This window comes from Haliotis cracherodii, unplaced genomic scaffold (assembly GCF_022045235.1).
Source record: "Haliotis cracherodii isolate W230 unplaced genomic scaffold, xgHalCrac1.p SCAF_7, whole genome shotgun sequence".
NCBI lineage: Eukaryota > Metazoa > Mollusca > Gastropoda > Lepetellida > Haliotidae > Haliotis > Haliotis cracherodii.
Window position 1 is genome coordinate 49,010,015 of NW_027266330.1, and position 127,575 is coordinate 49,137,589.

Below are 127,575 nucleotides of genomic sequence, written 5' to 3' on the forward strand. Positions count from 1 at the left end.
TTCTGTGATATTAAAAAATAATCTAAGCGGGCCTGTTTAGTTGGATTTGGCTGACGCCATGTATAACGCTTTTCATTTGGATTAAATTCCCTCCATGGATCTTTCAGATCCAACAGATCCATTATTTCTAAAACAACCTTTCTGGATTTAGGATTATGTATGTGTTTATAATTAAATGTATCCAAATCTATATCTTGTATTTAATTCCAATCTCCACATAAAATTACTCTGTCCCCTTCTAATTCAGTTATAATTTATTTTATTTTTTCAAAACATTCTGGTTTATCCAAATTTGGCCCATAAATATTAATTAGTGTGTATACATATTTTTGTATTTCTATATTTAAGGCAACATAATTTCCTTCATCCTTGTCTAATAATACTTTGGTAACTTTGAACTCAAAATTTTTATTAAATAAAATTGCTGTCCCTCTTGCATTACTTTTAAAAGGGGCAATATAACATTCTTTATAACCCCATTGCTGCTTTATTAGTTGTTCTTGATGTGCTGTAAAATGAACATCTTGTAGACAATAAATTTGTGCTTTTCTACTTCTTAAAAATTTAAATATTTGTTTTCTCTTAAATGTACCTCCGAGGCCTCTACAGTTTCATGACATCACAGTTAATATAGCTTTCCTCATAATTAAACTTACTCATATCTATATATTGTACTGAATATACTTTATTAAATATTGTAAAGACTATCATCACATCAAGTTCGCACATGTAGACCCTAAACTGAAAAGGGTTGGATTTTTTATACAGAAAACAAAATTCACATAACTGTATCAAAATTATACTTAAAACGACTTCCGTTTGGAATCATTGTTCGCTACAACCCAGCTTTATGAAATAATGTTCATATATATGCCTCTTTGTACAATATTATTATGAGTACCTGGCTGTATATAATTTTCATATAAAGAAAAAGAAGAGAAAACAAGTAAAATAAAAATAAGAATAAGTTTTGTATATAACCGCTTCACAACAAAAAAATGTCCCAATTCTGCTATAGATGACTAAGGTCAATCCAGACCTCACTTCCTATTATCATGGCTATAACAACATATGTAATTGTTTATATTATTTGTACATTATTTTGTATACCCGATCATATTACACTTAATCTCATGGTCATTAAATACTATAGATCAGGTCAAAGTCTTTTTTACATCCTTGTACAATTACAATACGATTCCCTAAGTATCAGGAGTTTCCTTATCAAGGGATCCTAATCATTACTCACACAACCATGATCACACATAAGCCTATGTTCATAGCTACAGCACTCCTCTTTGCTCCATTAAAATGAAATTCAAAATAGACCTTTGTGATCCCTACAATCTATATTGATGTAATTTGTAAATAGTCTGTACAACAGTACTGTAGCCATGTATACACAGTGTAATTAAAAGCAAATAGACAACCTTCAAGTGATCAATACCTTGACTGAAACTTCAATTGTTTTTCTTTCAAAATAACATCACCTGAGTATTACAAACATCGTAAATTATATCTTCTCAATATAAAATCAAATCATGTGTTTAATAATTTTAAGGGTCATATTTCAAAACTATAAAAAAATTCTATCATGTCTTATAGATCTAACAAATAGATCTACATATTGTCTCTGAGCACACATCTTCAGACTTTCGTTCACAGTTCTGTTAATTAAGAATAGAGGTATTAACGGAAAGATACCTCTCTCAAAAAATAAGGCTTGGATGTTTGGGGGCTCCAAATGCCCCCAATATATGCATCAGTCAGTTTCTATTTACACAGTTCAGCATGAGCAGATGAGGTAGGACCTAGCGAGTAGATTTGAGATCTAGGGCCGACAAAACATTCAGTCCCGGATTTGTATATCAATCAGAAAATTCACAGTTTTGCTCATACTGAGTGTTCAGTTAAGGCTTGAGTAGTTTGGGGCCCCAAATGCCCCCAGTTATGAATCAATCAGTCATTTTTTATAGTTCATATCGCTACGATAGACCATCTTGGTGCAGATCTATATATAGACCGGAAGTTCGTCGTGATTGCCTATTGTCCAAAGTATAAACAAAAACACGTGGTTTCTTAATCCACTGTAAACAAACTTTTTCATCAATTTTTCACTTGATCCATTGACTGTTTTTAATTAATAATTGTAAAATATAACTTAGACAAAAGCATCTTTTTGTTGATTCACAATAATCAAAGTAATTACTGTAAATTTCTCTTTCTAGAGAATAAATCACTAGATATTTTGAAAAATACACCACAAATATTTCAAATTAAAACTTACTTCAATGCTTCAATGAAAAATCGAAAAAGTCGATAGATGATATTGACGTTGAAGGTTTAGATTGTTTTAAAGACATAACCTCTCCAACTTTAAATAACAATCTTTCAGAAGAACTAGATGAAGGAATAAAATTTAACGAGATAGCAGCTGCTAATAAGTCAATGAAAAATAATAAGTGCCTGGGACTTGTTGGTTTTCCTATCGAATTTTTCAAATATTTATTGAAAGACATCAACATTTGGATTTATCGCTATATCAAGGACACTATCAAAAACAACTCTTTGAGTTTAACAATGAATAGAGGAGTTATAACATGCATTCCAAAACCAAATAAAGATAGACGTTTATTAAAAACATTGGAGGCCCATTTCTCTTTTAAATGCTTTAAATAAGATTATTAGCACTTGTATAACAAATAGGATAAAAAAGACACTGGATCTCCTTATCAACGAAAACCAGAAACCAGACAGGATAAGTCCAAGGTAGGTGTATTAGCGAAAACATTAGACTCTAATATGACATCATCTTCGAAACAAAAAGATGATAGAAATGCCTATTGATATTAATTGATTTTGAAAAAGCCTTTGAGACAGTTTCTAAACGATTCATTATGAAGGTTTTAGATCAATTTGGTTTTGGAAGTTATATACAAACATGGATAAAAATCCTGATACCAAACTCTACTTCTTGTGTCATACAAAACGGTCACTTGTCATCACATTTCAGCAACGAGAGAGGATGTAGACAAAGTGATCCGATTTCCCCATACGTGTTTCGTTTCGTCGCAGAAATACTAGGGATAATGATAAGAAGAAATACAAATATGAAAGGTATAGTCCTTGGAGAAAGTGAGTGTGTAATTGGTCAATATGCCGATGACACCGAACCATTTTTAGATGGCTCAGCAACGTCTCTAAATAAAGCAATAAATACACTAAGTAATTTCTATAGAATGTCTGGCTTACAAATAAATATAGACAAAAATAAAGCTGTATGGATAGGCTCAATGGCAAGGAGTTCACTCATATTATGTCCTGATTTGACATTGGACTGGCACAACACAGATTTCGATGTAATGGAATTAAACTAAACGCTTATTTGATGAACCTTTGGTTTATCAACACTAGATAAAGACTGGAAACAATTAAAATAATTATTTCAAACTGGCGGAAACGCAACGTGATATTAATAGGGAAAATAACCGTAATAAAAACCTTCCTTTTGTCAACTATAGTTCATACATTAACTGCTTTACCAAATCCCCCAAAAGAATTTATAAAAGAATTAAAAAGCATTTTTTTCAATTTCATATGGAATGGAAAGAAACCCAAACAAACAAGAGTAAACCTAGTTTCTGGTAGAAAATATGAAGATGCTGGTCTTAGTATGGTTGATATTACAATGTTTATTTACTTACTTAAGGTATCGTGTATCAAACGATATATTTCCAAACAAAACAGGTACCCTTTTTCAGGCTTTCCCTCACAAGATATTTTCCGTTTGGGCGCTAATATTACTTGCTTCAATGCTTGGTTAAATACCTTACTCACAATGCGAAAACACTATCCAATAAATAGAGTTTAATATCTCCACTTCCACTTGAAATAGAAATAATTCTGTCTCTTAATTCTGACAGATCTGTACGTTCTCACGCCGCATTTTCTTCAAGTCCGATGTTATGCCACTTATCCTCTTTGTTTTTTCTGTATTGGAGGTAAACATCTGCACCTCTTTCTTGTATCCTTGTCTGATATCGCTGATTTTTCCGGATCTCGTAAGCTTTGTTGGCCAGTTTTGTCCTGTATTTCTTCAAAACAACTTGGAGATCTGTGTAGATAGATATTTTCTTCTCGCGGAGTAATGCCCTGTGTTTGTAACTGGCTTCTAGAACCACTTGTCTGTCCATCATTGTAAAAAACTTGACAATGATTGTTTTGGGTTTATTTGCTGTAGCGGGCGTAGTACTGAAACGAGGTAAACGATGAATGTTCATAAATTGCATTTCCTCGGCCATTGTAATTCCCAGTTTCCCGAGTATCTCCCTACATGCTTTGTTTAGGTCCTCACTATCCGGAATTCAATAGAAAAGCTAGTTCGCCTTTCGGAAAAAGACTTCTTGTAACAGCAACTTTTTCTCGATATCAGTGCAGAGATCTTTCAAATCTGTTCGTAGATTGTCAATTTTCTCCTTATTATCGTTAATGCCAGTCGCATTGAATTCCACCGCCTCAAGTAACCCCTCAATCTTCGTTTCCAGAGACGCAATTTCGTGCTTAAAATTCGCATTATTTTTTTCCATTTGTGTTTTTAACAGCGTAGTAAAAAGTTGTTTCACTCCTTCATCGGGTGTAATGGCGACCGTCGTGTCGCGGTACCCCACATCTCCTACATCTTCTGCGTTCATTTCTTCCGTATTGGTATGAAAATGATCCAAATTTGTGGTTTGTTGTTTAGATTGAACTTTTCGCTTGCTGTTTGATCGGTTTCCTTTTCTTGTAGAGGACATTATTTGTCAAGATTACTTGGATTTTCGCGAGGGATCGTTTTACCCGCCTTACTCCATGCGCAGCGCCACCGGAAGTCCTTTAATAAACACTCCTATTACTCAACAATCCTAATGCAAGAAAATCAGTCTTAGATAAAATTGAATCATCAAACCTGATAGATGCATGGAGAGAAATTTAATATAAAAATCCCTGACGAAACTTTAAATCTTACAATTACAGATTCGCCATTATTAGAGACATTTTTGATGAAAGTAAGAGGAAAACCTATCTCATATTCTACACACTTGAAAAAAGTGAAAGAGAAAAAATGTATAGAAATAGACAATGATATATTGGAATTAGAAACACGAGTAAGAAACGACTTTCGAAAGGTTAGCAGAACATTGTTATCCAAAGTGTCAGAACGGAATTCAGAGCTCGAAACAATTAAAGAAGGAGAAATGAGAGGAATTCAAATCCGTAATGGAATACAGTGGTATAACGAAGGAGAGAAACCAACTTATTACTTTTGCCACTTAGAAAACAGGAACTATACGAACAAATTTGTCAATGCTATTATTACTGATAAAGGTGAGGAAATAACAGATGGTTCAGAAAAACTGTTATGAAAAATTGAAAAAGTCGATAGACGATATTGACGTTGAAGGTTTAGATTGTTTTAAAGACATAACCTCTCCAACTTTAAATAACAATCTTTCAGAAGAACTAGATGAAGGAATAAAATTTAACGAGATAGCTGCTGCTAATAAGTCAATGAAAAATAATAAGTGCCTGGGACTTGTTGGTTTTCCTATCGAATTTTTCAAATATTTATTGAAAGACATCAACATTTGGATTTATCGCTATATCAAGGACACTATCAAAAACAACTCTTTGAGTTTAACAATGAAATAGAGGAGTTATAACATGCATTCCAAAACCAAATAAAGATAGACGTTTATTAAAAACATTGGAGGCCCATTTCTCTTTTAAATGCTTTAAATAAGATTATTAGCACTTGTATAACAAATAGGATAAAAAAGACACTGGATCTCCTTATCAACGAAAACCAGAAACCAGACAGGATAAGTCCCAGGTAGGTGTATTAGCGAAAACATTAGACTCTAATATGACATCATCTTCGAAACAAAAAGATGATAGAAATGCCTATTGATATTAATTGATTTTGAAAAAGCCTTTGAGACAGTTTCTAAACGATTCATTATGAAGGTTTTAGATCAATTTGGTTTTGGAAGTTATATACAAACATGGGTAAATATCCTGATACCAAACTCTACTTCTTGTGTCATACAAAACGGTCACTTGTCATCACATTTCAGCAACGAGAGAGGATGTAGACAAAGTGATCCGATTTCCCCATACATGTTTCGTTTCGTCGCAGAAATACTAGGGATAATGATAAGAAGAAATACAAATATGAAAGGTATAGTCCTTGGAGAAAGTGAGTGTGTAATAGGTCAATATGCCGATGACACCGAACCATTTTTAGATGGCTCAGCAACGTCTCTAAATAAAGCAATAAATACACTAAGTAATTTCTATAGAATGTCTGGCTTACAAATAAATATAGACAAAAATAAAGCTGTATGGATAGGCTCAATGGCAAGGAGTTCACTCATATTATGTCCTGATTTGACATTGGACTGGCACAACACAGCTTTCGATGTAATGGAATTAAACTAAACGCTTATTTGATGAACCTTTGGTTTATCAACACTAGATAAAGACTGGAAACAATTAAAAAAATTCTTTCAAACTGGCGGAAACGCAACGTGATATTTATAGGGAAAATAACCGTAATAAAAACCTTGCTTTTGTCAACTATAGTTCATACATTAACTGCTTTACCAAATCCCCCAAAAGAATTTATAAAAGAATTAAAAAGCATTTTTTTCAATTTCATATGGAATGGAAAGAAACCCAAACAAACAAGAGTAAACCTAGTTTCTGGTAGAAAATATGAAGATGCTGGTCTTAGTATGGTTGATATTACAATGTTTATTTACTTACTTAAGGTATCGTGTATCAAACGATATATTTCCAAACAAAACAGGTACCCTTTTTCAGGCTTTCCCTCACAAGATATTTTCCGTTTGGGCGCTAATATTAAAAAACACTTTTGGAAAGATACATTAGACGCTTGGAACAAATATATTAAAATAAACGAAAACGATGTTAATGAAATTTTAATGCAAGCATTGTGATACAATCATAAATGTATATTTCTGAATTTCACCATTAGAAATTGGTATAAAAGGAGTATTTGCCACCTTCACAGACTCACCGTTCGAGGTGAGGTGGAATGAGGTTTAACGTCGCTTCCAAGATTATTGCACTTATATAGTTTGTGTGTGAGTGTGTGAGTGTGTGAGTGTGTGTGTGTGTGTGTGTGTGTGTGTGTGTGTGTGTGTGTGATCTTCCCGAGGTGAGAGAGTTAACTGACTTTAAAGTCCAAAAGTCCAGTTTCCACCCTTGCCGAACTTTGCTGGAATTCCAAAACGGCGGCGCCCAGTCAAGACGATCTGATCGAGAATCAAGATCTATATATTGTAATAAAACGAGTCTTACATCGCGAAGTGCATCAAATCACTGGAACACCTTGATTAAAAACATGAACAGATTTAGGAAATATCTGTTGATGCCGAGTTAGCGGTGCACCTGCTTTGCAAATCATACAATCGACCGAAATCTGCCTGACAGTTTATGAACCGGATTTCGATTTCGGAACGCGATTTTGATTGGACTATGCATAGACTCGTTAGTCCAGCCAAAAAGTAACTCTATAATACCAACCTAGTTCGGCAAGGATGGAAACTGGACTTTTATAGTCAGTTAACTCACGTGACCCGGGAAGGTGGTGTGTAGCTGCTTGTACTAGTCCGGACTGAGACCGATTTATTGTACCAGCCTACTGAGATACCATGTCACAGTTTATCACAACAATATCCCACTCAGTCACAGTGTGCTGACTCCGAGCCGACCAGTCCTTGCTTTAGTCCCTTATCGCAAAGCGCCAGACAGGGTAACAACAAGTGCCATCTTTCAACGTCTTTTGGTATGACGCTGCCGGGGATCAAACCCCAGACCTTTCGCTCTCTAGGCGGATGCTCTACTACTAGACCGCGGAGACGGCTAGCAGCCGTTGGAAAGAAAGTAAATAGAAACGCAAATAAAAATACCAACCTTGGTGTAGAATACGGCCGATAAGGTGTCTGTTACATTACAGATGTGTGCAAACATGTTTGACGATATGACCCTTAACCTCAAGTGCAAAGTGACGAAGCCATAAGAAGAGTTACGTCCCTTCATTCCCTGAGCTGAAAGTGATGTATGGCATAAAAGGTACTTTATTAGGCTATAACCGTTTGATCTTAAACATCCCTAAGCCATGGAAAGATCTTGTGCATAATTCAAATAATCTAAACATGATGCAACTAAACATTTCTTCTCCATGCCTTGATTTACTTAAGACAAGCAAAGGTTCTAGGATATTTTATGACAAATTCATTTCATCATCTAACTTTCCAGACATTTGTGAGAAGTGGGAACAAGAATTTAACAATCAAATTCATTGGAAATATGTATTTTTGCAATATAGAATATCTACAATAGAAACAAAACTATAAGAATTCCTACACAACATTATATACACTAAAAAGGAATTGTTAACGATGAACTTGGTTGATAACAACCTATGTTCATTTTGCTATTCAGACAGTGCAAACATTACTCATGTATATTTAGAATGTTCTTGTGTTAAAGAATTCTTGGACGAATTTAATGTTTTCATAAATGTTATTTTCGGACATGTTATTACAAAACAAGATATCTATTTTGGAGATACAAACAACATCTTATTAAATCACTTATTGATATTAGCAAAAAGACGCATTTACGTCACACATATTAAAGGAATAAAATCATAATTTAAGTCATATAGAAATATACTGAAAGATATTTACCACGTCGAGTTTTTCCTTGCAAAAAAAAATGGAACAATAATTTCTTTCACTAAAAATGAAGTTTAATGGGGAAAACCATAATGCAGACGGATTAGCTTACTTAATCTATAACTCTTACAATTATTACAATGTATAAAAGGTGAACTTACTGCCATATCACATCCTGTACATTTTTTTCATGATATTTACCACGTAATTGGATGCCTCTTATGATACGAAAACTATGTACCCTTTGGAATGAATAAAAACAATTTAAAAAACAAAACAAAAAAACAACAACACTCGTATGACCAGGTGATTCTTTTGTATGATTTATCGAAATCTTTCCTATTCTGAATATGTTAACCACTGTATAATTCACTGTTAGTACATTTTTTTGTAACCAGCAGCAGCAAGTACCAAATTGTGCAGTAACCATGGTATTCAGTGTATTGCAAACGCTATAGGGGCACACACCTGTCGTCCATGACACCACAATGAGTACATAGTGTGCACACGTGTATTTTAATCAAATTGGATCAATTTGGAGAATGATATTTAGTTGCTATATCTTTTCTATTTGTCACAATAAAATGTCAGATATATGTGTCATTGTATTTCATACTTTTGGAAGCTTGTTTGTTGTTGAATCTTTTGTCATTACATTTACTCGCAAGCCAGACACGATGAAGCCAGTATGATGGTCAAATCATTCGAAACTGATACAAAGTGATCAAAGTTCTGATGAATAGATTATTAGTTGTATTTTCGACTGTGTTTCTTTTATTGTAAGTATTCCAAATGAGGAAAAATAATATGTAAATACTCTTGTTATTCTTGAAATATGACTTTAATGATAATGGAACGTGCAACATAATGGATTCATTGTTATGCATTTATTGTACACAGCCAAAAAAACCAATCCAATGAAAGCATTTAAGGCTACTGCAACTCAAAGATCAGCAATGCACATTCAGTACAAAGATTCTATATTTGGACTTTGCAGACGTTCACTGGGTGCTTGAGTGAGTTGGTTTTGAATCCGCCTTGAACAGTGATTCAGTTATATCATGACAGAAGAAATCCCGAAGTTGTTCAGGTGTCATCAATGCTCGGTCCTTTTACTGCTTGCGATATCATTACTAAGCCGGGATAGATTTCACATATAATGCGCTGTCTGCCTCCACAATGAAGTATTTCGTAAACGCATAGCTTGTGCGGTGTAATCTAGGTCAGTTCGTCTTCTGCACACAATCGGTATGTGTGTTGGGATGACAATGGCGGCCATGCAGGTCGATTGCTATGACATGGATGTAACATTCAGTTACACAAAAGATGTTTATTGACAATATAGTGACTGAATTGTCTTCTTCGTGGGATTATATACTTTTGTGTGCGTTTAGCGAGGATTCTTGGAGAAATGTAAGTTGACGATTGTTATGTATGTCTGTCTTATTTTAATGACATGACACCCACTGGGCCTTTTCAATTGATCAAAATCTGTCCTGTTCTGAATATGTTAGCCAAGGTACAATTCACTGTTAGTACATTGTACTCTACCACAACGAACTGTGCAGTGACCGTGACAGTCAGTGTCTTGAGTTGTTGTGGGCAATGCATGGAAAAGAGGTGTATCCACAAAAACGAGAGACTAGTGAGCAAATTGTTTCGCTGTGACAAGTCTTGAGGAACGTGCATTAACAAACACTCGTATGACGAGGTGATTCTTTTTTATGATTTATCGAAATCTTTCCTATTCTGAATATGTTAACCACGGTTTAATTTACTGTTAGTACATTTTTTTGGCAACCAGCAGCAGCAAGTACCGAATTGTGCAGAGACCGTGATATTCAGTGTATTGCAAACGCTATGGAGGCACGCACCTGTCGTCCATGACACCACGATGAGTACAGTGTACACGCAGTTGGTAAACTCGTAGAATGATTTAGTTGCTAGACATTGCTAGATTACCTGATTATTTAGAATAATAAAATGTTGGATATATATGTCACTACATGTTGAAACCATGCATGTCATCATATCCCAATTACGTGGATCGATGCTCATGATGTCAATTCCTTGATTGTCCGGTCCAGACTCGATTATTTACAGGCCGCCGTCATATAGCTGGAATATTGCTGAGTGCGGAGTTAAACAACAAATAAACAAAACAAAACAGTGCCAAACCAAGTACATGTGTACATGACAATATGCCATACAGGTCATACTGAACAATATCTACCCAGTTAAGCTTAACTTCTATTGACTGAATGTGTGCAGTAAGCCGTTTCAGTCACCGTGCCATACCAAAAAGACGTAACAGGGAATATAACAAGGTCTAGCGACTCGGACTCAGTCTAAAGAGTTTGCCAGCATTATGCGCATACGTTCTACGACGATGTTTTACCCTGCCTTTGGGTCGGCAGAAAGGACATACAAAAGAACTTGTCCTCTGGAAGTCAGGATTATATGTTTGAGAGAATGGAATCCATGTTAAACGTCGGCCTGATATCTCAGTGTACTATCACTATAAAACAAGCAGCAGCCCGGAGCAGTTCAAGTAGCCTTACAAACACGTGCATGCACCTTTTTATGTAAGGGAAATGATCTTGAACGCGACGTTAAATTCCATTTCACCTGAAATTAAATAACTGATGACTACCAAACTGGGGGTTAATTCTAATAATAAATACATTCCATAAAACAGTAACAAAAGTACTTGGCGGAATATTCTACTGCACACGCACGCACGCACGCACGCACGCACGCACGCACGCACGCACGCACGCACGCACGCACGCACAATCGTCTGCGTCTGCCCAGAGAGCTGGAAGGCGGGGATTTGATCCCCGGCAGCGTCATACCTAGAGACGTTGAAAAAAGGTATTTGTTGTTACTCTGCCTGGCTCTCCGCATAACGGGGCTAAAACAAGATCTGGTAGGCACGGAGTCATTATACTGTGTGTGAGTGTTATCTGCACATTTACCTGCGTTACAGAAAATATCAATACATTCTCCCCCACTGTTATTCTACCCCATGGGAAATTCACCTAGTTAATAGGTGGAAAAATAGAGTTTTCCGGCTCGGTGACCTGGTTGAATGCGTGCCATACTACCCTGACGGCGTAAGTCGTTGCTAATAGTATCAGCGACTGGACTGTCTATTCTAGACTCCATGATTTACATTTTAAGCACGGCAATGCAGCTGGAATACTAATTAAAAGTAGACTGTGTACCACGGTACAGTTTAAATGAGACCAACAGTCGCCCTTAGTACACAGAGCAGCGAATCAATTCATTGTGCACAGGCATCATGCAAGCAACTATTCATATTGTTTCATGAGATTCTAAATTTGCGACGGCAAACGTCACAATTCTTATTCACCATCTCGGTCATTTAATATTTGACAGCCTATAGCAGATGAAGATTATTTACGAATAATTATATCAGTTATTCTTTCATGTACACAACTGTTCAATCTGTTGCTCAGAACGCATGCTCTGACCTATATCAAAACCAATCCTATATTACCAAACATGTTGTTTTGGTGAAAACTCCCCGTTACAAATAATCATTAATTAACACTACACATTGCATTTATGAACTCATGATGATAATTATTATTGTTGCTACAATATTAATTGGTGATCAGTATTTTGCACTTTTTTTAAAAGTTTGTTAATACAACAATTTCTTGACAGTTCAAGATGAACTGCAGTTCGACTTTACACAGAGCAGCTTGTTTCAGGATTCAGTGCAGCACAGTAATGACAGTTCACCAAGCCTTGGAAGGAGATGTTTGGGCTAATCGTAGTTCCTGGATCATGTTTTTAATTTTTCTATTAACATCGGTAATGGTATATCACGTTCGTTTCAGAGCTACAACAACTACAATAACACATGGACACCTTCACCGTATCCGAAAACCAAATCCACCAATTGTCGGTTTTTTTTTTGTTTACCGCCGCACTCAGCACTTGAGTGGATGCCAAATTCAGGTTTGGTTAATTCTGAATGTGTGTGTGTGTGTGCGTGTGTGTGTGTGTGTGTGTGTGTGTGCGTGTGCGTGTGCGTGTGTGTGTGTGTGTGTGTGTGTGTGTGTGTGTGTGTGTGTGTGTGCAAGCGTTCGTGCAGTCAGATACGAAGAAAGCATAAGAACACAATCAATAAATACCACAGCATATAGTATGAGACAATGTAATTATGATCCAAACATTACCATTTGTTTTAACTACGGATCGCTATCTGTATTTCTGTAGACCCCAAGATTTCGATTAACATTGATTTTCTCGACACACACATTTGTACCTGTTAACAATAATTTAAAATCATAAGTCGAATTCAATTTGGTTGAAAGGCACAACCTACATGTAGCACACGTTAGAATTTGTATAATTTTAATAGCATACATAGATATGTATACATGTAGATATGATAAATATGGTACGTTTGATGTATGTTGCCTTAAGGCTACGTCAGATGGTAATAAGATCGAATCCCAGATAAAATCGAAAAAAATTATCTTTTACCTTGTCTCTTACCTTTTTCGACTGAAAATCCCAATATTCGTGTCATTATAACTGTGAATAACATTAACTTATTTGTGACTGGATTCTTGCAACAAAGAGTGAGTGAGTGAATACGGTTTTACGCCACTTTTAGCAATATTCCAGCAATATCACGGCGGGGGACACCAGAAATGGGCTTCACACATTGTACCCATGTGGGGAATCGAACCCAGGTCTTCGGCGTGACGAGCGAACGCTTTAACCACAAGGCTACCCGACCGCCCCCTTGTAACAATCAGCTAGTTTAGGTATTCACGTCATTACTTTACATACGCAGAATGAACTTCCCTACATTAAAATCTGTGAGGAGCATAACTGCTGATGCAGTACTTAAAGCACGATCGATATACAGTAAACTACGGTTATAACGAACACGCTTATAACGAACTGACCGATATTACGAACTTATTTTTTTAGTCCCGTCCATTTGATGTATATATGCTGTATATATGCTTATTACGAACTACGGTTATAGCGAACTAAAATTAGTGGTCCCTATGAGTTCGTTATAACCATAGTTTACTGTACTTGTGTTGATACGGTAATGAAGAAAACAAGAAAAGGTATTCAAAATCAACAACAGCAACAACCACAAGACGTTTTGACAGGTCAGTAGTCAAAGAGTATTTAAGTTAGCTTTACACACTAAGTCGGTTGACAACCAGGAGATTTTTATGTAGGAGGATAGCCGAATGTGCTGTAGGTTTAGGAACTGACATTTTCATAGTTGTTCAAGAAAATGTTTAAAAAATGCTGACTGTTTGTGGGTTTGGATAAATCAACCTGACTGAAAGGAAACCCCCTGCTAACCCTGAAACGTTTGTTTTCGCTGACTATAGTATGTTTGAAAAGTGATCCCTATATGAACGACGTTCTGACTGCCAGCTGCATTGTATCGTCTACTAAATCATTAAGATTGGTCACAGGCAGGGTTGGGTGGCGTGACCCGCTGCACATAATGTGCCGACACCTTTCTGAACATGAGTTTGTTTGTCAGTCGCAGCAAACATATCGAAGATCTACGCCTACCTCCACTATCGGAATTGAAGGAAATTACTGAAAACAGACCTGAACTGTTAGAAAACAAATAGAAATCATACTATGTATGTACAATTTGCACATTGAAAGCAGGGTAAACTGTTATGTATATGTCGCCGTATATTCCTACTTTTATCCATCGTAAGGCCGCTCCTCCACTGTCTGCATGTAATGAGTTGTACGTGCTACCCGTACCTGGCTTAAAGCCTAATTCAAGGTTTTCTACCTGTGACGTCACGGCAATTTGAACGCACAATGTGTGGGAGGTGGACACGGGTGGCCCACTCGTCTAAGGCGCCGCTGTGCAGAGTTGCGTCCCTTGGGCACACCAGAAACCTATGATTGTTGGTTCGAATCCCGGTTCGCCTCGATTATGTTTCTAGGTTTGTCAGCACCCTACCCGTGCTCGTGGGTTTCACCGACGTGGTAAACGTCTGACAGCTGCATCACTTCGGGCTTTCCTCCCACATTAAGCTGCGTTAAACCCAGCTCACTCACGACATTGTTACGTCGACCACTGATGCATCGATCATGATACGGCATACAATCTAGCAACAAGTGACCGATTCACGATTACTGTGAGTGACTGTGTGATACCTGTGATATAGACATCAACCATGTGTTTATATGTGATACTTTCACCTGTGATATATTCTGTGATTAACTTTTAACAAGTGATCATCTACAGACATATAGACTTATACATCATCGTCTACTTTATAAACACTTCTTCATCTGTGCCACAGTGACTTGCATATCATAACTTTATTTTTCTGTGAATACACGCATTTATGATATATTTACAACCATTGTGCAATATATACTTGGTACATAAACTTGTGTTCTCTCTTAAAACCTATAGGTGCATTATACAGCTATCGTTTTAAGCTAGAATAATTATGTACTACTGCAGCTTCTACTCTTAGTTCCTGTGTTTATAGTATTTAGTTTAACATTTGGTTCTAGTTTAGTTCAAATTCAGTTCCATTGCCATGTCTTAATTTCATCGTCTGTAAAACGATCTTCAGTGTTGTCAATTATCTTTGGGGTTTGTTGTTTTTCATTGTTTACACTACATGATTGCATGTGTGAGCGCGTCCGTCACGCACACTTGCACTAATAACAGCTGCACTCGCGTTATACCTTTCCGCGTTGTTTGGCCGCGTTCGCGTTAAAGTAAATGTAACTTAGTTTTCATCAATCATTTGACTTAGTTTATATCAATAAAGTGTTAGTATATACCTACACCCCCATGTCACCTCAGCATTTGTCTCTCTATCCTATAAGCCTATCCTCATACTTTACCTGTCGGCGATTGTCTCCCTTGGTATGCTCTTCGTCTGGGTACGTCATTGTCGAGGTAGTTATCTATTCCGGTTCAGTATAGCGGGTATATTTTACTGGTGCTTTCCTGCACTGCTGTGTTCATAGTCCACACTGTAAAGGCTTGGTGCTTTTTGTGCACATTTTCTGCGATTATTACGTGTATTTATTTGTTTCCTTTAAACACATATCTGGTGATCAGCGTCACTTGGTGCATTTAAGTAATTCTAAAAAACAAACAAACTTCTATTGTGTTTTCTTTATCATATACAAAGCATTGCTTCCCCCATTTTATATACACACAACAGTGCTTCACCATTGGCATAATCATGTTATTCAGTGACATACATTGTCATTTTTTTAACATTGATGTGTGCACAGCCGGGTTGTGTTGACATAGTCATGTAATACAGTGACACACATTGTTATTGTTTACATTTTTGTGTGTGCATCCGTGTTGTGTTGACATGGTCATGTAATTAATTCAGTGACACACATTGTCATTGTCTATATTTATATTGCGCATCCGGGTTGTGTTGACATGGTCATGTAATTAATTCAGTGACACACATTGTCATTGTCTATATTTATATTGTACAACCGGGTTGTGTTGACATGGTCATGTTATTAATTTAGTGACACACATTGTCATTGTTTATATTTATATTATACAACCGGGTAAATATAACATTCATCAAGTTACAACCCAACCAATAAAGAAACATCTGTTCACACCCAACCCAAGCCAGGGACACATGTTCACACCAATCAAACTAGGTTATTCTCCTTTCACTCCCGGTCCAGCAGTAAGTGCGAACCCTTGATTTTATCCACAACCTTTCTCGACTTCTCCTTGGCCTGTATATCAGCAACCACTTAGGATATCTACCTTTTCAGGTGAAGATCCAGGTAGTAAGGGAGATACATCCTTTGAGATGTGGAAGTTCGAAATCCGATGCTCATTAGAGACAACACTTATGCTACAGCCACGCTGACTCAGGCAGTTAGGAAGTCACTTAAAGGTGATGCTGCCGGTATTCTCCTATCCTTGGATGAAGACGCTTCAGTAACTGATATTATTAGCAGGCTTGAGGGTCCGTATGGTACAGTTGTTACTGCTGAAAATCTATTTGAAGAATTCCAACAAGTTATGCAAGGAGATACAGTAGGAGTCAGTAGCGTCTTGGGCTATTCGTCTTGAGGATTTACTTCAGCGAGCACTGGATAGAGGAACGTACACAGAAAAACCAGCTAGCAGTGCTATGCTAAAGAACCGCTTCTGGACTGGATTTAGGAGTACACATCTGAAGGATGCTACAAGACATGCCTTTTATTCCAAAATGGGCTTCAGTACACTTATGAAGACTGTTAGAATTATTGAGCAGTTCACTTCCAATTCTCAAGTCAAGCCCAAGTCCACTCGTACACAACACCAGCCACAGAACCTGGATTCATCAACCACCTCTTCAAGCAAGGTGTCTGAGCAGTTATCGGAAGTTCTTAGTAGACTGGAGAAAGTAGACACAGCTCAGAGGAAACCAACGACCGATAATAAGGTACTCCAGCAGATCTTTGACAAATTAACGGGCGTTGGAATCTCGCAAGGAACACCCACCTCCAGAGTATAACCCGGGACCCACCAGGTCTAGAGGTAGAGGCCGAGGTGGAGGAAGAGGCAGGGGGGATAATCATGGCCAATCGTTTAACTAATTCAGCCTACTGAAGCAAGTGGAGGCTGAACACAGTACTAGCCCCTCATTGGACTTACATCGGAGAATGGTCGGCAAGGTGAATATAGGCCCTATCAACATTGATGGTTCCGACTGTCAAGCACTATTAGATGCAGGATCCATGATTGCCACAGTTTCAGAAGGATATTTTCAGACTTCGAAACTGGCAGGTGAATATGTGCTTCCATATTCAGGGTACATCGAGGCTAGGATCTACATCCCCTTTGTCCATACAGACTGTCTGGTACCTATACTCATTACCACCGACACCGAGATCAACAAGGATGTACCACTTGTACTTGGAACCAACGTAAAAGACTTTGTTGAGATGCAAATGAAATCACCAGACACCAACATCCCAGCACCATGGATAACAGCACTGTGCTCTCAAGCTGTAGGAGGAACACTTGGGCAGGTCAAGTCAACCAACAAAGCTCCTATCCACATTTATCCCAACCAGATGATGACCATCTGTGGCCTTGTCAGACACGCTCCAGGAAGTTCAATGGCTGTCACAGAACATTATGACTTCGACACAGACTTACAGACTGGATTATCTGTTTGCCCAAGACTGGTAGAGATTTGTAAGAGAGGTAGACTATCTAGAGTACCAGTCAGAATCTGTAATCTATCAGCTCGAGTCATCATCATTCCTGCCAGAGCAAAACTAAGTCAACCTCATCAAGTACGTGTGCTCAGCCAGGTACCAATCGGTGCACTGCCAATGAGGACTCATCACAAAGAAGATGTCACTCCAGCTCCAACTGTTAACATTGACCTGTCAGACCCCTGTTTGACAGAGCAACAGAGGAACACAGCTCTCACTTTGCTCCGGAAGAGGGATTGTATTATGTCAAAGAGCCTTTAGGAGGTAGCACACAGTACTACCACAGTGCTGTGGAAACTGCATTAGGCGCAAATCTAAGACCACTGTGAAAGCTGCTGGACTCGTGAACCATTGGAACTTGTGTGTCTAGACTACTAAAGCTCGAGGAATCCAAGGGAGGTTATGAAAACACCCTTGTCATAACAGACCACTTTACCCGTTATGCCATTGCCATCCCAACTCGCAACCAATCAGCCAAGACCACAGCAATAGTACTATTTGATAATTTCCTGGTACACTACGGATTCCCAGCTTAACTCCACAGTGACCAAAGAAGAAACTTTGAGGGGAATATCATCAAACTGGAATCAAGAAGACAAGATCGACGCCATATCATCCCCAAGGAAATGGTATGATTGAGCGTTCAATCAGACTCTAATGCTCATGTTGGGCACTCTGGATGAAGAAAAGAAATTAGACTGGAAAACCTGTGTCTCACCTCTTGTACACTCGTACAATGCAACCCAGCATGAGAGCACAGGATTCACCGCATTATATCTCATGTTTGGACAACAACCACGTCTCCCTATAGATGCTTTCCTGGGAACCAAAGTTGGAGAAGAACAAGTGAATCGCACCCAGTATGCTCAGAATCTAAGGTAACGACTGCGATTCGCCTACAACACTGCCTCCAAGGAAGCTCCACAAGCACCAGTATGACAAGAAGGCCAAGGAGTCCTATCTTCAATCTGGTGACAGAGCTGTAATGCGACTGGTTGGACTCACAGGAAGGAACAAACTCTCTGACAAGTGGGCCACGGATGTCTACACGATTGTGAAGCAGCTAAATTTGGATATCCCTGTCTACTGTGTGAAGCAAGAGCGTGGACGAGGGACAATGATGACTCTTCATCGCAATATGCTTCTGTCACTTCAATTTGTTTCCCCTCCAGCAGTCCCAATCAGGAACCACCCACAACAGAACTCTAGACGCAGCCAAAAATCAACTTCCCTTCAAGTGAAGAAATACCTTGCTGCTGAAGGAGCTTCTGACGAAGACGGTGAAGAGGATTATGTACTGTTACCAAGACCTAGGAGTGCAGCCAGATCTAGAGCCCTGTCTGTCATTCACGTGTCAGGCAACGACCACACTTCCAGTGATCATTCCGATGAGCACAGTTCTTCCTACAGTCTCACCAAGGATTCTCTTGCGTCTTCTGTGTCGGGTGGATCCCCAGAGGACCATCAGACGCAGCCAAATATTCAAGACTCAGGTCCCTTGTACTCACTACCCGATGCAAGATCCATCAGTAGCAGCTACACCACCTGATAGCATTTCTCATACAGATTCTGCTCCAGATGATTCGACCTACCAGTCGTATCCAAGTATATCTGAAGAACATGCGGATGTTGCAGCCTCTCCTGTTAACATTGTTGGATCTCCTCCAGCTCCATCCTAAACTGACAGTCCAAAGTCGAGGAGGCCTACCCGATGGAGAACATGTCCTATCTTGATGAGGAGCGAAGAGTGGGTTACCAACTTTGTTATAACAACGAATAAGCCAGACAGAACAGACGAAGTCTTTGTATAGCATCAGTTGTAAGATTGTATATAGTTGTATTCAGCAGCTGTAGTTTGTATGTGTTGCTCAAGTTCTGTTTTGCCTGTGTTTTCATTCAATGGGAATAGCATCATTCAAACCTATGTTATTCACTGTGTAAGTTATTGTGCATCAGTTCCTCAGATGACTTCTCGTCTTTGTATCATCACGAAGCAACCCTTTTCCCAATGACTTTTTCTCATTGGTTCATCCTTTTTAATGTTGGGGACAACATTTTCTAAAAGGGGGGAATGTGTCGCCCGCAGCCTTATTTCTATTTTTATCCATGGTAAGGCCGCTCCTCCACTGTCTGCATGTAATGAGTTGTATGTGCTACCCGTACCTGGCTTAATACCTAAGTCACGGGCTTCTACCTGTGACGTGACGGCAATTTGAACGCACAGTCCATTGTCACCTGTCAGCCTGGTAGGATTGGCCGACAGCACTCAACACTTTTCTCATGTTGACGTTTCATGTTACAGATAATCACCTCCCTTATATATGCCTTCTACATCTATATCTTATTGCTAGTGTATTAATTATATCGAATATGGTACTTAATGACCAATCAAGTAATGAAACTTCAAGTTAGTAAAGAATCGATCGCGATAATGTAAGCATCGTGCTATTCACTATTACTAACTTAATCACTGCACAAGCATAGCACGTAAGACAGTGTGTGAAAGGAGTAACATTATACGTAATATCAATATATGTTTCATATTTTAATAACATATTATTCCAAAAAACACAATTTTATTGATCACTGACTTCGCTCCATAAGTGTGACGTCAGCATATTAACTCATCATAAAAGTACTCTATGCATAGTCATAGTGCTTATGTATATATTTTGCCTATTTTACTCCTATCATTATTATATACATCATATTTAATATGGACAGGCAATTGTCACCTGTCAGCCTGGTTGGATTGGCCGACATCACTCAACACTTTTCTCATGTTGACGTTTCATGTTACAGGCAAATAAATACATTTTAAAAGAAACTCCGTCTTCAAAATTTGTCTGGGACGACTAGAAGCCTGAACCTGCGACATACATCAAGTCATATGTAAGTTTCCCTATTCACATGTTTCATGTTTATTCGGTATAAAATTCTTGTAATATTTCTCTGAACCCAGAAACAAAATTATATTCATGGGCGATTTGCTTGATGATTGCTGTTATGTAACACTAGATTGTTATCTGATGCTTCCAAATGTAGTTTTGCATGTCAGTGGTGATATTTCCACACTATTAGAGTTTCTGAGCCGTTTCCTCATAACTTAGCATAAAGACACTGGCGCTCTTCGTGTGAGTTCGACTTGTAAATAAATCGACCCGATGCCTGTCCACAGGTGAATTACACAAGGCCATGTAATAAGAGTTCAGTGCAATATTGCTGGATTAATTTTCTCTGGGAAGTAGGTTTGGTAGCAACAAGAATATACGAACATTAATGTGATGCAAAGTTCTTGTAAACAGGGAGATGTGTTTATCATCGATGACCTCTGATATCTATTCATCTAACAAGTTACTGTTCCTTGATTCGAAATAGTTGTCACTCTGTGTAACTGCTTAGGTTTAATCAATCCCTTCTGATGTAGGCCCTTGAAGATCAGGGGTAGAATAGGTCTTCGGCGACTATCCTTGTCATAAGACGCGACTAACGGGATCGTGTGGTCAGGCTTGCTGACTTGGTTGAAGCATGTCATCGAGTTCAATTGTGTGGATCGATGCTCATGATAGCAATCACTGGATTGTCTGATCAAGACCCGATTATTTACAGACCGCCATCATATAGCTGGAATATTGCTGAGTGCGGCGTTAAACAACAAACCAAACCAAAACCTTTTGAAGTAACTAAAGCTTATGTCGCAAGGGTGTGCTGTGTCCATTGTTTCAACAGGTTTATATTCTTCGTAATTACCCCTGCATATGCAGGTGTCGAGGTTGGACGATTTTATTTAGACGAGAGTGGGGCAAGCCCAGGGGCGCGTTGCAAGCCACGAATCGCTTAGAGAAAGCAACTTACTCGCTCACCCCAGGGTCTGCAACAGTTCGAAGCGCTTGCGCACTCTTCCAAAATGGCGGTGCAACCACCGCTTGGTTGCCTTGACGTAATGAAGAACGTAATTGAAGAGGTTCGATGACGAGCTGATCAAATTTATGACTACTTTGAAGATGTGGATCCGACCGAGGATAATGGGGTGTCAGCTGCCTTTGTTCATTTCCTCGCTGATCCAGTCAAGAATTTCTTCTTCCGCTGACAAAGTCAGCCGACATTTTGGTTTGACAACGAAGCGACCTCAGCCAGCGATTGTTTCGCTTGCAAGCGGCGTAAAGTTAGCGCACTGTTGTAAGGCGAATCGCTGTACATCGCTTGCAAGCGATTGGCGCTTTGCAACGCACCCCTGGTACACTGTTTTGCATTGTCTCGTAATGTTGTTACGTTCTTCAAAGAATAGTTGGGTAGATCCGCGTGTATCTGCGAAGGAATGAGCGTTATGAAGGATGTTGGGTACAAAGAGTACAGGAAGTGTCATTATATGGGGAGCCATATCTTATGAGTGATCTTGTTCGTATCACAGGTAACTTAACCTGCATGCGTTATACTCGAGAAATCTTACTTCCTCGCGTTGTACCGACTCTGCAAGCACCAGATGCCATTTTACAGCATCACAGTGGTCGTTCCCATTCAGCACGAATCTGGGATCTCAGAATATAAACGTACTGTAGTGGCCGTCACTGACACCGATTCTCAATCCAATTGATCATCTGTTGAATGAGCTGAACCGACGTTTACATCAGCATCAACCAGAGTCACAAAATCTGCAGCGGTCAAGCCAAAGTCTTCATGATCAGGAAGAATAGGCAGCCATTTCACAAAGTGTCATTCACAGGTTTCATGGTTTCACTGGCAGGGAATGTCGTGCAGACATGTATCGCAATGGCTAACACATATGAATTAGATGCTGCTGACAAATTCATGCAGGAGTATTTCCTTGGTGTGATTTACAGCGCCAACGAACAAAGAGGTACCATTGCCATGGATACAAGACACCACAGGGACACTGACGGTGGTTATGCCTGGGTTATTCTGTTTGCTGCCACTTTTTCCAACTTCATCAAAGGGATGTTGTTATACTCGCCTGGCGTATTCAACACCGCCATCTTGGAAGAGGTAGAAAATGACCTCTCACGGACATCTTGGATAGGCTCCATTTTGGTTGGAACGACCACTTTGTCAGGTAGCTATACTGTAAAATCATGTTGTGACACTTATTTGTATAACGGGAGTCAGGCAAGGAAAGAACCTTCACCTAGTAACTAATTCTTCTTTTGTAAGCATGAATAGATAATGGATATCGGCCGCACTATTCACGCACGATGTGGTTAGGGGTAGATATCTTGACACCAAGAAAGCGCTTACACGCCAACATATGTACAATTTCCATTTTATCATTCTGATACAACCCCCATACCTCTGATCCATAAAGCAACATTTGGGTTATTTTTATATCAAATATTCTAAAAAACACCTCATGACCAAGAGTATCTACTTTACAGGACTTCAAAATGCAAAATACAGCTTTTCTCAATTGCAAAGCTGCATTTGAGAAGTGTCCGAACCATGAGAGATTTCTAGATAACAAAACCGCAAAGTATTTGTAAAAATATACACACTCAAGTCTCGTCCCTTTGTAAATCTATTTTTCAATTCTTGATAGACGTCCCCCCACCCCCTTCTTGAAAACCATCACTTTACTTTTATCCAAATTAACGTCTAATTGATAATCAGTGCAGTACTTCTCTATAACATCAATTCGTTTCTGCAAACTCCCAATAGTATTTGAACTTCGGTTAATATCATCAGCGAATAGCAAAAAACACAATTGCGACATATCAGGGTGTAACTGGATTCCTGGTTGGCAGGTTTCCTCAATTTCGATTGAAAGCTCATCAATAAAAATGGAAAATATAAACGGACTTAATACACAACCCTGACGGACTTCACGTGGACATTGAAACATTTCAGAAAATGAGTTATCTAATCTTACGCAAGTGTTTTCTTATTTATGGAATGATTAAACACATCTTATCATTTCTGGAGATACAACCGCTTCTAGCCGCAATTTCGATTAACACTGTTGAACACTTTAGAAAAATCCACAAACAGTGCATAAAGTTTACCCCTTTTTTACATAATTGTCTTTTAATAATAGACTGTGCTATAAAAATATTGTCAACCGATTATCTGGAGGACAAACACGTACAGTTTACTCCCTACATTTAGAATTGATATTCCTCTGCCGTTGGATGTACAGTTATTCCGAATGAATACAACTCCGGGAAATAAGCATATCAAACAATACATTAAATATAACTGTAAGGTACTGGACAAGGATATCACTGGCATATTTAAAGAATTCAGGATTTAATCAATCGTGGCCAGGTGATTTGCCACATTTCAGGGTATTAATAGCACTGACCATTGATGCTCTTTATAAAGGAAGATGCACTCAGACCAATCAGAACCAACGTTCCTGCAGCACAAAGAGCTGCTCTGCAGCCAAATCTGCTTGTACAAACACCAGCTATTGGACCTGGTAGAAAAACAGTCAATTTGTTGATGAGGATTTTGCATAGTACAAAATATTTAGCAAACAATATGAACAGGCAATAAATATATACAAGGATTCTTTACCATAGATGAGATCTCAAATTTAATATGACAGTAATATGACAGTAATATTGCAACTAAAGGGCCTCCAGCAAACAAACCCATGGCGGTTCCGGCTGTCGAGACGCCAAACGCAAGACGGAGTCGTTTTCTAAAGTAGTGTCCAAGTATGGTACCTGGGCAGTACCATGGAGAATGGTTTAGATAACCATAATCAGATCGAGATGACTGAAAAGAAACCTGGGAGTTGTGAGGAAAATAAATATGTCAGAACTGTTGGGATTGTACAAAATGGAAACAACATGATTAATTCAAACTCGCAAAGAATGTGTTGGAATTGTGCTAAAAGAAACTTGCCTATGATAACAGCGAATGGATTTCTGTTCTATAACATCAGCCTTATGTTCTTAGGTCTGGGTGAAAATGTTGTCCTTTTCCATCTGCCAAATTATGCTTACTCTAAGAACAGCACTCGCCTTCAGTCAGCAAATCTCTTCACTGCAATGGGTCTGACTAGCCTTGTGTCGAGAATATTCACAGGTATGATATCAAACGACAAGGACATAAGTATCATCTTGCTCCATTTTAGCTTTCTGGGAATAATAGGAATCCTGGTTCTCTTATTCCCGCTTTACTCGCATACATATTCTCTGCAGATGATGTTCAGCGCCTTGTATGGCCTGTATGGGGGAGGCCTTCATTCTATCCTAGGCCCAATGACCGTGGAATGTGTAGGGGCATCTAATCTCGCTATTGGATTTGGAATAACTAATTTCGCCCTCGGAATTGGATATATTCTTGGACCACCTGTAGCAAGTAAGACTTTATTGATGCTATTTTTTATAAGGCTTTCAGGATGCTATATTATTCCCCGACTTGTATTCAATGGCCATCGATTATACAGTGTAATATCTCAATTCTTTTAGGATACATCCTCTGGATCGTTTCACACCTGAATCAAATAACAGAAGCAGTCACTCAAGAGAAAGATACATTCTGTGCTAAGTTTCTGCTGAGTGAGATTGAAATGATAACGATACTTCTGAAACGAAGCTTGAGTGGGCAATGGCGATATCATACCTTGGGTAATGAAATATGGTATAATATGTAAACTGTGATAAAACCGACGGTTTCGATAGATGTCTTAATCTAATCACTGTATATATCATAATAATCATCTTTGCAGAAATGTTTATTGTTATGAAAGAAGTGCAAATATAACTTAGGGATATATTATAACGTTTTATGGGAAAATTATGTAATTTGTTCCCTGCACACATGACCATGACTGGACAGCATGCTACTATACATGTTCCTGTGCAAATTTAGCATTTAATACCATAGATAGAGCGCAAGAAGATACTGGGATTGTTTTCAATAACATTTATGTACATGTGTTCTATCCTTAGTATTTAATGATAGAAAAGAAAAGAAACATACGTGTTTATGGATCATAAACAAGGTTTTTCTTTATAGGTATCATCTATGAAAGCAGTAAGGTCTACGATTACACATACTTCTTCGGAGGTAAGATATGAGGCAGGTTGCTAAAGAAACACAGAAACAATAATGTGGCTGCATACATCCTCTTTGTGAGGGAATGTGTATTACATTCATGACGGACAGTCGTATTGTTTGTAAAAACAATAATAAACGTAATAGACGTATCAGCTGCAAATATATGCACAATTTAACAGAAGCAGTTTACTGACATATTGTCTATTGTGTACAGGTGGATGTCTAATCGCAGGTTCAGTATGTGCAGCTGTTGTGCCAGTGTACAGGAGGTCACACGGATCCTATTAAGTGGATATAACTATTAGGTGAATGAGCCTGTTCCTTTACAACACGTGTAAGATCTGGTCTGGAAGCATGGATAAAATTAGTAACTATCAACGTACGCTTGTCACAAGAGGCGTTTTGATTGATGTGGTTGTCACACGCGGGTAACTGGTTGATGGCATTCTTCGTACCCGACGGCGTGGGGTGTTGCTCGTTATACCGACCACTGGTTGGCTGGTCAAAACTGTATTATTTACAAACACACAGCAGGAATACTACCGAGTGTGGTGTTAAACAATAAACAAAAACCCCAAAACATGACAACTTTCTGTCTGAAAGTTCATTACATGTTTGGCATCCTTGGTGTAGTGACAGTGATGTTTGCACTCGGTGTATGTGGGGCATGATCAGTGACCACGTTATATGTTCTGTTCATTCATGTCACGGAAATGGCTGACAGGACACAATGCTGATGGATTTTCCAACCATGCGATGACGAATCAAGTTACACATAGAATATTATATGTTATGCAATGCACGGCACTGTTGTAGTCTCACAAATCTGGGTTGTTTCTTGCCATGTCATGTCATGTCATAATTGACAAAGAGTAATGTCTTAGGAACTGTTTTCACATTGGAACTGTATACGTGGAGGAGACGAGTTTTGTCACTGTTCTAAAATAGTATTAGAGGCCGAGGCAATAAACTCAACGAACTTCCACTGTTCGTATCCTTGGACGAAATATATCTCTAGTGATGGCGGAAGCCTAATGTGCTGTAGCTGTAGGTATTGTCCTTTTGGTATTAGTTATTCAAGAAAATGTGAGAAAATGCTCACTGGATTTGAGTAAGATGAAACTATATGTATTGAAACAGTGACAGAAAGGGAGCACCTGCGAACCCTGAAACGTGTGTTTATGTTGACCATAGTACGTTTGAAACTGATCCCTATATTACCAACGTTCCTGCCATCAGTGAGCTATATGGAATCGTTTACTTTTTCATCAAAACTGTCAACAGGCAAAGTGGCGTTGCGTGAACCGCTACAGAAAGTGTTCCTAACCTGCATGTTATTAATGACAAATGTAAATCACATACAGTCGCTGTAAGAACATCGCCATAGAGAACTTTAGCTATGTATTGACGACCTGTCGATGTCGGATTGTATAAACAGAGTAGTACATAGCTACTACGTTTAATATATTCACCCAGTTGCATACAATTTATGTGCCATGCTTGGGTATACCCTAATCTAAATTAGGATTAAAGTGAAAGAGCAGTATTCCTTCACTGCAAGAAAACAAAACAAGATAAGATGTGTGAGTGTGAGTGTGAGTGTGAGTGAGTGAGTGATATGTGTAAGGCTCATATTCCCGATATACTCCAGCTCTTATGCGGTATGTGTGTGTGTGTGTGTGCGCGTATGTGTGCATGCTTATGTATGTATGTGAGTGTGTGTGCGTGTGCGAGTGTGTATATGTGCGTGTGTACATGTGTGTATATGTGTGTGTATGTGTGTGTGTGAATGTGTGAGTGTATGCATAGATGTGTGTGAATGTGTGTGCGCGTGTGTCCGTGTGTTTATATATGTGTGTGTGTTTGTTTTTGTGTATTTGTGTCAGTTTGTGAATGTGCGTGTGTGTGACAGTGTATGTATGAGTGTATATATGTGTGTGTGTGTGTGCGTGCGTGCGTGCGTGTGTGTGTGTGTGTGTGTGTGTGTGTGTGTGTGTGTGTGTGTGTGTGTGTGTGTGTGTGTGTGTGCGAGTCGGGGAGGAGCATGAGGTATTTGTTCCTGGGCATGTTGGTGCAGCACGATATTGTTCACATAACACAACTTTAAGTTGTAAAGTGGATGGGTGTGACGTGGCACCTTTGCAGCTGTCCCTTGAAGAACAGTACATTCCATATCTGACTAACCACTGATCGAGTGATGTTGTATGACTTATAGCAAATAAACACATCCAGTTTGATTCATTCCACAGAGGAATTACATTTTGTCTCATACGATGGAACCAGATCTAGAAAATGCCACTGTATCGAACTTTGATTATTTTACAACCTCGTTTATTGATCGGTGAGTAGTGCGTTTTTGTGACATTTTTGTGACACTTGTGAGTATTTTTATGGTGTTGACAAACCTAGAAACATAATCGTGCCTAACTGGGATTTCGAAACGACGATCATAGTTATCTATGTGTTGGGGGTTGAAATAGATTGTAACCTTTCTTATAATTAGGTTAACTGACATACTCACTGAGTCATCGCCAAAGGATGACAAGTAGAGTGTAAGATACAGAATGGTCTCGGTAGAGGTGTTTCTGATCAGATAATCACATGAAAATGCACCGTCACTTTCTGATACTGAACTTGTTATATCCCATTGATCAACAAACATGAACCAAAACAATTACTTATCAATCGGTGAATGTGTGGTATTCCTTATTTACTTCTGACTTGATACTTTTTTTTTGGTGATTATTTTAATTCTTATTCATTTTCATTTTTTTCAAAACACCCATTACCTCAAACACGTGATAAACCCCTGTGGATACTGTTCTTTGGAAAGTGAAACATAGGTCGTTTACAATGTTTATAATGAGACATCCATTGTTTTCATACGTCATTTGCCGCACACAACATTGCGTCAACTTAAAACACTTAATGAACTCGACATGCCTTTGGACAGACCTAAAAGTAGGTCAACAAATAGTGCCAGGTGGATATGTAGGTAACAGTATACATTAAATAAAAAATAACAACGGACGTTTTGCATGTGCGTTAATTAGAGACAAACTTTATGTTAAGTTAAGTTATTATTTGCATATTCGCATATACAAGGGGTCCGTGTACGGTTCTCGGTAGGAAGTGACAACATGGGGTGATGCTTTAAACAAGTATATATATATATTTCTTCTAATACGTCTTCTAACAATAACTCCACATTTAATTATCACAGCAGATTTTTATTCATTACAAGACAACAATGACAAATTGCATCGATAGGTCCACCTCTTTGAGTTGTAGATTTCGCTAGTCCTTCAAAGAGGACATCAACCTGAAAAGGAATATTCGTAGGTACATGTAATTGCACATTTTATAGTATATATCATATACTGAAATTACATGATGTTACAATTGACTGAAAACCTAGAAGAGATCACTTCAGTTGTATCATGTTGTTACAGCTTAGTGGGGGAGGAAAGCCCGAAAAGATGCAGATTTAAGACGTTTATGGTCTTAGTGAATCCCAGTAGCACTTGTATGGTTCTGTCACAGCTACTATCAGAAACACGGCAAGTTTTGGACTCGAACTCAACATCATGATATCCTTGCTCGAATATGTTTTTGTTTCAATGTTTCTTGATTCAAGTTTGTAAAGAAGTTTAAATTTCCTATTCTAGTTCCCACCAGTTAACATTCCAAATTATTGGATCCGAATACGTTGCAGCCATATTATAAAATATATTTATGGACAGTACCAGTTTTTGTTGAAATTTTTGTATAAGCTTAGTTAGGACTCAGCACCCGTTTTCACAAGTAGGTAAAATTTGACCTTGCTTTGACCTTGTTTTGACATTTGTGTTATGTACACTTATTTCCTATGAATTAGTTGTAAGTTCTCTTTATCTAGGCAGTAACTATAAGAATACCTTTGCTGCAACAACATTTGTTAAGTGTTTCTCCTCGTTGAAATTGTAAATTACTGACTATATTCCAGGTGAGCTACTATTTACATATTTCATTTGCATTGTATTTTATTATTTCTGTGACAATATAATCAATAAAGGCACAATAGCTATAGTGCCCAGACGAACTCTGCAAGGAACTCGACAGCACGATACATACGTAACAACCATGGTCATCACAGTCAGGGAGTTGTTGCAGACAGTGCCGCCAGATCGCCCCATGTTCATGTACTTATGCATGGTTTCATTCATCGTTGCATCATCCGCCAAGGATCCTTGTGCTTCGGATGTCGTCACATGTGTTGCTGGACGTGTTGTCAAATGCAACGTGGTGGTCGTTGGTGGTGTGGTCGTTGGTGGTGTGGTCACAGGTTGACACGCAGACTGCCCTGTAGTCAACCAGCATCGAAGCACATGAACAGGTGTTACTGGGACTAATGTTTTAGTTCATAGTTAATGCCTTATTATCTCACATCATGCCTTATTATTATTCATCTTCAATTATCCCGTGTATGAAAGCTATATTCTATAGTGAACCCTGGACCCTTCTGCCACCAAAGGGGGCACGGGTGGCCCAGTTGTCTAAGGCGCCGCGATTCGCTTTGCAGAGTTGTGTCCCTTGGGTACGCCAGAAACCAACGACTGTGGGTTCGAATCCCGAATTACACAGTCTACTTCCAAGTGGATTGGGGGGCACGGATGGCCCAGTCGTCTAAGGCGCCGCTGATTCGCTGTGGAGTTGCGTCCCTTGGGCACGTCAGAAATTCATGATTGTGGGTTCGAATCCCGGTTCGCCCCGATTATGTTTCTAGGTTTGTCAGCACTATACCCATGCTCGTGGGTTTCACTGAAGTGGTAAACGTCTGAGATCTGCATCACTTCGGGATTTCCTCCCACATTTAGCTGACACGACGTGATAAAACTGGAATACTGTTAAAAGCGACGTTAAAACCAACTCACTCACTCACTCTGCCACCATAGCTTCATTTCGGACGAAAGACACAATTTGACGTTCATACGTTTTTCACGAGACCGTGTTCTTGAAATGACGTAAACACTGACGGACAACTATATATTCCAGGTGATACACCTGGGAATTCCCCATCTCGAATACATACAGAAGCGTTGTTTCTTATCATTTAAGACCCATTAAATCTTGAACTCACTTTTAGAGTATACATTGAGAACCGTCAGAGAGTTTGACTGCATGAGTGTTCACGAATATCCTCGCTACGACCCATCCTAATGAACAAAACGAAGAAATGCATTTCCAAACTATCGTAGTATCGACTCGATTCGTGTCTAGACTGACAGTGACAGTCTACAGCAATCTTTGAATTTACATCCTCCTACATGTAGACGTTTTGTTCTTATGATAAAAGATGCAAAGACCACCCGAACACAAATAGCATTCGTCTGCCCTGCAAAAGCATTTTTCAAAACCAATAAATATTGTAACCAATAAGTGTAGTGTCACCACACTTATCTATTAGAATTGAAATAATGTGCCAACATATACTTCACTATTTTACCTTCAAATAGTGAGCGCGCAGAACTTTATGATATAAACACATCGCGTAAAAAATCAAAGACGAAAGTAAGGGACGATATTCTAAATGACAATGACGAGACCTTTGATCGAACAGCATATGCGTTCATCATTTAAGATGCGTCTGATGTTAAGTGATACATTCTGGGTCAGTTTGACAATACTTCATGTTTTTGTTTTTATGTCAAAAGTCAAGTTTATAGAGTAAACACCAACATTATACATGGAAACACTCAAACAAAAATTGTTGAGGAAGCAGCGCGCCCACAAGCGAGTTATAATGATAATCTAAGCTTGTAAAGTTTGTTGTGTTATTTATGTATCCAATATATTTCACGAATAAACAAAGGACTTAAATACAATATTAAGCTATTTGTATTTAGACGATGTAATCATATTGTTATCTATCTAGATTCATAATTCATTTCAAAATTTAAAAGTGACACTAATTTACGTTCGCAAAGAGAGATAATTTAGGAATTGTCAAGTTAATTTGTCTCATGGAACACGCCACAAGTAAACGTGAACATACATATACTGTAGTCATTTTCTATCCTTTTAATTAAGTAAAGCTTATAAACTGATTCGTCTGATTTCATTCAAATCTGACTGAGGAGCGAAATACATTCTTAATTTGTCAAATCTATTCAAGAACGTAGTTTGATGATGTTTGGCTTGTCTGACAGTATTGCTGAGGATCATTTACTAGTATTTGTCCGTTGACCTAGTACGTACCAAAGACTTTATTGTCTGAATGGTCTCAAGTATCTATATTTTTTTAACTTAAAAGGGTAAATGTAAACTTATATATTAAAATGACCAAAATCAATTCGTATTTTTGTAAGTCCCCATGGTCCCTGGTGTGGTGATCTCCCTTTAGTTACTGTCGATCTCTAGCCCATTTTTATATTGTGTTGTTCCTTAATACTTAATGCTTTTAAATGTTCAGCAACTAGTTTTAAATCTTTTCTGTGATATTCTAGTTCTCATACTGTCCTTCGATGACAGATTTTTATAAAGTTTAAATATATGTATATTTCATGTCTAATTTTTCGTCACGATATGGCTGAAATATTGCCGATGTGACTCACTCACTCACTCAATTCGTATTTTAAAATCGGTTTCTTCAATGCAAAATTCAAAGGTTATTGTGCTGAAAATGACTATTTCATATTAACCAGTAAATTTCATTCAATAAACGTTTTCTGCAAACATATACTCAAAAGTTCCTGTGACACCAATATTTTAGTGTATTTTTCAACAAGTATAGTTTGGTTTTCAGTATTGTAGTACATGTATGGAATTAAGTCACAAAAACGCAACTGCTACAGAAGAGCATGCATTCCAAGCAAAATGTGACTTTTATGCAAGCACATGCATTTCACTCCCCAAGAATGGGTATAAAAATATGTGCGTTAACGGGATTCCATATGCATTGTTTAGCATCGTACTGACAACAACCACTCAGAAAAACAACCAAATTACGCAATTATTCAACATTACGAAATGTCACGCCTGTCCGAAAATGAGCGTCTGCGAGCCATTGGTGTGCTTGAAGCAGGATCGAGTCAACGTAATGTTGCAAGACAATTTAACGTCAACAGAAACACCGAATGCAGTCGGATACCATCCTCGGAGTGGCAGGCCACGCATAATCAATAATCGACAAGATAACTGGATTCGAACAACACACCTACGAAATCGATTCCAGCCAGCAACAGTGACTGCAAGAAGCATCCCTGGCCTTCGACGAATATCTTCACAACCCAAGCGTCGTCGCCTCAGATGTGCAGGGATTGTCGCCAGAAGACCCGCCAGACGTCCCTTTTTGACAGGAAACCACCGCCAAGCACGTCTACAGTGGTGCAGACAGCGTCTACGCTGGACGGCCATGCAGGAGTTCTATTCACTGACGAGTCTCGTTTTCACCTCAGCCACAGCGATGGACGGATTCGAGTGTACCGACGTCGAGGTGAACGTTACGTCAATGATTGTGTCATGGAAGAAGATCGGTTCGGGGGCGGCAGCGTTATGGTATAGGGTGGGATTACAGCAAGACAGATGACCCGTTTGATAGTGGTAGAATGAAATCTCAATGGACAGCGCTATGCGACGAGATCATCGGCCCTATTGCTCTACCGTTTTTGCGACGTGATGGCCCAGACATGACCTTCCAACATGACAACGCCCGGCCCCAAATTGCTCGACTTTTCTTTTCTTCAACACAACAACTTTAATGTCATCCCCTGGCCGGCTCGCTCCCCTGATCTCTCACCAATCGAGCACATGTGGGATGAGATGGATCGGCGCCTTCGACGTCAACCACAGACACTCCAGGAACTTCGAAACATGCTCCAACAGATATGGACAGATATCCCACAGGACTTTGTGCGACGCCTGATCCATTCCATGAGACGAAGATGTGTTGCTTGCATCGCAACCAGAGGTGGACACACATGTTATTGATTTGTAAATTGACATTTTGGCATGCTCTTGTTTTTTTTAATAAAATCACGTATTTTCTTGAGTCATTATGGCAAATTAAACCATTTGATTACTTACATGAGTCTTTTATCTGTTGCAAACCGAAATTGTTTCAGATTTGGTAAAAAACATAACTTTGCATTAAATCTTATTCAATGTCACAGGAACTTTTGTTGTTCAGTATATATTGGAAAGTGAATTTTTGACAATGTTCAAACTTTGCTACCTTTTTTACGAGATTTTAAACCGGAACGATCCTGGGAACCCATTTTTTATTTGATTTGTCGATACGAAAATCTGTGCTTAACTTTTGTAGTCAAAATTGTTATATTTAATGGAATACATCTATATGCAGTTAATCACCTGATTTTAAAGAATAGAACTGTTCAACAGACAGTTGTTAGTCACTTTTTATGAAATATTTGTCTTTCAATAGGATATAGATATCATAAGTATTGTTTTTAAAACAAAACAAATTACAATTACGTTTGCTACAAAAAATATTGAATATCGTTTACGAATATTTGATCACATGTACATCCTTGTTCAGTCAATAAATACTACACTCTGTAGCTAAAATTAAGTTGTTAAAACCATTCGTCCCACAGGATTTTAGATGTAAAAACTGACGCGAAACCTTTACGTTTTACTTAGATGGATCTAATTTCATAATAAAGAATAAAGCATTGACACACATTTGATCCAGAAACTATAACGGCGGAACTCTGCGCTTTTAGATGAAAACTGTAACATTGAATATGGTCTCGCGGGGCAAATACAAAGGGAAACCACTCTCAACTACAGTATTAGCACTAAGATTAGCTGCCCCTGCGTTATCAATAAGGTCACTGTCATTACTATAGAGCCTGCCGACACCTTCCATGTTTATTCTTCCCAATTTATCGAAAAGGTAAGTTGTTTCACACTTCTCCAGCATGGACTTGGATAGAAATATATTTTAAGCTATCGACTCCATACTTATGTGGATCGCTTTTTCGATTGAGAACATTTCTGACGTGAATCATTGATGCGTTCTTCGTGGTTTCGAAGTGTCAATGTGAATCACACATCATAACAAAATGAAATGTCAATGTTTGAACGTAGAGCAGACTAATTGTTTGGCAACATATCTATGCCAAGGAAAAAAATAAACTTACGACAGGTAGGAAGCTTTCTTAGATTTACGACACACTTAAGATATCTTAGGGCTACGAAAGTTTCGAAAAAAGGCTACGATAGCCTACAGTTTCCTTACGATAACTTAACGATAATTTTAGGGCTACGATTGTTTAAAAAATCTAGGCCCTGGTCTATTGTGCTACTCCTTCTGAAAGAGTAAGTATTTTACCCAGTCTCCACCATGCATCATCTGAAGAAGAGACTCCGATGCTGTAAACGACATCACTTAACCAAAATGTTTGATAGTAAAATGCTTCTTGTCGCACGTTACAACCTTGACCGATCATCAGGTCATATGATGTCACCCACATCCAGAAAGGTGTATAGCCGGCACACAGATGACCAGTTGCAGCAAACATATCCACCGGACAACCATCAGTATTGACTTTATCCGAACAGAACTTCACCTGGGAACTCATGTTCGGATAAATGTCCATAAATACCACACTTTGATCGAAGTTAATCAGGAGCTGCACGTCATTGCAACTCTTCACGTCAAATAACAGGGAACCCGAGCTGAACACCGTCTGCCCATCCACCTTTGTCAGATTTGAAATGCTGCCAGTTCTTGAAGTTTGGAACATTTCTGCTGAGATTCGATTACCTGAAAGAAGTACTGGAAGAATAATATTACATTGATAAAAAAAGAAAGTTTGGAACACACACAACGTCAATATGTTTCAGCGAATATGTCAAATCAGGGAATATGTATAAAGAATATATGTAATGTCTGATTCACGCAGGGAATATACATAATCCCTAAAATGTTCATGAATATACACATTTCCTGACTTAACAAAAAGGTTTTTAGACATTTTCCCTGACACTGCTTCATTCATGGTTCTTAGAAGAATTTTTATCTCTTCAACAACATTTTTATAGCTAAAACAACGTTAATGAGTTTATTAAATAGAAAAGGTTTGTAAATAAACATTTGAACATATTCGTTGCCTGGTTGAAGGAACAGTTAGTCAACACTATTATAAAAACAACGTCAGTATAGGCTTGAGTATCTCCTTTGTAATTAATATGAGCACATCAACCGTTACACTAAATAAATAACACTAATTGTTGTAACACATGATCAATCCTGTGTGAATAAGACATGACATATATTCCCTGAAAATTTCCAGGATACTGAATATTCCGTGGTTTGACAAATATACCTCCTATTAACTGGACCGGCTAGTCAGATTTGGTGACTTGGTTGACACATGTCATCGGATACCAAATGTATAGATCGATGCTCATGAAGTCAACCACTCGATTGTCCGGACCAGAATAGTCTACTTACAGACAAGCGTCATGTAAATGGAATTTTGCTGAGTGAACTAAGGAGGGACATTTCAAACTTTGAGGGGTAAGGACAGTTCCTTAGGGGCAGTAGTACTGTCACTGCAAACAGATTGTTTTATGTTTCATTTCTTTTTTGTAAAACCTTTTGGCGAAATGTTTTCAAGTTATTTATTCATACTTTATATCATAAAAATATATTACACGCACTGAAAGAACAAAGAAATCGTGCGACCTAGATGTCTAATTATTGACAACCCACTGACAAGGGAGGCTCGTAAGCCTTGGAAACATGAAGTACATAAGGATTGAAGTTGTATTTGTTAACGTTGCTCACTTTAAATCTTATACCATAACAAATCCATTTGAACACAAAACTTAAATCATTAAGAGCAATCTATATTTATCACTGATGGCTGTGTTTGTCGTGACCTCATGGAAGTTACTTGTACATTGCATGGTTTTACAGAAGTCATAACTGGCGGCTACGGCAGTGTCATTTACTTTAAACAGACGTTACACCCAGTAAACACCAAAAAAAAGGAAAGACATACAGCCACGTTTGATGCTGAAAATTGAACACAGCTGGAATATTTGTGAGTGGGGCTTTGCACCACAAATAAAGAAACAAGAAAAGTACGTACTGAATTATCTGCCGAAGCAGGTTTTATAAGATGTATGTGCACTGTCGCTGAATAATATTTGAATGAATTACCGAAAATCGGTGATGACACTGGGGATTCGTGGAAAGGAAAAGCATGCTCTACTCTACTGATTACGGTGGCCCATAAGGGATATGGAGTCTGTTTTTCATTAACTTTTACTTGCTTTATATTTCACTTACTTTTATCATAACCTTTTTGCAAATTAACACAATTTGTCATACGAATATGTGATCAATCATGTATACAAACAACCGAAAACATGGAAAATGTACTTTAAAGAAACTGTTGAATCGCTGAAAAGTGAAGCGAAAATGTCAAAAACTAAAATGAAAATGTCCAAAACAAAAACGAATTGACACGATTTGTCATACAAATTTGTGATAAATCATGTATAAAGTAGATATTGAATCGCTGAAAAGTGAAGCAAACATGTCAAAAACTAAGATGAGAATGTCAAAAACTAAGATGAGAATGTCAAAAACTAACATGAGAATGTCAAAAACTAAAATGAAAATACAGGAAAGTATTTCCACCGGGGTGAAAATTTTCATACCGCTGTGATAATATTTCCACCACAGTGAAAAGTATTTTTACCGCGGTTGAAATACTTTTTGTGTATTTTCATTTTAGTTTTGACGTTTTTGCTTTTGTTTTTGACATTTTCGTTTTTGTTTTTGACATTTTCATTTTAGTTTTTGACATTTTTGCTTCACTTTTCAGCGATTCAATACCTACTTTATGCATAATTGATCACATATTTGTATGACAAATCGTGTTAATTTGCAAAACGTTACGATAACAGTAAGTGAAAAATGAAAACAATGATAGCACGCGCCACTCATACAATTGTCACAAGTCACTTCTTATGCCGTTTCAGAATATTGAGGTCTGTTTGACATCTTCAAACGACACACGGGAACAACTTATTCGCCAGCTTTCAGTTCATAGCAATGACATACCCCTTTCATCAGTTTTCAATTCTATTGATCTTTAAGAATGTGCATGCTTGCTGACACTATGTGTATGAAACTACAAATACTTTCATATGCACTGTCTGTCTTCTGTATGCAACCAATGTTCGATCTAAATAGATAATAGCCACATTTATTCATAAATTCATGTCAAGTTCATATGCACTTTGTCCATGAAATTGCAAGGTTTGTACAACCTGGTTAAACAACGGAGCCTTTGCACGCACCCAGACTACACTCATGCTATCTCTCAATACAAAAGTTGGGCATATCAACACATGTCATGGTCCATTTCATTATCATCATGGTAATAATAACGATGTGGCAGATACAGCGTTAGACCCTTGAGCCATGTTACAATGCTGAAAAACAGAGAGGGGTTATAGTCGTTCCAATTCACAATCAGCGAAGTCCACCACGACATAATAATATCCTGTGGGGATTTTGTGTATGGACCTAGGTCCACAGCAACTTATCCTTGTTGTAAGAGGTGACTACATGGATCTGGTGGGGTAGCCAAGACTTGGTGACTTGCTTAATTGCATGTCATCGTTTCCGAATTGCGTGGGTCGATGTTCATGATGTCAGTGACAGGAGTGTCTGATTCTGTAGGGGTAGCAGTACTGTCACAGCAACACACATTTCTTTTTAGGGCATTCATTTCTGTTTGTAAGACCTTTGCCAAATGTTGTCAGACCAGTTAATAATACTTTATATTTTAAATAATAGATCACATGATCCTGTCACAGTAGGCATGAAATACTGCTGACCTGACTTTATCAACTGACCCACACAATATAGACTATGAATGTTAACCAACAATGGCCCACAGACTGTATATTCATAGATACATGTTAATATTTTTGTACATAGGGTACATAGGTACGTAGTATCTCTGTCAAGTATTTCTGCTTGACCGGCAATCGTACAAGATTCTTTTTATATATAAATTATCTAATCAGAAATGACTGTTTATCAGTGTGTGCAGACCTCTGTGTTTATTATTACAATCTATTACCTCACTTGACTTAACCCTCTTGGTGCCACGGGGCAATATAGGGTCCCTCACTTTTCACAAACCCTAAGATTCACGGGACCATATATGAATTAAGATGTCAAACACTGAGTGTGCAAAATCAAAATGATAACGATTGTCACCCTAATGATTTCATTTTTAACATTGTGTAACTTATTTTTTATAGAGATTGTGAACATGGTGAAATTAGTAAGGTGGTTACCGCGCTTCTCGCCGTTTTTCTTTCATGTTTGAACTTCAACGAATGACTGTGAATTTTGATTATGAACCCATGTAACATACACGTAACTCTTCATAATATCAGACGGCGAATTTGCAAAAAGAATTTTCCAGACTGGTCAGAAAGCTTTACTTTTCTCCACTGTACATTCATTGGCGTAAGACTACTGACGTTTAGTTCGCGACGGATGTTTTTTGTTCAAGTATTGCATATTTTTATCGACTGTGTGTTATTGCGATTTAGCACGGCGCCAGAGACGAAACGACAGTGAAGATTGCAACTCTGTTTATGATGCTGATCTTACAGAAATATTCAAATTTAAGATATGAAAACATAGCTGTGATCGTTTATATACTCAACAACAAAAGCTCCTGTGACACCAATATTTTAGTGTATTTTTCAAACAAGTAAAGTTTGGATTACAATATTGTAGTAAAAGTTGACTTTTATGCAAGCCCATGCATTTCACTACCCAAGAATGGGTATAAAAACATGTGCGTTATTCCATATGCATTATTTAGCATCGTGCTGGCATCCATATTATATTATATCCATACAATCTAGGCCATCTGTAAGCCATTCCTGAATGTTCTTTTTATCAGCTTTAAAATTTTTAACCGACACACAACCACTGTCACACAACCACTCAGAAAAACAACAAAATTATTCAATATTACGAAATGCCACGCCTGTCCGAAAATGAGCGTCTGTGAGCCATTGGTATGCTTGAAGCGGGATCGTGTCGTCGTGATGTTGCAAGACAATTTAACGTCCACAGAAACACCATTTGGTGTTTATGGCAACGTTGGCAACAGTCGAATGCAGTCGGACACCATCCTCGGAGTGGCAGGCCACGCGTTACCAATAATCGACAGGACAACTGGATTCGAACAACACACCTACGAAATCGATTCCAGCCAGCAACAGTGACTGCAAGTAGCATCCCTGGCCTTCGACGAATATCTTCACAAACCGTACGTCGTCGCCTCAGATGTGCAGGGATTGTCGCCAGAAGACCCACCAGAGGTCCCATTTTGACAGGAAACCACCGTCAAGCACGTCCACAGTGGTGCAGACAGCGTCTACGCTGGACGGCCATGCAGTGGCGACAAGTTCTGTCCACTGACGAGTCTCGTTTTCAACTCAGCCACAGCGATGGACGGATTCGAGTGTTCCGACGTCGAGGTGAACGTTACGTCAATTACATCAATGATTGTGTCATGGAAGAAGATCGGTTCGGGGGCGGCAGCGTTATGGTATGGGGTGGGATTACAGCAATACAGAGGACCCGTTTGATAGTGGTAGAGGGAAATCTCAATAGACAGCGCTACCGCGACGAGATCATCGGCCCTGTTGTTTTACCGTTTTTGCGTCGTCATGGTTCAGGCATTTCCTTTCAACATGACAACACCCGGCCTCATAGTGCTCGACTTGTTCAGGATTCTCTTCAACAAAACAACGTAAATGTCATCCCCTTGCCGGCTTGCTCCCCTGATCTCTCACCATTCGAGCACATGTTGGATGAGATGGATCGGCGCCTCCGCCGTCAACCATGTGTTCCACAGACACTCCAGGAACTTCGAAACATGCTCCAGCAGATATGAACAGATATCCCAGAGGATGTGTTGCTTACATCGCAACCAGAGGTGGACACACATGCTATTGATTTGTAAATTGACATTTTGGCATGTTTATGTTTGCTATGAAATCACGCATTTTCTGAAGTCATAATGGCAAATTAAACCATATGAATACATACAGGAGTCTTTTATCTGTTGCAAACCGAAATTGTTTCAGATTTGGTAAAGAACATAACTTTGCATTAAATCTTATTCAATATCACAGGAACATTTGTTGTTCAGTATATATCTGATGGTAAATTTGCGTTACTGCATGCTTACAACGATAATTTCTTTAAAAAGTTACAGTCAATGGTAAATTATTGAAAAGGTAAACAAGATCGTTAATGTCATTGACGCTTATGAGGTACTGACATATCCTAACTAATATGCATAAATGATGGCATTGAAAAATGATTATTTTATAAGCATGCTTTGATCCTCTGGAAGGTTTATTTTCAAAAAACAATTTCAAAACATTGAAATAATTAAGAGAAACTAGGTTGGCAAAAATAATAATAATAATATACAAGCTTATACCTGTAAAGCTTATACAGTTTACAGGATAATTATGGAATAATTCGTGCACTGTCATATAACCATCAAAATACAACAGGAAAATAATTATTTACAAGCTGTCAATACTTATGTATTTCACAATTAAGATACATTAATACTTACACGATCTTCGTGATGGCCATCACAATATAGCAAAACTATTGCTGTCTCTCGCGTTAAACAACAAACCAAGTGTCAAGCTGCAATGATATCCCCCAATTCTGCTTTACACTTCATCGATGTTTGTTGATGTTTTTACAAGGCAAACAACACGTGTCCAGTGTAAGACCAATCATAATGCTGGATTTTGAGATGCCATTGTAGACTTTCTTTTGAAGTTTTTAAGACATAGATGCAAATTTAAATACAAGTGGAGGCATCTGTATTTATGGTTCTGCGTCTATGTTATGTGTGGTATTACCAACGTTTTTTGTTGTTTTCTCTGAAAGATTTGTAACACGTTTTACAGTGTATATACATGTTTTCATTAATTGTTGTCAGCAATATTAAAATACACACGGGACAAACGACGTTGGCTCACATACAAAATAGAAAATAGTCCCTATGTTACTTGAAGCTGCCTCCGTCCGCCAAGAGAGCATAAGGTCCGGGGTTCGATCCCCGGCCGCGTCATAGCAAAGGACGTTAAAAGATAGTGCGTGTTGTTACCCTGCCTGGAGTGGCATTTAGGTGCGAAAACTAGGACTTATCGGCTTGGAGTCAGTATACTGTGTGTGAGTGGGATATTCATGTAAAACTGCGGCATGGTACCTCAGTGGCCTAACACTAAAACATCGGAATAAGTCCGGACTAGTACAAGCAGCCACACACACACGTGCATGCACGTCGCTATATAAATGCAATAATCTTAAAAAAAATAAAACCAATTTCACCCCACCTCCAAACTTTGTTTGTTTGTTTGTTGTTTATTCAGCAATTTTCCAGTTATATGACGGCAGTCTGTAAATAATTGAGTCTGGACAAAAACAATCCATTAATTGACATGATGGGCATCGATCCACCCAATTGGGATACGATGACATGCATCAACCAAGTCATTGAGCCTGACCACCAGATTCCGTTAGTCGCCTCTTACAGCAAGCATGGGTTGCTGAAGACTTATTCTACCCCGGATCGTCACGGGTGGGTTACTTTACGAAGCTGAAGACACGGTATGGTGTTAGAATTGGTCCACAGCACCTTAATATCCCTGCGGTAGGAGGCGATTTCATTGACACGCATATCCCCCAACTTGCAGAGATAGGTGTTTATAGTAAACAGCCATAGTATCAATCCTAGCTGACGTGTCTAAAGTCCTGTCAATGCAATGTTTACAGAACCGAATAGAACAGAACATGACAAATATTTACCAACGAAGATCAGCACAAGGGAGATGAAGATGTTCATATTTTTCTCAGGTTTACACTGCGCGAAACTGACTTGCTGACTGTGTCTTGTCTGGGACATTTGATCATGATATTGCAATCACCCCTTAATGTATGGTCGCTCCAACTATCTGTAGATCAGTAAGTGAAGCTCCGCGTCTTTTGATCATTTGTTCAGGGTGTTGCATGTCACTGACATATTTTAGAATTGATTATAGCAAGCTATTGCAACTGCAAAGCATGTTGGTGATGTCACACAGAGAACATTAATCAACTGTCCGAAGCGGACCACTTTTATTACTACGGATTGTCAGAGAATCCCAACATTACAGTCGAGGGAATTCCCTTTCTGCTCACATGTATCGTCATGCACAGGACATGCAGCGAAATTCGTGCATATTCATTGTCAAAACAACTCTTTGAGACCGATGACCGAGAAGGAATAAAACAGCAAACGTGCAGGCTCGCTCGCCGTTTTTTTTACCGCTTGCCTCGGTTCCACAACTTATATGTCTTCGGATTTCTTTTCTAACAGAATATTACAACATGAGAAGTTTCACATATGCATCACTGCTCCTTCACACCATGCTCGTGGGTTTCCACGAAGTGGTAAGGGTCTTAGACCTGCATCACTTCGGGATTTCCTTCCACATTAAGCTGACACGCCGTGATATGACTGGAATATTGTTAAAAGCGACGTTAAACCCTCACTCACTGATTCACTCAATCCTTCACACCAACACTTCTACAACCTCATACTCATGTGATGTTACTTTTTAATTATCTAACTGACCAAATAAGGGAATTAAGAAAGTATGTGTCAATTCAATCTTGGTCATAAATATTAAACAATAAGTATAAAATCTTAGCAAACTGTGCAGTCTACCTCAACAACATTTTAGTAATATAAGAGCAGGGCTGAGCTATTCAAATCTCTCCTCTGCTCCTGAAATGCAAAATTGTAGTACGTCATATGTGTCCACATTAGTCTTACTTCTACTTTATACCTTCATACCCCAATGAACTCAAACAAATGAAAGTCAATTCTATATAATATAAAGTAGTTAAATCTACAGGTACACTCGTAGTTGTTTTCCTTTGATTGCTTTGTGTAGTGTACCAGTATCGAGGCTGTTCTTGTCCATTTGGCATTACATGTGTCCGCTGCTAAGCATATTTCCACAACGGCAGATGACATAATAACGGTAGTTTCTGGTACCATACCGAAACCAAACAACGTATTTTAACCAATTTTATTTCGTGCAAATGTGTTCTGGTTATAGGACATGAATGTTTTGGCATTGTTCATAATGCATGCTGTTGTACTCTTTATAGTATGAACCCCCATACTCATATGAACTCAATGAACAAATGAAAGTCAATTCTTTATTCTTTATTTGTTTGAGTAATGAATGAACTGACTTTCATTTGTTTGGGTTCATAGGAGTATGAAACAAAGCTGCTTCTGGAAGGTTGGTTCTGATTGGTTTTAGTGTATCTCCTTTATACAGAGCGTCAATAGTCTTTTTTCACGAATGGCATCCTGACAGGTAAAGGTAGACTTCATGATATTATTAGAAAGACAGAAGAATGTGCGAAAAAATCTATATCTAAACTTTTTTTTTATTCATTACTTTTATACATATTATTAATTTGTGATTGACTGATTGAATCAGGTTTGGGAACTGGTCTGGCACTATAACCCTTTTGCAGTTGACGACTCCGTCTTGCGTTTGGTGTCTCGACAGCCGGAACTGCCATGGGTTTGTTTGCTGGAGGCCCTTTAATTGCCATATCACTTAAAGATTATTCTCTCAGTGGTGCGTTTCTCATCTTTGGTGGCATAGGGAGTCAGTTCTGTGGAGCAGAATGAGGCCAAGGCGACAACCAGCAGTCGAAGCAATCGTCCCAGATCAACCACATGATTACCAGTCAGTGACACTCTTTGAAGGTAACAGACTTCGGGATGATCCGAATAATATGACGGAAGAACAGGGTCGATATGATGCTGATGTAAAATGTGACATCATTAGAAATAGGGGGAATGGTTTGTATGACCACAATCAGATCGAGGTGACCGAAAATAACTCTGATATTCCAACAGCATTAAAACAGATTCAACACTTTTATATTCCGAAACGCAAAGAAGATGGTGGAGTTATGCAAAGAGAAACTTGCCTCTGTTAACAGTGAATGGATTCCATTTCTCTACAACACCTGTCTTATGTTCTTATGTTAGGAAGAAAATGCTGTCCTTTTCCATCTGCCTAATTATGCAGCACTCGGCTTCAGTCATCAAATCTATTCACCGCAATGGGTCTGACTGGTCTAGTGTCGAGAATATTCACAAGTATCGCATCAAAGGACAAGGATATAAGTATCATCTTGCTACATGTTAGCTGTCTGGGAATAATAGGAATCCTGGCTCTGGTGTTCCCGCTTTACTCACACACGTATTCTCTGCAGATGGTGTTCAGCGCCTTGTATTGCCTGAATGGGGGGAGGCCTTCATTCTATCCTGAGCCTAATGACTGTGGAATGTGTAGGGGTAGCTAATCGCTGTTGGATTTGGAATAACCCATTCCGCCATAGGAATCGGATATATTCTTTGACCACCTGGTGCAAGTAATAATTTATTGATGCTGAATTATCCACTGAGGGGTAATTGTCATGGATTGGACAGTGTATATCACCATTTATAACTTCGTTTTCAGCCTGATTCAAATTAAATAAGCCTCAGTAAATCAAATTACACTCAAGAGAAAGATACAGTCTGTGCTAAGTAAGTACTAATGAGATTGAGATGATAAGGGTACTTTTGAAACAAAGCATGGGTGGCCAATAGATCTTTAATACCTTGGGTAATGGAAGATGATTTTATAAGTAAACTGTGATAAAACCGGTCGGATAGGATGGAACCAGTTCGTCACGATGTCAAAGATGTCAATGTATCATACTTCGATTATTTCACAATCTCTGTAAGTGGTGCCTTTTTTTGTGACACTCGCAATTATTGCAGCCCATCTATGAAATATATAATTTTATTTACACCCCTGTAGAAAGAATCGTCGTCACTGGGTAAAACCCGTAAGCACGGGTATGGCGTTGGCAAACCTTAAAACATAATCTTGGCTAACAGGGATTCGAATCCAAGATCATTGGTTTCTTGTGTGCTAAACTGACGTAATTCTTCACAGCAACCTCTGGCGCCTAAGACATCGCCTTGAATGACTATGTAAATACAGGTTTCATACGCAGGGATCTCACTAAAAACGTTGTTGAAGCTTTTAGGTACGATTTGCTGTTTTTTAAGTGCTGATTTTGATTAGAAGCAAACAGATTAGAAAAATTTATACCACCTAAATTTGATGGAGGGTGGTACGGTAGGGGTGGGGTGGGATGGGTGTAAGTTCAAATAGTTTGTTACTTTTCTTATAATTAGGTTAACTGAAATGCCCCCTGAATCATTACTAAAGAGGGACAAGAAGAGTGTTACAGAATGACCTCAGTAGAGGAGTTTCTGATTAGAGAATCACCTGCATACGTCCCTTGATCGGTATGCTCGATTGTGTTCAATTTCTGGTACTATGCACGTCATACATAAGTTGTTTACAGTCAGACATCAATACTTTTCATAATATATGTCCTTTGCAACTTCAAACATCCAGCTAAATAGGAATGGACTCGGCATTCGTTTGGACAGAGCCTCAACTTAGGTCCACAAATTGTGACACGGTATTGTACCTCTTCTAGATATATAGGTAATAGAATGTTTTAAATTAATAAAGTAGAGACACAAGTAACGTAGATAATGATTCTTTGCATTTTCGTATAGAAAGAGGTCGGTGAACGGTTTTTGGTAGGAAGTGACAACATGTTGTGTTGCTTTAAACTTTAGGTAGTTTCTTCGAATACGTCTTCTAATAGGCCTACATTATCACAGCAGATTGTAATTTTTTAAAGAACAAACATGACAAATTGCATCGACAGGTGGACCAGCTCGAGCTGTAGATTTCGTTAGAACTTCAAAAAGGACATCAACCTGAAAAGGAATAGGTATATCATAGGTATGTCATTGCATGTTTTATTGTGTATATGACATACCAAAATAACATGATGTTACAATGGACTATGAACCTAGACCAATCTCTGGTCAACAAGATGCTATTCGACACTACCAACTGCCAAAAGCTCAAGAAAGATCCAACTCGACCGCCAACACAATTCACCGAATCCTGCATCTCTTCAACTTTATCTCGCCTGATGAGACGACACTGAAGGGCAGATCCTGGGTCACCCCATGGGATCCCCTTTCTCCCCATCCTTACAGAAATCTACATGACCCATTTTGAAGAACAAGCCCTCTACACATCCCCAAGCCAATCCTGTCTGATGGAACAGGAAGGTAGACGACACCTTCGGCATACTCAGAAAGGACCAGGACCCCATCCCACTACTCCATCCCCTCAACACCCAACATCCCTGATCTAAGGTCACCATGGAGATAGAGAGCAACCAAAAATTCCCCTTCCAAAACGTCTTTGTATTCAAAGACCACAACAACAAGATCCAAACCACTGTCTCCATGAAATCTAGTACCCATTCTGAACAGTACATTCAACCTTTACCATTCTCAAAAACTGGCATCGTCTCCAAAGTGACCAAGAGAGCCAAGAACATCTGCTCCAGCAACCTTGACCTTGATTTTGAAAATAAACATCTGCAGCATGTCGTCAACAATCTCAACTTGTATCCTACCAAGCCAGTCAAGAGGACCACCTCCACCACGAACACAAACCAACCAGACCAGAATCCGTCAATCACAATCACTCTACCCTACATTGGCATGACTTCTCATCCAATCAGCATATTACTTTGGCATCGACACTGTCTTCACTGGGTCCCCATCCCCTAGAATGATCAAACACCCCCCCCCCCCCCCCCCCCCCCCCACCTCCCCGCACACACACACACACACACTTTCCCCAAAAGGAATGAACTGTGAGATTAATTGTAACTGTGGTGACATTGGTGAAACCTCCCGCCCAATACATACCAACAATTCTCTGTATATAGGCATAAACTATTTGAATATAAATGGTGCAGCAAGAAAATTGTAAATTGTTGACTACGTCCCCAGGTTAGCTACACTGGCGTGGCGCTGGTAAAATACATCCAGTGTGATTCTAGCGAGACTACAGTCAATTCAGGTACATTCCTCCCCAGTACATGTTCATGGTGCCTGCCTAACTCTGCAAGGAACCTGACAGAACAATACATACGTAACAACCATGGTCATCACAGTCAGGGAGTTGTTGCAGACAGCGCCGCCAGATCGCCCCATGTTCACGTTTTTATTCACGGTTTCTTTCTTCGTTGCATCATTCACCAAGGATCCTGGTGCTTCGGATGTCGTCGCAGACGTTGTTGTAGGATGTGTTGTTAAGGTGGTGGTCGTAGCTGGTGTGGTCACAGGTTGACACGCAGACTCTCCTGTAGACAACCGACATTGCAGCACATCAATATGTGTTACAGTTGATACGTTATTATCTCAATTTATGCCTTATTATTATTATTGCTTGTTTATCCAGTGTAGAAATCTACTATCTGCCATGAACCCTGGACCTTTCTGACACCATATCTTTCATTTCGTAACTTTGATTCTTGGTTTTTAATTGGTCCCCAGCAACCTTGTCGAGCTTACTGAGGTTAACCTCAAGTTACTATCAAAGCCTGAGGTTCACCCAGGTTGATATTAAGTATGTTTTTGAAATTAATATCTCAGTAAAAACGACATCCATTAATAACGAAGGCATTCCTACCCTGTCTGAGAATTATCCCCTCTGCTATTTACAAAGACAATAGACTCTATCAAGACATTTGTGATGATCATACAGTCAAACTGTTGGGGAATGTTTCGTTTGGTTTTCGTTTTGGGATTCTTTTTGCGAGTGGATTCATATATTGGAAGTTCAAGGGGTACTACTCAAACTTGTTTACGTTTTGTCCCTGAAGCGTTGTTCTGTATGTCTTTACCTAGGATGAATAAAGTACAGTTCTTTATGATATGTTTACACATGTACAATGCTATCATACAACATGTAGGCATGTCATACGGTAGGTTATAATAATGTGAAAGTTAGCGATAGTTTCGTAACAATTTTTCTTTAGAAATTACATGCCCCGATTTGACGAAAAATTGACACTCACAAACAGTTAGAAATAGGCAATTCAATTTTTAACTGTCGTGTTTTTAAACAGCGTATAAAGTAGTGGTTTCAGCAGCCAACCTCATATAGCCTAACGATTGCAAACTTAGCACTAAGAGTTGGACTCAGGTTGAGATAAGGTTGATTTGCAAAGCAGGTGTAACTTCAGAATAAAGTATTTATAATTCTAACTGAAGTATTAAAGGTCACTCAGCTGACATTGTGGAACAGGGCCCAGGTTATCAGGCTGACTTAGCTACGAGACATCGTACCTCGACTTCCTTGCATATATCAATCACTGGTTCGTCTGTCGTTTATACAAACACACAAATAAGCATACGGACACAATAGTGTATTGGTCATGTTTAATTTTATTGATTGTTCGTTGTTTATATAGGTCTGGGGCAGAAATATCAACGACTGGTACCATCAGCATAGATTGAACAATTGGGATACGGACACGATCACATGCAACAACCAAGTCTGCCAGTCTGAACACTCGATCCTGTTAGTTTCTTAGGACAAGCATGGGTTGCTGGAGACCGATTCTACCGATTTTTACTATTAATGAATTGTTCATGTGAAAATCACTTTTAATGTTTCATTTACTGTAACTGACAATACATGAGGATAGTGATTAATACGAAATCAACTGGTCCAGTCTGACCTATTGGCCCGTTGAGCAGAGTAAGTTGTTTTACCCAGTCTCCACCGTGCATCATCTGTAGACGAGACTCCGACGCTGTTAATGATACCAAAGATCATTGGGTAATAGAAAAGTGTGGATTCTCCAACATCACAACCTTCTCCAATCATCAGATCATATGGTGTCAACCGCATCCACAATGGTGTATAGCCGGCACACAGGTCACCAGTTACAGCAACCATCTTCACAGAACAATCATTATCATTGACTTTATCATAACAGTACTTCACCTGGGAACTCATGTTCGGATAAATTTCCATAGTTGCCAAACTGTTATCGAGATTAATGAGGAACTGCACTTTATTGCAACTCTTCACGTCAACCAACAGGGAACCCGAGCTAAACACCGTCTGCCCGTCCACCTTTGTCAGATTTGAAATGCTGACAGTTCTTGAAGTTTGGAACATTTCGGCTGAGATTCGATTACCTGAAAGAAGTATGTAGAAGATTATTATTACATTGATAATTATTATATAAGAAATTTGTCCCAAACACATCGTGAATATACCGGTTATGAACTGGGACATTACTTTGGAACATGTTACCGGAAATTGGATTACCTGAAAGAAGTGTGTGGAAGAATATTATTAAATTGATATATAAGAAATTTGTCACAAACACTTCGTGAAAATACCAGTTATGAACAAGGACTTTACTATCTTCAGCAACCTTTGCTTTTCATAAGAAGCAAATAATGGGATCTGGTAGTCGGGCCCGGTGACTTGCTTGATGCATGTTATCGTATCCCAATTGAGTAATGCTCATAACGTCACTCACTGGACTGTCCAGTCACTTTGGTCCAGAATACATTATCTATAGAACGCCGTTATATAGCTTGAATAATGTTGAGTGCGGCGTTAAGAAACAAACAAACACAATAAATTAATGATTAAAGTTTTATTTGTTGACGTTCATCAGCTTGATCTCTTCACTCTTTATATCGACAGAACAGAACAGAACAAAACTTTATTACGCTCAGGCCGAGATCCTCGGCATATGAGGTAGAAAATGACAGCAAAATACACATTATAATAGCGGATATGTTGTTAGCCGGAAGATTTTACAATTTGGATTACATATTTACAGAATATACATAAATCATAACAAAACAAGAATTATGAACACCAAAATATAATTATTTAAAGCAAACTATAAAAACGCGGGGAGTTGCTTTTGACGTGCCATCATCCGTCAAAAATATCCCATTGGGAGTTACGTCCTTGACTTTACAAAGGTAATAAAATGGCCGGTACGCAATGCCATTCACTTGAAAGAAAAGCTGAACCCAGTAAAAACTGTCATATTGACTCACAAAAAGAAGGAGTACATTTATGTGTCTGCAATTGCCTCTTCATTCTAACGTTGTTATCATTCTAACGTTGTTTATTCAGATTGATGGGTGTCATAGTTCCCTAATACAAATATTCAAGTTTTGATCTCAGATAGAATTTTCATCCACAGATTTAGTGACGATCAAGAAAACATAAATTATAGTTTTGTTTGGATATGCCAGATTTACGTACATGGAAATTCAAAACGTCATTGGTCCCCAGCAGCCTGAGTTTGCCGTAAGAGGCGACCAAAGGGAAAGGGTGTTCAGGTACATTGCATGGTATATTGCGTGTCATCGTATTCCAATTGATGGATCGATGCTCATGCAGTCAATCGTTGGATTGTCTAGTCACCATACAGCTTGAATGTTGCTGAGTGAGGCGTTAAACAACAAAAAAGGAATCAAGAAAAAGAATCAGATTTCATGAGCCGTGAAGTGCAAAATAGACAAAAATTATTCAAATGGATCATCGAGAATAGGTGATGACACCAGGAATTCGTTGAAAGGGATATCATGCTCTGTTTTACTGATAGCATACCGCACTCATACAATTGTCACAAGTCACTTGTTATGCTGTTTCAGAATATTGAGGTCTGTTTGACATCTTCAAACGACACACGAGAACAACACATTCATCAGCTTTCAATGGCTAACAAGGACATATAAATTAAAATTCCTTTCATCAGTTTTCATTTGGATCAATCTTTTAGATTGTGCATGCTTGCTGACAGTATGGGTACGAAACGTTGTGTAGCTACAAATACTATCTTTCTGCTGTTACCTTTCTCAACCGATGATCGATCTACATGGATTCTCCATATTGTCTTCAATTGGGCATTCACGTTCATGCTTTGTCCATGAAATTGCAAAGATTGTATAAACTACATAAACAACTGTGTCTTTGCACGCACACTGAATACACTTGGCATGCCGTCTCTCAATATATAATTTAAAGATATCAACACAGGTCACGATCCATCTCATAATCATAATAATGATAGGGCCTATACAACCTCAGACCCACGAGCTGAAAACAATGAGAGGTCATCGTCGCATCTTGATCTTAAAGATTCATTCCGATACATTTGGATGATAATATATATATATGCGATTCTACATCATAACTATGTACTCAAAGCAAATTTCATATGTAGCAAAGCCGTTATATCACACCCGGGTTACTTGAGTATGAACATGACTTGGAATACATGTGAATACACGACATACACATTATGTAAGCAAATATTCACAAATATACAAGCAACAACTGAAACCATGGCAAGTGGTTTATTAGTTAATACTGACAGCCGATAAGTTATACCAATGAAAGCTAATGACGCATTTTATTCAAATACCCGTTCACGCTTTTAGAAGTCAACATAAAATCAAATATCAAAATAATTCAGATGTTTGTAATTTTATTTTGGATACAGTATTCACAAGAATGTATTCCACATCAATCTATTTAAAGAAACAATAAAACTATTTTAAAACAACTATACATAATGTACATTTGCTGATACCGCTGTCTATGCTGCATCATTATCTCAATGCTAAAAATATGTTATATATTTTTTTCCACGAATACATATTGAAAAACCATAATAAAAAGAATAATTCAAAATTTATGCTTTAAAAACATAAAAAATATGAAGTTCAAAGTGGTCTGTTGACGAAGGCTTCGAACATATGGTGATCATACATAAACACGTGTTTCATGTAATGTTTTGTTTCAAATTGTTTTCAAAGTAATATCGCATATTTAAATTTTATATTGTTGAAGTAATCCGTTTAGAATAACAAGGTAAACAACAGCGTCGGCTTCACATCGTGAGGATTTATCTCCCCTTACCTGCATGGCGACCCTTTCGCGCCACACGTTTTCAACATCATATTGCACATTTGAATAGCAAACTTCGCCGTGTTCCCCTCATCAGAGTTTTTAGAATTTTAGTTTGTCTAACTTACGCACATTCTGAACAGAAGTGGAATAAATGTGCATGACGTAAGAGGCGACAATATTGATGGAGTGGTAAGGTTCGGTGAGTGAGTAATGGAGTTAATATTTAAAGTCACATCGGCAATATTTTAGCCATATCGTGACTAAAGCAATTAATTATTAGAAAAACATGAATTTAGATTATATGAAAACCTGTCAGCAAAGGGTAAGGTTCGGTGGCTTGGTTGTCATGTCATTGTTTCCGAATTACGTGGATCGAGGCTCCTGACGTCATTCACTGGATTGTCTGGGAGAGGCTCGATTACGAACTTGGTTGATTGTCATGTCATTGTTTCCGAATAACGTGGATCGAGGCTCCTGACGTCATTCACTGGATTGCATGGAAGAGGTTCGATTACGAACTTGGTTGATTGTCATGTCATTGTTTCCGAATAACGTGGATCGAGGCTCCTGACGTCATTCACTGGATTGTCTGGGAGAGGCTCGATTACGAACTTGGTTGATTGTCATGTCATTGTTTCCGAATAACGTGGATCGAGGCTCCTGACGTCATTCACTGGATTGCATGGAAGAGGTTCGATTACGAACTTGGTTGATTGTCATGTCATTGTTTCCGAATTACGTGGATCGAGGCTCCTGACGTCATTCACTGGATTTCATGGAAGAGGTTCGATTACGAACTTGGTTGATTGTCATGTCATTGTTTCCGAATTACGTGGATCGAGGCTCCTGACGTCATTCACTGGATTGTCTGGGAGAGGCTGGAATATCGCTGTGTACAAATGTAACAACAAACCCACAGATAAACTGCACATTACAAAGATGCATGTATAAAGAAAACAGCCAAAGTCTAAATAACAGTTTTTTGTATGAAGAAAAAAACGTCAACGACAGAGAATAACCGATACATTTCGACTATCCAACGAAACAAATTCCATTGATGAAAGCAAATTATCCAATTATAAGAATAAATAACTGAAAATCAGTGTCACCACGCGTTCTAAAAAAAGGGTAAGCATGTTCTGCCCTTCTGGTAGTACTCACCACTCACAATTTACACAAAACGTATGTATATGTTGTCTGACCCGCACAGCAGTAGCCAAACTACTTTATTCAACAACTGAAACTAAAATAATCAATCAATCAAAAGACCTTCACATGCAACATTCATAGAACCGGACAGAAACTGACAAATATTTACCTGCGTAAATCAGCACAAGGGAAATGAAGACGGACATGTTTGTGCCAGTTTTACACTGACTTGCTGCACTGTTTCCTATATAGGCTATGGCAATTGTGTATTCAGCACTAAATATATGGTCACTCAAACTAGCTTTAGATCAGCAAGTCGAGGCTACTGTCTTTTGATCATTTGTTCAGTCATAATTCGGGTGTTGCATGTAAATGACATATGATAGAATTCATTATAATTAGCCCGTGCAACTACAAAGTGTATTCATAGTGTACATAAATCGACTGATGTTCAGCATATACAATCATAGATTGTAATATCCATACAAATGTTGTCGACGTGCATAAGACATTCGTTGTTTAGGATGAAAGACAGGCTGTTGTATAAAATTGTATTCTGTAATGATATTAATGTCATCATTCAATATTTCATATTATGATTGTAGCATAAATATATGTCTTATAACATGATAATTATTTATTATATATGTGCAACATATATCGAAGTAAGTTTATATTTGAGTATTGTCCTGTTACTTTAAACACATCATTTAACAGGTTTGATAAGAGAGAGATCGGGCCTTTTCAATCCAAATAGCGGTGTGTATTTTAGGGCAAATGGTTTGGAATATAGGAGGCCCAAATTCCAAAGTTCATATTGGTGTAGTAATATCTCATCTTATTTATATCTTAAAATGTTTTTCTTGTCCATTGCCCTTATTTAAACTGTATGTGTTAGTGGGAACTGTAGTGATGATTGTAATCAAAACGTTTTGCACCAAAATACTTTCCGTTAATGCTTAAAGAAAACAAGATCAAGTCGATTAACCGTTTGTTTGTTTGTTTGTTTTAAGCTATATTCCAGATAAACTGAAGTGGTCTGAAAATAATCGAGCCTGGACCAGACAATCCCGTGGTTGACATCATGAGCATCAATCCACGCCATTGGGATACGATGACATACACCAACCAAGTCAGCGAGCATGACACCCGATCCCGTTAGATGCATCCTACGACAAGCATGTGTTGCTGAAGACCAATTCTACGCCTGATCTTCATAGGTAAATTTAGAGTCATTGTAATCTATCATTTATAGGAAATTTATGTTCAAAATGTATGTCTGTATAACTGCTCAATTGCAGGGTATATTAAAAACTTCCCTCACTTCCCTCATGTGCCCTGTCATATGTCGGTACTGTTAGGACTAAACGTTGGTAATTGTAAAAGAAGTGCTGTTAAAACCTTGAATGCTGACGGCGGCAGAAACTGGAATCTAGAGTTATCTGGCTGTTTCCTAACACGACAGGCTTGATCGTTTGATATCGTGTGATGTGCGTATTTCAATCATGCAGGCCAGGTGTGAAAGAGTGTTATGTGCGCATCTCTCTCATACAAACCAGAAGTGACAGGGTGTGATGTACGTATCTCCATCTTACAGAACCGATGTGTCAGGGTGTGATGTACGTATCTTCCTCGTACAGACCAAAATTGACAGGGTGTGATGTTCGTATCTTCCTTGTACGGACCAGAAGCAAGAGGGTGTGATGTGCGTATCTCCCTCACACAGACCAGAAGTGACAGGGTGTGATGTACGTATCTTCCTCGTACAAACCAAAAGTGACAGGGTGTGATGTTTGTATCTACCTTACACAGAAACGATTTTGACAAGGTGTGATTTGCGTACCTCCCTCATACAAAATTGATGTGACAGGATGGGATGTGCGTATCTCACTCATACAGTACTTATGTGACAGGGTGTTTTGTGCGTATTTTCATTTTGTCATGTGCGTATCTCCCTTACACAGAAACGATTTGGCAGGGTGTGATATACGTATCTTTCTCATAGAGACAAGATTTGACAGGGTGTGATGTGCGTATCTCCCTCGTGCAGACTAGAAGCAACAGGGTTTGTTGTGCGGATCTCCATCGTGTAGACCAGATGTGACAGGTTGTGATGTACGTATCTTCCTAGTACAGACCAGAAGTGACAGGGTGTGATGTACGTATCTCCCTCATACAGAACCGATGTGACAGGGTGTGGTGTGCGTATCTCCCTCATACAAAACCAATGTGACAGGGTGTGATGTGCGTATCTCCCTCATACAGACCAGAAGCAACAGGGTGTGATGTTCGGATCTCTCTGATGCGGATCAAAGTTGTTCTGGCGTGATATGTGTGCTTTATTCACACAGTACTATCGGGTTGTCGTTTCCCGACAGAGGCACAACAATATTCCAAAGTGGTCGCTGAAGTCTGGGAAAAGGAAACGAGCGAGTGAAAATGTACTCCTACAAATCAGAGGTTATAACCCATGATATACGTGTCTACATTGTACACACCAAATGTAGCAGTGTGATATACGTGTCCTGTTGATACAGACCAAGTGTGACGGGGTACGGTAATGCATGTATATATCTCAATCATGAAACAAAACATGGAATCATTCAACCTACTATGTTTAACATAGTGAATAACTCTTTGAGATATATTGATGCAAGGCGGTGGCATATCCAGTCTACTCTCACGATCCCTAATACGGTTGACCTGTAACACTGCATACCTCAACTTCAAATCTGAACCTGTTGATAAGGTGCCGTTATAGCAAACTGACGCCTTGTTAATGATTTGAAACATTTATTTTATCCCGTACATAAACTGTAAATACAGTGAGTGAAAAAAAGACATTTATCTTTGTACAAACATTTATCACAGACGGCTCTGAAAGCTGTACACTTCCAGAGACACTCCGACATATGCCCCTTGATATGTCCCTGAATAGTTCTCCAAACTCAAAGCAGCGTGTCAGATCTAGCTCTAAGAATCTTCACTATAGCGCCATGGTTGTACTTCAGTGCAATCTGCACTGGCGTTTCACCTCTTTTGTTTGTGGCAGATACTTCTACAGGTGACTCTGAGAGAAGTCGGTTTACAATTCCTACTGTCCCTGCGAATGCAGCAAGGTGAAGGATGTTGTTACCTTCATCATCCACTGCTGACAGGTCACATCCTTTACCCACCAGAAGATCGAACACCTTTTGTTTACCCTTATATGCTGCTTTCAACACCGGTGTTCTCCCAAACTGGCCTCGGCTCTCTATGTCAGCTATGCTGTGTGTGATGAGATACTCGACAATGTGCACATTGTCACTCAAACAGGCAAGGTGAAGGATGTTGTTACCCTCATCATCCACTGCTGACAGGTCACATCCTTTACTCACCAGGAGATCAAACACCTTCTGCTCACCCGCCCCTGCTGCTTTCATCACCGGTGTTCTCCCAAACCGGCCTCGGCTCTCTATGTCAGCTATCTTGTGTGTGATGAGATACTCGACAATAAGCACATTGTCACTCAAACAGGCAAGGTGAAGGATGTTGTTACCTCCATCATCCACTGCTGACATGTTACATCCTTTACCCACCAGAAGATCAAACACCTGCTGTTTACCCTTATATGCTGCTTTCAACACCGTTGTTCTCCCAAACCGGCCTCGGCTCTCTATGTCAGCTATCTTGTGTGAGATGAGATACTCGACAATGTGCACATTGTCACTCAAACAGGCAAGGTGAAGGATGTTGTTACCTCCATCATCCACTGCTGACAGGTTACATCCTTTACCCACCAGGAGATCGAACACCTTCTGCTCACCCGCCCCTGCTGCTTTCATCACCGGTGTTCTCCCAAACCGGCCTCGGCTCTCTATGGCAGCTATCTTGTGTGAGATGAGATACTCGACAATGTGCACATTGTCACTCAAACAGGCAAGGTGAAGGATGTTGTTACCTCCATCATCCACTGCTGACATGTTACATCCTTTACCCACCAGAAGATCAAACACCTGCTGTTTACCCTTCTCTGCTGCTGTCATCACCGGTGTTCTCCCTAGCAGGCCTCGGCTCTCGATGTCAGCTATCTTGTGTGAGATGAGATACTCGACAATGTGCACATTGCCACTAAAACAGGCTGAGTGGATGATGTTGTTACCTCCATCATCCACTGCTGACAGGTTACATCCTTTACCCACCAGGAGATCGAACACCTGCTGTTTACCCTTCTCTGCTGCAATCATCACCGGTGTTCTCCCAAACCGGCCTCGGCTCTCTATGTCAGCTATCTTGTGAGTGATGAGATACTCGACAATGTGCACATTGTCACTAAAACAGGCAAGGTGAAGGATGTTGTTACCTCCATCATCCACTGCTGACAGGTTACATCCTTTACCCACCAGGAGATCGAACACCTTCTGATCACCCGTCCCTGCTGCAATCATCACAGGTGTTCTCCCTGCCTGGCCTCGGCTCTCTATGTCAGCTATCTTGTGAGTGATGAGATACTCGACAACGTGCACATTGCCACCAAAACAGGCAAGGTGAAGGATGGTGTTACCTCTATCATCCACTGCTGACAGGTTACATCCTTTACCCACCAGGAGATGGAACACGTTTTTATTGCCCACAGCCGCCGCTTTCATCACAGCTGTTCTGCCATACATGCCTTTACTGTCAATACTGACTACTGCTGTAAGATATTCTGTGATATCAGTATTGCCACTTAAACATGATACATGAAGGATATTGTTGCCGTTGTCTAAAACTGCTGAGAGATTGCACCCCTTCTTCACCAACACATCAAATATGTCTTTTCGACCTGTATGGGCTGCAAGTAGCACAGGTGTCCAGCCACCCTGGGATTTGTAATTTATATCTGCAGAACCAGTTGACAAAATGTTCTTTACTATCTCTAACTTTCCCACCAGACAAGCTTCATTCAGCATGTGGTTCCTGTCATAGCAGATCAGCTTCATGTTGCCCTCTTGTATCTCCCACTTGGACGTTAGGTGAGGCATCTTCCCTGGAAATTGTCAAGTGCATTTGAAATAGAATGTTTGTAAATGTCCCTTTGTGACTTAAGAATCTAAAGGCTGGCATACATTGTCGACGCATTAGCCTCGTTACTCAACGGTTGAGAGGGTTTGTTAAGATGGGCTCCAGAAAATATTCTTATTGTCAATCATAAGAAAATGGGATATGTTTCCTCGGAAACAGAATAGTGTTGAACTGACAAAAATACAGTTTAACTTTGCGTCTGATACTTTGTTTCAGTTGACTAAGAGTTTCCTTTAACCGGATTGGTCGAACGGACAGAGGCAAACAGCCTCGGTCGTTCTTATTACTTCTTGATATATGAATATATTAGACAAACTGGATTTGATATACGAAAACATTCTCTTTGGAAATAACTATATAAGCGGCTGAAATTAACTTCATATATTTTATCAGTCACGCGAAACATTTATCCGTGGACATACTATTCTAATAAGTTTGTAGATAATTGTAAACATAGGGGTATATTAGACCATTTGTAATGATAATTCAATGATGTCATTCGTATCTAGTTGTAATCGTCAAATTATTCACAATTTGAGAGACACAAATAAACGACCATTGCATTTTGTAAGTATATCACCCTAGCATCTGGTAGCGCTAATGCATGAAATAATTATATCTAAAAAATATCATATAATTATTCATTTCGGTAAACTTGACAATGTGTTTGCCAACACTTGTAACATCTACATAAAGTTATTTCTACTCATTAGTGTAAGCTCAGCAGTAAAGCTGCTAACTCTCTCTACAACATGTTCATGTACGATATATATCTCCAGAGAGGGAACTAAGCAATATATGTTTCCTATCTATGTAAGTTAATAGTTAATCTTTCTGCGACAACATGCACAACACATCAGCTCATAAAAAGCAACTGCGAACTGGACATGCGAATATAGTTCAATGTTTTAATCAATTCCATGACATGCTATCGGGAAAAAAGAGTCTTGATTTGTTAAGGAATAATGTATGTAGCTGTAAATCCCACCTTCTGTGTCCGACCTGTGTCCACCTTCTGAAACTGCGTCTGAAACCGACTCCGTATCGCCCTCGCCTGAATCTGAAAACAAACATGAAACTGTTTGAAAATAACTATATTTAAGCTACAAATACATGCACACAAAAACACCTTTTTTATGCCTGTGTATTCCGTTCACGATCCTCATCAGCAATCAATACACAAGCAATATAAAACAATAACGTCAACTAGTGCCCTAAAGTACTGTGTAAGAAATATATATTTCAGTATTGCTCAAACTTAGAGAAGTGGCGTTGGATTCTGGAAGATTTTAGATGTATGATGGAAAACCATTTGTTATCACCTCACGTTGGATGTAATCGGCATGGCAAGAAATCTGCAGTTATGGTTCTATACTTAGATTGGTTAAAATCGCTTCGACTTGTGACGTTACTAGTATATGTCTGTAGGTGACAGGTCTGCTTCATAAATGTCTGGTGACAAAACATACTAATAACAAAACAGCGGAATTTCTGAGAAAAAAAAAAGCAATGTCGTCTTTAAAACAGAAATGTTACTGGTTGTTTAAAATGTGTTAAAACTTATAGTTTAAACCTACGAGATGGTTGCATTAACATGACACCAGTGCATGGTTGACAGACAGTCAGAGACGACTATGTCTTTTTTCCATAGAAGCGAATTAATGTTATCTATCCCCCCAGCGCTTGTCATACTATCACCAAACGTTTACACATGGATTAACATTATGATGGTTAAAATGGTGACACATTATTAACAACAGAAGAAAATGTTTCATTTTGCCTAACATTGAGCCATGTGTGATGAGGTGACCTCTTTGTCCATGACCAGGAAATAAACTAAGCCATATGATAGCAACCATTTCAGGGCGTAGATTCAAATAGAAATTAAGATGACAGTCGTCATCAATAGCAGCCCATCCCAGCGTCAAAATAGCTGGCATATACAACCAAAGGTAAATATCAGTGTATCGTCAAGGCACTCACAGTGTCCGCTGGTTTCAGACAGGGTAGGGGCGTCAGATCGCATCCAAAGTATCATCCTGGTTTCTGAAAAACAGATAACTTGACCTGAACTATGCATCACGCAAGTTGTTTTTATCAGGGTCAATCAATCGTACTGTTTGTCAGTTACTGACGGAACAGAGTGAATACAAACACGAGCGTGTGTACCTGCTTCTGCATCTTTCTGGAGCTTCACAACTTTTCGCTCCAAGTCTGTTATCTGCTGTTGCATGGCATCAACAACTTCGAGATGCTGAAACACATTTTAGATAAACTTACAAATGTGTCAGTAAATGATATTCCACATCATATTTCCAAAAAACAAAGAAACAGGTAAGGTAACATAAAACAGTATGTACATGGACTAAAGTTATTTAAAGTCTGGAAAAGAACTTAATGCTACATTGTTATAATAACATTATCAAATATCCATAGCACATAAAGCATAATTAAGTACATAATTAACATACTATCTAAAGTCGTTGGGGAAACTTACCTTCAGGCCAGTCACACAGTCTTTGTGAAGATCGTCAAGTTCTAGAAAAATGAACAAAACCAGAAATAACAGTTATATAAAAAAACCCGAAAAGATAAAGGTTAGAATATGCTTGTGGAAAGAGGGAACTGGGGTGGTCAGGCTCGCTGACTAGGTTGATGCAGTCATCGTATAAAAAATGCATGTATCGATGCTCATGATATCAATTACTGCATGTTCTGGCCAAGACTCGATTATTTACAGACTGCCGTCATACAGCGAGAATATGGCTGAGTGTGACGTTAAACAACAAACAAACTATTACACATTGCGTAATACAAAAGCGCGTGTTTATGTACTGCGGGAACAAGTGTCACTAACAAATATTGGAAACTCCCAACATCCCTTGGCTTATTCAACGACATTGCGTGAAGAGATGACAGATCACTAGGAGCTTACCCAGATGACCCCATCAAGCCTGTTGCTAGGCTGACGTCGCATGACATTGATCTTGCAACAAAATTCCACAAATTACGTCATAGGGTATTGTGACGTTATAGTAAACTTTGTTGTGCAGAGCGCCGTTCCACAAGGCGATCGTAGCACGATAGTCCTTAGTCTTTGAGTTACGACAACCTTAGTGATACGCTAAATGTGTTGAAAACTTTAACGCATTCAAAGAATTATTCTGTTAAGCTCAATAGGATTATGATGCGTAGATGTCTGCCCCATATAATATAAGTAGCAAGTATCTAAAAACATGCATTAATTTCGTGATTAGTTCTATTTACTCGTTTCATAAAATTGGTATTACACGGAAGCGAGTTTAGTATTCTATACATATTCAGTTTATAAGGATCAGTAAACTGTGACAATTAATCAACTGAATATGCACAATATTTAACATCATCATTTCATCCGTGAAAATAATTTACCTGATTCAACTGGATTTGCTGATTGATTTGCTTTTCGCATTTCAACATTTATTTCGATATCTTTGACACTTGTATTTATTGTGTGAATAAATTCCAGAAGCATGGGCTTGACTTGTGTTTGGTCCCTCATCATCCTCAGAGCGTCTTCTTCTGTTTCGTGCATAAATACAAATATCAAACTTCCGTCCTCAACACTTTCCAAGTCAGAATCATAGGTGCGTCTGGCCCGGTTCCTCAGCCTCTTGAGACCTGGGACTGTTTTCATTCTTGTTAACAGTAACAAAGTTTCCCCCTTCACAAAACACCTCCAGGTCGTCTTTCGTCTCTGTTTGTATTGTCTCTTGTAGTAGTATTTTCGTTTAACAATTTTAACTACAACTTCGTCCCTTATAGTCGTAACTGAAAATTAAGATTAATTGTACATAGTTCACATGACATGACTAACAACATAACAACAACAAAAATAACAATTGAATTCTATCCAATTAAATCAACGTTATAAATAAATAGGAGCGCCGTTTTCAGTGTAGGTTTTAACACCGTTATCACTTGCTTGATAACGGTGTTAAAACCTACACCGAAATGTTTATAATAAACAGGGGGACATGTTGTTACCCTGCTTGGCGCTCGTCATTAACGAATCATCATTTCATCGAACATGACAGTGACATCAACTCAAATGTACTGTGACCTATCCGCAATTGTGACATTCCCCAAGTGACAGCCAATGCGTGGAGTAAGTTATAAGTGTTGTCATACTATAAATGGTACAGAATAATTATATTGTTTGTTATTATTGTTATTTACAGTTGCAAAGGTTCTACTCAGTTTAAGTTTTGTTATAGTAATTACTTCCAGGACCTCCATGTTTTCACAAGGCAACGTAAACGACGTTGTTTCTTGTAAAACAATGATATTTTGAAAACACAGCGTGTGTTGTTATATATAAGAAACATCAACTTTGCACCGTTAATCGGTATTCTGTGTACAGGTATCGCGGTACGCTGATGAACTAAGACTCTTTTGTTGTTGTTGTTGTTCCCATATAAAAAGAACACTTGTGATTTATCCTCTACAAATAACTTCAATACATGATTTTGCATATTAACTTTAATCACATTGTACTGCCCTGTGACTATACCAGGTTGACTATGCATGCTCCACCATCCTCAAGTCCGAAACAACTAATTCTCCGTTTTGTTATCTGTTTAACATGCCTACCTTTTTCTTCCACCAAGTACGGGGCTACTTCTTCGTAAGCCTCATATCGATCGTATCGCCCCTTATCTGCAACATACGATTTGTCCATGTTAGTTTTGTGTTCCCTTAACATGTACTATGAGCAATAACCTCATGTATGCAGTGATATACCATACACATCAATCTCAAGTATGAAATGTAACGTAAGTCGCAATGAACAAACACAACACATTTCACAGCCATCCGTAAAACAGCATAAGTATATACTTCAGTGTGAAAGACTGAGTATTTTGAGTTGAGAAAAGTGATATTTTTATTGCAGTGAACACAAGACTGGATATTTCACTGCTGTGAACATATCATTTTGACGGAACTATGGTCATACAAGAATTACATCACCTTAAATTGTCTCCCTTTATCGTCAGTGTCTGGCCCTGACACAAACTGTTGACGTCCTTTTTCGTCGAGTTCCACATTGACAAGGTAAAATAATGACAGGTGGTCATTTATTGAGTTAATATCACTTCTTGCCGTTGGTTATGTTTCGTTATAAACTGTAAAATTCACTTTTTTGTTACTTAACCAGCGTGTATTCTTTCGCTTCCAACAGCAGCCTCCTTGTTTTCAAGAATATTTTTTGTTGTAGTTGATTTGTACATAATCATATCGAAATGTATGATGAAGAATTGTCCTGACCCTAAATATGCCACTCGTGAAAATATCTCCTTTCCTCCCCCAACCCCCACTCCCCAACCCCGAACCCCACCGTCACCCGATGAGAGAAACATGATATTTCACTCGACACTTGAAATATCCTCTATTAACCCAACAAATTGAAGTTACCTTCCTTGTAATTTGAAATGTACTTTTTCTAATCCTTCTCTGTGTTCGATCATATATGTACGACGTGTCTTGGTATGTGCAATCGGAATGAAACGTATTGTGGTGTAGTGTCATGCCTATTGGTGTAGCATACACATCACGATAACTATTCCAATCCTACCTGCTCGGGGGGAACTGCTGTGGACGTGGACATCTCCATGAATGACGCCAGCTTGTACTGAAAAATGTCAGTAACTATCAAAATATAATTAAAGTAACGCAATATGAGAGTGGACATGAATTATACTTTACAGTTTGACAGGTTTGAATTGTGTACATTCTTCCCTCGTTAATGTACAGTATTTGAATGTCTTCTGCAACTGATTACACATTATTTCAATGATATATCTGATTTTCCATTGTTAGTGTTTCTTTGGAAATTAAGTATTGTCATGTGAGTTAATTAGGTAACATCATGGTTTGCATGGGTCACGCGATCCAAGAACATGAGACTAGAAATGAACACAACTGCCAATAGAAATGGTAAATATTGTCGACATATTTCTCCTACCTGAAACATGTTATTGATTACTCTATGTATATGAAGCATAAATTTAATGTTTTCAAAGGGCCCGTATGTAGAGAAATATCCAACAATATTGATGTCACTCGTCGTTTCAACATAACGATTTTTAATGAGAATTCTATCTTTTCATGAGACGTTTGGCTGGAAAGCTGGAGGCTGTGGTTCTAAATACCCTGACCGCCTCCGTGGTGTTGTGGATATAGCGTCTGCCGAGAGAGCGGAAGCTCGGTGCTTCGATCCCCTGGCCGCGTCATACTAAAACATGTTAAAAGATGGTACTTGTTGTTTCCCTGTCCCGAGCTCGGCATTAAGGGGATACAACAAAGGACTGGTCGACTCAAAGTCAGTATACAGTATCTGAGTGGTGTATCCATGTTAAACTGTGGCATGGTATCTCAGCGGGCTAGCACTATGAAACCAGTATATATTAGTACGGACTAGTACAAAATCAATATAAATTAGTACGGACTAGTACAATCAGCCACACATGCACAGATATGTATGCACGCCGCAAAAAATGTTAACAGTTACGCTTAAAACTTAGAAGGGCGACCACAGACTGATGGAACGTAATGACAAGACACTATGAACACATGCATCACCTTGACCTCTGGTATTCTTCAGTCCTGTTGCCTCAAGATTTTCAACCTTGCTTTGACCTGTAGCGCCAGTAACAGAGACAGCTGGTGATTCTGTAAAATAGGTCTTTCAATCTCAACTCGCTGTCATACTGAAATATCAGTAGTTAGACATAAACATATTCGACAATTTTTAATGTTTACACAACTGTGGATAAATATCAGGGTATCACACCTTCGAATTGCACAGAATTGTATCAGCAAATATCATAAAAAGTATATGGTATTGTTCCATGCCGTCCATGCCATGAATATCGTTAATGATAGTTCTTATATACAAGGAGACGGAGTGAGTGCCGCTCTTAACAATATTCCAGTTATATCTCAGTGTGTCAGGGGAGTGTTGCAAGTTTCAAACGTTGACCACCTTAGTGAAAACCCAGAGCACGGGTATGGTGCTAAAACCTAGAAACTTAATTCGGACCCACAGTCATAAGTTTCTGGCGCACAGGAATTGCACAGCGAACTGCAGCTTCTTAGACGACAGGGTCAGGGGAGAGGGAGATACATACAGACATATCATGAAAACAAGAAATATACAAACACAGAATCATAAGATAAGTATGAGTAGATTACCTGCTCCAGGATTGCAAGCTGTCTGAGGTGAGGGAGCATCATGGCTTTCTCCTCCTCTGTCCGGAGGGACGTGTGTTGGGCTGTTCCTCTTCATAACTTCGTGAAGGGGACGTTTGCAGACGGAAGTTCTGAAGACAAAACGTTCACTTACATGTACAACTTTTGGGTAATATTGCATATTAGAGATTTTTTTTTTACTTATCCTCTGACTGGCGTGGCCCGGCCAGAATAACAGCGAGGGCAGTCAATTAAGGTCTGAGATAGCATGTCGCATTAGACCAACAAACACATTATACCGATCGTCCTTTCGTTATCCCCTGTTACTGATATTGGTATGACGCGGCCACTGAAACCGGTTTACTACACACATACAGTCAATACAAGTTAAGATTAACTGGGTCGATATTGTTCAAAGTTGTATATACATGACTTGGGAGGCGTGTTGAAGACCCATAAAGTGTCATATTAGCAACATACCATGTACACATGTACTTAGTTGGACACTGTTCAACATAAAGATCTATTTTTATTTGACATTTTATTATGGCAAACAGTCGTTTCCTTCCTCCGGTCGAGTTTTCCCTGTGTACTCACTGCTTTATCATGTACCCTCGCTATGTGCAATACATTGTGTACCGCGGTCAATGCACATTTCTGTTCTCACTGCTTCTGGACTTGAGCTTGGCTATCATATTCCAATCAGATTGATTCCGATTAATTTCAATAAAGTAAAAAGGAAAATGGCTTGTAACCTGTCTTTTTTTGTAACAAATTACCTGGAAATTGGTGTCATGTCAAAATAAACAATATAGATACATGACAATCTTCAACCCAGTTAGAAGACAATGTAGCCCCTATATTTTCAATAACCATCGTTTGTGTTACTGAATGTTGCAGTGACTTTCATAGCCACGTACCTGTATGACCGCCATTGCCAATCACTTAACGGTTGTATAGAGAGGAGGACCTGACCCAGATTACACCGTGATAACGCAATCTATTCATGGACGAAATACTTCCTTGAAGAGGCAGAAAGTGTGTGATCATGACGACTGTCACCACCCAGAAGTAATATTGTAAGCGGGTGATATACCAAGAATTGACAACAGTTGAATCACGTAAGGTTTTTCACCTGTACCAAGTTTCTATGTCATAACATGACTGAACTACTGTTCAAAGAGAAAATAAAGCTTAACTCACTCAAACACACAAATAATCGTCTGGCTACAAGTAGGGGTATCCCCTATACTTGTAAACAGTTTTGCTTTGCTGATCTCCACAGATATTAGTTGCAGTCACCTGAAATACGTTGATGGGATTATTGTTTTCCTGAATATAGAAAATGAACAAATAGCATTACTTCCCGTGTTCTGTTATCGTTAAAGTCATATAAAGTGCATACAAAATACACTTTTTATGTTCCTAATTAAGTTATTATCCCCTATACTTGTGAAAACAGTTTTGCATTACTGATCTCTACAGATTATTAGTTGCAGTCACCTAAAATGTGCTGATTGGATTATTATTTTCCTGAATAAAGAAAATGAACATATGAATATGAACATATATGAACAATATGAACATATTGAATTACATCGTTAAAGGCATATGTATTGCATAAAGGAATATGTATGAAGATGTTATACAACAATACTGGCTTCAAAGTGGCAGGCTGGGCCCTGTTCCACAACGTAATTGTAGTGCTAAGATGATAGTTACTCCCATATTGTAACCTAGACTTACGACATATGACCGCTACGATCGCTTCGTGGAAGGGAGCCATGGATATAACATATCATTATAAAATTATAGCTGCATTTAAAAGACATCTGGCTATATAACATCACAGACATCAGAAGTTCCAACTGAAATGATGAACTGTATATATGAAATAACCTCTCGAGCAATAATCTATGCTCTGAATGTGGCTTATCAAGTTATAAATAGTTGCATTCAACGGAGTCATCTGGCTTCATAATATCACATGAATTCGAATTTTGTACTGTTATCAGGATAAAGGAGTATGAGTTACGGGTCTGGCAATTAGAAATCGTCTACATGCATTTCATCTGTATAATTTGCTTGTAACCTGTGTTCTTTTGAAACAAATCACCTTGAAATTGGTGTCATGTCATAATTATCAGCGGACATACATGGCAATCGTCAACTTACGGTTATCCATGAATCCCCTTAACGAACACATTAGTAGTAGATCCTAGGTAGAAGACAATGTAGCCACTGTGTTGCCAATAAACGTCGTTTGTGTACTGAATGTTTCAGCGCTGTCAGAGAAAACAGACCTACTCAGATAACGGATGTACAGAGAGGACGACCTGACCAAGATAACACCGTGTTCACACAATCTGTTCATGTACGAAATATTTCCTTGTAGAGACAGACAGAGTGTGATATTGACGACTGTCACCACCCAGTAGTAATATCGTAAGCAGTAGAAATACCAAGAATTGACAAGCGGTTATTGGAAACCGGTTTACTATACGCATACAGTCAATACAAGTTAAGATTAACTGGGTCGATAATGTTCAATGTTGTCTATCGAGTTATAAATAGTTGCATACAACGGTGTCATCTAGCTTCATAATATTACATGAATTCGAATTTTGTACTGTTATCGGGATAAAGGAGTATGAGTTACGGGTCTGACGATTAGAAATCGTCTACATGCATTTCATCTGTATACTCGACGGGCACGTGTTGTGCCGCCCCTAACAAATCGTCACATTCTACACAGGCGTCAATGGTGTACACAACGTTGAAACTGGAGTTAAATAGCGGGGCATATGTTATGTTATCAGAAGAGTCCCAATTTACTTTGCACTTCCTTTGAAGGCGTGGTCGTTTCAGGTGACGTCGAAATAAACGTCAAGTCAATGTCAACCTGACACAGATTTGGCGGTGGATCGATTATTGTGTAGGGTGGCATCACTTTGATTGACCGAGCCCCTCTACCTATTGTGCAAGGAAGGGTCACTGGACAGTACTATCGGGACAACACATTGACACCCTTTATTATCCCGTTTGCAAGGCGTGGGGTCGATGTTTTGCCTTTCAAGAGGACAACGCCAGCGTTCACCGTGTACGAATCATCAATGCTCACCTCCTGCAGCACATACATAGAATGCAATGGCCAGCAATGAGCCATGGCCTTTCCCCGATTGAATAAGTCTGGGACAAGATAGGGTGACATGTCCAGGCGATGCAAGAGGAGTGAGACAGACTCCTTCAAATCGCCTCTCACACGCAGTATGCCTGTTAAAGTGAATGTATGTTTGACAAATTGTGGCGGTATTACGAATGACTGATCCAAAAACTTCAACTTTGAAACTTTCAACCTTCCTATCTTATCCCTAACGTTCTTAAAGATCGTTTGCGGTCGTAACATCTACTGTCATAATTCACTACCGCATGTAATGCTTCCCAAGTCGTTCATTACTATCATCTATTATTAGAAACTAATATCGCTTACAAATTTTGAAAATTGATATTATTAACAGTATTCCCTATTAATATATTCCCTACTGATATATTCCCTAGAATATATTTTGGATATTTCTAACGACTCTCACTTTGTCCAAGTGGTAGAGCGTCGGCTAATTAATGCAACAATTAGCTAAGCCGGCGAGCAGGGGAAACGCGTTCGAGACCAGCGCTCATAGGATCTGAAAAAGTGCGCCCGGTATAGTACACTACAAATACTTTGACACGTGGCAAGGCAGCGGCAGTCAAGGGAAAAGTGGAACATGCTATGAAATAGCGAGTTGTCTCCCTTAGACCAGAAGAGACTTATTCGTCAAACGAACATGCCTTTTTCATTTCGTGTCAACCTGTATGAGGTCTCCATATTTCCATTCACTTCATGATTGGCTAGGGTAGTGTGAGATATCGACTATCTTTAACCATATCATGTCAGTGTCATTACTTATAATATATTTCATGAGGAGATATTAAACCCCTGGCGTGCTTCTGTGGGGAGGTGGAGGGGTGGTAACGGCGTTCCCCAGAAGTCAGAGACTTCCATTACCGCGAGGAGCTGTATTTCTATAACAGTTGGCATCACTACATACACATTCGGTGAGATCAAAACCACGTTGACAGTAACCGGATGTAAATACTGATATGCTGAATACCAAATGGCTGGTCAACACACGTGCTTATTTTGGAGGGTTTGGTAGTTCGTTGGCGCAAGTGTTCCAAAGGTCCAATTCCCAAGAATGGTATGAACTGTCCATAGCAAACTCGTAGCAGATAGTTAAGTGGTGAAAGTGTTCTTCCGGTTCGCTTCCCTTGATGAGTATACACTGTGAAGCCAAAGACACTCGTAGCAGATCGTTAAGTGGTGAAAGTGTTCTTCCGGTTCGCTTCCCTTGATGAGTTATACACTGTGGAGCCCATGACAGACTTGTTGCAGATAGTAAAGTGGTGAAAGTGTTCATCCTGTTCGCTTTCCTAGATGAGTATACAGTGTGAAGCTCATGACAGACTCGTAGCAGCTGGCAAATATGCTGGATATGAGAGCAACTTGAGTGATGAAATTGTTCGCAAGGTTCGATTTCCTAGATATAGATATGCAGTTATGCCCCTAAACTGGTGTCATGTTTCAGTATCTCCCTCATACAGACCGCATGAGACTGGGTGAGACGTGCGTACTTCACTCACTCAGACCAGATGGGACAGGGTGTGACGTGCGTACGTCCTTCATACAGACCAGATGTGACAGGGTGTGATCTGAAGTATCTCCCTCATAGAGACCAGATTTGTCTCCAAAGTGGTCGCTGAAGTCTGGGAAAAGGAAACGAACGAGTGAAAATGTACCCCTCCAAATCAGAGGTTATAACCCATGATATACGTGTCTACATTGTACACACCGGATGTGACAGTGTTATATGCGTGTATACATTGTACACACTAAATTAACAGTGTGATATACGTGTCTACCAAGTGTGACAGGGTTCGATTATGCATTTCTATATCTCAATCATGAAACAAAACATGAAATAATTCAACCCACCATGTTTAACATAGTGAATACCTCTTTGAGATGTATTGATGCGAGACGTTGGCATATCCAGTCTACTCTCACGACCACGAATACGTTTGACCTGTAACACTGCATACCTCAATTTCAAATCTGAACCTGTTGATAAGGTGCCGTTATAGCACTGACGCCTTGTTAATGATTTGAAACATTTATTTTATCCCGTACATGAACTGTAAATACAGTGAGGTAAAAAAGGCATTATCTTTGTACAAAAATTTATCACAGACGGATCTGAATGATGTACACTTCCAGAGACAATCCGATATAAGCCCCTTGATAATGCCCTGAATAGTTCTCCAAACTCAACGCAGCGTGTCAGATCTAGCTCTAAGAATCTTCACTATAGCGCCATGGTTGCGCTTCAGTGCAATCTGCACCGGCGTTGCACCTCTGTTGTTTGTGGCAGATACTTCTACAGCTGACTCTGAGAGAAGTCGGTTGACAATTCTTTCTGTCCCTGCATATGCAGCATGGTGAAGGATGTTGTTACCGTCATAATCCACTGCTGACAGGTTACATCCTTTACCCACCAGGAGATCGAACACCTGCTGTTTACCCAGCCCTGCTGCAAACATCACCGGTGTTCTCCCAAAGTGGCCTCGGCTCTCTATGTCAGCTATCTTGTGTGTGATGAGATACTCGACAATGGGCACATTGCCACCAACACAGGCAAGGTGAAGGATGTTGTAACCTGTATCATCCACTGCTGACAGGTTACATCCTTTACCCACCAGGAGATCAAACACCTTCTGCTGACCCTGCACTGCTGCAGTCATCACCGGTGTTCTCCCAAAGTGGCCTCGGCTCTCTATGTCAGCTATCTTGTGTGTGATGAGATACTCGACAATGTGCACATTGCCACCAAAACAGGCAAGGTGAAGGATGTTGTTACCTGTATCATTCACTGCTGACAGGTTACATCCTTTACCCACCAGAAGATCAAACACCTGCTGTTTACCCATCTCAGCTGCTATCATCACCGGTGTTCTCCCTAGCTGGCTTCGGCTCTCTATGTCAGCTATCTTGTGTGTGATGACAAACTCGACAATGTGCACATTGTCACTAAAACAGGCAAGGTGAAGGATGTTGTTACCGTCATCATCCACTGCTGACGGGTTACATCCTTTACCCACCAGGAGATCAAACACCTTCTGCTGACCCTGCACTGCTGCAGTCATCACCGGTGTTCTCCCAAAGTGGCCTCGGCTCTCTATGTCAGCTATCTTGTGTGTGATGAGATACTCGACAATGTGCACATTGCCACCAAAACAGGCAAGGTGAAGGATGTTGTTACCTGTATCATCCACTGCCGACAGGTTACATCCTTTACCCACCAGGAGATCGAACACGTTTTTATTGCCCACAGCCGCCGCCTTCATCACAGCTGTTCTGCCATACATGCCTTTACTGTCAATACTGACTACTGCTGTAAGATATTCTATGATATCAGTATTGCCACCGAAACATGCCACATGAAGGATATTGTTGCCGTTGTCTAACACTGCTGGGAGATTGCACCCCTTCTTCACCAACTCATCAAATATGTCTTTTCGACCTGTATTGGCTGCAAGTAGCACAGGTGTCCAGCCACCCTGGGATTTGTAATTTATATCTGCAGAACCAGTTGACAAAATGTTCTTTATTATCTCTAACTTTCCCTCCCAACAAGCTTCATTCAGCATGTGGTTCCTGTCATAGTAGATCAGCTTCATGTTGCCCTCTTGTATCTCCCACTTGGACGTTAGGTGAGGCATCTTCCCTGGAAATTGTCAAGTGCATTTTAAATAGAATGTTTGTAGATGCCCCTTTCTAACTTAAGAAGCTAAAGGCTGACATACATTGCCAACGCATTAGCATCGTTACTCAACGGTTGAGAAGGTTTGTTAAGATGGGCTCCAGAAAATATTCTTATTATCAATCACAAGACAAATGGGATATATTTCCTCGGAAACAGAATACTGTTGAACTGACAAAAAATACAGTTTAATTTTGCATGTGGTACTTTGTTTCAATTGACTAAGTTTCCATTCAACGCATTAGCAGTTATACTCAACGGTTGAGAATGTTTGTTAAGATATGCTCCACAAAATATTCTTATTATTAATCTCAAGACAAATGGGATATGTTTCCTCGGAAACAAAATAGTGACCGACAAAAAAAACACGGAATTTTACTTTGTTTCAATTGACTAAGTTTTCATTAATCGGATTGGTCGAATGGACAGGCGCAAACGGGCGGCTATCAGTCGTTCTTATTACTTCTTGATATATGAATATCTTAGACAAACTGGATTTGATATTCGAAAACATTCTCTTTCGAAATAACTATATAAGCGGCTGAAATTAACTTCATAGATTTTATCAGTCACGCGAAACATTTATCAAAGGACATACTATACTAATAAGTTTGTAGATACTTGTAAACACAGGGGTCCATTAGACCATTTGTAATGATAATTCAATGATGTCATTTGTATCTAGTTTTAATCGTCAAATCATTTATAATTTGGGAGACACAAATAAACGACCACAGCATTTTGTAAGTATAGCTTCCTAGCATCTGGTAGTTCCAATGCATAGTATAATATTATTCATTAGGGTAAACTTGGCAATGTGTATGCCAACACTTGTAACATCTACATAAAGTAATTTCTACTCATTACTGTAAACTAAGCAGTAAAGCTGCTAACTCTCTCTACAACATGTTCATGCACGACATATCTTCTCCTAAGAGGGAACTAAGCAATATATGTTTCCCATCTATGGAAGTTAATATTTCATCTTTCTGCGACAACATGCACAACACATCAGTTCATAAAAATCAACTGCGAACTGGACATGCGAATACAGTTCAATGTATTAATCACTTCCATGACATGCTATCGGAAAAAAAGAGACTTGATTTGTTAAGGAATAATGCATGTAGCTGTAAATCCCACCTTCTGTGTCCGACCTGTGACCACCTTCTGAAACTGCGTCTGAAACCGACTCCGTATCGCCTTCGCCTGAATCTGAAAACAAACATGAAACTGTTTGAAAATAACTATATTTAAGCTACAAATATATGCACACCAAACACCGGTGGTTATAGCTGTGTATTCCGTTCACGATCCTCATCAGCAATCAAGACACAAGCAGTTTAAAACAACAACGTCAACTAGTGTCCTGAAGTGCTGTGTAAGAAATGTCTCTTTCAGTATTTCTTAAATTTAGAGAAGTAGTGTTGGATTCTGGAATAGTTTAGATGTATGATGGAAAACCATTTGTTATCCCCTCACGTAGAAGGTTATGGCATGGTGAGAAAGCTGACACGTATGATTCTGTATTTAGATTGGTTAAAATCGCTTCGTTCTATGACGTTACTATTATTTGTCTGTAGGTGACGACCGCCTCCGTGGTCCAGTGGTAGAGCATCCGCCTGGAGAGCGGAAGGTCCGGGTTTCGATCCCCGGCCGTGCCATACTAAAACACGTTAAAAAGATGGTAGTTGTTGTTACCCTGTCTGGCGCTAAAATAAGGACTGGTCGGTATACTGTGGCTGAGTGGAGTATTCAAGTTACACGGCATGGTATCTCAGTGGGCTAGCCCTATAAATCGGTATCTGTCCGGACAAGTACAAGCAGCCACACACACACACACACACGTGCATGTACGTAGCTATATAAGATCCATAATCTTGGATGCTTCATAAATGTGTGGTGACCAAAAATACCATTAACATAATAGCTGAATTTCTGAGAGAAAATGTTCAATACTGTCTTTAAGACGGATATGTTAGTGGTTGTTTAAAATGTGTTAAAACTTATAGTTTAAACCTACGGTTTATGGTTTTGAGTATGGAATGGATGTGATCTATTCCATCAGCGCATGTCAGCGCATTTCATACTGACACCAAACGGTCACACATGGACTAACATTATGTGCATATTATGGTTAAACTGGTGACACATGAATAACAACAGAAGAAAATGTTTCATTTTGCCTAACATTGAGCCATGTATGAGGATGTGTTTTCTTTGTTCGTTGCAAGGACATACACTCTGACATATGACATCTGCAATTTCAGGGCGTGGATTTAAATAGAAATTAAGATGCGAGTCATCATCCATGGTAGCCCATCCCAGCGTCAAAATAGCTGGCATATACACTCACACTGTCCGCTGGTTTCAGACAGGGAAGGGGCGTCAGATCGCATCCAAAGCATCATCCTTGTTTTTGAAAAACAAATAACTTGACCTGAACTATGCATCACGCAAGTTGTTTTTATCAGGGTCATTCAATAGTACTGTTTGTCAGTTATTGAAGGAACAGAGTGAATACAAACACGGTCGTGTGTACCTGCTTCTGCATCTTTCTGGAGCTTCACAACTTGTCGTTCCAAGTCTGTTATCTGGTGTTGCATGGCATTAACAACTTCGCGATGCTGAAGCAAATTTGAGATTAATTTACAAATGTGTAAGTAAATGATATTCCACGTCATATATCCCAAAACTAAGAAACAGGTAAGGTAACATAAAACAGTATGTACATGAACTAAAGTTATTTAAAGTCTGGAAAGAACTTAATGCTTCATTGTTTTAATAACATTATCAAATATCCATAGTACATAAGACATACAACACGAACAATTTACATGCTATCTAAAGTCGTTTGGGGAAACTTACCTTCAGGCCAGTCACACAGTCTATGTGAAGATCGTCAAGTTCTAGAAAAATGAACAAAACCAGAAATAACAGTTGTAGTTGTAGAAGATCCGGTTTAGAATTTGCTTGTCAAAAGTGGCGACTAACGGGAACGGGGTGGTCAGGCTCGCTGACTTGGTTGATGCAGTCATCGTATCAAAATTGCATGAATCGATGCTCATGATATCAATTACTGCATTTTCTGGCCAAGACTCGATTATTTACAGACCGCCGTCATACAGCGAGAATGTGGCTGAGTGCGACGTTAAACAACAACAAACTATTACACATTGAGTAGTTCCAAAGCGCTTGTTTATGTACTGGGGGAACAAGTGTCACTTACAAATATTGGAAACTCCCAACATCCCTCATATTCAACGACATTGCCTGAAGAGATGACAGATCACTAGGAGGAGCTCACCCAGATGACCCCATCAAACCTGTTGCTAGGCTGACGTCACATGACATTGTTTTGCCGTTGATCTTCCAACGAAATTCCACAAATTACATCATAGGGTATTGTGACGTTGAGTAAACTTTGTTGTGCAGAGCTTCGTTCGACAAGGCGATCGTAGTACGACAGATATTAGTCTTTGAGTTACGACAACCTTAGTGCTACGATAAATGTGTTGAAAACTTTGACGTATTTGAAGAATTATTCTGTTTAACACAATAGGATTATGTTGTGGGTCGCGTAGATGTCTGCCTTTTCACAAACGACAGTGATTTTTTACCAAAAAACATAAGTAGCAAGTATGTAAAAAAATGAGTTAAACTCGTGATAAGATTAGCGAGTTTAGTATTCTATATATATTCAGTTAATAAGGATCAGTAAATTGTGACAATAAATCTATTGAATATACACAGTATTTAACATCATCATTTCATCCATGAAAATTATTTACCTGATTCAACTGGATTTGCTGATTGATTTGCTTTTCGCATTTCAACATTTATTTCGATATCTTTGACACTGGTATTCATTTTGTGAATAAATTTCAGAAGCATAGACTTGACTTGTGTATGGTCCCTCATCATCCTCAGAGCGTCTTCTTCAGTTTCGTGCATAAATACAAATATCAAACTTCCGTCTTCCACACTTTCCAATTCAGCATTATAGGTGCTTCTGACCCAGTGCCTCAGGTTGTTGAGAGCTGGGACTGTTTCCCCTCTTGTTAACAGTGACACAATTTCCCCCTTTGCAGAACACCTCCAGGTCGTCATTTGTCTGTGTTTGTTTTGTCTCTTGTAGTAGAATTTTCGTTCAACAGTTTCAAATACAACTCCGTCCTTTAGCCTTGTAACTGGAAATTAAGATTAACTGTACACAGTTCACATGACATGACTAACCACATAACAACAACAAAAATCATAATTGAATGCTATGAAGTGATTGTTTTTTTTATCCAATTAAATCAACGTTTTTCTACAGTAAGGATAAGAAAAATGGATGAACAACTTTATAAATAATTAGGAGCGCCGTTTTCAGTGTAGGTTTTAACACCGTTCTCACTTGCTTGATAACGGTGTTAAAACCTACACCAAAATGTTTACAATAAACAGGTGCACATGTTGTTACCCTGCCTGGCGCTCGTCATAAACGAATCATCATTTCATCGAACATGGAAGTGACACCAACTCAAATAGTCAAGTCATAACTGTTGTCATACTTTTAATGGTACAGAATAATTATCTTGTTTGTTATTATTGTTATTTACAGTTCCAATCGTTCTTCAAAATTCCGTTTAAGGATTGTTATATTAAATACTTCCAGGATGTCCATGGTTGCTTATATTCACAAGGCTACGTAAACGACGTTGTTTCTTGTAAAAAATGATATATTGAAAACACAATGTGTTACATGTGAGAAACATCAACTTCGTACCATTAATCGGTATTCCGTGTACAGGTATCGGTACGCTGATGAACTAAAACTCTGTTGTTGTTGCTGTTGTTGTTGTTATTGTTGTTGTTGTTGTTGTTCCCATATTAAAAGAACACTTATGATTTATCCTCTACAAATAACTTCAATAAATGATTTTGCATGTTAACTTTAATCACATTATACTGCCCTGTATACCAGGGTGACTATGCATGCTCCCACCATCCCCAATTCTAAAACAACGAATTCTCCCTTTTGTTATCTGTTTAACATGCCTACCTTTTTCTTCCACCAAGTACGGGGATACCTCTTCATGAGCCCCATAACGATCATGTCGCCCCTTATCTGCAACATATGATTTATCCATGTTAGTTTTGTGAACACTTAACATGTACGATAAGTAATAACCTTATGTACTCAGTGATATTCTATACACAACAACCTCGAGTATGACAACATAGTTATATACTTCAGTGTGAAAGACTGCGTTTTCTGAAGTTGAGAAAAGTGATATTGCAGGGAACATAACACTTCGACGGAATTATTGTCATGCAAGAGTTACTTCCCCTCAAATTGTCCCCCTTTATCGTATATGTCTGGTCCGTGCATAAACTGTTGACGTCCTTTTTAGGCGAGTTCCACATTGACAAGGGAAAATCATGAGAGATGGTCATTTATGGAGTTAATATAACTTCCTGCTGTTTATTGTTTTCTCAAAAATGTTTCGTTAAAAATAATAATTTTTTTTATTTTTGTTACTTAACCAGCATGTATTCCTTCACTTCCTTCACTTATTTTCCAGGATATATTTTGCAATCGCAATGAAACGTAGAGTGGTCTTGTGCCACGTCCATTGGTGTAACATACACATCATGATAACTATTCCAAGCCTAATTGCTCCAGGAGAACTGCTGTGGACGTGGACACTTCCATGAATGAAAATTGGCACAATGTACCAGTGTGGGAATCAAACACGACATGACAAGCGAACGCTTTAACCACTGGGCTACCAAACCGGCCCTTTAACTGATACATATATGTACCATGTACCATGTCTATAGGCAGTTGTGGTTATGGTATTAACGCAAGGATCAGAAGTCATTATAAGTCATTTCTAGCCTCTTATTTCGCGTGACCAATACAAACCATAATGTAGCCTAATTAACTCACACGACAATACTTTTATATATACATATATATGACTTTGCATTGTTAGTGTTTCTTTGGGGGACAAAGTATTGTCGTTTGAGTTAATTAGGATACATTATGGTTTGTATCGGTCACGCGAAATACTAGGCGAGAAATGACTTCTAATCCTTGCGTTAATACCATAACCACAGCTGCCTATAGACATGGTACATATCGTCGTGATATTTCTCTAAGCTGAAACAAGTAATCGATGTATCTTTCAATCTATACGAAAGTACACGTTTTAAAAGGGTTAGTATGCAGAGAAATACCCAGCAATATTGATGTCATACATCATTCATCATTTCACTACAACGATTTTTAATGTCAATTCTATCTTATCATGAACACCATTTCCGTCCGCCCGAAGAGCGGAAGCTCGGTGATTCGATCGCCTGCCTTCGTCATACTTAAACACCTTAAAAGATGGTATTCCCTGTCTGGAGCCAGGGCATAAAACAAGGGCTGGTCGACTTGAAGTATACAGAATCCGAGTGGTGTATCCATCTTAACCTGTGGCATGGTTTGTCATTGGGCTAGCACTATAAAACCAGCATCTATTAGTCCCGACTAGTACAAGCAGCCACACATGCACAGGTATGTATGCACCTCGCCATATAAGTTAACATTTCGCTTCATGTAGGACATGATAACAATAACCATACAAACAAAGTATCCGATCATATATGCACTACGTGTCTAGGTATGTGCGATCGCAATGAAACGCAGTGTGGTCTAGTGCCACCCCTATTGGTGTAACATATACATCACGGTAACTGTTCCAAGCCTACCTGCTCCAGGAGAACTGCTGTGGAAATGGAAGCCTCCATGAAAGACGTCTGCTAGTAAAAAAGTCAGTATAAAATTATACAAAGAAACGCAATATAAGAGTGGGCATGAGTGCAGTTTGAATGGTTTGAAATGTGTACGTTCTTCCCTCGTTAACGTACAGTATTGAAATGTCTCCTGTATCTGATTACACATTATTTCAAACATATATATGGTTTTCCACTCTTAGTGTTTCTTTGTAAATCAAGTATTGTCATGTAAGTAAATAAGGCTACATTATGGTTTGCATGTGTCACTCGATCCAAGAAATAGGAGGGCATAAATAACTTATCCTTGAGTAATACCATAAACACAACTGCCTATAGAAACGGTAAATATCGTCGTCATATTTCTTAACAAAAACAAGTTATCGATTAATCAAACATTCTACATGACGCAAAATTTACATGTTTTAAAAGGTTCAGCATGTAGAGAAGTATCAAGCAATGTTGATGTATTTCGTCATTTCACCACAACGATTATAATTAATTTTATTATTAATTAATAAAATGCATTATTTTGGTAATCTTACATTATTCCAATTCAAGGGGTGTTCTCCCCATGCATTTGTGTTCCACGGTCAAATTGAAGCTACTCTTCCTGGTTTAATAGTGCAAGGGAAGCTACTCTTCCTGGTTTAATAGTGCAATGCACCTTATTGCAGCTGAATTTAGTTGCTACATCCTCTTTTCATCCACACAACCACACCTGTAACACGTTTTTTCGCCCTCCCATCCCGCCCATTACTTCTCATTTCATACGTATATATCTCCTGAGTTGATAGTTAATCTAATTGCAAGTATTTGTATGTATCAGGAACATGTACTGCTGCTTGTTTTCCTTTACATTGTAGTTGTGGCAAGTTTTGGACAATTCAGTATATGCGAGGCAAGAGCTGTCCTGGCATAAACATGCGTCGAACAAGTCACAGGGGTTTGTATGTGCACCATCAGGTGAAGATCCTGGACTAGCACATTCTACACATTACGTCGCACGACAATTGGTTTGTATCATCACGTAACACTTCTGGGCTGGGAGTAGTGATTTTGGTGTTTTGGGGGTCTTTGAGGCATACCCTCTAGGCCCTATTGTATAATGGTGGTTGCAGAGCCTACAGCAGACCCCCTATGCGCTTTTCCCTGGGGGGTCCCATCATTTGGCTCCGTATGGTTTGTACCCTCGAGCCGCGTTTGCTGTTCTGTGCGGGCACCTTCGGGTTGACAGTCAGCCGTGTTTAGCGTTTCCCTGCCCAGGAGTGTTCTCCAGTCCTTTTACTTTTCTGTATATAAACCTGTGGCCTTACATCCAACTCAAGACTTTGTGTTTTTTCTTGCAATGGTGCAGCATCTACTTCTGCTAAAGCATTATCCTAAAATAATGCTCATTTCATCTTTTCATGAGCACCTCTTCTGTGGTGCAGTGGAAAGGGCATCTGTCCGGAGAGTGGAAGCTCAGTTATTCGATCCCCTGACCGGGTCATACTAAAACACTGTAAAAGATGGTACAATTTTCAATCTTTGGAGCTCGGCATTAAGGGGATGAAACAATGACTGGTCGACTCGAAGACAGTATACAGTACCTGAGTGGTATATCCATGTTAAACAGCAGTATGGTATGTCGGTGGGCTAGCACTATAAAACCTATTCGTCCGGACTAGTACAAGCAGACACACATGTACAGGTATGTATGCACCTTGCCATATAAGTTAACATTTTAGCTTGAAACTTACAAGGACGACCACTGACTGCTGGAACGTAATGACAAGACAGTATGAACATATGCATCACCTTGACCTCCGAAAAACTTCTGTCCTGTTGCCTCAAGATTTTTAACCTTGCTTCCACCTGCAGTGCCAGTAACAGAGACAGTTGTTGATTCTGTAATATAGTTCTATCATTCTCAACTGGCTTTTATACTGAAATATCAGTAACTTACAGAAGCACATCAGACAATTTTTACTTTTTACACAACTGTTGATAAGTATCAGGGTGAGACAGTTATATTTCAGGTAATCACTCAGGTCACTGGTCCGTATACAGGGACAAACATGATGATTTGTCCGTAAAGAACATATAAAAATATCCTCACGTCAGGTTGCAATTATCTTAACAAATGGATGGGAACTTGAAACTTTTCCATCAAGTTCTAACTTGCAGCGATGTTCTATTGATTTCACATTCACGTTTAATGGTAGAAAATTTAAAAATTGCTAAATTGAAATAGTTTCACTTTTCGTTTGAAACAACATTTGTAGATGTTACTATATAAACGTTGTAATAACCTGCTGCATCACTTCATGTAGGAGACATATTGACTCAGAATATACCCTTCTATACACACACATGCGAATGAATTACACAAAAAGATGCACCAGCATATATCATACAAAGTATATTGTATTGTTCCATGCCGTCGTCTAAATATCGTTTATGAGAGTGCCACTCTAAACAATATTTCAGTTATATCACAGCAGAGTGATGCAAGTTTCAAACGTTGAACACCTTGGTGGAAGACACGTGCTCGGGTATGATGCTGACAAACCTAGAAACATGATAGTGTGAAACTGGATTCAGACCCACAATCATAAGTTTCTGGTCCACACGAATTGCTCATCGAATTGCCGCTCTTCGGACGACAGGGTCAGCCATGTCCAGGTAAGGAGACGGAGGTGCATGCAGACATATAAATAATCATGATAACAATAACCATACAAACAAAGAATCATAAGATAAGTGTGAGTAGATTACCTGCTCCAGGATTGTCATCTGTCTGAGGTGAGGGAGCATCATGGCTTTCTCCTCCTCTGTCCGGAGGGACGTGTGTTGGGCTGTTCCTCTTCATAACTTCCTAAAGGGGACTTTTGCAGATGGACGTTCTGAAGACAAAACGTTCACTTACATGTACGACGCTTGGGTAAGATTGTATATACGAGATATGTCAGGCTTGGAATTGTCAAGGAAAATTGAGGGTACCTCCTTTATAATATATTCAACATACATATCCAGACACATACATACTAAGATTACGTTCAGACAAAGCATGCGGTGACTGTTCATTTCGCTAAGATATTAGCAACCTATACTGATATCTTCGTAAGGGCTGAATTATCTTCTGTATCCACCAATATACACCGGAATATGTCGTCAGTGATGTCCTATATGTAACTGCCTACTCCCTGAAATTCCTTCATCGTTACAAACTCGGAATAATCAACACATCTGGGTATGACTATTATTTGAGGATAAGAACAAGGGAGGCTGTTTTGCAGATCAATGGTAATCAATATATCTATACTCTTCAAAAAAAGAAACTTGACACTGACTTTCAAATTGTAATATAATGCGATTGTTTCAAAATAGGACACAGAAACCATAATTGAAACACTATTTGAAGATCAATGTACACAATGTTCAAAACATTAATCGTGTCACCTAGACAGACACACGTACACGATACAGTTAATGTCACAGTGGTACAGAAAATGTCAGTATCGGTTGTGCCCTCCATGTGCATCAATCACCGCTTGACACCGACGACCCATAGATGCAAGTTGTCAATAACACGCTGTTGGATGTGCTGCCATTCATGCTGAAGTGCATCAAGAAGCGCCGGAAGTGTTTGAGGCGGTGGATTCCTTCTGCGAACGCGTCGATCCAACTCGTCCCACAGATGCTCAATCAGGGACAAATCTGGTGACCGGGCTGGCCAAGGTAATGTCTGGATGTTGTTGTGCTGTAAGAAGTCCTGACAAACACGTGCACTATGCGGTCGAGCATTGTCCTGTTGGAACTGTCCGACATGAACGTTGACGTGAGGAAGAACGTAAGGCTGTAGGATCAAGTCTCTGTAACGCACACTTGTCAATGCACCTGCCACATGCACGAGAGGCGTCCTACCACCGTGATGAATTCCGGACCATTCCATAACACTCAAGCCACCAAATGGGACAACCTGCTGCACACAGTTGGGGGCGTAACGTTCACCCTGACGTCTGTAGATCTGACGTTAACTTGGAAAATAATTACTTAACAATTTTGACCCTTACACCGATCGTCCTTGGGTTATCCGCTGTAACGGTTATTGGTATGACGCGGCCACTGAAACCGGTTTACTACACAGTCAATACAGTCAATACAACTGAAGATTAACTGCGTCGATATTGTTCAGATCCGGGGTATAATAGGTCTTCAGCAACCCATGCTTGCCGTAAAAGGCGACTATGCTTGTCGTAAAAGGCGACTAACGGGATCGGGTGGTCAGACTCGCTGACTTGGTTGATGCATGTCATCGATCCCAATTGCGAGGATCGATGCTCATGATATCAATCACTGGATTGTTTTGGTCCAGACTCGATTATTTACAGACCGCCGTCATATAAGTGGAATATTGCTGAGTGCGGCGTAAAACAACAAACCATCCAAACCATCGATATTGTTCAAGGTTGTAAATGCATGACTTGGGTGGCGTGTTGAAGACCCATAAAGTGTTATATTAGCAACACACCATGTACACATGTACTTGGTTGGACACTGTTCAACATGTAGATCTATTTTCATCTGACATTTTATTATGACAAACAGACAATTACTTCTCCGGCCGAGTTTTCCTTTGTACTCACTTAGCTATCATGTACCCTCGCTATATGCCTCTACAACAACTGCAATACATTGTGTACCGCGGTCAATGCACATTTCTCTACTCGCTGCTTCTGGACTTGCCTTGGTTATCATTTTCCAATCGGATTGATTCCGATTGGTTTCAATAAAGTGAAAGGGAAATTGGCTTGTAACCTGTCTTCTTTTGTAACAAATCACCTGGAAATTGGTGTCATGCCATAATAAACAATATAAATACATGATAATCTTCAACTTACGGTTATCCATATAATCCCATAATGAACACATGAGTGGTAGTTCCTAATTAGAAGACGATGTAGCCACTAAATTGTCAATAACCATCGTTTGTGTTACTGAATGTTGTTGTGACTCTCATAGCCACGTACCTGCATGGCCGCCATTGCCACCTCTACTCACATGGCTGGTTTCTAGAGAGGACGATCTGACCAAGATTACACCACGCAATCTATTCATGTACGAAATACTTCCTTGTCGAGGCAGACAATGTGTGATCTTGACGACTGTCACCACCCAGTAGTAATATTGTAAGCGGGTGATATACCAAGAATTGACAACAGTTCAATCACGTAGGGTTTTCCACCTATACCAAGTTTCTATATCGTAACAAGACTGAACTACTGTTCAAAGAGAAAATAAAGCTTCAAAACCCACTCACACACACATAATCGTACGGGGTACTGTGGTGGTATACCCTATACTTGGGAAAACAGTTTCGCATTGCTGATCTCCACAGATTATTAGTTGCAGTCACCTAAAATGCGTTGATGGAATTATTGTTTTGCTTAATATAGAAAATGAACATATAGCATTACTTCCCGTGTTCTGATATAGTTAAAGTCATATTTAATGCATAAAGGAATATTTATGAAGATGTTATTCCTTATGACAACTGTGATCAGGTTGTTTTTACTACTCTAGATGCAATGGTGTGACAATAGAGTGACAGGCTGCGCCCTGTTCCACAGTGCATTCGTAGTGCTAAGATAATAGCAATTAACATAGACTTATGGAATCTTAGCTCTACTATGGCTTTGTGGAACGGAGCCCTGGATATTACATATCATCACAAAATTATAGCTGTATTCAAAAGAAAAAAAGCTGTATAATATCACATACGTCGGAACTGAAATGATGAACTGTATATATGAAATAACCTCTCGATTAATTTGCGGGGTGCCATCACTATGACTAACCGAACCCTTCTACCTATTGTGCAAGGAAGAGTCACTGGACAGTACTATTGGGACAACACATTGACACCCTTTATTACCCCGTTTGCGAAGCGTGGGCGTCGCTGTTTTGCCTTTCAAGAGGACAGCGCCAGCGTTCGGATCATCAGTGCTCACCTCCTGCAGCACGTAAATAGAATGCCATGGCCTTTCCCCGATTGAATACATCTGAACATATAGGGAGACGTCTGCATCCACGTCATAGACCGCCGACCACGTTGGCTGAACATGTCAAGGCGATCGCAAGGGAAGTAAGACTCCTTCAAATCGCCTCTCACACGCAGTATGCCTGTTAAAATGAATTAATATTTGACAAATTGTGGCGGTATTACAAACTACTGATCCAAAAACTTTAACTTTGAAACTTTCAACTTTCCCATCTTACCCCTTGGTTTGAAGTCATGTTGAGCTTGAACAGGCAGCTGGAAAAAACAAAAGTATGACATGGCACGTGCTGTCCGAGCACGTGAAAAACGAGGAAAATCAGACTTGAGGTGAGTTTAGTTTGGTTTGACGGACCTACATTCGTGAGATTGGCATATGTCGTCGCGACAAGACGTTCATCAACAATTTCGTGCTATAACTCGTCAAGATAGGACGTTGTAGGATGTGATAGTTCAGATAGGCTGTCGCAATAGGACGCAACAATGCTAGCCAAAATAGGGCTAGACTGATAGATTGATAGCAATAGATTTTGAGAATCAGTTAATTTTGTCATATTTACATTTCTTAATCTTTTTAAGAAGCGATTCGCGTTCAGTTCCCCGAATTTATTATCTGAAATAGTTCATCAAATCAAGAGAGTCACGTTTAGTTCTCCGCAGTATGCGCAACACCCCTGTCGTCTTTAAAGATCGTTAGCGGTCGTAACATCTACTGTCATAATTCACTACCGCATGTAATGCTTGCCAAGTCGTTCTTTACTATCAGGGGCGGTCGGGTAGCCTAGTGGTTAAAGCATTCACTCGTCACGCCGAAGACCCGGGTTCGATTCCCTAATGGGTACAATGTGTGAAGCCCATTTCTGGTGTCCCCCGCCGTGATATTGCTGTAATATTGCTAAAAGCGGCGTAAAACCATACTCACTCACTCACTCACTCACTCATTACTATCATCTATTATTAGAAACTAATATCTCTTACAAGTTTTGAAAATTCATTTTATTAACAGTATACTAATATATTCCCTACTGATATATTCCCTAGAATATATTATATCCCCAGAATATATTTTGGATGTTTCTAGCAACTCTCATTTTTCCAAGTGGTAGAGCGTCGGCTAATTAATGAACCAATTAGCCAAGCCGGTGAGCAGGCGAAGTGCGTTCGAGACGCCCACAGCGCTAACAGGATCTGAAAAAGTGGGCCCGGTAAAGTACACTACTCCCCAATAAATCAGTCAGTGTCTGTAGTCACATTCAACTATGTGTTTAATTGACAAACATTTAATAAGAGCAAAATCATCGGCACTTCTTGTGTTTTATATTTTTACTCCGTTCTGCAAAGTGCGCCAATGGCAGTGCTACTGACTCGATATCCGTCAAAATATAGCAACGCATAAAAGTGGTAATGCGGGACTAAAGCGGAGTACAATTTCTTCATTTTATACAGATCGGTAATGAAACAATGCAATTCCTATAAAAATGGTCGTGTTGCTTATTATCTGTAATTACTACCCATTGTCATGTTTAATTTCTAACCATGATATCACTCCCAAATGTATTATTTGATTGTCTATGATATCATAGCCTTCGTGTGGTGGTGACATGTTTGATAATAGAGTAAAGTTTATGTTAAATAGGAATCTTGGCCACTTCTGTACACAGTGTTTTCCTATGAAATAGCAAAAGCCAAATGAAAATAAAATTATTCTCTAATTTATATATTTTAAAGATGTAATGCCACTGATAAGTGTAATAATACAAGTCCCTAGGATGTTTGTGTTATGCTATTTTTCAAGATTATTTTAATTATTCTTCTCATACACAGAAACACAGGAGGAAAATATCTAGGAGTATACACTCATGACATTGTACAATAGGCGATGATGTTCACGCTATATATGTAGTAGGGTATGTACAGTAATATAACTCTACTATTATTTTGAATATTACTGAGCGTGTCATTAAACATCAAACAGAGAATATGATACACAACAGAGTTAAAAGGGGTACAGTTACATTTGTACTAGTCAAGGGATTTCTAAGCCCCAAAACCTCACAGCCCTCTTGCAACTGATGCGTGTATTTTTGTTTGTGTTCTCAAGTCCCAAAGTCATTTTTTGTAAATATTATTATCACTATAATGCAAGAATTTTGTGGTAACACTTATTCAAAATCACTCCATTTGTTTATTGTGTACATGATGATAAAGCAAATTTTTTTTATATTAATGTCGGAGGTGCATGTAACTGCTTCAAGGCATAGCAGATAGGGAATGTGAGAGAGTTAACTGTGAAACTCATTGAACCATTCCTGGTAGCTTATTGACATATATAAATTGCAGCTTTCATAACCATTTTGCCATCAAAATGTCCTCATATATATAAGGAGAGACCATTACATATTTTATGGTGTCTGATGCATATGGAATCAAAATGATATCATTTATTATGATTGAAATAATTAGAAAGGCTTCAAAATTACCAATTTAAGACAAATAACATATATTTCTAACGAAACAAATGTTATTTTTGGGGATAACACTTTCTTAGTAAAGTACAGATTCTTGTACTTTTTAGGGTTGAGTCCCGTCCGGGATTCGAACCCACACCTGCCAGGGTGAGGCACCTAATCGCCAGCATAAAAAAGTCAGCGATCTAACCCACTCAGCCACCGAGGCTTCCACAAACCTGAAAGTCCGACAACTAGTAGTCTAGATCACGTACTTTGAGTACCCCCCTGACAAGTGTAAATTGGCACGGCTCCCATGGCCGAAAGCTATGAATACACAATGCCATTTTACTAAGAAAGTGTTATCCCAAATATAACATTTGTTACATTTGTTACATTTGACCACTTTCAAAATGGCATTGTGTATTCGGCCATGGGAGCCGTGCCAATTTACACTTGTCAGGGTGTATTACCGTAATCAAACTGTGCAGAAGTGGCATCACACCTTGAAAATCTATCAACTGTTGAATATTTATAATTAATTTTAGCTTTTGATAGTGATTAGGACTACAGACTTAGCAAATATTGAGACAGGTCATGATTGGTACTTTTATAGCGATTTTTGTACCAGTTTGTGTGTCACACAAGGAGTGTCAGAATTCAGAAAATCTCGTATTTACAGAGAAAGTGTGAGGGTAATTCATGGATTCTTACATGAGTTTTGTAAATAGAGGTTATCACGCGGGTGTGTTTGGGGATAGTAAATATCCTGCATAAGGAATAAACATTGTATTTAGCGAGCCTTGGCGAGCTAAATACATAGTGTTTATTCCTAATACAGGATATTTACCTCTTTGTCATAAAATGTCATCCTTTAATTCTGTGCTTCAAAATCGCTTTCCCTCTTTCACAAACATTACCGAAACATTGCGAGTTTTCCTTGACTGCGCGCATTAATATTTATTACGTCACAGGGTAAGTGATGTGTCAGTCGGACAGTGACAGTAGCCAATATAGTTCCAACTGAAATCTGTTTCTTATACAGTGGCGAAGCAACATATAAGCAAAACATCTATTGTTTTTAATTGCCTTTCGCGGCAATCCATCGGTCTGTCCGCTAGAGTAACTGCCCTTTGTCCAAGGGAAGCTAACCCTAGTCTATGAGACGTCACGGCCACGGTCAGACGATTAAATGCCTTAGCTACGTCACAGTTAGACACTGATTTTCAGTATATTAGACTGTTCTTTTGATATTGATAGCAATTATCCCTGTAGTTTATCCAGATTCCCGATGGTTAATTCTGACTCGATCGCCGAATGACGAGGGCGACGCCATGTTTGTTTATAAACAGTGAAAATAGTCCCTACTTGACCTTTGATATTTGCATCTCTATCCGCATATGACCCCAACGGATATCGTTTTTATCCGTTGGCTTTATCCTGCCGAGAAACCTACCCATTATATGATAACACAGAATATGTACTGTGTATAGTTCCTTTATCAACTTCATGCCAATCACCAAGCATGGGAACTACCTTTTCCCGTTTATTTTACTTCCGCTCTCAGGGGTGCGACGGGTTTGCGTCGTGGTCAAAGAGTTCCCTCGTCACGTCGAAGGCCCGGGCTCGATTCCCTTCATGTGTTCAGTGTGTAAAGTCTATTTCTGGTGTTCCGCGCCATTATATTCCTTGAATGCTGCTAAAAGCAGTGTAAATACATATTCACCCACTTACTCCTTCTGACCTCTGAAGATCCGGGGCAGACTAGATATTCACCAAACCCATGCTTGCCGTAAAAGGCGACTTACGGGGGATCGGGTGGTCTTCTGGCGACAATTCCTGCACATCTGAGGCGGCAACGTACGGTTTGTGAAGATATTTGTCGAAGGCCAGGGATGCTTCTTGCAGTCACTGTTGCTGGCTGGAATCGATTTTGTAGGTGTGTTGTTCGAATCCAGTTGTCATGTCGATTATTGGTTACCCGTGGCCTGCCACTCTGAGGATGGTCTCTGACTGCATTCGTCTGACACCAAATGGTGTTTCTGTGGACGTTAAATTGTCTTGCAACATCACGTTGACTCGATCCTGCTTCAAGTATACAAATGGCTCGCAAACGCTCATTTTCGGACAGGCGCGGCATTTCGTAATGTTGAATAATTGCGTAATTTTGTTGTCTTTCTGAGTGGTTGTTGTCAGCGCAATGCTAAACAATGCATAAGGAATTCCGTTAATGCACATGTTTTTATACCCATTTTTCGATAGTGAAATGCATGGGCTTGCAAAAAAGTCAACATGGAATGAGACCGCCTCCGTGGTCTGTTGGTAGAGCGTCCGCCTAGAGAGCGGAAGGTCCGGGGTTCGATCCCCGACCGCGTCATACCAAAAGACGTTAAAAGATGGTACTTGTTGTTACCCTGTCTGTCGCTCGGCATTAAGGGGCTAAAATGGACTGGTCGGCTCGGAGTCTGTATACTGTGTCTGAGTGGAGTATTCATGTTAAACTGCTAGCACTATAAATCGGCATCAGTCCGGACTAGTACAAGCAGCCACACAAACACACACACGTACATGCACGTCGCTATATAAGTGCAAAAATCTTGAACGTGACGTTAAACCCCATTTCACCTCACCTCACCTCACCTCACCTCACCTCAACATGGAATGCATGCTTTTCTGTAGCAGTTGTGTTTTTGTGACTTGATTCCATACATGTACTACAATATTGAAAACCAAACTTTACTTGTTTGAAAAATCTACTAAAATATTGGTGTCACAGGAAGTTTTGTTGTTGAGTATATAAATATTGTAATGAATATGAACACCTACTGAACCGAAATAACAAATAATATAATTTTACAGTTGGGAATTCTCTGGCCATGGTTATTGGTCTGATTACATGGTCATACAGCGCGTTCTGTATTGTTTACATGTTTCCAACCTCCGTCGTCTCGTTCAAACACTTTGTTTCATCATCTATGTATTCCCCATCTAAGACTTTAGAGACGTTACTGGCAAATATATTACTCAGAAGATGCTATAAATTGATTCGGTGTGAGCCTCACATATTTTGTAGATATATGGTGAGATTCACGTGTGTACAGTAGCACATATATAATGAAATTCACAAATTAATCATACGACTCGATATTATCTGTAACTGTATTGCATTGTGACGTCATGACATAGTGACATCATAATATAATCTCAGTCTGTAGCTGTAATCACTTCTCACTGAATATATAGCTGTAAAAATATCGCAGAACAATTCGTTAAAATTGACGTTAAGTTACTAATGCATGTATTTGAATACCGCTCTCCCAGTGCAAAGGCATGACTGTTATGTGCGGCTACTGCATAAGGTACCGTTTAAGGGACGGTGTCTCCTGTGTTGGACAAATATCGCGACCGACGCGCGGGAAATGTATTCTCCTGATGTAACACTATGACTATACGGAATATAATCAATAATTAATCACTGTAAGGTTTCAACGTGTGTGGCATATATTAATGTATTAGGCGGCAGACGCACAGGAACACATGTTCTTATGATGCAGCCTCACATAGCAGTATAGGCAATGTAAATTCATGTGCAGAAACTTGGAAAACTCCACCCGAAAGGGTTTTAGAACGAAGATAACACACCTTGTGTTATGTTGGTAATGACTAATGCTCCATACTGAGTTTAAGTAACAAATTCACCTGTACAAATAACGTTCTATACCGACTCAGAAGAACAAATTCATCTGTGCCAGTTCGAAATATAACACACCTTATGTTATGTTGGTAATGACTAATGCTCCATAGTGAGTTTAAATAACCAATTCACCTGTACAAATATGGTTCCATGCCGACTTTGAATGACAAATATCACAACCCATATTTCTCTGATAATGAATAACGGTCAGTACTAACAGAGAAATATAATTATGTCACATACATTGACACGAATTAATTATCGAGTGGATGTGTATGTATTCATCATTAAGAAGAGGTCTTAATGAATGAATTATTTCCCCGTAATTCCCCAGTAGAATGACACGTACGCTCTAATGCATAGATCTAGTCAGGGTGGTTTTCACAAGGCAAAATTCCCATTGTTAGTCTATCATGATTCACTAAGACACTGAGCTCTGTATCAAGACAGACACTGCAGCAGTTGAATGGGAAAAATGTATTCAGCTTCTATGAGCTATATGTTTTGTTTTAGTTGGAGCCTAGAGATTATGACAAATAGATTATGTGTTAATTGCCCTGTCTAAAGTTCTTGCTTAACTTATCAAAGTATAAGACCAATCTTCCTATGCTCCATTACATAAATATCAGGTGTTGGAACAACAAGTGACAACGTTCCCGTGTCCATGAAATATCGGGGAAACAGATACCTACTAAGATTGTAAGGACGCGTAGCAAAATCAAAAACCTCATTCAACATATAAAGGCTGATTCTAATATCACTGTAAGTCTAGACGCTGTTGCCGTGGATCGGTTGCTGTCGGCGTGGCATGTATCCGTGTTGTTGACGACAGTCACTTTTGAATGCATTTCAAAACTCTTTGTAATGTACCAAATAACACTTTCAAGTCATATGATCTCAAAGGCACATTCACTGAAGGATCCGGTTACATGATCTGGTGTCAAAGCTTTAGATACAAACGAATTTGGTTTTCTATTGGGACTATCACATGCCCATGACTAATATAAAGACGTCACTTTGTCCAGAGAATAATGTCTTTTTAAGAAGATGTGGTTTCTCTTGTTAAATGAATTGCCATTTCCAAACCACACCCAGCCTTTTCGTCTCTGCCCACTTGTAAATGCAAAATATATACAAATCTTAATGGTAGTCCTACTAACTTTATAGTCGCATTATAACATGAAACATTTATCCAGTCATAATATACTTGAACCAGAATTAACATTATCGTACATGCAGGTCGTGAGAACCGTTTCTTTGACCTCCGCACTTTGTCCTGGCATTGTAATTATCTTAATAGCGAGATTTCCCGCTCGAACCTGAACTGACATGATCATATGTGCCGTTCATGAGAACTGTGTCTTGTGCCCGGCATGTATTGGCGTTGTTATGATCTGAAAAGTCCGACTTCAAACAGGATGTCGAAGATCAAAGTTAATTATTCATGGTTATACAAAGGTCAACGCCGGAGAATAACCAGTCTCGCCTATCCGCCGAAACATATTCCATTGTCGTAAAGGGTTAGAATAGGTCTTCAGCAAGCAACGTTTGTCGTGAAAGGCGACTATGCTTGTCGTAAGAGGCGACGATCGGGATCGGGTGGTAAAACCCGCTGACTTAGTTCATGCATGTCATCGTATCCCAATTGATTGGTACCCGTGAAGATTCGGGGTAGAATAGGTCTTCAGCAACCCATGCTTGTCGTAAAAGGCGACTATGCTTGTCGTAAAAGGTGACTAACGGGATCGGGTGGTCAGGCTCGCTGGCTTGGTTGATACATGTCATCGATCCCAATTGCTTGGATCGATGTTCATGATATCAATCACTGGATTGTCTGGTCCAGACTCGATTATTTACAGACCGCCGTCATATAGCTGGAATATTGCTGAGTACGGCGTTAAAGAACAAACCAACCAACCAACCCAATTGATTGGATCGATGCGCTTGATATCAATCACTGGATTGTCTGGTCCAGACACAATTATTTACAGACACTCATATTGCTTTGATATTGCTGAGTGCGGCGTTAAACAACAAATAAACAAAATATTGGGCGTAAAAAGCAATAAAGCGGCCAATTATGTGAACAATATATGAATGGCACTAAAAAGTTTGCCAAAAATGATGAGCATGTACTGTCCTCACGGTAGCACCCAATACTCACTCAATTTGCATGAAATAGTGAGTTTGTTTGTTGACTGCAACCCTAAATTGTGAATGATTACCAATTTTTGAGAAAGTGTTTTGGTGCAACGCTTTGAGGCAAAGATATAATATATCCCTGTTTTTGTTATACTAAAGTAAATTTTAACGTCTTTCCAAGAGAATATTTAAAATTCGACGGTATAACCCGATGGTCCGGGACATTTTCATTTCCTTTAAGTTTGAAGGCGTTTGGTACTTCATTATGGGTTAATTCTCCCTCTATGCTATTATGTAAATCTGTAATAGGCCTAGGTGTACTAAATGTTCGAAATCCTCGTGATATTGGTAATATCTTAATACATTTGTACTTGGCTGATGAATTATTTTGTTTTTGATACAGTTTTTGGTTTCAAGTTTCAACAGTGCTTTGTTTAAAAATGTCTTTCTCTCAATGGCAAAACTATGTTTAGTTGGTTTCTCCAATTTTCAGTCCATTGTCTTTTGATCAAATGATAAAGCCTTCGATATTTGTATTAGTGACTTCATCTTATTTAGCTTTTGTTATATCTATGTTTGGTATTATTTGCGTCTAAATTAGCAATAAGCATGTAGTTCAGGATCATTTAGCAAAATATGTGCCATAATTTGTTGATTTCTTTCCTTTTCATTTTATGATATTACGATTTAGTACTTTTAGCTTTAAAAATCGGTTAAAGTGTTTCCCAAGACAGTTTTTATAAAATTAAATTAATCTCTTTCCATAGAAGTCACTCCATAATACAGAGGCGACTGTACGATTCCGACTATATCGTTCACTGGAAAGAAAAACACGGGAGCGCATCTTACATCATGCACATGCATCGGACATCATTTTTGTCACTGATGCGTCAAATTTGGAAATCTCCTCCACATCTCCACCACACACCTTTTTGAAAGCTTTACTGAGACCTTGAATGTTGATCAAACAGCTTCTGAGCATGAGTCGTATGATGCCCTGTGAAATCTTCGAAGAGAGAGCATGCTCGATTGTATCTCAAAAGTTGTGAAAGAAATGAAAACACCAAAGGCTGGAGCTACAGGAATATGCATCGACATAAGGGGAAAGTTTACTGTTGGAAAGTTGAAGTCATCCCACTTGTCATACAGTCTTGTGGATAGTGTTTTGTCACTATGAATCTTTATGCATAGATGTAATAGTATGAAACAGATGATGGCCTCACTGGTTTCCTTTATTTCTAGTTCAGGTGGGTAAATCAGTGGACGGGAATAGGCTATTTGATTGTTATTTAAAGATATCAGATCATCGATATACCTGAATCTTAAGTAAAACCTCTTGGCCAAATTACCTTATTTTCACTTTGCTAATCCGAGCAGAAATTCTGATTTATATGCATAGCGAAACCAGTAGAATCAGCAAGAAGGGAAGCTCAGTTGGTGCCCATTGGAATGCCTACTTTTTGTCTAAATGTCTTAACCCCACATTTTACATATATGTTATTTATGAGGACGTCCAGACTTTCAAATACTCTAATTCTGGCAAGTTTTGCAAGAAGGAAAATTCTGCAAAAATTAGGAGCGAAACACATTCGCAAACATTTCACGCCGCAGTTATTGCTGCAGACCAACAAGGAACGAAAAACGTAAGGATACATATTTCGTATATTCACTTCCTCATATTGTCAAACAGGTCAGAACATTATCAAGTAATAATCCATCACATCTGTTTTCTTATTACGCATTGTCACTCAGAGTTAATAATCTAACCAGGAAAATTCACTAACCTGCCACACCTAACTTTCCCTACATAAGACCGATTAGTCCAGATATCCTCATAAAACTGCAGTTAGATAAACACGTTACTACAAACTTCCTTGTCAACTACAACAAAAAGCACTGACTGACACCGAGCTAACTTTTCGCTGCTGCCTACTCATAAGATATAACAATGCAAAAGCAACTTTCCTCTTTTGAAATCTCATCACCATGGTGTCGCAAAACTTTCAACACACAGTAGAGGACATTAAGAAAGGATAAGAATTTATGGATGAACAACTTCTTTATTACAATTAAGAGCGATGTTCCGTTGTAGGTTCTAACACTGTTATCAAGCAAATGATTTACAGAGTCAGTCAGTCTCTTAGTTTTAACGACCCCTTCTAGCATAGCTAATTTCGGGGTAGGGCTGGCCTCGTACGAGTAGATAGGGAGAATTTGAAAAATAAAGTCCTGATAATGACGTGAATAGCGGAGATATGCTACGCTGGGTTTGCTTGGAAGGATAGTGGGCAGTGATTAAATAATGATTTTGGATGTTAGGGTTTTTATTCCCCGCCGGACCAGAATGGCCGAAGGGGGATTATGTCGTGACGCAGTCCGTCCCTCCGACCGTCCGTCCGTCCCACAGAGGGTACTAAGCTTGTGAAATCAACTCCTCCTACAGTTTCCAGAGAATATCCCTGACACTCTACACACAAGATGTCGACATGTTGATGATACGCATATCGCAGTCCCGTTTCATTTCGACTAATTTTGACAGAGTTACTGCCCGTTTCATCGAGCTTCATTTGCCTAATTGTGAGAGAGGGTACTAAGCTTGTGAAATCAACTCCTCCTCCAGTTTCCAGAGAATATCCCTGACACTCTACACACAGGATGTTGACATGTTGATGATACGCATATCGCAGTCCCGTTTCATTTCATTCCCTGTTTTACGGAGCTTCAGGGGCGGTAGGGTAGCCTAGTGGTTAAAGCGTTCGCTCGTCACGCCGAAGACCCGGGTTCGATTCCCGACATGGGTACAATGTAAGAAGCCCATTTCTGGTGTCCCCCGCCGTGATATTGCCAGATTATTTCTAAAGGCGGCGTAAAATCAAACTCACTCACTCCGTCACTCATTACGGAGCTTCATGAAAAATACAAAGAAAATATAAACTCATTAATAAAATTCATGCCGGGGATGTTGTGCTCTCAGAGCACTCTTGTTTTAATGTCTCGGGAGAGGTACGTTTGGTTCATAAGTTGGTTGGATGTATGTGTCGCTTTTGTGGGTGGTGTTAGATAAGTTTTATGAGATCTGTTTTTGTGATATAATTTATGATTGTTTTTTGTATTTGTGGGGGATTGTAGGGGGATGGGAGTGTGTGGATAGTTTTTGTGTATTTTGCATCTAGTGTGTTGATGTACTGTAATCTGTGTGGTAAGTAGAGTGTGCACATGTAGAATAAGTGCTGTATTGTTTGGGGAACTTGACATGTGCGGCAGAGCCCAGTGGAATGGCGAAAGTTTAATTTTCCGATGCCTACATACAGCCTTTTAGTGCGGATTGTATTTTACGTGAGTTGCTGGAAAGATTTACTTTATTGATTTGTTTATTTATTGTTTTGTATGTCCATGTGGCGGGGGAGGTATGCAGTTGTTTGAAGTATTCTTGGGTTATTAGTTTATTAATGGCGGATTTATATTCATGTTTGCTGTATGTGAGTGAGTAATTAATGTACTTATTTTTTACTGCTTGTTTGGCCGCTTGATCTGCGTTTTCGTTTCCCGTGATCCCAATATGTGAGGGTACCCATGCAATGTTGATTTGTTTGTTTTGTTCTGTTAATGTTTTCGTTAAGTGTAGTATTCGGTGCAGTAGATGTGGCCTGTTTGTGTAATTTCCGTTTTTAATTGATTGTATTGAGCTAAGTTAATCTGTGAGGATTAGAAGTGTGTTTGATGTTATTGTCTCTGCCATTTTGAAGGCCATATAGATTGCTGTTTTTTCGGCGGTACGTATGGATAGATGGTTTGGGATGCGTGCTGATGTGGTGGTTATGTTTGGTTTGGTTGTGAGTATTGCGAAGGCTGTTGTTTGGTCCGTCGGATTGTGTGACCCTTCTGCGTAGATGTATTTCCAATCTGGCCAGTGTTATTGTATGTAAATGCCATTATATTTTGTTGATGCTTGTTTGATGTTATTTTTGTGATGTTTGTTAGACCAGTGTCAGTATGAGGAGATGGCAGGTGATATGAGTAGTCATGAATGACAGGGGTGAGTTTTATGTTTTTAAGTTTGTATGTTTTGAGAAGGTGGTTTAGCCGAATGGTGAATGGGAGTCTTCGTCTTTTTTTGATTAGTTTGACTTTCTGTCTTAGTGGTAGATTTTCTGTTGTTGTTATGAGGCTGCTTAACAATGGGTTTGTTCATGCTGTAGCCCAGTAGTTTAGTGTGATTTGTTTGCGTTTAAGGGGGAGAGCTATTTCCCCAGTGAGCTTGAAGAGAGATGCGAGTGCGGTGCCTGATACTGTACCCAGTGAGATTGAAAGTGCTTTGTATTGTATTGAGTCTAATGTCTTGGAGTCTGCTTGTGTGAGTGCGTCGTATGTTCGGCGTATTCTAACTTGGGTCGGATGAGTGTTTTGTAGACAGTAAGTAGTGTGTGCTGGTCTGCTCCCCAACTTGTTCATCTAGGGTGGTTCTGTTTGGCGTGAACCCGCTCGGGTCTGCATGTGAGAGATTGTTTGTGTCTATGTGGTGTTGTAGTCTCTCTTTTTATTATTGTGACGGGGACAGGTGGTAATGCAGAAGATGCCCAGACGAGCATCTTACCTGCTTCAAGATTACAGGTGGATGCAGCTGAACTGAAGAGCGTCCTGTGAAATGTTTATGTCTTGTAAATGGATTGAATGAGTTGTATGAACCAACATTGAGTAGAAATATGGTCGTCATGACATTGGATATGTCACTTTAGATGTCTACTCATATTTCCATTCCTTTTCATGTATTTGTAAAATTGATTAGCATGAGTATATGATTTGTTTCAAATGAAAATCATCAGTTTGTGAAGCGCTTTCCAAGCAAAGTTGAGATTTCTAATTTCCCATATAATTCTTAACAGTATACATAATACAAATCACTGACTTGTGTGGTCAAGATTCCATATTTAGTCTCCTGTCATGTTATATATTATACGTTCTAGCTTTTCATGGGCATATATCTATACTTTAACCTCATCCGCAATATGGTTGGGCATGTGTACAGTATAAATATATACACATAATCTTGTCCGTCAGCCTGAATACAGAAAAAATGAGGGGCGGTGGTTTAGCATACTGGTTACAGCGTTCAGTCATCATGACGAAAGCCCGGGTTCCAGTATACCTTTTTTAACCTGTACCTGTATCTTATTAATGATAAATATAAATGAATTTGGAAAAAAAGATCGTATGTACATTTACACGATATCCATTACCATTAGGACACACTCAGCAATATTCTGACACAATCGCTTTTCTATAGGAATGAATTGTAGCTATGTATTGGCGACCTGTGGGTGTTGGATTGTATTGTAGTACATAGCTACGATTTCGTAGTTGATTATCCCGACGCATGCAATTTGCAAATGAAACCGAAATTGGTATCGCGCACTGTTTAATGAGTTCGGCCAGGCTTGGGTACACCCTTATCAATATTAGGATTAAAATCACAGTGCAATATTCCTTCTCCGTTTTGTTCACTGCATGGGAAAAACATCAGCTATGATGTGGCATGTACAAAATCGATCTGGACTGGAAATCCAATGATTGATGTGATGAGAAACGATCCATGCCAAAGGACACACCATCAGTCATCAGTCGAGTCACTGAACCTGACCACCCGATCCACTTTGGTTGTCTCTTACAACCATGGGTTGATGGGGATCAGTTCTAACCTGGAATCGCCACTGGGTACAGCATTGGTAATCAGAAACTGCTAAGTAGGCATTATCCTACACGTATCCCATTATTACTTAGGCATTTGTTTCTGTGCATGGTGGAGCAGCACAATCTTGTTTACACAACACAACTGAGAGTTGTTTAGTGGGCAGGGTAAAACCGGTACCGGTCCAACTTCCTCTTGAAGAATAGAACATTTCATATCTGAATGAAACCCCCAATCAAGCAAAGCTGTATGAATTATAACAAATAAACACATTCAGTTGACAAAGAATCGTCGTCACTGAGTAAAACCCGGGAGCACGGGTATGGCGTTGACAAACCTTGAAACATATTCTGGGCTGACAGGGATTCGAAACCACGATCACATGTTTCTTGTGTTCTAAATTGACGTAATTCTTCACAGCGACTTCTAGTGCCTAATACATCCCCTTGAATGACTATGTAAATACAGGTTTCATACGCAGGGATCTCACTAAAAACGTTGTTGAAGCTTTTACGTACGATTTGCTGTTTTTTAAGTGCTGATTTTGATCATATGTTTAAACCTCCTAAATCTGATGGAGGGTGGTACGGTAGGGGTGGGGTGGGTGTGAGTTCAGATAGTGTGTTACCTTTCTTATAATTAACTGAAATAGGTTCTCTGAAATGCCACCTGAATCATTACAAAAGGGGGACAAGTAGAATGACCTCGGTAGAGGAGTTTCAGACCTGGGAATCACCTGCATACGTCCCTTGATCGGTATGCTCGATCGGCTCTCCCGATGTTCAATTTCTGATACTATGCGTCATACATACGTTGTTTACAATGTTTACAGTAAGACATCAATTATTTTCATAAAATATTCAACTTCAAACGTCCAGCTAGTTATGAATGGACTCGGCATACGTTTGGACAGAGCCCCAAATTAGGTCCACAAATTGTGCCACGTTATTGTACCTCACCCGGACATGTAGGTAATAGAATGTGTTAAATTAAAAAAGTAACGGACAGGACATTCAGCACATTAGAGACACAAGTAACGTAGATAATGATTATTTGCATATATACAAGAGGTCGGTGTACGGTTGTTGGTAGGAAGTGACAACATGGAATGTTGCTTTAAACAGGTATATGTAGTTTTTTCTAAGACATCTTCTAAAAGTTCCACACATAATTATTACAGCAGATTTTAATTCATTATGGAACAAACATGACAGATTGCATCTACAGGTGGACCAGCTCGAGCTGTAGATTTCGTTAGTACTTCAAAAAGGACATCAACCTGAAAAGGAATAGGTATATCGTAGGTACATGTATATGTCATTGCATGTGTATATAATATACCAAAATAACATGATGTGACAATGGACAATAAACCTAGAGAATAAGTCTGAGTTCCACTCTGTGGTCAACACGATGCTCAAGAAAGATCAATCCGGCTGACAAGAACGACAACACAATTCTCCACTGAAACGCCTTAAAGACACCTTTTAGTACACTACTCAGCAGTACTACAAACCTTCCATCTCACTACCACAACCTCCCCATGCCCGTGCCACCATCAAGACCCATACCAACGCCATCAAAGCTTGATTACTTGTATGTTCCAGAGACACTGTCCACTACAAAAGTGGTCAATAACTCACCAGAAAACTCTCCTCTCTCGGTAAGACAACTAAATCCTATGTTGCAGACTCCACAGACAGTTGTCAAAAGATCCAGAGCATCACCATGATGTTGTTGATCATAAGCCATGATATTGTTGATCCCTTTACCAGCGTCCCTACTAAAAAGCCCTGCAAATCCTTCGTCAACGCATCCCCAGCCAAGATCAACCAATCCAAGACTCAATCATCAGCCTCATCGGATCCTGTATCACCTCAACCTACTTCGCCTGAGGAGACGACACCTACGAGCAGATCCACGGTGTCCCCATTGGATCCCCTTTCACCCATCCTTACAGAAAGAACAAGAACAAGAATATGCCCTCTACACATCCCCAATCCAACCAGTCTGCTGGTACAGGAAGGTAGACGACACCTTTGTTACCATGGAGATAGAGAGCGTCCAATTACTTCTTAGACGTGTCTGTTTCCAGATACCCCAACAAAAAGATCCAACCACTGCCTACAGGACAACTAGTACCCATTCTGAACAGTACATTCAACTCTAACCATTCTAAAAAAACTAGCATCGTCTCCAAAGTGACCAAGAGAGCCAAGAACATCTGCTCCAGCAACCTTGACCATGACCATGAACATAGACATCTGCAGCATGTCGTCAACAATCTCGACCTGTATCCTACCAAGCCAGTCAAGAGGACCACCTCAACCACACTCAAGCCCAAACCCAAACCAACCAGACCAGAATCCGCCAATCACAATCACCCTACCCTACATTGGCCTGATTTCTCATCAAATCAGCATATTACTTAGGCACCAAGCAGGCATCCACACTCCATCTCTTAGAACGATCAAATGACCGCAAACACATAAATCCCGCACCCCCTTCCCCAAATGGAATGATCTGGTGGAGTGACATTGGTGGAGCCTCCCGCCCAATACATACCAACAATTCTCTGTATATAGGCATAAACTATTTGAATATAAATGGTGCAGCAAGAAATTGTAACTTGTTGACTACGTTCCCATGTGAGCTACACTGGCGTGGCGCTGTTAAAAATACATTCAGTGTGATTCTAGCGAGGATACGATCAATTCAGGTACATTCGTCCCCAGTAAATGATCATGGTGCCTGATTCACTCTGCATGGAACTCGTCAGAACAATACATACGTAACAACCATGGTCATCACAGTCAGGGAGTTGTTGTAGTCAGCACCGCCAGATCGCCCCATGTTCACGGTCTTACGCATGGTTTCATTCATCATTGCATCATTCACAAAGGATCCTGGTGCTTCGGATGTCGTCGCAGGCGTTGTTGCAGTATGTGTTGTTAAGGTGGTGGTGGTAGCTGGTGTGGTCACAGGTTGACACGCAGACTCTCCAGTAGACAACCAACATTGCAGCACATCAATATGTGTTATTATTGATACGTTATTATCTCAATTTATGCCCTATTCTTATTTTTGATTGATTATCCAGTGTATACAATCTACATTTTGTTATGAACCCTGGACACCTCTGACACCATAGCTTCAATTCGTGTCTGTGATTCTGGGTTGTAATTGGTCTCCAGGCACATTTTCTTGTCGAGCTTACTAAAGTTTACCTCAGGTTACTATCTAAACCTGTGGTTCACCCAACTCCACCTTAACTCACTATGGTTGATATTAAGCATGCATTTGAATGTTATCACATAAATATTCATATTTCAGTGAAAACGGCATCCAGTAATAACTAAGGTCGTAGCTTAAACATATGTGAATACTTGTGAATGTATTGCTAAAAAAGGATTAAAATTAACAACTGAAGCATAAAATAAGGGTGTAATGAAATATAAGTAACAGAGGATTGGATCCATACCTGTAGTACTTGTATTTCTTCGTGACGTTCAAAGTACATGACTAAAAGCGGCATTGCTACTCTTTTGAAAATTATCACCTCTGCTATATACGAAGACAATCGACACTATCAAGACATTTGCGATGATAATACAGCCAAACTGTTGGGGAATGTTTCGTTTCATTTTCGTTTTGGGATTCTTTTGGCGAGTGGATTCATATATTTGTAGTTCAAGGGGTACTACTCAAACTTGTTTACGTTTTGTCCTTAAAGGGTTGTTCTGTGTGTCTTTACACAGGATGAATTAAGTACAGTTCTTAATTATATGTGTACACATGTACAAGGATAACAAACAACACGTAGGCATGCCATAATGTGAAAGTTAGCGATAGTTTCGTACCCGTTTTTCTTTAGAAATTACATGCGCCGATTTGACGAATTGGCAGTCACAAATAGTTAGTAATAGGCAATGCAATTCTTAACTGTTGTGTTTTTAACAACGTATAAAGTAATGGTTTCAGCAGGCAATCTCATACAGCTCACGATTGCAAACTTAGCACTAAGAGTTTGACTCGGGTTGAGATAAGGTTGATTTGCAAAGCAGGTGTAACTTCAGAATAAAGTTTAGTACTTTTAATTCTAACTTAAGTATTAAAGGTCACTTAGCTGACATTGTGGAACAGGGCCCAGGTTATCAGGCTGACTTAATTACGAGTCATCGTACCTCGACTGCCTGCTTCCTTGCATATATCAATCACTAGTTCGTCTGTCGTTTATACAAACAAACAAATAAGCATACGGACACAATAGTATATTGGTCATGTTTAATTTGATTGATTGTTCGTTGTCAGCACAATTCCAGCTATGTGGGTCTGGGGCAGAAATATCATCGATTGGCACAATCAGCATAGATTTAAAAAAATGGGATAGGGGATACGATCACATGCACCGACCAAGTCTACCAGCCTTGACCACCTGATCCTGTTAGTCGCTCAGGACAAGTATGGGTTGCTGAAGACCAATTCTAACCTGAATGTGGAAAGAATTTTTACTCTTTTTTATTATTCATGTATGTTTCATGTGATGCTCACTTTTAATGTATTACATCTGTAACTGACAATACATAAGTGTAGTAATTAATACTAAATCAACTGGTCCATTCTGACCTATTATGTTGGCCCGTTATGCTATTTTTCCTATCAGAGTAAGTTGTTGTACCCAGTCTCCACCGTGCACCATCTGTAGACGAGACTCCGACGCTGTTAATGATACCAAAGATCATTGGGTAATAGTAAAGTGTGGATTCTCCAACGTCACAACCTTCTCCAATCATCAGATCATATGATGTCAACCGCATCCACAATGGTGTATAGCCGGCACACAGGTCACCAGTTACAGCATTCATCTTCACAGAACAATCATCATCATTGACTTTATCATAACAGTTCTTCACCTGGGAACTCATGTTCGGATAAATTTCCATAGTTGCCAAACTGTTATCGAGGTTAATGAGGAACTGCACTTCATTGCAACTCTTCACGTCAAACAACAGGGAACCCGAGCTGAACACTGTCTGCCCGTCCACCTTTGTCAGATTTGAAATGCTGACAGTTCTTGAAGTTTGGAACATTTCTGCTGAGATTCGATTACCTGAAAGAAGTATGTGGAAGATTATTATTACATTGATATATAAGAAATTTGTCCCAAACACATCGTGAATATACCGGTTATGAACTGGGACATTACTTTGGAACATGTCACCGGAAATTGGATAACCTGAAAGAAGTGTGTGGAAGAATATTATTAAATTGATATATAAGAAATTTGTCACAAACACTTCGTGAAAATACCAGTTATGAACAAGGACTTTACTATCTTCAGCAACCTTTGCTTTTCATAAGAAGCAAATAATGGGATCTGGTAGTCGGGCCCGGTGACTTGTTTGATGCATGTTATCGTATCCCAGTTTAGTAATGCTCATGACGTCACTCACTGGACTGTCCAGTCACTATGGCCTAGAATACATTATCAATAGAACGCCGTTATATAGCTGGAATAATGATGAGTGCGGCGTTAAGAAACAAACAAACACAATAACTTAATGATTAAAGTTTTATTTGTTGACGTTCATAAGCTTGATCTCTTCACTCTTTATATCGACAGAACAGAACATAACAGAACGTTATTACGCTCAGGCCGAGATCCTCGGCATATGAGGTACAAAATGACAGCAAAATACACATTATAATAGCGGATATGTGGTTAGCCGGAAGATTGTACAATTTGCATTACATATTTACAGAATATACATAAATATACATACGTGAAGTGCAAAATAGACGAAAATTATTCAAATGGATCATCGAGAATAGGTGATGACACCAGGAATTCGTTGTAAGGGATATCATGCTCTGTTTTACTGATAGCATACCGCACTCATACAATTGTCACAAGTCACTTGTTATTCTGTCTCAGAATATTGAGGTCTGTTTGCCATCTTCAAACGACACACGGGAACAACACATTCATCAGCTTTCAATGGCTAACAAGGACATATTCCTTTCATCAGTTTTCATTTGAATCAATCCTTTAGATTGTGCATGCTTGCTGACAGTATGGGTACGAAACGTTGTGTAGCTACAAATACTATCAACTGCACTATCTTTCTGCTGTTACCTTTCTCAACCGATGATCGATCTACATGGATTCTCCATATTGTCTTCAATTGGGCATTCACGTTCATGCGCGCTTTGTCCATGAAATTGCAAAGTTTGTATAAACTACATAAACAACTGTGTCTTTGCACGCACACTGAATACACTTGGCATGCCGTCTCTCAATATATAATTTAAACACAGGTCACGATCCATCTCATAATCATTATAATAATAGGACCTATACAACCTCAGACCCACAAGCTGAAAAACAATGAGGGGTCATCGTCGCATCTTGATCGATTTTATATATATATATATATATATATATATATATATATATATATATATATATATATGCGATTCTACATCATAACTATGTACTCAAGGCAAATTTCATATGTAGCAAAGCCGGGTTACTTGAGTATGAACATGACTTGGAATACATGTGAATACACGACATAGACATTATGTAAGCAAATATTCACAAATATACAAGCAACAACTGAAACCATGGCAAGTGGTTTATTAGTTAATACTGACAGCCGATAAGTTATACCAATGAAAGCTAATGACGCATTTTATTCAAATACCCGTTCACGCTTTTAGAAGTCAACATAAAATCAAATATCAAAATAATTCAGATGTTTGTAATTTTATTTTGGATACAGTATTCACAAGAATGTATTCCACATCAATCTATTTAAAGAAACAATAAAACTTTTAAAACAACTATACATAATGTACATTTGCTGATACCGCTGTCTAAGCTGCATCATTATCTCAATGCTAAAAATATGTTATATATTTTTTTTCACGAATACATATTGAAAAACCATAATAAAAAGAATAATTCAAAATTTATGCTTTAAAAACATAAAAAATATGAAGTTCAAAGTGGTCTGTTGACGAAGGCTTCGAACATATGGTGATCATACATAAACACGTGTTTCATGTAATGTTTTGTTTCAAATTGTTTTCAAAGTAATATCGCATATTTAAATTTTATATTGTTGAAGTAATTCGTTTAGAATAACAAGGTAAACAACAGCGTCGGCTTCACATCGTGAGGATTTATCTCCCCTTACCTGCATGGCGACCCTTTCGCGCCACACGTTTTCAACATCATATTGCACATTTGAATAGCAAACTTCGCCGTGTTCCCCTCATCAGAGTTTTTAGAATTTTAGTTTGTCTAACTTACGCACATTCTGAACAGAAGTGGAATAAATGTGCATGACGTAAGAGGCGACAATATTGATGGAGTGGTAAGGTTCGGTGAGTGAGTAATGGAGTTAATATTTAAAGTCACATCGGCAATATTTTAGCCATATCGTGACTAAAGCAATTAATTATTAGAAAAACATGAATTTAGATTATATAAAAACCTGTCAGCAAAGGGTAAGGTTCGGTGGCTTGGTTGTCATGTCATTGTTTCCGAATTACGTGGATCGAGGCTCCTGACGTCATTCACTGGATTGTCTGGGAGAGGCTCGATTACGAACTTGGTTGATTGTCATGTCATTGTTTCCGAATAACGTGGATCGAGGCTCCTGACGTCATTCACTGGATTGCATGGAAGAGGTTCGATTACGAACTTGGTTGATTGTCATGTCATTGTTTCCGAATAACGTGGATCGAGGCTCCTGACGTCATTCACTGGATTGTCTGGGAGAGGCTCGATTACGAACTTGGTTGATTGTCATGTCATTGTTTCCGAATAACGTGGATCGAGGCTCCTGACGTCATTCACTGGATTGCATGGAAGAGGTTCGATTACGAACTTGGTTGATTGTCATGTCATTGTCTCCGAATAACGTGGATCGAGGCTCCTGACGTCATTCACTGGATTGTCTGGGAGAGGCTCGATTACGAACTTGGTTGATTGTCACGTCATTGTTTCCAAATTACGCGGATCGAGGCTCCTGACATCAATCACTGGATTGTCTGGGAGAGGATCGATTACGAACCGTCATAGAGCTGGAATATCGCTGTGTACAAATGTAACAACAAACCCACAGATAAACTGCACATTACAAAGATGCATGTATAAAGAAAACAGCCAAAGTCTAAATAACAGTTTTTTGTATGAAGAAAAAACGTCAACGACAGAGAATAACCGATACATTTCGACTATCCAACGAAACAAATTCCATTTATGAAAGCAAATTATCAAATTATAAGAATAAATAACTGAAAATCAGTGTCACCACGCGTTCTAAAAAAAGGGTAAGCATGTTCTGCCCTTCTGGTAGTACTTACCACTCACAATTTACACAAAACGTATGTATATGTTGTCTGACCCGCACAGCAGTAGCCAAACTACTTTATTCAACTACTGAAACTAAAATAATCAATCAATCAAAAGACCTTCACATGCAACATTCATAGAACCGGACAGAAACTGACAAATATTTACCTGCGTAAATCAGCACAAGGGAAATGAAGACGTACATGTTTGTGCCAGTTTTACACTGACTTGCTGCACTGTTTCCTATATAGGCTATGGCAATTGTGTATTCAGCACTAAATATATGGTCACTCAAACTAGCTTTAGATCAGCAAGTCGAGGCTACTGTCTTTTGATCATTTGTTCAGTCATAATTCGGGTGTTGCATGTAAATGACATATGATAGAATTCATTATAATTAGCCCGTGCAACTACAAAGTGTATTCATAGTGTACATAAATCGACTGATGTTCAGCATATACAATCATAGATTGTAATATCCATACAAATGTTGTCGACGTGCATAAGACATTCGTTGTTTAGGATGAAAGACAGGCTGTTGTATAAAATTGTATTCTGTAATGATATTAATGTCATCATTCAATATTTCATATTATGATTGTAGCATAAATATATGTCTTATAACATGATAATTATTTATTATATATGTGCTACATATATCGAAGTAAGTTAATATTTGAGTATTGTCCTGTTACTTTAAACACATCATTTAACAGTTTTGATAAGAGAGAGATCGGGCCTTTTCAATCCAAATAGCGGTGTGTATTTTAGGGCAAATGGTTTGGAATATAGGAGGCCCAAATTCCAAAGTTCATATTGGTGTAGTAATATCTCATCTTATTTATATCTTAAAATGTTTTTCTTGTCCAGTGCCCTTATTTAAACTGTATGTGTTAGTGGGAACTGTAGTGATGATTGTAATCAAAACGTTTTGCACCAAAATACTTTCCGTTAATGCTTAAAGAAAACAAGATCAAGTCGATTAACCGTTTGTTTGTTTGTTTGTTTTAAGCTATATTCCAGATAAACTGAGGTGGTCTGAAAATAATCGAGCCTGGACCAGACAATCCCGTGGTTGACATCATGAGCATCAATCCACGCCATTGGGATACGATGACATACACCAACCAAGTCAGCGAGCATGACACCCGATCCCGTTAGATGCATCCTACGACAAGCATGTGTTGCTGAAGACCAATTCTACGCCTGATCTTCATAGGTAAATTTAGAGTCATTGTAATCTATCATTTATAGGAAATTTATGTTCAAAATGTATGTCTGTATAACTGCTCAATTGCAGGGTATATTAAAAACTTCCCTCACAGATTTGGTTATTCTGAAATCTTCAAACACATGAAATGCATTTTTCTACCAAATCAGGTTGTGATACTCAGTGTGGACATTGACACATGTGCCCTGTCATATGTCGGTACTGTTAGGACTAAACGTTGGTAATTGTAAAAGAAGTGCTGTTAAAACCTTGAATGCTGACGGCGGCAGAAACTGGAATCTAGAGTTATCTGGCTGTTTCCTAACACGACAGGCTTGATCGTTTGATATCGTGTGATGTGCGTATTTCAATCATGCAGGCCAGGTGTGAAAGAGTGTTATGTGCGCATCTCTCTCATACAGACCAGAAGTGACAGGGTGTGATGTACGTATCTCCATCTTACAGAACCGATGTGTCAGGGTGTCATGTACGTATCTTCCTCGTACAGACCAAAATTGACAGGGTGTGATGTTCGTATCTTCCTTGTACGGACCAGAAGCAAGAGGGTGTGATGTGCGTATCTCCCTCACACAGACCAGAAGTGACAGGGTGTGATGTACGTATCTTCCTCGTACAAACCAAAAGTGACAGGGTGTGATGTTTGTATCTACCTTACACAGAAACGATTTTGACAAGGTGTGATTTGCGTACCTCCCTCATACAAAATTGATGTGACAGGATGGGATGTGCGTCTCTCACTCATACAGTACTTATGTGACAGGGTGTTTTGTGCGTATTTTCATTTTGTCATGTGCGTATCTCCCTTACACAGAAACGATTTGGCAGGGTGTGATATACGTATCTTTCTCATAGAGACAAGATTTGACAGGGTGTGATGTGCGTATCTCCCTCGTGCAGACTAGAAGCAACAGGGTTTGTTGTGCGGATCTCCATCGTGTAGATGTGACAGGTTGTGATGTACGTATCTTCCTAGTACAGACCAGAAGTGACAGGGTGTGATGTACGTATCTCCCTCATACAGAACCGATGTGACAGGGTGTGGTGTGCGTATCTCCCTCATACAAAACCAATGTGACAGGGTGTGATGTGCGTATCTCCCTCATACAGACCAGAAGCAACAGGGTGTGATGTTCGGATCTCTCTGATGCGGATCAAAGTTGTTCTGGCGTGATATGTGTGCTTTATTCACACAGTACTATCGGGTTGTCGTTTCCCGACAGAGGCACAGCAATATTCCAAAGTGGTCGCTGAAGTCTGGGAAAAGGAAACGAGCGAGTGAAAATGTACTCCTACAAATCAGAGGTTATAACCCATGATATACGTGTCTACATTGTACACACCAAATGTAGCAGTGTGATATACGTGTCCTGTTGATACAGACCAAGTGTGACGGGGTACGGTAATGCATGTATATATCTCAATCATGAAACAAAACATGGAATCATTCAACCCACTATGTTTAACATAGTGAATAACTCTTTGAGATATATTGATGCAAGGCGGTGGCATATCCAGTCTACTCTCACGATCCCTAATACGGTTGACCTGTAACACTGCATACCTCAACTTCAAATCTGAACCTGTTGATAAGGTGCCGTTATAGCAAACTGACGCCTTGTTAATGATTTGAAACATTTATTTTATCCCGTACATAAACTGTAAATACAGTGAGTGAAAAAAAGACATTTATCTTTGTACAAACATTTATCACAGACGGCTCTGAAAGCTGTACACTTCCAGAGACACTCCGACATATGCCCCTTGATATGTCCCTGAATAGTTCTCCAAACTCAAAGCAGCGTGTCAGATCTAGCTCTAAGAATCTTCACTATAGCGCCATGGTTGTACTTCAGTGCAATCTGCACTGGCGTTTCACCTCTGTTGTTTGTGGCAGATACTTCTACAGCTGACTCTGAGAGAAGTCGGTTTACAATTCCTACTGTCCCTGCGAATGCAGCAAGGTGAAGGATGTTGTTACCTTCATCATCCACTGCTGACAGGTCACATCCTTTACCCACCAGAAGATCGAACACCTGCTGTTTACCCTTATATGCTGCTGTCATCACCGGTGTTCTCCCTACCTGGCCTCGGCTCTCTATGTCAGCTATGTTGTGTGTGATGAGATACTCGACAATAAGCACATTGTCACTCAAACAGGCAAGGTGAAGGATGTTGTTACCTCCATCATCCACTGCTGACATGTTACATCCTTTACCCACCAGGAGATCGAACACCTGCTGTTTACCCTTCTCTGCTGCTGTCATCACCGGTGTTCTCCCTAGCAGGTCTCGGCTCTCTATGTCAGCTATCTTGTGTGAGATGAGATACTCGACAATGTGCACATTGCCACTAAAACAGGCTGAGTGGATGATGTTGTTACCTCCATCATCCACTGCTGACAGGTTACATCCTTTACCCACCAGGAGATCGAACATCTGCTGTTTACCCTTCTCTGCTGCAATCATCACCGGTGTTCTCCCAAACCGGCCTCGGCTCTCGATGTCAGCTATCTTGTGAGTGATGAGATACTCGACAATGTGCACATTGTCACTAAAACAGGCAAGGTGAAGGATGTTGTTACCTCCATCATCCACTGCTGACAGGTTACATCCTTTACCCACCAGGAGATCGAACACCTTCTGATCACCCGTCCCTGCTGCAATCATCACCGGTGTTCTCCCTGCCTGGCCTCGGCTCTCTATGTCAGCTATCTTGTGAGTGATGAGATACTCGACAACGTGCACATTGCCACCAAGACAGGCAAGGTGAAGGATGGTGTTACCTCTATCATCCACTGCTGACAGGTTACATCCTTTACCCACCAGGAGATGGAACACGTTTTTATTGCCAACAGCCGCCGCCTTCATCACAGCTGTTCTGCCATACATGCCTTTACTGTCAATACTGACTACTGCTGTAAGATATTCTGTGATATCAGTATTGCCACTTAAACATGATACATGAAGGATATTGTTGCCGTTGTCTAAAACTGCTGAGAGATTGCACCCCTTCTTCACCAACACATCAAATATGTCTTTTCGACCTGTATGGGCTGCAAGTAGCACAGGTGTCCAGCCACCCTGGGATTTGTAATTTATATCTGCAGAACTAGTTGACAAAATGTTCTTTACTATCTCTAACTTTCCCTCCAGACAAGCTTCATTCAGCATGTGGTTCCTGTCATAGCAGATCAGCTTCATGTTGCCCTCTTGTATCTCCCACTTGGACGTTAGGTGAGGCATCTTCCCTGGAAATTGTCAAGTGCATTTGAAATAGAATGTTTGTAAATGTCCCTTTGTGACTTAAGAATCTAAAGGCTGGCATACATTGTCGACGCATTAGCCTCGTTACTCAACGGTTGAGAAGGTTTGTTAAGATGGGCTCCAGAAAATATTCTTATTGTCAATCATAAGAAAATGGGATATGTTTCCTCGGAAACAGAATAGTGTTGAACTGACAAAAATACAGTTTAACTTTGCGTCTGATACTTTGTTTCAGTTCACTAAGAGTTTCCTTTAACCGGATTGGTCGAACGGACAGAGGCAAACAGCCTCGGTCGTTCTTATTACTTCTTGATATATGAATATATTAGACAAACTGGATTTGATATACGAAAACATTCTCTTTGGAAATAACTATATAAGCAGCTGAAATTAACTTCATATATTTTATCAGTCACGCGAAACATTTATCCGTGGACATACTATTCTAATAAGTTTGTAGATAATTGTAAACATAGGGGTATATTAGACCATTTGTAATGATAATTCAATGATGTCATTCGTATCTAGTTGTAATCGTCAAATTATTCATAATTTGAGAGACACAAATAAACGACCATTGCATTTTGTAAGTATATCACCCTAGCATCTGGTAGCGCTAATGCATGAAATAATTATATCTAAAAAATATCATATAATTATTCATTTCGGTAAACTTGACAATGTGTTTGCCAACACTTGTAACATCTACATAAAGTTATTTCTACTCATTAGTGTAAGCTCAGCAGTAAAGCTGCTAACTCTCTCTACAACATGTTCATGTACGATATATCTTCTCCAGAGAGGGAACTAAGCAATATATGTTTCCTATCTATGTAAGTTAATAGTTAATCTTTCTGCGACAACATGCACAACACATCAGCTCATAAAAAGGAACTGCGAACTGGACATGCGAATACAGTTCAATGTATAAATCACTTCCATGACATGCAGTCGGAAAAATGAGTCTTGATTTGTTAAGGAATAATGTATGTAGCTGTAAATCCCACCTTCTGTGCCCGACCCGTGTCCACCTTCTGAAACTGCGTCTGAAACCGACTCCGTATCGCCTTCGCCTGAATCTGAAAACAAACATGAAACTGTTTGAAAATAACTATATTTAAGCTACAAATACATGCACACAAAACACCGGTGGTTATACGATCCTCACGATCCTCATCAGCAATCAAGACACAAGTAGTTTATAACAACAACGTCAACTAGTGTCCTGAAGTACTGTGTAAGAAATGTCACTTTCAGTATATCTTAAATTTAGAGAAGTGGTGTGGGATTCTGGAATATTTTAGATGTATGATGGAAAACCATTTGTTATCCCCTCACGTAGAAGGTTACGGCATGGCAAGAAAGCTGCACGTATGATTCTGTATTTAGATTGGTTAAAATCGCTTCGTTCTATGACGTTACTATTATTTGTCTGAAGGTGGCGACCGCCTCCATTGTCCAGTGGTAGAGCGTACGCCAGGAGAGCGGAAGGTCCGGGTTTCGATCCCCGGCCGTGTCATACTAAAACACGTTAAAAAGATTGTACTTGTTCTTACCCTGTCTGGCGCTAAAACAAGGACTGGTCGGTATACTGTGGCTGAGTGGGGTATTCAAGTTAAACGGCATGTTATCTCAGTGAGATAGCCCTATAAATCGGTATCAGTCCGGACAAGTACAAGCAGCCACACACACACACGTGCATGTACGTAGCTATATAAGATTCATAATCTTGGATTCTTCATAAATGTGTGGTGACCAAAAATACCATTAACATAACAGCCGAATTTTTGAGAGCAAATTTTCAATATCGTCTTTAAGACAGACATGTTACTGGTTGCTTAAAAGCAAACCTATGAGACTGCATTAACATGACACTAGTGCATGGTTGAGTGACACGGTCAGAGACAATTATGTTGTTTTTTTCCAGAGTATGGAATGTATGTTATCTATTCCATCAGCGCATGTCATACTGACACCATACGGTGACACATGGATTAAGATTACGTGCATATGATGGTTAAACTGGTGACACATGAATAACAACAGAAGAAAATGTTTCATTTTGCCTAACATTGAGCCATGTACGAGGATGTGTTTTCTTTGTTCATTGCAAGGACATACACTCTGACATATGACATCTGCAATTTCAGGGCGTGGATTTAAATAGAAATTAAGATGCGAGTCATCATCCATGGTAGCCCATCCCAGCGTCAAAATAGCTGGCATATACACTCACAGTGTCCGCTGGTTTCAGACAGGGAAGGGGCGTCAGATCGCATCCAAAGCAACATCCTGGTTTCTGAAAAACAATTAACTTGACCTGAACTATGCGCCACGCAAGTTGTTTTCATCAGGGTCATTCAATTGTACTGTTTGTCAGTTACTGAAGGAACAGAGTGAATACAAACACGAGCGTGTGTACCTGCTTCTGCATCTTTCTGGAGCTTCACAACTTGTCGCTCCAAGTCTGTTATCTGCTGTTGCATGGCATCAACAACTTCGCGATGCTGAAACACATTTCAGATAAACACATAAACAAATGTGTCAGTAAATTATATTCCACATCATATTTCCAAAAACAAAGAAACAGGTAAGGTGACATAAAACAGTATGTACATGGACTTAAGTTATTTAAAGTCTGGAAAAGAATTTAATGCTACATTGTAATCAAATATCCATAGCACATAAATCACAATTAAGTACATAAATAACATGCTATCTTAAGTCGTTTGGGGAAACTTACCTTCAGGCCAGTCACACAGTCTTTGTGAAAATCGTCAGTTTCTAGAAAAATGAACAAAACCAGAAATAACAGTTATATATAAAAACCCGAAAAGATCCGGGTTAGAATATGCTTGTGGAAAGAGGGAACTGGGGTGGTCAGGCTCGCTGACTTGGTTGATGCAGTCATCGTATCAAAATTGCATGTATCGATGCTCATGATATCAATCACTGCATTGTCTGGCCAAGAATCGATTATTTACAGACCGCCGTCATACAGCGAGAATATGGCTGAGTGCGACGTTAAACAACACGCAAACTATTACACATTGCGTAATACCAAAGCGCGTGTTTATGTACTGCAGGGACAAGTGTCACTAACAAATAATGGAAGCTCCCAACATCCCTCGGCTTTTCAACGACATTGCGTGAAGAGATGACAGATCACTAACAGCAGCTAACCAGATGACCCCATCAACCCTGTTGCTAGGCTGACGTCACATGACATTGATCTAGCAACAAAATTCCACAAATTACGTCAAAGGGTATAGTAAACTTTGTTGTGCAGAGCCCCGTTCCACAAGGCGATCGTAGCACGACAGTCCTTAGTCTTTGAGTTACGACAACCTTAGTGCTACGATAGATGTGCTGAAAACTTTGACGTATTTGAAGAATTATTCTGTTTAACTAAATAGGATTATGAATTGGATCCTGTAGATGTCTGCCTTTTCACAAACGACAGTGATTTAAAATATATATATATATAAGCAGCAAGTATTTAAAGAAATCTATTAAACTCGTGATTTGTTCTATTTACTCGTTTCATAAAATTGGTATTACACGGAAGCGAGTTTAGTATTCTATACATATTCAGTTAATAAGGATCGGTAAACTGTGACAATTAATCCATTGAATATACACAATATTTAACATCATCATTTATCCATGAAAATAATTTACCTGATTCAACTGGATTTGCCGATTGATTTGCTTTTCGCATTTCAACAATTATTTCGATATCTTTAACACTGGTATTTATTGTGTGAACAAATCCCAGAAGCATAGACTTGACTTGTGTTTGGTCCCTCATCATCCTCAGAGCATCTTCTTCAGTTTCGTGCATAAATACAAATATCAAACTTCCGTCCTCCACACTTTCCAAGTCAGCATTATAGGTGCTTCTGACCCAGTTACTCAGGCTGCTGAGAGCTGGGACTGTTTCCCCTCTTGTTAACAGTAACACAGTTTCCCCCTTCGCAGAACACCTCCAGGTCGTCTTTCGTCTGTGTTTGTTTTGTCTCTTGTAGTAGTATTTTCGTTCAACAGTTTCAAATACAACTCCGTCCTTTAGCCTTGTAACTGAAAATTAAGATTAATTGTACATAGTTCACATGACATGACTAACCACATAACTACAGCAACAACAACAACAACAACAACAATTGAATTCTATGAGGTGATTGTTTTTTATCCAATTAAATCAACGTTTCTCTGCAGTAAGGATAAGCTATATGGATGAACAACTTCTTTATAAATAATTAGGAACGACGTTTTCAGTGAAGGTTTAAACACCATTATCACTAGCTTGATAACGGTGTTAAAAATCTTCACCGAAATGTCTACAATAAACACGGGTACATGTTTTTACCCCGCCTGGCGCTCGTCACTAACAAATCATCATTTCATCGAACATGACAGTGACACCAACCCAAATGTACTGTGACCTATCCGCAATTGTGACATTCCCCAAGCGACAGCCAATGCGTGGAGTAACTTATAACTGTTGTCATACTATAAACGGTACAGAATAATTATATTGTTTCTTATTATTGTTATTTACAGTTCCAAAGGTTCTACAAAATTCCATTTAAATTTGTTATATTAAATACTTCCAGGATTTCCATGTTTGCTTATATTCACGTCCGTAAACGACGTTGTTTCTTGTAAAAGTGATATTTTTAAAACACAATGTGTGTTCTTATATATGAGAAACATCAACTTCGTACCGTTAATCGGTATTCTGTGAACAGGTATCGGTACGCTGATGAACTAAGACTCTGTTGTTGTTGTTGTTGTTGTTGTTCCGATATAAAAAGAACACTTGTGATGTATCCTCTACAAATAACTTCAATAAATGGTTTTGCATATTAACTTTAATCACATTGTACTGCCCTGTGACTATACCAGGGTGACTATGCACGCTTCAACCATCCTCAAGTCCAATTCTCCCTTTTGTTTTCTGTTTAACATGCCTACCTTTTTCTTCCACCAAGTACGGGGCTACTTCTTCGTAAGCCTCATAACGATCGTGTTGCCCCTTATCTGCAACATACGATTTGTCCATGTTAGTTTTGTGTTCCCTTAACATGTACTATGAGCAATAGCCTCATGTACTCAGTGATATACCATACACAACAAAATGCAATCTCAAGTATGAAATGTAACGTAAATCGCAATAAACAAAGATAACGCATTTCACTGCCATCCGTAAAACTACATAAGTATATACTTCGGTGTGAAAGACTGAGTATTTTGAGTTGAGAAAACTGATATTTTTATTGCAGTGAACATAACACTGGATATTTCACTGCTGTGAACAAAACATTTTGACGGAACTATGGTCATACAAGAGTTACATCACCTTAAATTGTCTCTCTTTATCGTCACTGTCTGACTCTTACACAAACTGTTGACGTCCTTTTTCCGCGAGTTCCACATTGACAAGGCAAAATAATGACAGATGGTCATTCATGGAGTTAATATCACTTCTTGCCGTTGGGTATGTTTCTTTATACACTGTATATTTCTCATTTTTGTTACTCAACCAGAGTGTATTCTTTCACTTCAAACAGCAGTCTCCTAATTTTCAAGAATAGTTTTTGTTGTAGTTGATTTTGTACATAATCATATCGAAATGTATGATAAAGAATTTTCGTGACCCTAAATACGCCACTCGTGAAAATAACTCCTTCCCCCCCGTCACTCGATGAGAGAAATATGATATTTCACTCGACACTTGAAATATGCTCTATTTACACAACAAATTAAAGTTACCTTCCTTGTAACTTGAAATGTACCTTTTCTATTTATTTTCTGTATTCGATCATATATGCACTACGTGTCTTGGTATGTGCAATTGCCATGAAACGTATTGTGGTCCAGTGCCACGCCTATTGGTGTAACATACACATCACGATAACTATTCCAATCCTACATGGCCGGGGGGAACTGCTGTGGACGTGGACACCTCCATGAATGACGCCAGCTTGTACTGAGAAGAAGCATAGACTTTCAAAATTTCAGTAACTGTCAAAATATAATTAAAGTAACGCAATATAAGAGTGGACATGAATGATACTATACAGTTTGAAAGGTTTGAAATGTGTACGTTCTTCCCTCGTTAATGTACAGTATTTGAAATGTCTTCTGCATCTGATTACACATTATTTCAATGATATACATGATTTTCCATTGTAAGTGTTTCTCTGGAAATAAAGTATTGTCATGTGAGTTAATTAGGTAACATCATGGTTTGCATGGGTCACGCGATCCAAGAACATGAGACTAGAAATGAACACAACTGCCAATAGAAATGGTAAATATTGTCGACATATTTCTCCTACATGAAACATGTTATCGATTAAATTTAACGTTTTCAAAGGGTCCGTATGTAGAGAAATATCCAACAATATTGATGTCACTCGTCTGCCGAGAGAGCGGAAGCTCGGGGCTTCGATCCCCTGGCCGTGTCATACTAAAACACGTTAAAATATGGTATTTGTTGTTTCCCTGCCCCGAGCTCGGCATTAAGGGGATAAAACAACGGCCTGGTCGACTCAAAGTCAGTATACAGTATCTGAGTTGTGTATCCATGTTAAACTACGGCATGGTATCTCAGCGGGCTAGCACTATAAAACCATAATATATTAGTACGGACTAGTACAAAACCAGTATATATTAGTACGGACTAGTACAAAACCAGTATATATTAGTACGGACTAGTACAAAACCAGTATATATTAGTACGGACTAGTACAAAACCAGTATATATTAGTACGGACTAGTACAAAACCAGTATATATTAGTACGGACTAGCACAAAACCAGTATACATTAGTACGGACTAGTACAAAACCAGTATATATAAGAATTGTCAACATATTCGCTTAAAATTTACAAGGGAGACCACAAACAGATGCAACGTAATGACAAGACACTATGAACACATGCATCACCTTGACCTCTGGTATTCTTCAGTCCTGTTGCCTCAAGATTTTCAACCTTGCTTTGACCTGTAGCGCCAGTAACAGAGACAGCTGGTGATTCTGTAAAATAGGTCTTTCAATCACAATTGGCTTTCATACTGAAATATCAGTTAGACATAAACATATTCGACAATTTTTAATTTTTACACAACTGTGGATAAATATCAGGGTAAGGCAGTTACATTTCAGGTCATCACTTAGTCTGTCCGTATTGAGGGAAATACATAATGATTTATCCGTAAAGTAAATATGAAAATATTCTCCGTTAAGATGACTTAGAGTCACACATTTCGAATTGCACAGAATTGTACCAGCAAATATCATAAAAAGTATATGGTATTGTTCGATAGCGTCGTCGGAATGTCGTTAATGATAGTTCTTACATACAAGGAGACGGAGTGAGCGCCGCCCTTAACAATATTCGAGTTATATCACAGTGTGTCAGGGGAGTGTTGCAAGTTTCAAACGTTGATCACCTTAGTGAAAGCCAAGAGCACGGGTATGGTGCTGATAAACCTAGAAACATAATTCGGACCCACAATCATAAGTTTCTGGCGCACGAGAATTGCACAGCGAACTGCAGCTCCTCAGACGACAGGGTCAGACGTGTCCAGGTAAGGAGACGGAGGTGCATGCAGACATTTAAATAATCATGATTACAATAACCATACAAACAAAGAATCATAAGATAAGTGTGAGTAGATTACCTGCTCCAGGATTGTCATCTGTCTGAGGTGAGGCAGCATCATGGCTTTCTTCTCCTCTGTCCGGAGGGACGTTTGTTGGGCTGTTCTTCTTCATAACTTTCTAAAGGTGACTTTTGCAGATGGACGTTCTGAAGACAAAACGTTCACTTACATGTACAACGCTTGGGTAAGATTGTATATACGAGATATGTCAGGCAAGGAATTGTCAAGGATTATATCGAAAATTGAGGGTATCTCCTTTATAATATATTCAACATACATATCCAGACACATACATACTAAGATTACGTTCAGACGAAGCATGCAGTGACTGTTTATTTCGCTAAGATATTAGCAACCTATACTGATATCTTCGTAAGGGCTGAATTATCTTCTGTATCCATCAATATACACCGGAATATGTCGTCAGTGATGTCCTCAGATATAACTGCCTACTCCCATATATTCCTTCATCGTTACAAACTCGGAATAGTCCACACATCTGGGTATGACTACTTTTTAAGGCTAAGAACAAGGGAGGCTGAAAGAACTATTTTACAGATCAATAGTAATCAATATATCTATTTATTCATGTTGCATTGTCTGGTGCCGTGGTTGAAAGCATGGTTGGCAATTTTGAGGCAACAGGATTGAAGAGTACCGGGGGTCAAGGTGGAGCATATATTCATCGTGTATGTTGTCGACCTTGTTTATTATTAAGCAAAAATCTTATTTCTATAACAGCATCTCCAAGAACTAATATGTTAAATTTTGGAAATATCTTCGCAAGCTTGACACAGGGTACTTTGATACGATCGTCTTAACCGATGTATCAACACGTTGATATCTGTTTCATATAATGAGAAGTAACGAAAACTTGGTCCCTAACGACAGGCTGCTATCTATTTTATAACCATGTGACGTCATCGACTTTCCTGTTTGTGACGTCATCCTATATATAGAATACTAATCGAGCTCCCGTGTAATACCAATTTTATAAAACGAGTGAATAGTTCTGGTATCTGACGAGCGAAAGTGAATGTGTATGAAATATACACCTAAATCTCCACTATAACACCCATCAGGTATTACTTTTTATGCATGTTGTGAAATGGGTTGAACTATTTTGATCAAATGATCCATTAATGCAAATAATTAGAAAGACATTATAAATGAATTAACCTAATAATATTGACTACCTTTTAGTGACTGAAAAACACTTTATAACAAAATAATTGCTCTAAAACATTTATACACATGTAGATAATGATAAAATAATATATATGACAAAATTTGTCAAACTCACCATTGTTTTAAGACTCTATTATCTTTAAAACCTTTTCTCATTTCTTTCAGTCTTTCATGCCTGCTGCATGCTTTTTAGGGCCACATAGAAAATAATACATGATACAAAGCAGTTATGCCCCTTGATATTTTATAATGAGTAAACATAAATTAGGAAAGAAAAGAAATGAAATATGAATAAATACTTGCCAAAAATGAAATATGTTTTATATTTTTACACCTTGATAACAAAACCAAACGAAATATGGTTTTGAACTTGGAAAATGATAACTTAACAATTTTTACCCTTACACCGATCGTCTTTGGATTATCCCCTGTAACGGTTATTGGTATGACGCGGCCACTGAAACCGGGTTTACTACACAAACAATACAGTCAATACAACTTAAGATTAACTGGGTTGTTATTGTTCAGATCTGGTGTAGAATAGGTCTTCAGCAACCAATGCATATAAAGACCCAGAAAGTGTAATATTAGCAACGTACCATGTACACATTTTCTTGGTTGGACACTGTTCAACATAAAGATCTATTTTTATCTGACATTTTATTATGACAAACAGTCAATTACTTCTCCGGTCGAGTTTTCCCTTTGTACTCACTGAGCTATCATGTACCCTCGCTATGTGCCTCTACAACAACTGCAATACATCGTGTACCGTGGTCAATGTATATGTCTCTACTCGCTGCTTCTGGACTTGCCTTGGTAATCATTTTCCAATCGGATTGATTCCGATTGGTTTCAATAAAGTGAAAGGGAAATTGGCTTGTAACCTGTCTTCTTTTGTAACAAATCACCTATAATCATGCTATAATAAACAATATAAATACATGATAATCTTCAACTTACGGTTATCCATATAATCCCATAATGAACACATGAGTGGTAGATCCAAGTTAGAAGACGATGTAGCCATTATATTGTCAATAACCATCGTTTGTGTTACTGAATGTTGCTGTGACTCTCATCGCCATGTACCTGCATGACCGCCATTGCCACCCCTACTCACATGACGGGTTTCAAGAGAGGACGACCTGACCCAGATAACGCCACGCAATCTATTTATGTACGAAATACGTCCTTGTCGAGGCAGACAGTTTGACGACTGTCACCACCCAGTAGTAATATTGTAAGAGGGTGATATACAAAGAATTGACAACAGTTGAATCACGCAGGCTTTTTCACCTGTACCAAGTTTCTATGTCATGACATGACCGAACTACTGTTCAAAGAGCAAAAAAAGCTTTAACTCACTCAAACACACAAATAATCGTCTGGATACATGTAGGGGTATCCCCTATACTTGTAAACAGTTTTGCTTTGCTGATCTCTGCAGATTATTAGTTGCAGTCACCTGAAATGCGTTGATGGGATTATTGTTTTGCTTAATATAGAAAATGAACATATAGCATTACTTCCCGTTGTCTGATATAGTTAAAGTCATATTTAATGCAGAAAGGAATATTTATGAAGATGGTATTCCTTATGACAACTGTGATCAGGTTATGCCCTGTTCCACAATGTAATCGTAATGCTAATTAAGATAATAGCAATTAACATAGACTTACGAAATCTTAGCGCTACTATCGCTTTGTGGAATGAAGCCCTGGATATTACATATCATCACAAAATTAAAGCTGCATTCAAAAGAAAAATAGTTGGCTGTATAATATCACAGACATCAGAAGTTCTAACTGAAATGATTAATATGAAATAACCGCTCGAGCAATCGATTAATGTGCGGGGCACAATCACTATGACTAACCGCACCCCTCTACCTATTGTGCAAGGAAGAGTCACTGGACAGTACTATCGGGACAACATTCTGAGACCCTTTATTATCCCGTTTCCAAGGCGTGGGGTCGATGTTTTGCATTTCAAGAGGACAACGCCAGCGTTCACCGTGTACGAATCATCAATGCTCACCTCCTGCAGCACATACATAGAATGCCATGGCCTTTCCCCGATTGAAAACGTTAGGGACATGATAGGGAGACTTGTCCAGGCGATGCAAGAGGAGTGAGACAGACTCCTTCAAATCGCTTCTCACACGCAGTATGCCTGTGAAAGTGAATTAATATTTGATAAATTGTGGCGGTTTTACAAACTACTGATCCATAAACTTCATTTTGGAAACTTTCAACTGTCCCATCTTACCCCTTGGTTTGAAGACATGTTAAGCTTGAACAGGTAGCTGGAGAAAACAAAAGTATGACATGTCACGTGCTGTCCGAGCACGTGGAAAACGAGGTAAATCAGTTGAGTTCAGTTTGGTTTGATATCTCGGCTGGATAGGAATGAGTGAGTGAGTATGGTTTTAAGCCCTTTAGCAATATTCCAGCAACATCACGGCGGGGGACACCGGAAATGGGCTTCACACATTGTACCCATGTCGGGAATCGAACCCGGGTCTTCAGCGTGACGAGCTAACGCTTTAATCACTAGGATACCCGACCGCCCGGGCTCATGTTTAGTTCCCCGAATTTATTATCTGAAATATTTCATCATATCAAGAGAGTCACGTTTAGCTCCACGCAGTATGTGCAACACCCCTGTCGTCTTTAAAGATCGTTTGCGGTCGTAACATCTACTGTCATACTTCACTACCGAATGTAATGCTTCCCATGTCGTTCATTACTATCATCTATTATTAGAAACTAATATCTCTTACAAGTTTTGAAAATTCCTGTTATTAAAAGTATTCCCCAGAATATATTTTGGATGTTTCTAACGACTCTTACTTTGTCCAAGTGGTAGAGTGTCGACTAATTAATGCAACAATGAGCCAAGCCAGTGAGCAGCCGAAGTGCGTTCGAGACCCCCAGAGCGCTAATTCAATCTGAAAAAGTGCGCCTGGTAAAGTACGCTACTTCCCAATTATTCAGTCAACGTCTGTCTCAATGTCAGATAACTGTAAAACTGTGTAATTATGACACGTGGCAAGGCAGAGACAGTCAACGTGTGTCTCAATGTCAGACAACTGTAAAACTGTGTAAGGGAAAAGTGGCGCATGATATGAAATATCGATTTGTCTCCCTTAGACCAGCAAAGTCAATTCGTCAAACAAACATTTCCATTCACTTCATGATTGGCTAGGGTAGAGTGATATATCGACTATCTTTAACCATATCTTGTCAGTGTCATTGTGTATAATATATTCATTCAAAACAGAATGGAAATAAGTAATTCACATGTATCATGATACGGGACGATTGTGGGACCATCTGGCCTTTTGATTTAAAAGCAGTCGTAAAATCCTTCATCAATAGGCTTAACATACGCCCAGGTCACGACACGACCATTGAGGGCTGGCCGTCCCTGTTAGTTGCCTAGCTGCTCATTAACCATAGTCAGCAGCCATTGTGACCACCAGATCCACACTGTGACAATATACCCAACTTTTATACTTAGAAATGCACCAGAATACAGCTTCTAATGTAAGTGTCTTTTCTCCTTACTTTCAGCTGCGACTCCTCATCGCGACGATATTAAATCCCTGGTGTGCTTCTTACTGGAGGTGGGGGATGGTAACTTCACTTTATTCTCCAGAGAACCACGCATGGTGGTATTAGAGTACATTTTACATGTCAATCATTATATACAAGCAGTCAAAATGGCGGCGGACTAAAACAATATATTGTAAACAATGGTAGATATAATAAACATGTCTATTATCTAAGTTTTGATATTACAGAGAAGATAACATTTATAAACTTTGCTAGGTTTCTTAAAACAGTGAAATCTGATGATGTGAACAACCGTCTATAAGATGCCATATTTGAAAATTTGGTTAGTTTTGTTGAAATAAATCTTTTTCTATTTTCATCAAAAGCAGGACAACGAAATATATAATGAAACTCGTCTGCAATTGTCGGAGAGTCACACAATTTACAAGTTCTAAATTCCCTTGGAGTATCATACCAACGCCCTGTCTCAATAGGTTAACAATGATTGGATGTTCTAAAGTTTAATATTGGGTAGTAAATATATTTGGGCAATAAGATAAAGGAATCAAGTGATGGTAGGGTCTTAATGTGTTTATAATATTGTCCCTTGGGACTTACTTCTATTGCATTCCTCCACACTTGGTAAAAGTGATCTTTTAGTGTAGTTTCTACTTTATCAAGCAGCCATGTTCTGTTAAAATTACCTGGGAACATATAAACATTACTTAGCCCAGATGAGTTAAGGGTACTTTCAACAAACTTAAGCCAAGAATAAGAATGATTATTTAACACACTATCTAAAGACATGAAATTGTACAGTACCGAGGATAACTTGAAGTGAGACAGGGGCGTGTTGAGTTTATACCAATAACTAATAATTCTTTTAGAAACATGGATGCTGATAGGAAATCTTCCAAATTCACCATATAAGAAATAATTCGGTGTGGACATTCTGAGACCAGAGGCTAATCTGAAAAACTTGGTATGTATATTTTCAAGTATATCTATTTTAACATGTCCCCAAATTTCAGAGCCATATAACATAATGGGTAAAATCATTAAATCGAATGCTTTAAATACGCAGTCAAGTGGTAAATCATTGTTTCTTGCCATTTTCAATAACAAAAACGTACATTTCTTAGCTTGTGTGGCTAGAACACTTATACCAAATGTCAATTTTCTATTTTTGTGAAAGTTAAAACCTAGATATTTATAATTATCAACTATTTCAATTTCTTCTTTGCCAAAGTAAAATGATAGCTTGTTTATTCTACACTTACCACTTCCAAAAATAACAATTTTAGTTTTATCACTATTTACAGTTAGTTTCCATTTCCAAAGAGCAACTCTCCAAACGTTGTCAAAGGCTTTGGAAAAGTCAATGAATGCACAGTACAGTTTCTGTTTGTTGTGTTTTAGGAATTCTATAACTGAATTAACAACAAACATGTTATCAACTGTTGAGTAACCTTTACGAAAACCGGCTTGGCAAGGGGATAATAAAGAGTTGATGTTTAAGAATCTGGATAATCTATAGTTAAGTATACATGTCAAAAGTTTTCCCAGACAGCTCAAAATAGTAATGGGTCTATACGAAGTAGAATCACACGAGTCACCTTTCCCTTTATAGATAGGTTTAATGACCCCAATTAACCATGAGTCGGGAACTTCACCTGTGTCAAGTACGACATTAAAAAGTTTCCCTAAAAATGGGAAGAAATAAATCTATTGAGTCAATTATATATTCGTTTTCTATAAAGTCTTCACCTAATGCTTTATTTCTTTTCAGTTGTGATACTGATTCACTAATTTTTTGTTGTGTTATGGCAACATTAAGAACTGAGCAATCTAGGGGTACATGTGTATTATTAATATCTTCAGGAACTGTATCATCATACTCTTGTGCGTTTATATTCTCAAAGTATTCATATAGTTCATTAACACCAGGGGATGAGTCATTATGCGCACGCTTACGTTTACGCAATAGTTTCCAGAAGTCCCTTGGGTTCTTCTTCTGCCAGTCTCTAATTTCAACGGCTAATTTACATTTATATCTTTTCATATATTTGTTCATACATTTCTTATACTCCTTAGCTGCATGACTAAAGTAGATATGGTTTTCTTGATTCCTATGTCTTCGATATGTTCTCCTAGCTTTATGGTAGTGTTTACGTTTCAGAGTACATTCTTTTCCGAACCATGGTT

General features: G+C 39.1%; 7 protein-coding genes and 1 pseudogene across 7 annotated transcripts; 2 read left to right on the forward strand and 6 right to left on the reverse strand.

The window, feature by feature from the left end:
- The first annotated feature begins 24,694 nt into the window (after positions 1–24,694).
- LOC139448941 (monocarboxylate transporter 5-like) lies at positions 24,695–26,459 on the forward strand. Its single transcript, XM_071230449.1, has 3 exons — positions 24,695–25,322; positions 25,983–26,033; positions 26,239–26,459. The coding sequence occupies exons 1-3, from the start codon at positions 24,695–24,697 to the stop codon at positions 26,310–26,312; spliced, it is 753 nt and encodes a 250-aa protein (XP_071086550.1). The 3' UTR covers positions 26,313–26,459.
- Positions 26,460–29,321: 2,862 nt separating this feature from the next.
- On the reverse strand, positions 29,322–40,890 carry LOC139448942 (uncharacterized). The gene is made up of 4 exons (XM_071230450.1): positions 40,878–40,890; positions 35,359–35,805; positions 30,129–30,366; positions 29,322–29,346 (listed from the first exon to the last, which is right to left on the reverse strand). The coding sequence occupies exons 1-4, from the start codon at positions 40,888–40,890 to the stop codon at positions 29,322–29,324; spliced, it is 723 nt and encodes a 240-aa protein (XP_071086551.1).
- Positions 40,891–40,926: 36 nt separating this feature from the next.
- On the forward strand, positions 40,927–46,150 carry LOC139448943 (monocarboxylate transporter 9-like; annotated as a pseudogene).
- An 803-nt stretch (positions 46,151–46,953) lies between these two features.
- Positions 46,954–54,382, reverse strand: LOC139447147 (uncharacterized). Its single transcript, XM_071228329.1, has 4 exons — positions 54,346–54,382; positions 49,847–50,278; positions 48,219–48,429; positions 46,954–46,978 (listed from the first exon to the last, which is right to left on the reverse strand). Exons 1-4 carry the CDS (start codon positions 54,380–54,382, stop codon positions 46,954–46,956), a joined length of 705 nt encoding a protein of 234 aa, XP_071084430.1.
- Positions 54,383–56,985: 2,603 nt separating this feature from the next.
- On the reverse strand, positions 56,986–68,701 carry LOC139447738 (putative ankyrin repeat protein RF_0381). The gene is made up of 11 exons (XM_071229206.1): positions 68,625–68,701; positions 66,453–66,580; positions 65,841–65,930; positions 64,834–64,890; positions 63,852–63,917; positions 62,631–63,029; positions 61,717–61,757; positions 61,389–61,473; positions 61,203–61,265; positions 60,208–60,279; positions 56,986–59,184 (listed from the first exon to the last, which is right to left on the reverse strand). Exons 2-11 carry the CDS (start codon positions 66,544–66,546, stop codon positions 57,125–57,127), a joined length of 3,027 nt encoding a protein of 1,008 aa, XP_071085307.1. The 5' UTR covers positions 66,547–66,580; positions 68,625–68,701; the 3' UTR covers positions 56,986–57,124.
- Positions 68,702–71,813: 3,112 nt separating this feature from the next.
- On the reverse strand, positions 71,814–82,931 carry LOC139448945 (putative ankyrin repeat protein RF_0381). The gene is made up of 10 exons (XM_071230452.1): positions 82,838–82,931; positions 81,878–81,967; positions 80,054–80,104; positions 78,354–78,419; positions 77,098–77,496; positions 76,175–76,215; positions 75,849–75,933; positions 75,663–75,740; positions 74,450–74,521; positions 71,814–73,270 (listed from the first exon to the last, which is right to left on the reverse strand). Exons 1-10 carry the CDS (start codon positions 82,929–82,931, stop codon positions 71,814–71,816), a joined length of 2,433 nt encoding a protein of 810 aa, XP_071086553.1.
- An 18,412-nt stretch (positions 82,932–101,343) lies between these two features.
- Positions 101,344–108,659, reverse strand: LOC139447139 (uncharacterized). The gene is made up of 5 exons (XM_071228320.1): positions 108,623–108,659; positions 104,768–105,199; positions 104,522–104,524; positions 102,881–103,088; positions 101,344–101,368 (listed from the first exon to the last, which is right to left on the reverse strand). The coding sequence occupies exons 1-5, from the start codon at positions 108,657–108,659 to the stop codon at positions 101,344–101,346; spliced, it is 705 nt and encodes a 234-aa protein (XP_071084421.1).
- A 2,677-nt stretch (positions 108,660–111,336) lies between these two features.
- On the reverse strand, positions 111,337–122,911 carry LOC139447829 (putative ankyrin repeat protein RF_0381). Its single transcript, XM_071229309.1, has 10 exons — positions 122,774–122,911; positions 120,641–120,768; positions 119,904–119,993; positions 117,926–117,991; positions 116,630–117,028; positions 115,692–115,732; positions 115,371–115,455; positions 115,185–115,247; positions 113,956–114,027; positions 111,337–112,932 (listed from the first exon to the last, which is right to left on the reverse strand). The coding sequence occupies exons 2-10, from the start codon at positions 120,732–120,734 to the stop codon at positions 111,476–111,478; spliced, it is 2,367 nt and encodes a 788-aa protein (XP_071085410.1). The 5' UTR covers positions 120,735–120,768; positions 122,774–122,911; the 3' UTR covers positions 111,337–111,475.
- Positions 122,912–127,575: the final 4,664 nt, after the last annotated feature.

Coding starts and splice junctions, on each gene's coding strand:
- LOC139448941 (XM_071230449.1), top strand. CDS start 24,695: ATGGAGAATGGTTTAGATAACCATAATCAGATCGAGATGACTGAAAAG. Junction 25,323..25,982: donor TCTTGGACCACCTGTAGCAA/GTAAGACTTTAT, acceptor TTTTCTTTATAG/GTATCATCTATGAAAGCAGT. Junction 26,034..26,238: donor TTACACATACTTCTTCGGAG/GTAAGATATGAG, acceptor TATTGTGTACAG/GTGGATGTCTAATCGCAGGT.
- LOC139448942 (XM_071230450.1), bottom strand. Junction 30,367..35,358: donor TGATGCATGGTGGAGACTGG/GTAAAATACTTA, acceptor GGTTGACTACAG/GGCAGTCTGCGTGTCAACCT. Junction 29,347..30,128: donor ATGGTTGTTACGTATGTATC/GTGCTGTCGAGT, acceptor ATTCCTTTTCAG/GTTGATGTCCTCTTTGAAGG.
- LOC139447147 (XM_071228329.1), bottom strand. CDS start 54,382: ATGTCCGTCTTCATTTCCCTTGTGCTGATTTACGCAG. Junction 50,279..54,345: donor CCTTGTGCTGATTTACGCAG/GTAAATATTTGT, acceptor TACTTCTTTCAG/GTAATCGAATCTCAGCCGAA. Junction 48,430..49,846: donor TGATGCACGGTGGAGACTGG/GTAAAACAACTT, acceptor GGTTGTCTACAG/GAGAGTCTGCGTGTCAACCT.
- LOC139447738 (XM_071229206.1), bottom strand. CDS start 66,546: ATGAAGAGGAACAGCCCAACACACGTCCCTCCGGACAGAGGAGGAGAA. Junction 65,931..66,452: donor AGCTTGCAATCCTGGAGCAG/GTAATCTACTCA, acceptor CCTATTTTACAG/AATCACCAGCTGTCTCTGTT. Junction 59,185..60,207: donor ACACAGGTCGGACACAGAAG/GTGGGATTTACA, acceptor GACAATTTCCAG/GGAAGATGCCTCACCTAACG.
- LOC139448945 (XM_071230452.1), bottom strand. CDS start 82,931: ATGAAGAGGAACAGCCCAACACACGTCCCTCCGGACAGAGGAGGAGAA. Junction 81,968..82,837: donor AGATGACAATCCTGGAGCAG/GTAATCTACTCA, acceptor ACTATATTACAG/AATCAACAACTGTCTCTGTT. Junction 74,522..75,662: donor GTCTGAAACCAGCGGACAGT/GTGAGTGTATAT, acceptor GTTTGTTTTCAG/ATTCAGGCGAAGGCGATACG.
- LOC139447139 (XM_071228320.1), bottom strand. CDS start 108,659: ATGTACGTCTTCATTTCCCTTGTGCTGATTTACGCAG. Junction 105,200..108,622: donor CCTTGTGCTGATTTACGCAG/GTAAATATTTGT, acceptor TACTTCTTTCAG/GTAATCGAATCTCAGCAGAA. Junction 101,369..102,880: donor GTGATGACCATGGTTGTTAC/GTATGTATTGTT, acceptor ATTCCTTTTCAG/GTTGATGTCCTTTTTGAAGT.
- LOC139447829 (XM_071229309.1), bottom strand. CDS start 120,734: ATGAAGAAGAACAGCCCAACAAACGTCCCTCCGGACAGAGGAGAAGAA. Junction 117,029..117,925: donor GTACTTGGTGGAAGAAAAAG/GTAGGCATGTTA, acceptor CTTAATTTTCAG/TTACAAGGCTAAAGGACGGA. Junction 112,933..113,955: donor ACACGGGTCGGGCACAGAAG/GTGGGATTTACA, acceptor GACAATTTCCAG/GGAAGATGCCTCACCTAACG.